This window comes from Molothrus ater, chromosome Z (genome assembly GCF_012460135.2).
Source record: "Molothrus ater isolate BHLD 08-10-18 breed brown headed cowbird chromosome Z, BPBGC_Mater_1.1, whole genome shotgun sequence".
Classification (NCBI taxonomy): domain Eukaryota; kingdom Metazoa; phylum Chordata; class Aves; order Passeriformes; family Icteridae; genus Molothrus; species Molothrus ater.
Genome location: NC_050511.2, coordinates 5031230 through 5175408, shown reverse-complemented (window position 1 = coordinate 5175408; position 144179 = coordinate 5031230).

Below are 144179 nucleotides of genomic sequence, written 5' to 3'. Positions count from 1 at the left end.
TTTAGGTTGCCACATTCATTGACATGCATTAAGTTCTTGGTCATAGGATCTTGTATTAGTGTATCTATAATGTCCTCTAGAAATCATGTATGCTGGAATTAAGACTTTCATGGGGATTCCAGACTTAATAAGTGAATGTTTCCAGAATGAAGGCATGATGTCAAGAAACCTGACCAGCTCAGCACATAAGACTGGCTGCTCTTTGCTGGGTAAAAATCTGGCTGATGGCCAGGCCCAGAGGGTGGTGGTGAGGGGTGCCACATTCAGCTGGCAGTCGGTCACTGCGGTGTCCTCTGGGATCAGTGCTGGGGACAGCCCTTCCTTATCAATGATCTGATCAAGTGCACCCCCAATCAGTTTGCAGATGACACCAGGCTGGGTGGGAGTGTGGATCTGCTGGAGGGCAGGAAGGCTCTGCAGAGGGGTCTGGGCAGGCTGGATCCAGGGGCTGAGGCCAATGGTGTGAGGGGTAAAAAGAGGAAGTTCTGGGTCCTTCCCTTGGCTCACAACAACCCCCGCAGCTCCAGACTGGGGACAGAGTGTCTAAAAGTTGCCAAGCAGGAAAGGACCTGGGCATGCTGGTGACAGAAGGTGCCCAGGTGGCCAAGGAGGCAGAGGACATCGTGGCTTGTGTCAGCGACAGCGTGGCCCACAGTGCCAGGGCAGCAACTGTGCTGGGCAGTGTGAGCTCACACCTTGAATCTTGGGTTCAGCTCTGGGTCCCTCAGGACAAGAGAGACATTGAGGGGCTGGAGTGTGTCCAGGGAAGGGAATTTAGCTGGGGAAGAGTCTGGAGCACGAGGAGCAGCTGAAGGAGTTGTGGAGGCTCAGTCTGGAGAAAAGGAGGCTCAAGGGGGAGCTTCTCACTCTCTACAGGAGGGTGCAGCCAGGCAGGTCAGGCTCTGCTTCCAGGGAAAAATTGGCAGGACAAGAGGAAATGGCCCCAAGTTACACCACTGGAGATTTGGATTAGATACTGTGGAAAATTTCTTCACCAAGAGGATTTTCAACCACCCAAGCAGGCTGCCCAGGGTTGTGGTGGAGTCAACATCTCTGGAGATATTTAAGAGGCTGGTAGATGTGGCACTTAGGGGTTTGGCTAAGTGGTGGGCTTAGTTGTGTTAGAAATGCAGTTCATCTTGGTCTTAAGGGCCTTTTCTAACCTCAATTGTTCTGATTCTGAGTTGAACTAATCACATATATTTCTGCATAGGTTTGCTTTGCAAAAAGATCTGCTGAAAGTGTTTCACCTGGTTCATTTTACAAAGAGATGATCTCTTTCTCTGAAGTCCCGGATACTCCCTAAAAAAGTGTCTCTGGAAGTTCTGGACATATTCAGATCATTTCCTACCAAGCAGAGGTGAAGACTATAACCTTAGGAGCAAAATGGATATTTTACCAGTGAGCACTATCACTGGCCAATAGTCTCACTGGACAATCATTTGCCTTGTCTATGTGAAACACTATTTTCTCCAAATATAAAGAAAAATAAGTGAGCTTCAAAACTAAAATGGTTTTCCTTGTTTTTGTTTTTGTTTTTTGTTTGTTTGGTTTTTTTTCAATTCCTGCTTGCTTTCAGAAATCTGAGGCAGGAGACCAGATTTTTTGTTTCTCAGTTCACTGAAGCATTCTTGTTGATACAAGGGACAAAGCAGGTGATTTACAGGTTAAGAAACTTCCAGCTTCTCAGTTGAGAGCAAACTGCCATTTTCCTCTGCTCTCCTTCTGCTGTAACCATTTGTTATGAGGTGCACATCATATTGCTTGCAATCCATGGATATCTTCCTTATCACTCTCAGATGGGAGTTCAAAGGATTAATTTTCCATGCTATGGGTACCTTTGGATTCATGGGAGAGTGTCTAGAGTTGTAAAACATCAAATCCAGTGTAAAGTTAGAGACAATCTATGGGCCATATTCTACCAATGCTGATGGATAAAATTTGGATGCCATAATCTTCTGCCTAAAAGTGAATCAGTGCAGAAAATGGCCCGGGTTTCCTTTGGAATAATAAATGGCTCATCCAAAGGATTCACATCTGTGAGCTGATGTCTAGCCATGCTGTTGAACCTAAGCCTGCAACCACAAGTACAGTGAGAATGTAGCAGACCTGTTCATGCTTTGTGGGCTGTCTGTGTGCCTGGTGACCAACTCTCAAGGATTCATTGTAGGTCCAAACTTTAGACTCACTGGCACAAATGTTTCTGACTTCACTAAAACATGTCTGATAACAAAAGCCTTGCAGAAAAAATTAGACAACTGTGAACTGGATAACTGAAGATTTCGTCTGTAAGTGTTTGAGATAAGGAGTGCAATAATAAAATTTGTCTGAATGTATTAAGTAGACTTGCTGCAGTTTATGCCTAATCATATATTTAGCAACATTTGCAAACAAGATCAGCAATTACACAGCTAAATGAAGCCAGCACGTGTCTGGCTAAGCCACAGTTTATACATAAAGAAAAACAATCTAAGATTTTTTGATTCAACTAAAGTGCAGTAAGAAAAAGGATGCAAGAAAGGAATGCTATGAATATCATATCACCAGAGCAGTCAAATTATCTGTCTTGTTGATAGATAAAATACTTTTAATGCATTTTCTATTTGGCATACAAATTTTCTGTTAAATGAATTTTAATCTTGACAGGTGCCCGATAGTCTTATTTTCCTTGATATTGTAATGGTGAAAGCAAAACGTACAACTGAGGAAAATACCTTTGTCTTTTAAGAATCTAGTAGAGAACCCTTTGGTGCAGTAGCCATAAGGTCCAAAAGATAAACATAGGAGACAGACAAGTGTAGATCATCTACATGAAAAACTGGAGATTGTGGAATAGTTTGAAAAAATAAAGATAGAAAGAAGAGCATAGCTGAAAGCAGAGCAAGCCCCTCTAAGTGAGCTTTACTAGATGAGAGGCATCTCTTCTCTTTGAATATACACATGTTCCATAAAAACTTTTGTTAAAAACTTAAATTAAAAAAGATTGACTCCAGTGGGAAACAGATTTGAGTTTTCAAGGTACAACACCTGCTTCAAATAAACATTCAGCCTTATTTGTCCCTCCCAGTTGAACTTCTCCTCTAGGAGAATGTTCATTTGTGTTACAAGAAAACAAAGTGAAAAGAAAAAGGAAAACGAAAAGAAAAATCCTCCAGCCACACTTTTACTTTGGACTAATATTCACCTGTGTGAAACAGAGTATTTTTTTCTCTTCCCACATAGGAGAATGACCAAGGACTGATTGACATCCTCAGCAGAATGCCAGCTTTTCAGCTCCAGACTTGTGGACGTTCCTCTACTCCTCAGAGCCCCTGCCCTAGAGGCATTTGGCTGTCTTGCTTATTTGATTGTGGTCAGATAGGAAGACTGAGCTTTGATAGACAGCTGTTCTCCTGCTGGACACTAATAGATTTGATCTGTTTTGTTTGCCTGTGGGTTTTTTGTTTGTTGTTTTTTTTTTTTGTTTGCTTGTTTTGGTTTTTGTTTGGGCTTCTTGTTGTTGTTATTATGAGCTCAATTTTCCATATTTTATTTTGAAATGTTTATTATATTCAAGTTATAGACTGTTAAGTGCTTGGAAACATTTGGTAGTCATGAGATGGGAAAAGGCATTTCAATTTTTCATTGAATTTTGTAAGTTGAAAGGTGAGATTTTGGAATTTATTTGAGATATACTCAACTTTCTGCAGTGTCAGCAAGCAGAATTGAAAAAAGATATACAGAAAATATTTTATTCTTAAAAATCTTTAACACTGTGTGACAAACTGAACTCCCATTCTCATTTTTTTTCTTTTTGTAGCAGAAAATTGTTGTGATTACTATGGCACTGTATATTTGAGGATGTTTATCTCAATTAGAAGACAACTTCTTCCTTTATCTGCTGTTCTCAGTGCCTTGCTGTGAGACCAGAACCTGTGTAAAGCTTAGTGGTTTTTGCATGGAGAGGTGCAGAAAGATGGACTCCACTTTCTTTCACTCCAATTCTGAAAAGAATTGGCTGAGTGGAAGCTGCTGGAGACTCCAGGAGAGAGTGAATATGGACACTTATACCTTTAGTTTCTTTGTGTCAAAAATTAACCTTGTGAGTTTTTTGCAGTAAGTGACTATAAATGCAGATAGCATGAAAATTTTATTATAATACTGAAAAGTTTCTGCAGATTCAATGACTTACATTCTTGTCCAGCTTCCTGGGACCTTGATTTTCACTTTGAATCCCACTGTGTGGTGCCTGTGAGAGCCATAGACTGAGGTAAGTTGTAAGTTGTAGCCCTCTATTTTTCTCTGTGCTCCTTCATCAGCAGAGATTTCTTTTCTCTGAACTGATTTTTTTTTTCTTTTAACAACTTATTAATAATCTGCACCAGTAAGGGAATGTGCATAGTCTGAAGTGACATTACGATCAAGTACCATTATTTTCAAAATGTGGGACTACTTCTCCTCTTAGGCTTGAATAAATCAATTTTAACCTTTCTGAAAAGTTGAGAGAGCTACAGGTGTGACAGTGAAAGAAGGGCACAGAGCAGTGCTTATGCCAAGATGATGCCTTATCCTCCACAGACCTGCTCTTGATGTCATTGCTTGCCAGCTGTTGACTTGCTAACTGAGGCAAAATATCCTTATTAAATCCTACTCGGTTTTTCACTGCAATTACCAGCATGAGCAGGGCAAAAATGTTTTTTTGTCTTTCATTGCTGATTACCAGCATCATTGCAGTGCCTTTCCCACGGGTTCCCAAAGATGTAAGTAGAGTGTGCATTAAAGGATGGCCTTAGGAAAGAGATAACACTGGAATGCACTCTTTCAATATTAGCCCTAAAGACTTGACTTTCCTTTCTTACCTCAGCCACAGTAAATGCATAATAAAATGAAGGAAGCAGCCTGAGTTTCATACTCTTCCTCCACTTTGCAGCTCTTTCATTGTCTCTTTCCTGCCTGCCTGACATTTGGGGAGCAGAGTAGCAAAATCCCATTTATTTCTGCATGGGTAAGGAATATTATTTACACTCTGTCTCAAGGGAGTTGTTCAAGTCACTGCATAAGGCATAGCGTGCATAGATGAATCCTGAATTGCCCATCACTCTCAAATAATATGAGGATGATCTATAAAAGTGCATATAAATCAAACGATGGAAATTCCCCAGGCTCCATACTCCATGGGCCAGTCCTTGTAGTACAACAAAATTCCTGTGTCAAATATATCTGTCTCTGAGGTACAGTTGAAACTTTAAAGCATTAACATTCTAGTGGAATATGGTTATGAGGGGACAGACATGAGTACAGACAGATAAACCTCTGGAATAAGAAGATTTTTTTCTGAAATAAAATAGGTCATGGATAATATATGGAGGAGGGGAAGCTCAGGTCGTTTCTTCAGACAACATTTTTCTTCTTTTGTGTGGTGAAATATATTTATTTACACACAAAAAATCGTTCTTTAATGGGCCTGAGAAAAGCCTCTTGGCACACTGAGACCGATCTCTTTTTTATTAATTTTACTGCAAAAGGTCAAAACTATATCTATTAAGTATATTTATACAGGAAAGTGCTAGACACACTCGATTACATAATGAGATTGACATCCGTGTCTTGTAAGATAATGATCTTGAGACACAGTCCCGGTGTAGCTCTGATCAAGTTAATAGAATTGACTTTGGACCCTTTTGTTTCTTCCAAGCTCTTAACCCAAAATGAATTGGGTTAATCTTTCAAGAAAGCTGTCTTAATTTTGGATGCCTTATTTGAGACTGTGGTCTGTGGTCTCTTGGTTTCCTTTTGCCACCTGGTAAAAGGGATCACTTAGACTTGTGCTTTGCTGAAATGGAGCTGCAATTTTTTTAACTTTTAGGTTTTTTTAAAGGCAGATATTTTTTGTGACATAGGAAGATTCTAGGCTAGAGAAACAATACAACTGTAAGAAAGCAAAGGTCTTTGTTGAAATCTGAAATAAAATAGATAAAATAATTCAAACTAACATTGTTTACCTGAAGGTTTTCCTTACCATTGGGCAGAGTACAACTCTCCTATTTACAGTGATACATAAACTCAAAGATATCTTGATTATTATCTTATGGGCAAGAAAAAATACTCTGATATTCTATTTTAGTCTAATCTCATCCATTATTCTGATGTCCTTCAGAACTGGTACCCCATATTCCAGTTCTAAAAACGGTACCAACCTTTGTTTAAATCATTTGTCACGTGTTGGCACTTTAGGGTTTGTGCTCTCCTCCCACCAGCCAACAGGCATTTTACTCTGTGGAAGGCACTGAAATAATTTGTGAGACCAGGGTCACCTAAGTAAATGTGTGACTTCTTAGGGTCATTGAATATATTGTATTTTCACTATTTATCACAGCTACTGAAACACCCAGATTTAACAATCTCTGATCATCTACTGGCAGTTCAGCTCTTAACTGGCTTCAAAATGCTGACTTTATGCACTGGGGAAAAAGAAACAAACCAAAAAAATAAACTGTTTTATCTATTAAATATGCAGTGTTCTTTTTAGGACAAAGCTTTTTGAGTTTCTATAGTAAGGTTGAAGAAATAAAGCAAATTTAGCAAGAATGTGTTGAAGCTTTCATCTCACTTACATTAATCCATATAAGAGCTGCAAATCCAGCCTTATCTTATTTAATCATTAATCTGGGATTCCTCTGTAGACAAGAGGGGCAATATAACATTTTCACAGAGTCCTATATCTCATCTTAAAATAGAGTGAATTATCTTGTGGGGGTGCTGATTTCTCTCCACCAAATGAACTTAGAGGGTAAGTAATTGTTTGATTAAAATGAGGCAAAAATAGTTTTAGAAGTTAAAATGCTGTGAACATAATTTCAAGGCAAAAATTTTAAAAGTAGGAGACACTTGAACTCCCCAAGATTTAAATATTGCAGCAAATTTTCTTGGTGACTTGAACTCCTACACCCCCAGTCCCTCTGAAAGCCACACTACCCACAATCAGCCAGGTGTCCAAATCTACACATACAGAGGTTGAAGATAATTTCTAGGAATTTAAGAGCTCACTTTCACTGGGATTTAAGGACATAATCCTGTGTGCCTTCCTTAGATTTTTGTTTTTTTGGTATTGTGACTGCTTCAGAGAGGCAAGCCAAATGCCAGGTTTTGGATGCTAGATCCTAACTTTGGCCTCCTGGAATAACCAACCCAGTGATGCAGAGCTGCAGCTGGGACACAGGACTGGGTTTAACGAGGTCCTTGATTAATCCTCCATAGATGCAATCATGCTCTGGATTTACCCAGAGATAAAAGTTTCCAAAGAGATCTGATAAATTCCATTAAGAATTCCATATTGCTGTTAGTTGCCAAAGGATGCAAAAAATGCACAGGATCTGAGAGTTCACTCCCAAGTCAGGGGCTTGCAAGTGCAAAGAAAGACTCTAAAAGGTTATTTTCATAAAACAAAGGAAGCGAGTTAAATGTTTCCTGCCCATAATTGAAAAATTGTCTCAGCAATAAAAGATACAGAACAGGGGGAGCAATGGCATGTAAACAACCAATCAACTTGAGACCTGCTCTAGCTTCATCCAACAATAATGCCTGCACTGTTAAATCTTTCTTGCAGGTGCTTTATTTTCCTTTACAGAACTGCACTGTATTTTGCCTTCTATATCTGGCACTGAAAACACATTCTTCTTTTCCTTCTGATAAAATGATGGAGTTTACTGGGTTTCATACTAATACAGAAAGAAATAAAACAGCAATACCACCTAAGTGGGAAGGATTTTGCAGTACCAGGACATTCATCTGGGTCTGTAAATACCGGTTAATAAATACTGCAGTATAAACTGAGATATATGACCAATACTGCAATGGTTTATGTAATAATAAAAGATGATAGATAGATAGATAGATAGATAGATAGATAGATAGATAGATAGATAGATAGATAGATAGATAAACAGACAAATTGAAAGAAAAAGACTTAATCCCTATCACTTCTAAGTCTCACAGTCAGATGCTGAGACACACAGGGATATCTGAGCTTCCATTAGCCTGCAAATTATTAAATATTTTTGACACAAAATGCTATTACATTAATTACTACCAGCCTGAGAAGATTTAACTCATCTTGGATAGCTGATGGCATGATTTTCAAACATTAAAAACAGTCTTCAGTGTGGTTCATAAACTTAGAAATTGATTTTGAAGTCACTCATCTCTTTGGAAATATGAAGACTTCTCATCATATTTCCAAAAAAGAACAACGTTGTGTCAGCCCAGCTAACTTCCTAAGGACAGCCCCGCATGGAAGCAGATTTTCTGTGGGCTTCCAGTAATGTCAGGGATGGACATATTAAGAGTGTGCTACAGATTGTTCCAGAAGAAATCCCATTTTATGACATTTCTCTCCTTAAAATCATTGTCAAGATTATTAAAAATTATAATATTATTAGATTTTTGTGGATTTTTTTCAGGAATCTAAGGTTACACAACAAGAGGCAGGACTCAAAGTACAGTAAATGTAGGGAACACTTTTGCATGTTAAGATGTTTGGTATGAGTGCTGGAAGGACTCGGTCCAATCCCCTTCCCACTGAAATCAGAAAATGATGGACATCACCTCCTAAGCACAATTGTTAATAGACATATATTTTATCCTGTTAATATACAAATGCAGAAGATTAATACATTGGAGAAACTTAGAGTTCCTTATAGCCTTTTTTTTTAAACAAAGTACTTGGAAATTTTTAAAATTCCAGCTTATTTAGAAACACAAATATTGATTCTTTAACTGAAAATTATGAAATCTTTTGAACAAATCAGAAACCTCAACTACATTCAACCAGGTTTCCTTTTGTGAAAAATTTGTTTTTTTCATCTAAACTATTTTTGTTTGGTTTTTGGTTTTTTTGTTTGTTTGTTTGTTTTTAAAGAAAAACTGTCAGAAAATTTACAAGCAATATTTCTCTCTCCCTTGCCAGGTTTTGTCTTGTGCTTGTAATCAATGATCTGAAATCTGAAATTGATGTTATTTTTCCTTCAGAATATTCTTTTGTTTAACTACAGCACGCCATGCACACACTGCTAAATCCCCTCTTCAGGTACCTGATCTTATCCTGTGTCTGCATTGCTTTTTTTTCTTTCCCCCACCTTGTGCTTATAAATGTATCTTTAAAGCCCACTATCTATCATTTGTTCTGAAAACTAACTAACTGTTTGCACATTTGTTTTCCAGATGTTGCTGCCAACAAATTATCCCCCAGTGATTTAAGCTTGAATTTCACCCATTACTGTTTAGCTTATAGGACATACTCCTGGAACTCAGAAGATTTTCAGCTTCAGTTTGTATTCCTTCCCTCAGGAAAACTCAAAAGAAAATAGTAAATTTCACCCCAAACCAGACCATATGAAAGGTTGAAATTCAACAAATGGCTTTGAAATATAAAATTAAATAAAATAATCCACTGTGCCATTTTGTCATAGTATCTAAAAGGGATGTGATGCTTAGTAGAAGACAGATCTCCCCTAAAAAAATCAATCTTAGTATAAAAGCAACACCAAGTCAATTACAGTGGTCTTGATACTAAAATAAAACATTCCTAAAGTGTATCGCTATATGAAATGTCAAGGGTTTTTTTTACACATGGCATTTTTCTACCAATTTTCCTAATTTCAGCTATAGAGTAAGGATCTCACTTACTCCTGCCTGGTAATTAAATCAGTACTAAACTGAGTGTACCAGAACTCATGAAGTTTTTACCGCCCGCTGTCTAAAATGAGAACTTTAAAAATCTCTTTCCAGGTGCTGCCCAGTCCTTTTAGGTCTCAATTTGGCAGAGCTCTGCTCCATTTCTTTGGTCATATTATACCTCTAACATGGAATTTGCCTGCATTGAGGCAAGGCAGAAGTGGAAAGACCAGTTTGAACTGAATGTACATTTCTCTTTATCTCCTTCTCTTACTCCTGAATTGCTTTGCATCAACCAGAAAACATTTTGGCATTTGGTTTGGGATTTTGGTTGCTTGTTAGTATTTTTTCTTTAATCAGCAGCATCATATGGACTATTACTGTGCAGCAGATGAGGCAACTTAGGACAGAAATAAAGCGCAGTGCTCACATAGTTAATGCTATTTCAGGGATCTATGCGTAAAAATCAATTTTAGTTATTCACAACCTTTTTTCTTCTTTCCTCACTCAATTACCTTATTGACCACTTATTTATAAACTAAAAAAGACACATATTCTCCCTGTCTGTTCCATAGAGGAAACAAAAAATGGTCTTATTTAATCCTGATGTTGGTGGAATTCTACCAAGGGAAAATTTGGCTCAGATGTTCCTGAATAATATCATTGAATGAAAATAGATTTTACTTTGGCTTAGTTATTCATTTTACCTCATTTTATTCTTAAAATATATGTTTGCGCATAATCTCACCAGATGCAGATGTCTGGTCCTGACTGTTAAAATTCAAGCAAATTATTATTTCACATATGCATAATAATATTGAAAACCAATAACATTTAACATGGTTGCATAATTTTGATACAATAAAGTCCTCACTTATGAGAAGTAAGGATGGGGAAAGTATATTTTTAAGTAAAGTACTGGAAAATGAAATAAATATGTAAATTAAACATTTTTAAAAGTTATTTTTCCCAGAAAATAAAAGTGGGTTGGTTTCGTAACTGCTAAACACCATTACCTGCTATTGAGTTCCACTGCAGAGAGTGGATTAACAGCTGTTGTCAGAAATTGTTGGTGTAATGGAATTATTTATGGTGTCATCTGTTTAATTCTTGTGGGAGATGTTCACACAGTCTGTCAATGAAGTGCATGAATACAGCTAAAGCATGGTTTATTGACTATTCCAAATTATTTCATTTTATGTATGGTAAAACAGGCAAATTTGAAAGTGTTTGCCTTATCTGGCTTCTCCAAGTTTATCTAATGAATGTTAGAGTGGTTTTGAAATATGGCTTTTCCTTTTTCTACCTCTGATCAGACTTCCTTGGTACCACTGCTGGGTTTGCACAGAAGTTCACATTTAACAAATACAACAGAACACTTTTATTACAAAGAGCACTACCTTGTAAAGATTGATGGAGATTAATTCTAGTCCACTCATTCTCATCTGGTACTTCAAAAAAAATTGGGATAAAACCGTTTGTCTCTGTGTGTTCTTATTTTTCATTTCTCTGCAGTTCTGCCATTGTCTCTCTTGGCTGGGGCTAGAAGCAGAATTGCAGAAATGCCACCAGAAAGGCTGTGCTACTGGGGAATAGATGAGGCATGTTGTTTCAGATTTAATTAGAAAAGTTTTGTACAGATTTGCTCTGTAGGCCACATTTCAACATTAAAGTTGAGGGCAGCTGATGCCATCTGCTCCATTTAATGCAAATTCAATGCAGCCCTTCGGCTCTTGGCAACTTACCAATACGGTCCTCAAATTATTTGGGCAAAGTATGACCACCCCTGCTGTAACGAGTGCCCCTGTTTTCTCCCCCCTCCCGCCTAAGCAGTGATGGATTTTTTTGTGCCTCTCTGGCTGGTCATGTATGATTTCGAGGAAAAAGATAGTTTCTATCAATCAAAAAACAACACTCATCATTAGTCTTCTGGGACACATGCTGCAAACCCTTAGGACCAGCTTTTCAAAGGAAGAGAATATTGGTTCTGATGTGAAGTTGATGGATGTTTCATGTACTGTGTGTGACAATGACACAAGAATTTCCAAGAGCAGAGGACCCTCCCAAACCTGTCTTAGCCGCTTTACATGATCCAGGCTTTAAAGAACATCTATGCCTCACTTCTTAATGGGTGCCAATGCTGAAAAATACAAAGAGATGCCCAGGAGAAAAAGTTGTTGTTAGAAAGTAATTATTTGTCATGTTATCTGTCCAATTCAGAAGGGAACTGCCAGGGAGCAGGGGTCTGGCTTTCATGTGACTTAGCAAAGCACTACAGAGAGCTATGGAGGAGCAGAAATTACCAATGAAGTAAAAAACCGATAATCATTATTACCTTTTTCTAATTTAAGCACTGCACAACTATGTATAAACTGTCATAAAAATACATTTGATCAGAAGAGCAATTTCTAAAATCCTCTTTAACAAACTGACATATATCAAAAGAAAACCTACCGAAAGCAACAACAAAAAAAACACAAAAAACCCAACAAACAAACAAGCAAAAAACCAAAACAACAAAAAACAAACAAAAAACCAAACAAACAAAAAAACCCACAAAAAGCCACAGACATACTCTTATCAGTGTGTTTGGTTTTAGAGCTGCCTTAGTAGATCAAACAGATAATTTTGTTTCACAGGAGGAGGTAGGAGACAAAGGGAGTCCAGGCGATTTTCCTCAGGTCACTTGGGAAATTTATTACAGACTGAGGGAACAGTCTGTGGGAACAGAACTGAGGGAACATATCCATGTGTCCCATTGCCAAGCTAATGCTCAAGCTACTCTTTGTGCTCATCATGGAAATACTATATCAAAAATATGATATTCATTCTGCCACAGGTGCAATATGTCTCAAGAATAATTGCACACTTGATACTTAAGAGAGGAGAAATTGAATGCATTAAAGAAACAAAATGGAGGGAGAAAGAGGGGAAGGAATAGAGTGAGTAGAATGCAATAATTCTGCTACCTGTGACTCTCTTTTCAACGTGCTGTCATGCCTTGAGATCTGTATTTCTTCATGTTTGTAGAAATCCACTCCAAAGCACTCTGCCAGGGACACAGCTGCACCAGCTACAGTTGCTGCAGGTTTCAGAAAGAGGACAATGCCAAACTCTTTATTGTGGCAAAAATTAAATGAGGAATAAGAATAACAAACCCTAAATTTTTCTATTCATCTCTTTGTTCTAGCAAAAATTAAATAAGAAATAAGGATAACAAAAGGCAAAATTATCTATCCATCTCTTTGTTTGTCTGTTTATTCATTTCTTGCTTTATTTGCTTGTTTGCTTGCTGTGGATAGGGACAGGCTGGATATTTGGAAATCACACTTTGTTAGAAGGGTAGAAAACCCCTGGGCCAGGGTATCCAGAGGGGTTTGTTACTCCCTGTCCTTGAAAGTTTTTATCATTCTCCTAGAAAAAGGCATCTGTGATCAAATCTAGTGAGGACAACAATCCCACTATGAGAAGAAGGTTCAAGGAGAACCTCCAGAGGTCTATACTTTCTATAGTTTTGTAATTCTTTAAGGCATTATTCATGGGGCCCCAGCTTCCACTGGGAACTCCAAACATTATGGTTGAACCTCTGGAGCTGGAAGGCTTAGCAGCTTCAAGGGTTTTCACATAGCTAAAAAATTTCCAGTTTAGGTACCTCTAAGTAACAGCCCTGTTAATAATCCCTGAATACTAACAGAGCCTTCTGAGGCATAATTTATATGTTTTTGAGACATAATTTAGATTGCCACTTTAAAACGAGATAAACCTTACAACAGAAGAACCCTTTCTATTCTTTGACCAGAGAGAAGTTATAGGAGGAGTAGGTGAAATAAAAACCTCTACAGTGCAGCTGCCTACACTGAGTTAGAAGAAAGGGGGTCTTCACTGAAACTGGTACAAATTTTTTAGTCATATGGATTTTTCCTTTTGGCAGAAAAAACGTGATTTCTCAGTACATATATTAGTCTTAGGTTAATATTCTGGTGCTAGTTTTCTTGATTACACTGAGCTTTGGATGAGGGCCTAATTCAAAATGCTTCTCTTTGGAAAGATTGCCGAAGAAACAAGCATCATTAGGGATGATACACTAGGTGAGGGAGATGGGGAATTTAGTTGATTGTTTCAACTGTGAGGTACCCAGAAATATAGTATGTTATGAGGTTGCTCTTTCTGCTTTGATATATTGTGTTTGTCAGTGGTGCCTGCCACACTCAGATAGGCACCTCTTCTTGTTTTGCAAATGTAACTGTCTCAATAAGGATAATTAAATAAAGCCCCTGAGGTCCCATGTACCACAGTTTCTATTTCTTTCTTTCTGTTCTAGCCCATGAAGTGGAGGGGGGAAGGGTACAAGCTCATTACTTCCCAGTTTACTTTTGGGAGGGTTGTCGCTGCATCCATGCAATGCACTGTACTCTACTTACGAGTCTAAAATCCAAAACCTTCCAAGACAGTCATCATCTTATGGGGTCATTAATTTGTCTGGGGTACACGGGATGAGTGAAAGGCCTTTGCTTTTGGGAGGTTTCTGAAGGCATTTGAACTGACATTGCACCTACTTCCATCAATTCAGTCACTCTTGTTCCTGAAAGGTGAATGTGCACACTTAAAACTGTGTTTCAGGAGTTAGAGTATGAATGAAACTAAATAAATCAAAGCCTGTAAAAAAGGAATTTAGTTTCCAGAAAGAATTTTCTGAAACAACTTAAACAATTTTCCCCCTGAAACAACAAATAAAGCTCAATCAGGAATACACCATACATGTTACTTTCTTCTATGTGTTAATTGCTCGTTTCACTATGAATATCTTAAGTAACTGCATTGAAACTAAATTAAAAAAAGAAAAAGAAAAAGAAAAAGAAAAAGAAAAAGAAAAAGAAAAAAAAAGAAAAAGAAAAAGAAAAAGAAAAAGAAAAAGAAAAAGAAAAAGAAAAAGAAAAAGAAAAAGAAAAAGAAAAAGAAAAAGAAAAAGAAAAAGAAAAAGAAAAAGAAAAAGAAAAAGAAAAAGAAAAAGAAAAAGAAAAAGAAAAGAAAAAGAAAAAGAAAAAGAAAAAGAAAAAGAAAATGATGTCCTGGTTGGATGTAAGTCACCTGGGATGACCAGTATGGTAAATTTTTAATAAGAAGATGAAGCATTGAGTGATTTACTGCTAATCCCATTGTGTGAGCTGGAGGAGACTAAAGAACAAAGGTTTACCATCCCTTTGGAGATTTGTTTCATCTGCACATCAGCCTACAATTAATGGCCATTTAACTGTTGTTCTCCTGCTGGACATTGGTGGATTGATTCAGTAAATAAAAGTGACAGAGCAGTGTCCCATGGCAGTATAATAGAAACTGGCTGCACCTGTTATTTGCGAATCATTGCTTGCCAGGGCATTGACCTTTTCTAGTCTAGCTAAAACTAATAGGAGAAATTATGGGACTGATTAGTTAAATTTAATTATAAGAAGTTGTATGGCAGAATCTCAGTTCCTTGAAATTCATTGCAAACCACAGTACTGTGTCAATAACACCAACTCCTCCCCTTTCCCTAACTAGTCTTTACCTTGTGGTAATGAAAGGTTGGTTAGTTAATACTTATCAAAGCAAAAAACAATTATTACTTATTCTTAGGGCTTTTGGGGAGGGAAAGATTACTTGTTAATGAGCAGTATGTGACATCAAAGTCTGCTATGGCTTTCTCTTTTCTAGTGAATAAAGAGGAGGGAAGGATTATGCTGAGGGAAGAAAAACAAAACAAGACGAAAAACGCTGAAACTGTAAACAAAACCCTAGAAGTACATGGTGCAAGCATGTGTTCTCTGCATCCCAATCCAGTAAGAAAACAGCTGCTATCCAGTAACTAAGTATTTACAAATATTTAATGACAAGCTTGTCCTCTGTTTCAGCTGGCAGAGGTAAGAGGAGAGGGATGGGTATAGAGAGGGTAGAGGAAATCAGAGCAGAGTGATTTGATTTCTTTATACCTGCTGCTGTTACCAAAGGCACCAGAGAAAGAAAACTGCAATGGGTTTTACAGCTGGCCTAATACTCTGTTTCTCTCTTGAAACAAGCTGGCTACAGGGACGGATCCAAAGCTGGTCAGGAACTCAAAGTGGCATGTGTTAGCAGGGAATAAAACAGAGTTTGCAAGATGGTGGCCAGGACTGCAAGAACTGCATAAAACTGTTGTCACTGTTGAAGTTTTCAGCAGTTCCTGAGGATTTTTTCAGAGTGTATCTCCACGTTTATTCACTAATATTTTGATTAAAAAAAAAAAAAAGAAAAAATAGAGAAACCAGTAGGCCTTCTTTCTGTTCTTGAATTTAAAAAATGCAAACCCCAAATTCTTCTTTACCACAACTTATCCTGGAGGGTAAGAAGAAAAAGCAAGACCCACTTAGGTGACAGAGTTACTTCAGGATGCACAGGCACTCTGTTAGCTGCTGCCCTGTGGAGCTGAGCTGCAGGAGCAAGGTAGGGACAGAGAAGCATGCTTATTGATTAAGACTAAGGAAATTGTGACATCCCCAGTGCCAGAATTTGGCTGGCTATGCTCACAATGTTCTCCAAACCAGGAAAATGCAGGTGCAGGTAGGCTGATACAGGAGGCCAGCTGAAATGGGTGCAAAGCCTGTCTGGGATGGAAAGCACAGAATGAATCCTCCTATCCCCTGAGCTTCCTGGCAGGAAGCAGAGAGAACAGTATAAAAATGTGGCTGGACTCATTTATTGCACAGCTCAAGCTCTTCACAGAAAGCCAGACATGTAAACATGTGGCTAACAATCCTAAAATTAATGTGCTGTGTTCAAATGGACCTCGAACAATTTGCTTTCATTCTGTCAGCATTTGCTTCTCTGAAAATAGAGGGGAAAAGCAAGGGGGGAAAGGGGAAGAAAATAAGGATGAAAGTAAAGGATTAATAAAAGCCAAACACAACAGAGTGTGTCAGGCTTCTTGAGAGGTCTCCAAACATCTGTCAGACAGTGCACATCAGACACAGTGTGTGGTGTAGCTGGTATTGAAAACCATGGCAGAATCAGAAGTGGCACAGATGAGGCAAAAATATTTCGCAAGGAACATGAGTAAGCTGTGACTATCAGTGAGGGGAAAAAAAAAGGCAAAAGAAAAAAAATCAAAAAAAAAGCCATGTTTCTACCCTTGAAACTTTGGAAAAGCTGTAGTTTTTGGAAAGCTTGGCCACCTTAACCTCCTTGCTGACTGTCTGCTGTTGTTTAAATGCAGAGCAGAAGATACAGCTCTTATCTCCCTCTTGGCATCAGCTGTGCTGCCATGAACCAAATGCTATGATGCATAAAATCCTGGAAAAAGGAAAAGTCTGGAAATCATGAAGCAATAACTCAGAGTACTCCTCAAGCAAGAAAGGGCCCCACTGTGTGAGATGGCACTTTTCACAGAGACATCATAATGGGCAATCTGAGTAAAAAGGAGATAATTTGTGAACAGAGGAAGAATAGAAAGGGAACAAGATTTAACCAAAGTCATGCAGTAAGACAGTAGTAATAAATAAATAAATAAATCCCAGGTCTAAATATTTGGTTCAAGGTGCATCCAGTAAAATAATATTTCCTGGAAAAGCTTCTCCACTGCGAATTGGAGTAGATCTTCTCGTGGACAGTCTGTCAAATTCTGGTCAGTGTCTGCACCTATGGAAAAAGCTAGGTTTGATATGCTGAAGTTATTCTGGAGGTATTGCAATTAACAATGAAGTCTTGACTACAAGTCCAGACATTTCTTGCTAACTTGTTTTATTTTTCACATTCTCTGTTTGTCTGTAACTGCACATCTGCTCAAATATGGGACACTTGGGTTACACAGCAGATTATTCAAAACCACCTCCAAAACACAGGAAAATTACTTTGCTTTTTTTGTGTCCCTCAGCTGTTCCTATAACTTCTTCAAAAAAAAAAAATTATTCCTCATGTTAGACATGGTGCCCCTTGGGTGAGTAAAGGCTGGCGATCTTTAATTAAATTAATCAAAGCCAGGGACAGAATCTGTGGGGAATATTGAGAAAGCCTCTAGGTTAATTAATCAGACACAGAGAAGTAGTTTAGGCTCAAAACATAGCTGTTGTGCTTTCTTGAAACACAAACTGATATGAGTGGAAATATTTTCAGTTGCTGTTTTTAAAGGGCAGTGAAAAAATGTTTCATTCAGTTCTTCAGCTCATACAAGGTCATAGATGATTTAACCTAGTGAAGGCAAACTACTTCTAATTTTAGTCTTAGCCTCTGTCCCCATAATTCCTCAAGTCCAATTCTTATTTCTTAATATTTTTTCCCCCCGTTTTTATTTTTTTCTGTCTCGTAAGTACAAATTTACTACTCATGAAAGAAAGTAACTAATTACTCCTGGAGAAAACCAGGCAAAGTGATAAAAATTGCATCTTCTTTTGTCCCTGTGCAATTACGGAAATTGCACATTTCTGTCACTGTAAATAATCTACTGTGTGCCCCAGGACCCAGAATCAGTCATGGACAAGTGATTCAGGGCAGAACTTCAGCAGAGTCATTGGTGGTCTCTCTTGACCTTTTAAAGAAAATATGTCCAGTGAAATCCTCCTGCCTGTATACAAAAAACATCGGATGGGAGGCCTGCTAGACTTTTACAGGAGCAGTGGAGAGAATTGACAGATTTTTTAGCAGCTCCTGTTTGGGTGGGTTTTGTCTCTCCACATTGTCTCTCTACAGCCTTTTTCATTGCTATCAATCCCTCTTTCATCCCATAATTACTAATAAGGTCTAACAAGCCCTGTTTTCCAACTTAATACCTTAGAGAAATGTCCACAAATACCTTGGGTGGGACTTCATTTTTTATTTTAGATGTGACCATGCCCAGGTCCTGGGGTTTGCAGAAGAATGAGGTAGGTCTGGCAAGGCAGTTTAGCACCATGACACAGAAGGCTGGTCGCCTCATTCTCACAAGAATTCCTATTTTCTTTACATTAATTTTCTACTGTAATCTTTTCAGTTCTGTCTCCTCTCTATGATGTTTTATACTTTGCATATGCCTCTTTCTTGCCCTTGATTGCTTTTTGCCCACTCCTATTCATTCAAATTAGCCTTTTTTACTTCCAGCATATTTATTGCTAGTTGGCATGAATAACCCTTGGGTATAAATTAATTTATATTTGAATACTTTCAATTTCCACTCTAATTCATATGTTTCAGTTAAGTCCCTGATGTCAAAAAGGCTCTCTGGGGAAGAGTGGGTGGCTCAAGGGATAGGTAATAAACTCCCTTGTCTTTTCCCTGTGGACCACTGGTTCAACGGGGCCTATAGAGAATTAGTAGTAGCTGACAGTCCTTTTCTTCATTGGTTTTACAGACTTAAGCTGCACAGGCTCCAGTGCTTTCATACCATTATGAAAACTGGGAAAAGAAGGATTTTTTTTTTCCCCCTCAAATATATTTAGCCAAATAGAAGTTTAAACAAAAGGATTATATTTACATGCTTCCTTCTAGCTGTTCCCAGGATTGGGTTTGGGTTATTTTTATGTTTATGGATTTTTATTTATATTTATTATACACATATATACAATTTCAGTTCATTTATGTTTAATTAAGAACTAGGAGGAGCTTTTGTTTTTGAATCAGAGCATGTTGGTGAGAGGCAAACAAGAACCACTGCAGAGGAATTAGACTATCTGCTGTTCTTATTCTCAGTTTGCCACTTAAAGATGTAAAAGTCTCAGGTGAGGTCAGGTTCCCCTTATGCAAGGTGAGGTACATGTGCTTGGTCAGAGGGAAGGTAGATTCCAAAAGAGCTTGCTGTCTGCATAACAAGAGGGAACAAAATGTCTCCCAATAGCATTTCACATACTTGTGATGGATTTGGAGGGATGAGAGAGGAAAGAACTGGATGCAAATCTTGCTAAAAAACTCTCTTTCTGTCAGGTAGGGAAGGAACAGGACTCTTTTTACAGCTCAAAGCTATGTATCTAGGCAAACAATGTTCTAAAATCCCTCTATTTATTTCCTGATATTTCAGCCCCCTGTTTTCCCACAGACCCAAAGCCCCTGTGATTTGTTTAGTTTTCCCTGCTATTTATAACACTGGGGTCAACCAATTAGACAACAAGCAAGGGAAGGGGAAGAAAAAAAAAAAAAGAAGGTGGCAGAGGTGACCAATCATATGGCATAAACAGTGAATCAGGATTAGTGGACATTCATAGCCAGCAGCTTGCAAGAAATCCATAGGCTCGAAATTGTTCACACAAACTGCTCAATGAGCAAGTGCAAAGACACTAATCCATAAAGGTCACATTCCACCCTTGCAGATTCCTCAGACGGAAAAGGGAAGGAGGGGGACTAAATTAGTTGCATAAATTATTTGCGATGAATATTCCAAGAAGCTGCGGCTGTGTTTGTTTGTCACTTCCTACCCTAATGTCAATTAGTCAGGGCCAGATGTTAGCATACATTGACAACAAAACTCCCTCCAGGTCCTGAAGCAGAAAGTAATGAGTGAAGGTGGCAGATCTATGCTAAAAGGGTCTTTAATAGACTGAGGTCTAGGTTTTTACATGGATTTAGGTATCTAAATCCCTTTGGAGACCTCAGCTGCAGACAATTCAGTGAATGCATCAAAGAATTTTGGCACATACTTATTTTTCTCTCATTTTGCTTCTGGCAGTCTGGCTGCTGGGCAGACAAAGAAGGGGTCAAAAAGACCCTGAAAATCTGAAATAAAATTTTAAAAAATTGCTGGTCAGCACTGATGCCAGGAACAGAATTGGTTTAAGGCCATCAGCAATACCTAAAACTGCCTGTAGTTTTAAAAAAAGCTTTTTTTTTTATGATTTGCTGTAAGAAATGATTTTTAAAATTAGACCTGCATTTCTGTCGTTTCTGTGAAAAGAAAGATGGAAGTAACTTTTTTCTATTGAATTTAAGCTTTTCTTTTTTTCTTTGTTGTTGTTGTTGTTTTTAGTATTGTTTTTTACTTTAGAACTTTAGAGCTTCTCATAAATAAATTGAATTGCTGGTCTGAACCATATCACAAATAGAGGCTCTGTGATCATGGTTTCAACATATAGTATATGATATGGGAAACATATTATAATCAAGCATCAGGGAAGATGCAGTCCAGTAAGGAGTCATTCTTTATATGGAAGATTGAGGGCATTTGGCACTGCAATTCCCATTCCCATAAGGCACCACAGTACTGTAACCAGATGCAGTTTACTATTGAACTGACTCCAAATGAAACATTCTCATTTAATTTAACACACAAAAATTAAATATTTTGATCTGGGAATCTGGAAGCATTTTGTTTTGACTGAAAGTGTCAAAACTAAACATTCCAACATATCTGAGCAGTTTTTATTTTTCAACAAAAACTTTTCACATAGAGGAAAAATATATTTTTAGGGTTTTTTCGTATTTTGGTTTTCTGTTGTTTTGGGGTTTGGTTTGTTGGTTCAAGTTCAAGATAACAATATGGAAACATGGGCATGGAAGTATCTAAAGAGGTTGCCTAATACCTTGTCTTGACTAAGAAAGATCGGGTATTCTAATATCATTCCCAGCCAAAGTGTATCAAGTGTATTCTCCAAATCTTCCAGAGAAAAAGATTTCCAAAGCATCCACCATAATCCTGGTATTTGATCAGTCTCACGATTAACTTTTCCCTCTGATTAAATCTTCCCGTTGCAATTTCACTTCTACTACCTGTCATGCTCCTTCATTTTACAAGAGCCTTCAATCTATCTAAAGATTGTCATTCTGAATTTCCTTTAGTAAGTTAAGGCACACAAACTCAAATACAGTGACTCCCTCTGGGCTCTGTGCCATGATAACCATAGGGGTTTGGTCCAGTTTGGTGGAACAGAGATCCTGTTGCCTTTCAGGGTGCTGTAGAGTAGAACAGACCCCACACAGGACAGGCAGGTACAGCACAGAGCCTTTGGGATTCCTCCTCTTAGCGGAACAGCAGATAGAAACAAAGTCTTCTACGCTAAGACTTTGTGGATGTCATGGGTGCCACACTGTAAGATATAAAGCCATTGGAGAGTGTCCAAAGGAGTGATGGGCATGGGGAAGGGTCTGGAGGTGAACCTGTTTAAGGAGTGACAGAGGTCACTTTGTTCATCCTGGAGAAGAGGAGGCTGAGGGGAGACCCCAGGGCAGTCACAGCTCCCTGTGAGGGAAGAGGAGGGGCAGGATCTGATCCCTGCTCTGTGACAGGGACAGGACCCCAGGGAATGGCCTGAAGCTGTGTCAGGGGAGGTTTAGGTTTGGTATCAGGAAAGGTTCTTAACCCAGAGGGTGTGTGGGCACTGGAACAGCTCCCCAGGGAATGGGCACAGCACCAAACCTGATGGAGTTCCGGAAGCATTTGGACAAAGCTCTCCACCAAATAAGGTGGGTTTGCTGGGGTGTCCTCTTCAGGACAAAGGGTTGGATTAAATGATCTTTGTGGGTCTCTTCCAATTCAGAATATTCTATGATTTTATGGTTCTGTGAAAGGCAATAGGTATTTGTCTAGGTAACTGTGTTGGCCTTTGGACACCAGCAAAAAATACCTGCTATGGTCTAAAACACCCAACTGGCAGATGGGTATATTTGGTGTTTATATACTTAGGCTGTAGGAAAGCATCTGTGTGTAGACACCTGGGTAAAGGTGTTTTCATCTACAAATTTAATCTGACCTTCAATGTCTACTTCCTTCACCACTATTCTGTTTTCTTCTCCTTAGGCTGAGAAGGCTAATTAGCTTTAGGGTAAGCAGTGATTCCTTCAATGGCTGTCAGATTTTTTCCTAAACTTTGGTTATGTTCTAAGAATTCCTTTAGCTCTATAGTTAGCCCTATAATTTTTGTTATTTTATTTTTATTTTAGGAATAATTCTTCTGAGTCCCATTCTTGCTTGGATTAACCTTATCCACTAAATTTCAGAGCTGGTGGAGTCTTAAATTTGTTAGTTTCTTATTATTTTTTTGTCCTTTCTTCTCTTCTGAGGATTACACATTCATCCATTTCATGGCTACTTTATCCTAAGTTTATTACATATTTCATATTCTGGGTAGCTAGTTATTGGTTAGAGGATTCCAAGAAGGACTACCTTCTTGATTTTTCTGCCATTTATTTGAAAAAAGAAAAATATAATTAAGTTTTTAAAAAAATATTAAATCATGTTAGACTACAAGGTATTTCTAGCATGTGTTTCCAACATAATATGATGCCAACATAATGCAGTCTTTTCATAAAATAAAATTATTACTTTCTCCAATTTATTGTTAAGCATATTTGAAGATGTAAATGAAAGATAGTTAAGTTTTGTTGAGTTAATCCCCAATGAACATTTCCACATGAATATGTGCCATGGCTTGCTACAGTGTCAGATCAGATTCACACAACTTCGAGTGGTAAATTCTGTCCTTTCATCAGAACTGGTTCTCTCTTGCAAAGCAGATTACCTTGTTGCTGTTGTTAGAGCAGACTTTCATATGGTTTTATTGTGGGGTTCCACTTGTAGTAAAATCTTGCAAAAGAACAGTCAGCTCTCTCTGTTGCTAATATTCTGATCTAGAATTTTTTGGGATTTTAATTAATTTTCCTATTTTGACATCAGGCAATTCACATTCATTCTTTTAAAGATATAGATCAGTCCAGCCATCATTTAATCTCTTTCTTTCTAAGATTAAAGGCAAATCCTTAAAAAAAAAGCCCGAAGGATGAATAACTGTACCGTTGACTCCTGACTAAAATCATCTATATATCATTGGCTTTTTTGAAGGCCAGAAATCTGTCATCACAAGCAACCAGAACATATTCCTTCCTCCAAGATTTTTGTGGTCCTAATCCTCAAAAGAAGGACACTGACAAGTATTTTTAACACATTTCCACTGATATTGCATAAATCCAGAGGCATTTATATGCTAATAAAATCAAAATAGATGTGATTAGTGAGTGGAGAGTGTCAAGATGGCTGTCCTTTTGCCATCAACCCATGATAACAGCACTGACGCTACATTAAGGCTCTGCATATTGCATAAACCAGGAAAGGTTATAGGACATGACAGACTTAGATAATAGTAAACCCTGAGAAATCATACCCTGCCTATTACATATTTATTATGCATTACAAATTGTAAATATTTTAAAAATAAAAAATATCCAAAGATACAGTGTGGGTAAATTCTTAATGCCTAATGAAATTATTCATGATATACAAAAAGCAACCTAACTCAACAAATAAGATGAAGGTTAATGCATGCGGATGAATATAAAAGAGAACCCAGCCCTGACGACTAATATGCTGTGTCCTTCCCCTGGTTGATCCCAGAGTGAAATTAATGCAACCTCATTTTCATCATTAAGAGCTATCCCTAGAGCTGAGGTGCAGAAGACCAGATAGGAAGCACAGAGCAAAATCCTGACCCTTTCCTTCCTTCAATTTCTCAGAAACTTTCACAGCTATTTATAAATATATATAAAATCTACCTTGTATTTATCTTTCTTATCTCCATCTTTAATTCATACTTTTCCAGTATTTTGCTTCATCCACTGTCTAACTCAAAAAGGTCAGTCTCAGGTTGGAAAGGCCTGTGATGTGTAATGTTTGCTGAAAATAATAGGAAGCTCAAAAAGAGGTAAACAGAAGGAACAGGCATAATAGGCCCATGGAGGATTCCATTCTCTTTCAAGGATTTCTGATGTTCTTACTTATAATGATCACAGATCACAGTGCATCATGTCTAGAATTTCACTTCCCTTTCATTTGTAGCTGTAAGTCTGCTGGCTGTAGAGTGAAAATTAGTCTGGAGCCATTTGTGGATATTATGAGTTCTCCAGCACTTTTGTCAGTCCATAGATGTCAGCCTGTGGCCAGACCAGATAGTAAAAGTTTTATTTAGCTTCTGTCCTTTCCTGAATTATTTCAGCTGTTTGCCTGGGTGTTTTACACGTTCCCATTCCCTGAGCTAAGGAATGGGATGGCACAGCTAAGTGTTAAACACAATGCCCCCTGATACTCTGGAAAAAATGCCAACTGTGTAGTGCAGAAAATGGGAAGGCAATATTGCAACACCCTCCTTAGCCTCACAAACTTGAAGGAATAGCACCACTCTGGGAACCACAGCTCTCCACTGTTAATCTCTCCCACTTAATGACTACTTGCAACAACATTCTTCCTCAGTAATGCCTCACAAAGGCTATTTAGTTCTGCCTCATCACACCTCTGTTCCCTAAATCCCATTATTTGCAACCAGAATCCTGGGCTACAAAGGCAGAGGTTTGATCCACGTCCTCCCCTGTCTCTTGAGACAGGCTGTTTGGAGTCAGGGGCTCTGCTCTCCCCCAGCACTGTCTGCTGGGGAGCCTCTCTCACTCTTGGGGTTCAGTGACAGCTGCTGTGGGTTACCCAGGGCTGCACATCTGCACTTCTGCACTGTGAGGCATTCATGGGTCACATCCCACTTCTGGTGCTTTAACTGAGGTGCCTCCAGAAGACTTTCCACCATGAGGCCCCTTCTCCAGACTTTCAGCAGTGAAGGTGTCTCCAGAAGACAGTTCTTCTCCAGAACTTCCACTCCTCTTCCTTCACCAACTTAAAGGATGCAAAAGCCGCTGGTCTTTAACTGAGAGACCTCAGTCTAAGCCCTAAAGCTACATAAGGAGCAAAAAGATGAGGCAGAGCAATTTGAGCAGCAGCTCCTGAAGGAATTGTGCTGGCCACCTCTGCATTATACAACTGTGTGGAAAAATGAAGCCTGGTTTGTGACCTGAGATATTTTCACACATGGAAGAGGGACATCGGGTGGTGTGTGTGAATCTTCACAATGTGTAATCCATGATTCCAGCCATCTATTCCTCAAGTTTAGCCTTATAACATAAATGAAAATATTCTCCTAGCTTTTTTTTTCTGAACTCTTCTTCAATAAGTTTTTAATAAAGAGAAAATAATAAAGAAAATAAATAATAAAGAAAAATAAAAGATTTTTCTAGTGTAGGTGGAAAATTAAGAAATCTGAGCTCATGCATTTCCATGAAGGATCAAATGTTATAAGTGAGAATAACTCGCTTATAACATCTGTCTCTGTGTAATAATTGTGAATACTTTAATTTGTGGCCTGACCCAACTCATCTACTTGTGCCCTCAACACAGGAAATCACTGAGTAAATCAGGACAGGAGCAGGAAGGACATAAAAAAATGAAGATGAGCCTTTTATTGTTATTCCCATTTTTTTCTTGTTACACCAACTGTCTACAAATTTCTGGTGCAAAAAAAAGTCCTCCCACCCCTCCTTGGAGGACCCTTCCTGTTCTCCAGGAACAGTCACTGGGACTGAAGAGTACTACAGTACCTCTATGCCCTGAGGACTACACTGAGATGTCTCTCAGCTCAAACCTATCATAAAAATGCTCCCACAGAACCTCCTTGCTGTCTTCCTGTCCTTTGGACCTGTGAGTGCCATCTCAGTAGCTTGCATATACATAAAAGTTGTACAAATGATTCAGAAGCTGAAAATGCCTCGGCATCGATCAGAGCGGGGGGGAAAGAGGTCCCTATTTATTATATCTGTTCTCTCCTCTCAAATCAGAAACTTAGTCTTATTTAATTAAGTTGTAAAGGTTTTTCTTGTAAATAATCACTTTATCATAATTTCCTGAAACTATCTAATGGGAGTTGGATGTAAATCAGAGCATTTATCATACTTCCTACTGTCGGTGTCATCACATGCTGAACCTCTGGATCTTTCTGAGTAATTGGTATATCCTTGCCTTCCCTAACTCCTTCCCACCCTCTCTTTCTTTTCTTTTCCCCTCCCTCCTCACCACCTTGGGTTGGGAAAAGCAGTGCTGACATTCTGAGGAACAGTCTCTGCAGCGGAATGTCATTAAAATTAAAAAAATACTGTTGGAAATGATGCACAGAAAAAAGAAAAAAAAAAACAAAAACAAAAAAAGCAAAAAACAAACCAAAAACCAACGGGTAATTTAGGAACCAAAAACAGTGACATAAGGTGCGGAATAATGGAATATGGAAAAGAAATTATGATGATGCCTAGTTGACAGATTGTTGTCATTCAACTCTCAGGGGCTTTGTCACAACCTTCCAGTAGGGATGCAGTCTTGAACATCTGGCCAGCAACTGGTGCAGAACCTCCAGGCCATGGAACTGTGGGGAAGTAGCAGGAGGCCCAGGGAGGGGGGCAGAGATCCCTGTTCTGCCTCCAGCTTCCACCATCACTTCTGTGATTCCTTTGGAGGACTGTGGCTGTTGAGACAAGCGTATTCCTCCCAGGGGAAAAAATGAATTAGGTTAAATCAGCCTTAAAAAAATCGGTTGACAGAGTTTTATCATTCAGAGGGGGTTTTGGCTCCTTTTCACCATGACACTTCAAGATTCCCTTTAAATCTGTAAAAGAGAAATGGGGGCTAGGGTGGACATGTTTGCAGGAGAGTTGCATTTCATTTTTTGTTGTTTCAGCGCTCAAATCATAATGCAATTTAAAATACAGTTCCTTCCTGGGCATATAGAGCCCTTCACAGGGATGGAAAGGCTCATCTGGAGCCTTGAGTTGAGCACAATAGGAGAAAAAACCACAATAACCCTACCAGGCGAAGTATATTTTCATTTGCAAAAAAGAAATTACAGTGAATCAGCACAGCTAGCCCAGCTGAAAAAGGTGAGATGACCCCCTGAGATGACATTTCAAAAGTGAGTAATTACTGATCTAGCCAAACCCTGTGATTCTGTGGTGCAAAGAGTACACTGGTTTTCTTTTGTTTGATTTTTTTCCCTGTGTGACTTCAAAGCAAATTTTCTCTGAAGCAAAATGAAGGTTTCTATAACTTCTATGACAAAAAAAAAATCAAAATCAAAAGAAAAAAAAATCTTAATTTTACAAAAGCAAACAGTTTGTGTACCTCAGTTTGGGAATTTGGAAATATTACAGTAAAAAAGAGGCATTGCAGAGAGATAAATATGATTACTCCATTGAATGTCTAAGTCATTAGGTCATGTAAAAGTTTCAAATGCTTTCTGGTTTATCACAAATGCCTCAGGGCCAGTTTGTTAAGAAAAATGAAAAAATTTCAGAATTTTCTCTTTGGCTTGGAATTTCATACATCCATATTAAAAAAATAATTGAAACTTACTTGTGTGTCTGTGGAAATGTGTGCATATTTTGTGTAAGCGTGTGCTCACAAAAGTGTTTTTCCAATGAAAACATTTAGATTTTTCGTTATAGAAAGTGCAAATATGTCTGATATACCACACTGCTTCTTTAAACTCTTCTTTTAACTCTTATAACCACCAAATTTACACCTCTATGTTGTTATAGTTAAGGAGCAAAAAAGTACATGCCTAAATACTCGATTTTCCTGAAGGGATGCAAGGGCAGTTTTCAGAACTCCTGTGAGGCTTTCTACCTGATCAATGCTTCAGCTCTCATTTCCTGGGCGAGGAGATTTCCCTGTCTTCATAAACTGGGGCCTGTAAAATTACAACAGTTGTTTTCAATCAAAAAATATTAAGATGGGTGATGGAATTGCTGGGTGAATTTTATAGGTTTTGTTCAAGAGAAAGAGCTTGAGATTAGACTATAATTGTTCCTTCCAGCCTTACAAATCCATAAATATTTCTATTGAATTAATAATGGTGATGGACTGATTTCTGCTGATCTTACCTCTGCTGCTACTTGTGCTTTATGTTCTTAACTGAATAATGTGAGCAGAGCCAGGCTCGATAGCTTAACATTATGACAGTAATCACTAAACTATATAAATGTCTGTCATGGGTTTTAAAATTGTTGCATCAGGTAATTATTAGTTGCCTTGATCTTAACAGCTATGGGAAAATGTTTAATTGCATTACATTACATTTTATTTATTTAAACAGTGCCTTTGTTTGATCCAAAGCACCAGGGAAGGATGAGAGAACATTATAAATTAATACTATCTGGCAGGCCAGAAGTGTGGTCTTATCTATTCTGTAGCACATCCATCTAAAGGGAACCAAAAACAGGAGCTAGAAATATGACACAATCCAATATTACAGTAGAAAATGTTGTGAGACTTATTATTAAATCTGTTAGATGATACATTTCTTTGGAAAGAGCCATATGAAACGATTGATGCGTGGATTAATTTATCTACTCATCCACCAGCCTCTGACAGTTGACAGTATCTCTGTCCTGGATTCATAGTGGGAATGAGGTGGTACTTAGCTGAGAATGCAATTGCTGTTAGTTTGGCCTTTCTCTTGAAAGCAGAATTTCTAGCTACAAGTGAAGTACCTAAATCCCAGGTCCAGACAATCAAGTCCCTCTGGAAATCTGTGTCAAAGTCTCTGGCCTGGTAATTTGATGAGCAACAAAAGCTTTGGGTTTTTTGTCTTTTTTTTCCTTTTTTTCTGTACTCCCTCTAAGACTAGGATTTTGGTTAAGGAAAGCAAGAAGTAATAATGCCAGCAGGGACTCAACCAGCAGTCAGAAGACTTGATCTTCGTATATATCCACCATCCTTTTTTTATGAAACTAATCAATTAATTTTATTAGTGCACACTGTATTTTTTTTCTCTTACCTTTTTTGTCCCCCACTGAGCTTAGGAAAATTGAATTTTTAAACATAGCTCTTTAAAAGTGTGGGATTTGGACTGTGATCTGAAGACTTGTTTATTATTAATTTAGCAACAAACTAAACAAAAAAAAAAAGTTCAAAGCTTTGTAGACATAAAGAGCTGTTCATAATATACATTTGTGTACATTCAGTGCCTTCAAAACCTGAAATCTGCAATCAGATGGACTCTATGGGTCTTTCTGATGAACATTATAGGCAGTGTGAGCTGGTGTTGCCTCTGATATTCTCACTTTTCATCTTTAAAAATTATATCTAAGTAGAGCTGGTAGAAAATTAATAAAAATATTTCAACTGCTTAGAATTTCTATAACTACTAGGTATTTTTCTTATTGTAGGAAGTTTTGCTTGACTAGGCTGATCACACAATGAAAAGACATTTCTTGTAAAATCCTTTTGGTCTTTTAATTTCACATTTGTAAATCTCATTTGGTTCCTCACTTGGGTACCTCAGTTGTCCTCTTTTTAATTAGAAGGAATAAGTTCAGGTGTTAAAGTCTACTTTGAAAATGCAGAAAAAGGGTAAGAAATAACAGGTACTACACACCAGTTCTCAGGCAATACCCAATTCTCAGTTGGCCTTATGATCCATTTCAGAACAAGAAATCTTATTTTCACTTTCCCCTAATACAACTCACTCAATTCTGCATTGATTTATTATGCCTCTGTGCTATAAATCTTATTAGCTGTGTGTGCATGTTTCTTTTACAAATACAACACTGCCAGAAGTTTGTCCTCATCATAGTCAGACACTGTGTGAGCTTAATGGAAAAAGATAGCATGAAAATGAAGCAGGCTGAAAAAAAGATGTGGAACTCAAAAATATTAAGTTTTGTAAGAATAAAGATCTAAACTGAAATGTAGTTGCACCTATTTCAAAGGTCCTTCCATCTGTTTTTTTTTTGGTTGGTTGGTTGGTTGGTTTTTTAGTTTTTTGTTTTGGTTTTTTTTTTTTCATGCTTTTGGGGACTAGGGTAAAAGGGAGTTTTTGATTCATTTTTTATATTCCAGATTAATTTAGAATTTATGTAGATCAGATAAACCTTTACCTTTTACCTGATCTACAATACATCCGAGAATTTATTACTATGATAGGATCCTGCAAAATCCCAAAAAATAGCACAGAGATGAGGTGGGACTGACTAACCCACATAAAAACTAGACATGTAAACATCCTGCATGCATTTGTGAGTTGTTTCTGGCTTTATTTCAGGGCAGGTTCAGCTGTAAATATTAAGCAGAGAAGCTGAAAGAGAGTTCAAGAATTCTAAGAGAAGTTTTTGTGAATAAAATCTGTATTATTTCTCTTGCCTATTCCTGGGTAATTTGCATACCATATACTCAAAATCAGCACCTAAAAACTAAGACCTGACTTTCCTTATTGCTTGCACTAAAGAAATTGGAACATCTGGGCAATAAGAAGATAAGAGCCTGCCTTAGACCAATTCTAGATGAGGATCAGAAATCAAGACTGTTTCTCTCAGCCTGATGTCATTTTCCTTCACATTTCCAGAACAGACCTGAAGACTCCATGAATCAGAGAACCTCAGTTCTCTGTTACGTTTATGGTGATAGAGACATAGTCTGTTCCTTGATTGTCTTGACATGACTTTTGAGTCAGGTCACTCAATGACCAGTTCAGGCACAGCTATCTGAGGCTGCTCTGAGAAGCTGAAGGGCTCTCCTACTTGAAAAGTTACTATATTTACCAACTATGGAAAGAAGTTTTCTGGCCTGACTTGTTACGGCTGACTTCCCCGGGGAACATTTTCCAAGCCTTGCCTACAAGGTTTGCTAGCACTTCAGTGCAGATGCCACCCTTCTCCTTCAGATCCTTCTCCTTGTAGGGATCATTCCTGAAACACCTCCTCTCCTCCATTGTCCAAGGTCCAAGAGATCTGCTTTATAGTCCTTGGCTATGTGACAGATCTGACTGAGAGGCTGTAGGGAATATTGATTTCATTTCCCCTAAATGAGTCTTCAAACTGTGCTGGTTATCTTTACAATGCTGTATCAGAAACCTTCTCTCACCTTGAAATAGCCATGTGGTTTCCTGCTCCCCATTTCTGAGAAATGTTTTATAACACCTCTCAAACTCAAAAAGATTTTGTCCACAAAAACTCTAGAAATTGTGCAATGGTAAGCCAAGGGAACGATAGAAACACCAAAACCAAATTTAACTGAGAGGTATTTGAATGGAAAACATCCTGAAATCACAAGGTCTTAACTTTATAACTATTTTTTCTTCATCTGATGGGCTCAGTATTGGCCTCTGTCACAAGCAATTGGTGCAGCACAGTACTGGATGGGCCAGTGGCAGTATTGTTGCACCAGTTCTTAATTGTTTAATGTTCTGGTACAGATTTTTGCAACAACATTGATGATTAATCTAATTTTTGGAAGGAGAAATGTCAGGCTGCCTTTTCCATCAGCTCACACAGTCTATTTAGTTTTCCTAGGTTGTTTGGAAGCTTGATGGGGTTTAATTGAAAATGTCAGAAGGGAACATTTTAATTTGACTGCATTTGATATTGTGGCTAATGCATCCGGCAATCCATTGTAATTCAAGGCACTCATCACACTCCACAACTGGCATTGCTATTATTTTAAAAGGTGAGAACTTTCATTGTTAATCTACATGGGGTGCTTGGAGTTGTTTATACTCTGCTTTTTTTTTTATATTTATGTTCTACACTTCTACAAGGGCAAAATTCAAAGTGTATTTTCTGCCTTAAAAAAGTTCCCATCTCAATCTTCAGGTTCCAAAAGATCACAAAATATCTTAGATCTCTGGACAGGCTTGTTTTTTTTTAATTGTTGTGCCAAAATGAGGGAGAAAACCAAACCAAACAAACAAAAAACTAAAAAACCCACAAACATAAACATACACACGCAACCCTCTCCCCCCAACCAAACAAAACCCCACAAAACATTATATGCTAGGATCAGCAAATATAATTCTTTATTAGAAAGTTCACACAGGATATGAGAAAGCAAAGGTTAAGAGGTTAAGTCCCAGTTTTCAGTTCTCATTTAAACAGTTGTATAAAGATGTGCCACAAAAGACTGAAATAAATTATGACATTTGCAACACAAACTCCATAATTCCTTTATGTATCGAGAGTTGTCCTGGAATAGAGGTTCATGCTCTATGTATGGCTTGCATAATGTTTCCCATCTTCACATGAAAATTGGGGACCCAGATTGTCAGGTATAACAGAGCACAATGAACCTGCCCAAATGCTTACACTTTTCTGTCTTATAGGATTTGATACAAGAGACATATCCTGAAAATGCATATTTGGTCAAGTCTGAGGAAAGATTTTGCTCCATTTCAAGTCCTTCAATGCTTTTAATTTTAATTCATTGCTAAGGGCCTGGAACTGCCACAGCTCTAGTCCTTATAGTGACAACCAGGTATGTTCCATCCCCTCCTGTGCGACAGAAATCAGATCCTTTTTACATAGATCTAGCAAACATACAACACAGAACCAAGAGAGGGTTTTTCCCTGGGAAGCATTCTGCCCTTGACAATTTTGACTATCCCTATGGTATTTCAGTAAAATGCTTCTTTTTTTTTGAGAATTCTAAAGAGGATTATTTATGAATTGCTACAATCAGTAGCTTGGGATTTCCAGATAAAGATGATTTTGTGCCTACCTATTTTTTTGGGTGGCTTGAAACATGCAAGGCTTTTTACAAGAAAAAATATGTAGTGGTAAGGAGATTAGGCAAATATGAAGTTCATTGAAAGTGGACATAAATCATAGCATCAGTTCTCTCTTTATTCAGCTCAGAGTGCTTTAATAGCTGAAGCGTACATTGATATGAAGTCACTTTCATTTAGAGACATTTGCAACACATTGGCATTAGCTAGCAAGTCTTAATTAGGGAAAAAAAAAAAAGGAAAATGAAGGATCACCCAGAGGGATTGATCTTTTGAAATGTTTGACCTATTGTCTTATCTCATGGCTGTGTTTAGCTTAGTGTGGCATTACCAAGTTTGCACCATCGAGTGGTGACTACTCTTTAATTTAGTTTCCCTGCACAGCTCAGTATCTACCTGAAACATTCAAAATTTGATGAAAAGGGGGAGACTCCAAAGAGTCTTGTTCAGTGGCTGGAATTGTGGTCCAGTTTCCTCTGCCCTCAATGGAGAATAAGAACTATCTCCCTTAGTGTCCCAGACACTTAATCATGGAATCCTGGAATGGCTTAGGTTGGAAAGGACCTTAGAGATCACCTGGTTCCAGCTCACCTGCCATGGGCACTTTCCATTAGACACCGTTTTTCATGTATTTCCTCATTCTCTACATTAACACTGTTGAGTACTGCATCATTCCTAAAATGTTCTGATAAGTGTAAAATTTTTAGCAAATCTTGAATTCAAAACAAGGTTTACAAAAACTGGTCAGTAATAACAATTGACAAAGAATTCCCTCTCAGTCCATAAAAAACACACACATCTTTAATGGATGTTGTCAAAAAACCCATTTATTCTCCTCATGATCCAAGTCCAAATATTACAGAAATCCCAATGTAGCTATACCAGCAGAGGACAAGAGTCCCATAATATTAGTTATATAACAGTAATCTTGATATCTTTATCATTAAGGACAAGCATACAAGATTTTAGTCTATATCCACAGTAAGATTCCCTTAAATCTTGGATGGAGAGAGCTGAAATCAGTACAGAATATGAGTCTATTTCATTTTTACTATTATTAATATATGTAATAGCAAGTGAGTTTTAATGAAATAACAAGAGATTATTAAAACCATTTCTATAGCTAACACGTTTAAAAGCTTTTTTTCTTATCTTTTTAAAAATCTAGGAGCTCTCAAAATCTACACAAACACATAAAATATTTCTGTTGGCCTAACTTTATTAAATAGCAAAACCAAAGAAAAGAATAAACCTTGTAACCAGATAAAATCCATACAATTCTTCCTGTAAATTAAATACTTTTCTTTATTAAATTTTGCAATACAAACTAATTTTCATTGATGGATATGTGTTATTATGTGAAAATATCAAGTTAATTTGTATTAAGTCTTTCCTCTGTGACACAAAATTTACCAGCATGTACTGTAGCATTTCTAGAAATAACATATAGAGAGCACAAATATATTAGGAGAACAAAAAATAAATGTGATCTTGAAAACAGCATTGCTGTTCTGACTTTTTTCTTGTTTCTTTTTTTTTTTTAGCAGACAAGTTAATTAATATATTTGTTAAAGAATATTTCTTAAAGAGAAATACATCCCCTCTTGGATAACTGTGATACAGAAAATCTGAATCTAGGGGGCTTTTCTTTTTCCATTAATATCTGTAAGGGAGGAGTTAAAATGTTGCCCTACTCCTCTGTGCTCCCCACCACACACAGATCTGAATTGGTGAGGCCAAGATAACATCTAAAAAAATCTGAAACAATTAGTTGTAATTTTGTTTTAGGCCACCCTATGTTTTTCAGGCTGTTCCATCTGATGGGAATAACAGGTTGTGTTGGTTACCATCCCTCTTCTCTTCTAAATTAGCACGGATCATCCAAGAAATTTGCAGCAACAGGATCACAGCTTGCCCTAGTCAGTGCACAGCTCAGGCTACAGTAGATTACTGCTGATCTGACCCAAGCCCCATGTTTCATTTGGAACAGGGCTCTCCACATCCTTGGACATCAGTTGAGATTATGCTGCATCAGTTTGCTCAGGAGTTGTGTAGCAGGTCAATCAGCATTATGATGGAATATTGAGGTGTAAAAATAATGTAGGAGAGAGAAGGGAACATGCTTGCTTTTGGGGACTGGCACCTGAACAATGGTAAAAAAAAATTAACTTGATGAGGAAAGAAGTCTTTTGGTGGTCAGTTCACAAAGATGGAATGTATCTGTACTCCTGAGGGATTGGCACTTTCGTTCACACTGTAAAGGATCTGAAGACCAATTTTTCTCATTGATATAATGGCAATGATCATCACACCAGCTTTCACATTCACTTTCAGGATGTTTAGTACCAGATGGGAAATGTGAGTACTCCTCTGAAGGGGTCTGTGTTGCCAGTTGCAATAGTTAAACTCAAAACAGCCTCAAGAGCAAAAAACCTGGTGCCATGTGCACAGGAGAATAATTTCACTAATGGGATATTACAAAGTATTTCTCATGAGATAGTCATTCCATAGTCAGAGTTCATTTACTGCTGTGAAACAGTTGAAGGTCCTTGGAATAATTGTGTCTGCCACCCTCCCCTGACCCTGGAAAGGTGGGAAATTTTGTGTGTGTGCTGGGAATGAGGGACATGCCTGCAGAGAATATAATCATAGGAAGCCAGGGACCAACCAAAGTTGGAAGTGATTAGACAAACCCGGGGTTTAACATTTTCATCCTTTTCTGTATATCTTTCAGATTTGTTCCAGTATCAGACAGAGCAGCAATGCATTTATCTCAATCCCCAGTGCTGTATGCCATTGCCAACATTATCTCTACATCCTTTGATAATTCGTCATCTACTGTCCCTGGGAAATCTGATCCCTGATTTTAGACAAACCTCTGCTCCCTTCACTTGTAAATACAAACCTCAGCCTAAGAAGAAATCTCCTGCTTTGCAGTCCATGTGTCCCTAATTCATGGCTAGCATTATGAAGATTATAATGATTTTTCTTTTATCTTTGCTCAGCTAATACACTAGTGATTGGGGAGAAAACAGAATCTTTTAGTTGAGATCCTCTATGTTGTTTGACACTCTGTGGTTGCTTCTATTTTTCATTCAGCTTCAGATTCTTGGGGAGAACTAAACCCAGTGCAGCCTTTGATCTTTTTGACTGGTTTCCTCAGTGGATGAAGCAGCCTTATAAAAAGGGCACAAGCCCTTTTTAGACGATAACATGCTGTACATTTTCTATCTCATTCAGCACCAGGGTGTTTGCAAAAAGCTCACCATCAGTATTCCAGCCTGTTTTTATGTGGGTCTCTATTATCTACAAAAAACACTTCCTGATCTGCTTTCTCAGAAGGTCCATATTAATTTGCTATGATCATTTTATTTTCTACGCTTTCCTTCACCTCGCATTAGTTTCTGCTGAGGCAAGCAAACTGTATGTGCTATTCTTTTTCTGCAAGCAAAAGAGGTCTTTTTTGTCCCTTACTGTGACACATGTTCTCTTCCTTTTTTTTTTTCCCCTTTCCTTTTCTTTTTCATTGTGCTTTTAAATTTCATGCCTTAGTATTTTAATATTCTTATCAGATTCTTTAATTTAACAAGGTCCTGGTTGTTCCATGTAGATTGTGTGATGTAAAGTCTTACCACTTGTTCTGAGCTGTGTAATTCTGCTCTCCTCATTATGCATTTTTGGGTTAGGCAATACAGTTTCATGATATGCCCTTGAATTTGTGAGGAAAATATTTATTAGAAGAGGTGTTTCTGCTCTCCCAGGTCCACTCTTCATCTCAAGACACCATATGTCTTCCACCCTATTACTCATCATGACATTTTTTCTGGTACCACCCTCTCAAGAAATGTATTTGAAAAGTCCAGAAGCTCTATGAAACAAAAATTAACCAGACAATTGTTCTATTTTCATTGCATGGCAAATATGTAGATATATATTATCATGATGTTACATTTTTATCTCAGTATTTCATCGGATGAGCAACATATTCAGATATTACTGTTTCTTTACTTTAAATTTCACATGTTGCTTATGAAGATTATATTTAAGTAAATTATTTTTACTCAGAATAATCAGAAATAATAACCTAAGCCCATGTTTATACTCCAAAAGCTGGCTCAAGCCACAATGTTCATGAAGACTGTCTACTAGCTGATTTCACTAATCATTTGAAAAAAAAATTGAAATCTCCCTGAGTTCTTGGTCATCCTTTCTATGCGTATGTGGGAACCTGTTTCTTCATTCTATCAAGAACATCCTGGTTTAGCCACAAATAACATAAAGACCTTAAAAAGTAAATAGAAACTGAAAATATCGAAGTGTAATTTTTCTTCAACATAAACAAAAGTACTCAGTTTTTGTTATTGAATTATATTTCATAGGGTAATCTTGCATTGACATTTGTTCAAATACTTTTAGAAATGGAAAATGTTATTTGCTTCAGCCTCCTCAAAGAAAAACAGTAAGTCCACATCTTTCTCTTTTGCCACCACAAAACAACAACAACAATGAAAAAAATCGATGAATCCAGCCTTTTTCTGTGAAAGGTTTCAGTTTCTATGAATCACCTTTTTCTGATGAAAAAGTGTTTCGTTGAAAAACTCGCACCCCACTCTGTTTACTGTAGTGGCTTAGTTCTGGATGAATGCTTCCAGCAATCAGGATGGCAGAGGAGAATATAATCTGCAGGGCTATTGACTACTTGTTGAAGGCCAAAGAGAAGTTAACAATAAAACCTGCTGCAATGTACATTTAAGCCAGTTCGAGCAGAGAGAGGCTTATCACAGGCCTCAAGTGGATGGAGGCTTCTATTTGGCTCACCTGGCAGGTCTGCTGCAGACCCTTTTTTGAAAGGGCTGCTTGCACCTAAAGCCTGAAAGATCCATCCTATTTCATGCAGGATGCTTAGTTTCATCATCCATGTAAGCCCATGAGAGAGGGGGTGCTGAAACCAGTGCTGCAGATGTGCTTGTACCTCTGGAGAGACCAGGCCACATCACATCAAATTCAGCTGAAGAAATACTTATTTTTAAGACCTGATATTAGGTTCAGAACTAAAGTCTATCTGTGAAGCACATGGCTGTGAAAACTTAGTGTGCTTCATTTATTCTTCCATGAAAGCTATCTGGCAGTGCAAGATTTAATAAATAAAAAAACAAATAGATAAACAAATAAATACATTTTTGAATGCTAACATGTTAAAAAACTCTATATCTGAGGAAGGTAAAACCAGTACAAAACATTCATTTGAATTGAGCCTTTAGTATAGGAGAATAATATTTTTTTCCTTTTAAAATAAATAAATTAAGAAAAAAAAATTAATAATCCAGAGTAGCAAATGAAATCCCAAAGTACAAGAGTGACCATCCAATAACCAATCACTGTGGCAACAGACACAGACACACAAACTTCCTTTTGTTCCTCACTTAACACTGTCATTTAGTCCCACTCACAATAGCCTATTTTAGAAGAATGGACATAGTTCATCATGAAAAGAAAGAAGAAAGGCTAGAGAAAGGAGAAAGTCAGTTGTAGTTATTATTTATCATTACAGCCCCCTAATCCACTAAGCATCTTTTCTACTAAGCTCATTTTAAGACTTTCTCCCACTCTATCTTCCCCGCTGGAAACACCTCAAAGAAACAAGTACAGGAGGAAAAAAGGTAGGAAAGAAAAATAGAATAATTACATGAACCAGACAAAATTACTAGAATAGCCAAAAATAGACATGAGGATTTCAGAGTGTCCCATTTTTACCAGTGATGCAGTCAACTGTATACTAATCTGAGTCACTGTGGATGTCCTTTGTAAAGAAAGTACATTAGATACATAAAAGCCTTTTCTTGTTTTGTTTCACGTTCCTGTCTGAGGAAACTTCTGCAGGGGACATCTGCCTATGATTCATCATATTTTTAGCTGCCTGTCTCTTACATCTGAGAGAAGCTACAATTAAAGTCTGTCTCCTGTAGAGTGCATTAGCAGCCAAGGTGGCAACAGAGCTTGCTGGTTTAGAACGTGATGACAAAGTCACTTTCAGACATGTTAATAAAATAATTTAGAACAATAATGAAGAGAAATGGTATTGTTTACATAGGTCACAATGGGCCTCAGAGGCCAGCACAGCCTACTCAGATTTAGTTTGAGTATTAACACTTTAAATCCTTGCACAGAGATTATGGGTATGAGCATTCTCCTCTTTTTTGTACATTTTCCCTGAGGCATGAGCTGCCTTTCCTTTAGCTTCTGACAGACCAATCATCACTGACAATGGAGTATCAGAAACCCCCTGAGTTTATGTTGTGAAGGACTTCATCAGCTGTAAATAAACGTTGTCTCCACGTCAGAAACAGCTCACCCTGTGGACACTTAAAACTTTATTTGCAAGGTCCTTGTTTAAGGAACAAGCCTTCTGGCAGTCACTTAGCACATAGAACATCTCCAGCTCCTACAGTGACATTTTTGAAGGAACACAGGGGTGACAGAGGTATCATAAGCAGTGGGTTGAGCAATCAAACAGTTGCTGACACCTCACCAACCCTCTGCTTACATTTTTTCATCTTTGATATTAAACATATAAAAATGGATGGAGTGCCTGAATTACTTCAGTCATTCACAGACTATCTATTATGGAGGATTCAGTGAAATAACTGCACTTTATTTTCTTTGGAACTTGAATTTGAATGCATGGTAACCAACCTACAGTCTGGGTTACCAAGAGTAATTTGGCCTAGCACTTAAATTATACAATTATGGCATTGCTATTCCCAACCTGAAAAGTTAAGAAAATTTTCTGACAGAAAATCCTGAAAACTGGATGCCTGAAAGGAACTGCAGCTCTATCTATAAACACTTTCTAGATTGTGATACTATTATTTGCTTTTCCTTTTTAATTAATTTTATATTTTTTAATTTAACCACAAGAATACATGATATATACACTTTGACTTGAAACCATAAAAGTTGTTCACTGATTGATGAACTACTGAGGAATCGTTGTCTATTTCCTTTCTAAAAATATGCTCACCTAACGCTGGAATCTGGGACATTTAGCATTTTGTGAAATATGATTTATTTTGTAATATTATTTTCTTTGTCTCAGAAGTCTCAGAGTGAGTTTCTCAATCCCTTCTGTATCCACCAAGTACTTCTATAATGTAAATAATGGTAAATAGATTTAGGTTTTTTCCTTCTGTCAAGACAATCTAATTTAGACTCTTCCATGACACTTACCACTGGGATACCTGACAAGTTGTCCAGTTGCTTTTGAAATTCTTGACAAAGAATCCTAATTTAACCCAGAATAAAACTAGCCTAACTTCTATTAATGTCATTGAAAGGTGGGGATGCTCACACCAAAATAGAATTAGGTATAATATACCCAGAAGTCATATATTTTATTTCAAATAGTAGGATTTAGGATTTTTTTACACGTGATAAAAGGTAGAAAATACTGGAAATGCATTCCTCTTCTATTTATCAGCTCAAAGATCCTTTGTAAATTTACTAAAAGGAAAACTATGTTTTTTCTTGAGTAGAAGGAATTCAGGTTCGTATTTTAGTGTCCATAAAGTTCCATTTTAATTACGGGAAAATAATGTGAGGGAGATTGGTACTAGGCAAAACTTTGAGACCTTTTGTTCTTTAGTGCAGTGAAGGAAACCTCATTAGACAGGATTTTCTTAGTTAGCAGGGCTTCAGGGTTAATGAGCTGTGAGTGATAATATATAGTAGTAATCCCTCATGACTGTAACAAGTTGTATTTTATAAACTTCTTAATCTCAGTAGTGAAAGAGATGTGGGGTATGGGAAGGAGAATAAACTAATTTTCAGGGCTCAGGGAAATTCCAGTCATTTTACTCCCTTGTGTGGAAGTTCTTTGGGAAAAAACCTACAGATGCCCAGTGGACAAAGGGCAGTATTATTACCTTTGCACTTACATAAATGTCCCCAGAATGACAGGTTTAAGGATTTCCTGAAGAACTGTTATAGGCAGAGAAAGCTAGCTACATGTGGCAAGGAGAAATCCAAGAGAGTCTCTTTGGTGAAGAGTAAATAGAAATTAGTCATTTTATAGGTAATTTGGGGATAAGGGTCAGAAACATTAAATAAAAATCCAAAGTCCATAATTTATTAAAAAACTATAAAAATAAAAAATAATAGATATACAGTTGTTACTACAAACTTGCCTGGAAGGAGCCTGAAAGGTGGGGATGGTGCCCAGCACCCTGTTAGCACACAGTGCATCAAGGGACATCAAAAGGATGCTCTGAAAAGTTGTCATTCTGCTAAACCACCTCCAAACAGCAGATGAGTGCTACCTTCAGCCAGCAAGACACAGAACTGTGTTTTCCATACCTACCTGGAAGGTTCTTTGTTCTTTAGATGGTGTCAGTGAATTTCCCTGGACTGGGTTAGCTTTCTTTTCTTGAAACACTCTGCTGGAAGTATTACAGATTTTTTTTCCAGGAGAAGAAAGGCAAGAACCCAGTGTTTCAGAAGAAGTTAAAAACCCTTTCTCTCTTGCCAGGGAAAAATCCATCTGCTTTCTTCAGTCAAGGGATGAGGGCATCAGTTAAATTAAGGAAATCAGGATCCCACTTGAGTGCTGGTCGCCAGCAAAAATCTTGGGACACATTATGTTGCTGTTTTCTGGGGCCTGAGGCAGGAGAATGTACTTTAGTCTGCCTGAATTATAAGACTTACATTGCCCAAGAGGGAAATTTAGATCAGTTTGAAGGACAAATATTTTGATGAAAAATATTTATTTTATTTGTATTTACCCCACAGTTTATTAAGCTTATAATCTAAAGTAATACTATGCACAAATGTTTATATTTTTCTACAGTTGCTTATTAACAAAATCCCTCTGGAAGACTTTATAAGTGTCAACAGTGGTATTTGAGACCCTTCAGAAATTTTTTCAGCTAAGGGTAATATTTAAGATATGATCTATCTCAGGTGCCACTGATTAACATTTTGAGAGATAATTGTATTATAATTTTAGCTTTCTAGTGAAATGTTGCAAACATAATTCTTACAGTGCCCATATGAGTACAATAATGAGTACTAATCTTGAACTGGTGTAAATCATTGTGATGCCATTGACTTCTGGTTGAATATTTTGCCTTTCAAAACTGCTTTTCAAGAGGAAATTAGGGCTTTTGTCATTTACATGTTAAAGGTAAAAATAGTTTTGAAGAAAACAATTCATGGAACATAGTGAGCAGACTTAAAATGGATATTTTACTTCTGAAAATTTGCAATTATTTTTAGGGGAATTGTTCATCAAGGGCTGCACCTTCCCTTAAGAGACAAGTTCTTCATCTGTGTTTCACCCTTCAGGATGTGCTCTTGAAAAAGCAGCAGACATTTCAACAAATGAATTTTGATTTTTTGTTTAGGAAAAAAATAAAAAAAAAAGAAGAAGTAAACATCACTGGATGTTTCTAATGAAATACCTGTCAAAGTTGTGGAGGTTGTGAATGTCTAGTTGGCCACAGATTTGGCCATCTCTTATTTTGTTGGCCACAGATTTTAGCCACCAAGGCTATAAATAAAAGACATTTCATGGAAATGGTTTAAGTCTTTTGCTTTTGTGGGGACAATGAGTTAAGTGATAATTGATTTATTTTGATATTTAATTTGAAAATATTTCATGCCATCTGAAAAAGTATGGGAAGAAGACAATCATTTTGCTTGGTATAGTTTGGAGGAAATCATAACATTTATCCTAAATTAAATTGCAAATAACAATGCAGCAACAAGAAGTAGAATATTTTTTATATATAGATATAAATATGTATAAGTTTTTGTGTATGTATATATATAAATATACATATTGCAAAGTAATTTGCTTGTACTTTTAAATAAGAGCCTGGAAGGTGAAATAGCTTTTTATTATTTGAACCAGTTTAAGATTTTAAGACTTTAATTTGTATATGACAAATCATTTTAAAAGAGGAAGCAACAGCATGGCCATATTAACAGTAAATTAAGCACTTCCTTAAATTCTCTAAGTGTAATAGATGAGGCTCTTGTTGGCATTGGTAGACTCTGAATTAAGGCTGTGGCAAGAACAATTACTTTCATGGTGTCCTATTCAAGTAAACAATGCAAGCAAGAGGCTCTGTATAGATTGGAGCATATGTTTTAAGTTAAAGACATGCTGAAATGTTGTCCTGAACAGGGATGTTTCCCTAAAGTAAGGCTATGGGCTAGCTGCCCAGTTTGCAATATAACATGAAGAGGGAGAGTAAAGCCATACAGAGGAACAGTGCAAGGAAAAACAGTCTGGGAAATGCAAAACATACAGGGCCAGTGAGGTACCATTGTTTGTAATAAAAGATTGAAACACCTTGGAACAAAACTCTTGAAATAAATTTAGAAATAAAGTGTAATATTACCACAGAGTCATATCGTCAGTAAAAAGAGTGTTGGAGAGGGGGGAAAAAAAAAGGAGAAAGAGAGAAAAGATCCAAGTGGTAATATTTTAAAGGGTAACCAATGCTCACTAGCAGCTGCAGTAAGACATTAAGTAATAGAGCACACTAATGTTAACAGCTCTCTTGGTAAGAGTGGTAAATGAAATAAACCTCAGCATTCGGTGTATCATTAATCTATAGTGAATAATGGCACTGGTAGTGTAAGGAGATTAAAAAGGGCATTGTAAACATTTGTGGCTGTATAATATACAAATTAAAAATGTGTGAACGCTTGCAGCTGCATAATCTACAAATTAAAAAGTGTAATAGCGTAGCATTAATTACTGGCTGATCAATTCGCCCATAATTGCTGGCATGTAGATGAACAATTACAGGTCCGAAATGTTATTTGAGAAAGAGACATTGACCTTGGAACCATAAGAAATGATAATATGTTATAAGGTAATACAGGCTTGTGTCAAAATCCTCTATTGGTGCATGTTCTTGCAGGCTAGTTTGCTAGCAGCCCTAATCATACTTTTCCCCATATGCAATTGTGACTGAAGTAAACCATTTTCTGCCTGAGCAACAGAAAATTCTGACTGCTCTGTATTTCCTGTAATCACTGTACTTGCTGCTTTTGTGCGTGGGACAGATTTGATGGTCTCGTGTGGTGGGGCTGTGACACGGGTGGACAAGAACAGAGCAACTGGCATCACCTACCTGGATTTGTGCAGAGCATTTGGGGCTGTCCTTCAGGACATTCTTGTCTGTAAACAGGAGAGAAGAGATTTGACAGCTGGACCACTGGGTGAAGGAGTCGCTGCCCTGAAGGTCACGCGCAAAGTGAGCTCTTGTCAGCGGTTCAAATGTCCAAGTGCAGAGCTGTGGTGAGTGGTGTCCCTCAGAGGCTGGTATTGGGACCAGTTCAACGCCTTTGTCAGCGACACGCAAAGGGGGAGAAGGTGGATTTTTGGATATCTAATGACAAGCCTCTGATCTGTATAAGACAGAGGGGATGAATCATCACCAACAGAGCCTGTGGGCCTGGCTTTGACTCCAGTAAGAGGCAAATCCTGAGAGGTGGGATGGTGTTTTTTATCATGGCAATGTCCTCCCTTACACAACTCAATTGTAAAACTCCTCTCCCCTACCTCCAGGGAAGATCTTGGAGGTTTTACCCCTTCTGATAGGGCATAACTGTCTCAACTGCACCGACACACGATGAAGTTGTCATGTCTTGAAAGGTGTCAAAATCCATCACTCTCAAAGCACCCCCAGACTCCTTTCTGGGGGCTTCTACCAGAGCTACTGGACATTCCCACCAAACCTAAGAGCATTTCAGCCTGTCAGACTTCATATTCTGGGGGCTTTTCACCTGACTCCAGACTGATCAGGATGGCAATCACTACTCAAAACTCATCACTTCAACCAACGAATATTTAAATTGCAACAATCAAGTCTCATTGCGAGACCCATGGTGGTAACATGTTTATAGTCTTCCTTCCTTCCTTCCTTCCTTCCTTCCTTCCTTCCTTCCTTCCTTCCTTCCTTCCTTCCTTCCTTCCTTCCTTCCTTCCTTCCTTCCTTCCTTCCTTCCTTCCTTCCTTCCTTCCTTCCTTCCTTCCTTCCTTCCTTCCTTCCTTCCTTCCTTCCTTCCTTCCTTCCTTCCTTCCTTCCTTCCTTCCTTCCTTCCTTCCTTCCTTCCTTCCTTCCTTCCTTCCTTCCTTCCTTCCTTCCTTCCTTCCTTCCTTCCTTCCTTCCTTCCTTCCTTCCTTCCTTCCACCACTTCCTTCCTTCTGCCACTTCCTTCCTGTCTATCTTCCCATCTTTTCCCTTACACAATTTCTTAAATAATATCTTTACACTTTCATACCACAGATATTCTTAAGTAATATCTTTACACTTTCATATTACATATTTCACTGTACTGTACTGTATTACTATCAATAATAATAATCAAAATACTTACATACCTGATTACCAATGCAACCAAATTGTCCTAAAACAAACCCCACATATATATATTTACAAACACTAACCATTCAGTGTTGTTTCACTCTCATCTGCCCCAAGAGATCTATTAATAAGAACCTGGGTTGCCCTTGCCTTCAAGGCCAGGTCATAACAAGACCAGCCCTGAGGAGAGAATGAACCTTGAAAAGCTGCAACGGGTAAGAAATCTTGAAACTAAAGGTAGAAGGAGAGAACTCTGAGTAAAAGAGTCTTGGGTAGGAGATTGGAGGTATGGCTAACCTAAGACCAAAGATGGAAAGCAATAAAAGAGGACTAGTCTTGAAAAGGGAGAGTAGATAATTAAATCTTTTCATGTGTAGGCACTAGTTATATCATCCTTAATTACATACTGCTTTTCTACTAGAGGCAAAACCCGCAGTGGTTTGTAGATGGATGCTATTGCATAATTAAGAGCAGACAAATCTGACATATCCTTGCTTTAGTCGCAACAGTAATAACTTTTCTAATGTAATGCATAAAATTTATATACAACATTTAGGCCATGATTCTGCACATTATGTCCTCTTGCTAATTACTTAAATAACTCCACTCATTTTAATGTTACTTCCTTATACTTAAAACCAATCCTATGTACATGCAGAACGTCGCATTAGCCCTCATCCCAGCCCAGAGACATTCTTAATTCTGTTCACTTGTCCACAATTAAATCTTCCTGTACCTCTCTATATGCAATCTTGTTTGATTATACAGTTCGCCTCCCATCTACATAACTTTATTATTATTTTTTCCTTCATTACACCAGGTAAAATCTCAGAGTCTGTGCAAGAGAAGAACACCAACAGGTTATTGACAATAGCAGAGTACATTTTAGGTTCAATAGAACACCCCTGACTAAGAAAAAGTTCTCTCACAACTGAAAGCATATGACCTCAATGCTTTGCTCCATGGACTGGCTCTCCAAAGAATACAAAATCAAATTCAAGATCTTAGACCTGATAGTCACTGCTCTCCATGGCTCCTGCACAGCTTATCTGAGAAATTATATCTTCCTGTGCAGCACTGACTGTCCATAACAAAAAACACTAACTCTGACCCTGGGAGTGAGACCTGAAAGTGCTGAGGGTATGTGTGCAGAGAGTCCCAAAACACACCACTGAGCCCAAGAAATGCAACTTCTCCAGCAAAAGTATAAAGGAAGAAAAACAAAAACTCCCTCAGATTCTCTGGCTGTATTCAGTTCTTTCTGTTCTCTTTGGCAGGGATAATCTGTAAAGTGTCTGAGACATTGGAATGAGACTGGAACTTGTAGAATTTCACATTTTGTATGGTTTTTCCACCAAGGATTTTCATCTCTTTAAATTAAGTTGCTTGTTCAGGTCAGCCATTTTAAAAAGGAGATGGTCATTCACTGGAAATGCCAATTCACCTCATTAAGTGGTGGGAAGCTTTCTGCTTTGCTGGAAACCATGGCTCATCTCACCTTCTTGCACACGTTCGCTGTGTGCTGTTGGTGGACACTGATACCCCAGGGCCGTGCATGTGAAAATACTTAGATAGCATTAGGGCAATTTTAATATATTTCACATTTATTTTTACATCTTGAATTGGCCTGTGATTACACACTGCATTCATACTCATTAATGTATGTGATATATTATTTCTTGCCTTTCTTCTTTATTGAAATATGATTTGGCTGATAATGGCATGTTCTTTTGAGGAAAAATATTTTCCAAAGGATGAAGGAAAAAAGCAAAAGAGCATTTCGGGCTTTTTATTTTTAACTTGTTTTAAAGGGTTTTTTTTTCTGAGAAAACTTGAAGAGTTTAATTTTCTTTTTCCATACAAAAAAAAAAAATCAAAAGAAAAATTGGTAATTGAAAAACAATAATAAAATAATAGGAAAAACCAGCCTAAAATATGTGGATAAAAATGAATATTAAAAATAAAATACTTTTAATTTCTATTTTTAATTGTTGTTGATTCTATCAAAAGGTAGAATTTTTGGTTGTTTTTTTTTTTTTCATGCTAGATATAGGTTCATTGCCTTGTTCTTTACAGCTTTTATAGGAATAATTCGGTGAAGGCAGTTCAGAAGCCCAGACTGGATCAAATCTGTATTTTCAAGTTGAAACAAAGTAATAAGTAACCTTGGGTTATCCATGAATGTCACAAAACCTAAAGTCAAAGGAGACAAAATATGAAATATAACCAGACCTTTTGACCACTGGTGGTGACTTTTAAATGATTCAGGTTTTGGACAGTCAGTTTGATATACAGTGTACAACCATGTGTTCATGAAATGCAAAAGGTCCACTCACTGAAAAACTGTCCTTCCTGCCCCTAAATGTACATCAAATTATATTATGTCATGTGGATGGTTATCTTTAATTATGCAAGACTTTATATATATACACATATCTATGTATATATATGCATATATCTATATATACATACTCATATGAAGAGCTAAGAGACTGAAGTGCAACAAACTGCTATTTTAGAGATCCTGGCCTCTTATCTTGCATGATAAGCAATTATAATTGCCACATTAACAATCAGGATTTAACAGTGATTATGTTTTCTGAATGTTACAATTGATAGAGTAAAGGGTATTTAGGTGTTAGAATGCTTGATGGAAAGCCAAGGCTGAGATCTGCCATCAAAGATGGTCCTTTCATTGTTCCTAAAACCTTCCTTATGATGTCCCTGAGCTATGAATAAAATAGGTTGGAAAAGCAGTGAGTCCCTTTTAAATCTTCCTCCTTTGGGGTTTGATGTTCGTCAAGAAGCCAAGCTGAATTTCAACAGCAACAGTAATGGGAATAGGTAATTTTGGTTTCATTCCCCACTTTTACAAAAAAAGCTATTACCTTCTGAAACATTATATTTTCTCTATAAATCTTCCTACAGATAAAAGAAAAATGATTATGAAATTTCGATTAAAAAAAAAATTGTTGATTCTTAGTTTAACTTTTTTTGTTTTCATATTTTCAGTGTTATTCATATAATGCTGCACACGTTGGTTTCAGGTTCAATGTCTCATGGTTTAAGTAAAAAAAGCCCACAGTGTTTTATATTTGAAATTAGACTTATAATTATGTAATGAATAAATCTTTTTAATGTCTTCATTACCAGTTTTGACTCATCCACTCTTTAAAATTACTGCAAGATTTTCCCAATCCCCATATCATATCATCTAGAAATCATCAGTCACATTGAAATGACCCAAACCTCAGCCCATCATCATTTTTGATGTGATGTTATCAGATGTGTCCTTACCTTGGATCTGTGACAGTGATAGGCACCCCTTACCCTCAAAGGCTGCACTTTAACCACAAAACATTTGCCCACAAATGTTGATTTGTGTGTCAGGGAGCTGACGGTCCACATTGTGATGGGGGAGAAGAAATCAGAAGAGAAGAGAGTCTTTTGGTCAAAATCATTAAGAAAGTCCTTGTGGAGCGAGCCACACAGACGATGTTAGCTGTTATGTGGCAGCCAGCTGATTTTACAGCTCCCTTTGCACATAAGTAGATTGAGCCTCTGCTGAAAAAAGGGAAAGAAGGGTGGAAAAAAGGCCATTTGGCTTCTCAACATGGGGCAAGACTTCTCTTTCACAGCATTTGTATGTCCTGCTATGAGAATGAAGAGAAAATAAAACAACTAAGACCAGATGCAATCATTGTGACAGGGAGTTTGAACAGTGGTAAGGAGTGTTTCTTTCCAATATTTAACAAATGTTTCCATGACACTGATGCCTATTGTACTGTGTTCATATTTGTTACATTCTGGAATGGTTATCCTGTTTTATACATTGATTGTTTTTAGATGGACTGAAATTTTATATAAATTCTCTTCTTTAACAAGCTGCAGATGAAGGGGAGAAGAGGGAACGAGATGTTTCATATTTTTAAGGTGTTTTATAACCTTCAGGGAAATGTATAAAAAATGATGTAGACTCTAATATTTGTTCCAGAATATATGTGCAGATTTGAGATTAAAACCACAAAGAAACAGAGATTTCAAGTAGAAATCATTAATTGTTTCATTACTGGCCTTTCTTTTCAGACACATCCTTTGAAATGAGTGATAATCAAGGTGGCTAAAGCTGTATGAAATCAGACCTGTAGAGAGGGAGAAACACCACACTCTTGCACCAGCTGTTCAGGCAGAGGTATAGCACAGTGGGGAGTATTCAAGGAACACTTTAACCAGAAGTGATATTGTTTTTACACCTCTTGGATTGGTGGAATGGTTGGCCATTGTATCAAAACTCGAAGGGATTATTTCTGCAGAGAGCTTTTTGAGGGTCAAATGACAGCCTGGCCATGAGATCTACCTCTGTGATCTTGGCAGTGCTGACTGCAGGAGAGGATGTGTGGCATGGAAATGGCACTGGGACGTAGCAGGCCAGCCTTTGGTTGTTAAATGGCCCAAAATATCTAAATGTAGACAAAGAATGCAATATTTTAAACAGAATACTGGTGAAAGGCACTGTTTTACAAAGGGTATCAACCTTGAACCTTATTCCTAGCATAATACATACCACACATTACTTTTGCTCTTTTTTTTTTTATTTAATCTGAATTGAACCTTAACAGTTATATCAGTCTTTAAGCTATTGGCATCCAGGGGCAAGGCTGAATTTTTAAAATGTTTGTAGCACCTGACTCCCACAGCTAAAGCAAAGTTGTTTTAAAAATATGGCACTCAGACTGTATAAGCTTATATTAATTTTTTTCCCCCATCTCCCCTGTGAAGTGTGGCTTAGAAGTCACAGCTGATGCATTAGAAAAAAGAAATACAGTAAAATGAATAAAATATACTCTCATTCATATTTTCCTAGAGGCTCCTTGGTTGTTAATTGAAACTTTTGTCTACTTTATTGAACAATAAAAGTGACAGAAACTACTCTCAGGTGTCCTTCAGTATTAAAAAGAGGATAAAGGGTTCCTAGAAAAGGTGACAGAAATTAATGTGGTGAGCCCAGCTATCAAACATTTTGATATGTGAATTGCCTGATATTTCTATAATGCCTTCTTATGATTGGAAATGTTATCGCTTCTATTGAATCAATAGAAAATGTTAAAGCTCCGTGGTACCCCAATTACAAAATAAAGCTAGAAGGTTAACATCTGGGACCAGCAGAGATAGAAACAATTTCTATTGTCATACCTTTCTGACAAGTAAATGTCAGAAACATAACACCTTCCGCCAGTCTCAGTACCGAGCACATGTAAAAGAGTGATTGCAAGGCAGTCTCAAGTCAAATCACCTGTCATCTCAGTTTTGACATGGAATTACTTTTGTTTTATGCATCTATTAACCTTGAACTATCAGCATTTGTTTTAATGTTCTGGTCTGAAGTGACCTAAATGTACTTCTTTAATGCACTTACTGCTGTAGCTAAAAGGGGGAAGGAACAGGGGAGAAAAAATCCTATTAAGAGGGGTGGGTGAAGTTTTCTGTGGCTTCTGTGGCATCACTGGGAGAGTAGCACCCTATTTCTCAGCTCCTCCCTAGGGGTAAAAATATCAGGAATTTACCTGGAAAAAAAATGTTGGGAGCCCAAAAGCACCTGTAGTATCTTGAACAATGTTTCTGGCCTACAGTCTGATGCTGTATATCCCACTTTTCCTCACACCAGGGCTTGGGGGAAGGGATATTGGAGGATGCAGAACTCTCCATATGTTGCAAGACAATCAAAGATCTCCACGTTTCCAGGTGTGGTGATGGCTGAGACATCACATCACTATCAAAAAACTATGTCTGAAAAATTGCATGTCCAATCTATATTCTGGAGACACATGATAATATAGAGATGTTGGTGCTCTTCTACAACCAGGACAGACCACAGGAGTAAAGTGTTGCCTGGATATTAGGATATGAAACTTTAAAAATTACAATAGATAAGCTTTTTTGTCCCCAATTTCCACTACCATACAAATAATAAAAAAAAAGTTTGAAATTACTCATGCCAATCATCCGTAAGCAAAGAAGAGAAAATCTTTTCACTTGTAAGTTTTACACTGTACCTCCCAGCCTAATTTCCCTGTAGTGCAAAGAAAGAAGGGTGTCCTTGAACCACCAACTGAACAAATTATGAACAAATTGTGAACAAATTATGTCCCAATTAAGAAATTATTTGTTGGTTGGAACAGTTTATACTAAAGGAAACTAAAGTTTTGAGCTCAGCTTTTGAAACTAACTGCTTACAAAAATCCTTTCCGTTGGAAGATGCAGCCTTTTGATCCTAAATTTTATCTGGACATATTGCATATTTTTGGGCATGTTGAAGTTATTCTTAGAGCTCTTATTGCCACAGTGCTTGGGCATTACATTTTAATATGATAATCCTCAAATCTTTCTGATGAACAATTTTTGTTAGAGGAATCTAAATTCCAGAGATCTGGTCCATCAGTTGCGTACAGCAGAAAGGTCCAACTGCTTGACAATGACTTTTGGGTATATAAATTTGAAAATCCATTTGAAAATCCAGTAGAAAGGGCCAAATATTTGTACAGGTCAAATACAGGGGAAGAGTGTAAGAGTGTAAGAGAGCTTTTGAAAGCATCAAAGTAGATCAGTGTTCACTTCAAACCTATTCCTCTGGTGTCCACTCAGACTTACATATTCAATTATCTTGTTGTTATTTGTATGCAAACTACCACCTTCATCCCCTTCCAGGAAGATTATTTTTACTGTTACTTGGCACCATAGAGTAAGAAAATTTTCTCTGCCAAATATGTATATGCCATTATTTGGGGAGCTGCATTGACCCTTGAACGTGTGACTTTCTGGGGTTAGAAGAATTCTTGTCATAACCTCCTGTTTTTCTGGGTCTCTTCTAAACAACAACAAAAATAACATTAAAAAAAAAAGGAGAAAAAGGGAAAAGAAAGAAAAAAAATTTGCTTGGACACCAATCTTCTAATAAGTAGGGGATAAGAATCAACACGAATGTGGTCTTGAGACATAATTTAGGCTCCCAATTATCTAATAACATAATAGGATATTAGGCAAAAAAACCCACTTGCTTATTTTCATTATTGCAGGGTTATCTTAATGAATTCAATAAATTTTTACAAGCATTTAAGGATGCGCAGAAAACATTTGGACAACAAAAACCATGGAAATATGCAAACTTGTTACAGCTTGACACCATCATATATTTGTAACTAGCAGCTTTTAAGGCTTCAGAAGAACTCTGTTCTCCAGTGGATAATTTCTATGTAGATTGATTTGTCTTCTGAAGAGATAATCAGGGAGCAGATATATTCCTCTATTTAAGTACAAGTCTTTTGGGGAACCCTGTCACTGTGGCACACATGGAGTGGAAAACTTACTTATCCTGTGGTAAAACATAATATTCTCTAATATTCACCATACTTTTAAATCCAGCATATTGAAGCATTGGTTTCTCTTTACTCCTATTGAGATATTCTGGCATAGACACAGTGTATAAGGATGAAGAATCAGGCCATTAATATAGTCGCAGTTGTAATTGCATTTTTTTTTCATACAAAGCTCCAAAATGTGAAGTTAGCAGCTTGTTATGTGGGCGTGCATTAATAAGCACAATGGGGGTTCATAATAGAGCTTCGAGGTGCTAATGCAGCATGAATTAATGAATTAATAATTGCTATTAATTAAAAATAGAGCAGGATACTAGCCAACAATGCCTGAAAAAAGTCTTAGCAGTCTCTCTGTCACACCTCACTTGTGGCTGCTTCTAGGGTTTTTGTGCAGACTGTGGGAATAAAGTTTGGTTTGGGGAGAAGGAAGAGGAGAGGTGTGGAAAAGCAGGACCCTCAAAAGAGAAAGAGTTGCTGAAATGGGACAGAAGTAGAAGAAAATAAAAGACAGAGTCACTGTGAAAACTCCAGCAGGGAAAAGGCCCAGATGGCCTATGGAAATGATAAAATTAAGCCTCAAATTGATGGTGATACTAAACTTGGGACTTGATTATCCTGACAGATGTGCATGCGACTCCCATTGACTTCAATAGGAGGTGTACGTGTGTCACTGATGGGGAAACCAGACCTTAGAACCACTGAGCTGTGTTCACATAAGGAGAGTGAGCAAGAGCAATGAAAATCTCATGGTAAAAACAATGGCTTTAGGTCTGTGCAGCAACCCATGGCTCAAAAACTTTGGCGAGCAAGATGTTTTCTGTGATAAAAAGAAATCTCTTTCAAATTTAAAGCAGAGAAAGTCTGCTACCTGGTGAAAAAACTACAGGAATCCTGTGGAATCCATTCCCTCTTCCACCTACTCATCCTCCTTCTCCCACAAAGTGCTACCAGTGCCTGGGTGAGTTTCAATCCTTCATGCTGGTGTAAGCATAGCGTAACTCTATAAAAACCAGTGGTTTCACACCAGTTTGCACCAGCTCCATTGGCATGCAGATCCAGATTGAGGGGTGTAAAGAAATACAAGATAATAACCTAAAATGGCTAAAAAGGGTCTTGTCTGAAAACTCAAACGATAATTCTATGATTGAAAGGATGTGAACATTATAGCAACTTAAAGGGCTATTAAGCCAGTTCCTATGTGAATCTGTAGTGTGAATTGCATAAGCATTTGGAATGTGTTGATGATAAAGGGATTCATAAAAGTTGTTATGCTGATTTTATGTTGATGGATGTTAGAATATAAGGTGAGTTATTAACCAAAGGAAAGTGAGACTAATGTTTAAGTGCTGTGATATATGTGTAATTGAAAGCAATTTCTTCTATAGAACAAGGAGATTGTGGGCATAAGTGAAACAAACTTTGAATTAAATGCAGGTGAAGTAGAATCTGTTGGGTTTTCAGAGCTAGAAAAGAAAAGGAAAATAAACTTGCCTGAAAAAACAAATATTACTACTAGAAATAAATAATTTGCATTTATATAGAAACTTCTATTCAGAAAAAGCCCAAAGCAAGTTACCCACTTGCTAAAGCATTTATAAATAATGCTGTATACACAGACAGGCATATACAATAACTTTTTCGAGGGATCATATGCCTTTCTTGCAGAAATGTTTTCAGTCACATAGCACTTCAATAAGACCAATAAAAAGACTATTTGCATCTTAAGAGGGGAAAGCTGAAGAAGTCAGAGGTTAACCAGCTTTAACTTGATTTTGCTGAAGTGAAGAGCACAACTTTGCTAAGAGGAGTCCTGTGAGTAGAGCCTGGTGAGAGCAGTGTCTCTGAAACCAGTGGGAATACTGATGTTCCCTCTTTTGGCACTAACTGATGAGCCTAAGGTATTCACCAGAAGAAAACTTGAGTTCTGCCCTTCAGCTGCCAATGTGCCCACAGAAAACCCTGTGCCTGATTTTCTGCCCCCTCGCAGCAGTGATCCTGGCTGGTAGCAGGGAGGACTCGTACCCTAAGGAAAACCAGGTGGGTGGGATGCAGTCCTCTGAGGCTGCACCAATGAGAAAGTTCCAGGTGTTGGGGCCAAGCCTTGCAAACATCTCTGTCTGACTGACAACCAGCTGGGGCTGTTTGAGCTGTGGACAGGAGGGGTATTTCAGTCAGATGATCAGCAGCTATGGATCTTTAGTCCCCCTGAATAAACGACGGTGTTGCGGCAATATTTTAATCAGTAAGAATTTGAAGTGACTGGCATAATCATGTCTCATGAGAACTGTAACAATCGGGTATTAATGTGGGTAAATACTTTGCATACCACCATGTGTTCTCTACCAAAATTAATGGGACCAATTCAAATTGTAAATATCTGTGCAATCTAAACAGAGATTAAACAAGAATTGAATGGATTTGCAGACATTTTCCTAAGTCTTTGACCTAAAATCTTCATATATAATCATGATACTGTATTTTTTCACTAAGGAAGAAATATCCCTGAATTATTTTCCCTTTTGTTTTCCACCATTTAGTAAAGGTGATTTTCCTAAAATTTTAGATCCAATTGAAGTATTTATAGTTAGCCTTACCACAGAAAACTGGGTTCTAGTAGAACATATATCAAGAAAATGTAAGGGGTAATAACCTAAATAAAACATTTATTCCATGTATACAGAATACAGGAAAAAAAATTGATAGGTAAGCAATTTTAAAAAATCATATTTAAGGGCTTCTGTAACAAAATAATTGCTCTCTTCATCCCACTTTTAATAGATTCTTAAACTTCTACGTAGTTTTAACAGTTACTTGAAATAACATAATCCAAGGGGCAAGATAACATTTATAAAAAAGTGGTGACTTAGTAGAAGGACCAGTTATATACTAAACATTTACCTTCTGCCCTAAGGTACCTTAACAATCAATCATTATATGTTGCAAATCTAACTACTGGAAATTTTTTATATATTAAGCTTTTTTTTTTAAGTGTTTGTAATTTTTATTACAAACACTTTTTTTCTGTATGAATAAAGGGTTAACTTTTTAAAAAATCTTTTTCTGCTTTCTTTCACTTTTCCTTCTTCCTATTATAAGAAAAGGGAAAAAAAGGGGGAAAAAAAAAGGAAAAAAAAAAGGATGCCCCAAAGCCATTGATGTTTGGATTAGAGCCTCTGGGACTTTTTGTACTTCACTAAGCTATGCTAACAGTTTCTGCCTTTTTTTACACACACCTAATTTTTTTTGCCATTAATTATTTTGTCATTGAAATAAAGGATATTGCACTGTGAATTGCTGCCTACTTCTTAGGCACCAGTGTGTGGGATAAACCTTTTATAGAGTGACACCAGTCAGCATTCAAATTCCAGCCTCTCCCATTGCATTCACTTGTCACTGGAATATCTTCCAGTTAACCTGCACAGATCTGTCCTCGTGTCAGAGCACCCCTGGATTTGGACACTGTGGATCACCCTGTCCATGGCTCCACAGAAAACCACACTGCCAAGAGAGTCCTTCCATCACCTGCAAACTTTGTGCATTCTGGTTCCCCTTAAAGGTTCTTGTCATGGTTTGATGACTTTTGCATAGGATAATATTGATGAAAATGTCTGTCTTTGATGCACACTTCCTTTGTGGATTTTCTGGCATTTAGTTATGCTCACACACAACACCTTTATATTTGTTAAGGCACTTTTCACTGGTCTATGTTTTTGTATAGGTGTATACTTTCATACACTTCCAAACAGTCCTTTTCTGCTTTGGCTTAATTTTGCTAAAGGTCTCAGAGTCAACAGAAAGAGAAATATACACATGCATTAAAAAAAAAAAAAATTAAAATATTGAACAAAAACCATAAACAAATGGAATTGTTGATTAGAAAAATTTTGGTTAACATTTGAAATGGTTCCAAATCTTTTGTAGCTCTGTGTTTGTTAGGTTTGGTTTTGGCCAGTCCTCAATAATGGTCACATTTCAGAGATAGAGAGCTAAAACATAAAATGTTCAGAGGTTCCACAGGGTCACCCAGGAATAACATAAGAAACATCCCATTTGTGACCCTACAGCACATGAATTCCATTGATTGAATGTGACAGAGAAAATTATCATGAACAATGGATGATCTTTTTTGCACCCTGTTTTTATTTCTTCCAATAGACCATGTCTTCTGCCTGATCATTAGGACTGTTTAATGGAGATTCCTAGTGTGGTGAGCTAATCTAATTTTCCAACATAATTAATTCTGCATCACCTCGGCAGCTGCATTCTGATGTCTAAAAGACAATTTCTAATTATGTGAAAGCTGACCATTGAGTTCCTGAAATCTGTGTGTTTTGCTGCTGTACCATTATCCAGGTATGTTTTTAAGTATTTCCTTTTCTTTTTTTTTTAATTTTTTATTTTATTCTATAGAGATAAATATTATTAACCATGGTGGAAGTTTGATGTTTTTTCTCTTGCTGTCTCGAATGGAACTGCCCTTTCCTTCCTTGCTCTCCCTCCTTGTATGAACATTTATCTTGCTGGGCTGAAATGGCTGGAACAGCTGTGTCAGGAGGTTTTTAGACATAATAGGGAGAGCCAGGGTCCCTCACAGATTACAATGCTGATAGCCTGGGATCCCAGGCTGGAAGTCATCTGCACAAAAAATACATAGGTTAAAATTTGTGAAGGGTCAGCATAGTGACAACACAAAGAGATGCTTTAATCAGATTTCCTATTCATTCTACAAAAAGGCAACCCCTCCCAAAAAAACCCAAACAACTAAATAAACAAAACAGCCTACAAGCCAACAGCCAAAAACAAAAGCTTGTTTGCAGACCTTGGGTGAAATGAGAAATGCCTCAAGAAATGTTGTGGAAAATATAAACCTTTTCTATTTATAGTCAGCTCAAGGCAAGTTAGTTTTGGGAGACTTCAACATGAGTCTTTTTTCTTTTCCAATACATAAAATTAAAGGCTCTAGCTCTTTCTTTTTCCTCTCCCATATTTCTCATTCTCCCTTTTTTTTTTTCCTAGGGGGAGGGGGGAGGCAGGGGGAAGGATTGTGTTGTTTTGGTTTTGTGGAGTTTTGCTCATTTGAGTTTTTTTTGTTTAATGAATGTTCCTTTATATGCAGATAATTGCAGGATTTCTGTGGGCATTTTCAAAATAGAACCAGTTCATCCAGGTTGAGTAAAAGCATTTTAGACATGGGACCAGAAAGACTCATGACAATTAGGTACCCAATTTCTATTCCCCTATCTGATACAAATACGCAATGTCTTAGTGGAGGTTGTGATGACACTTGGAAAATTCCTGCAATCCCTTTAAAGGAAACCTCAAACCTACTGCTACTTACACACAGAGACATAGTACTAGAAAAAAAAGTCATTTAGTGTGCTGAAATCTTCTGGGATTTGGTAGATTTATTTTCTCACAAGAATGAGCTGGTTGTACTCATGCTCTTCTTTATTGCTTCTTTGAATTTCTGTCTTAGACTCACCCTTCTCCCACACTGTGAAAATATTTGGTTGACACAATGTGAGAGTGGTTTTGTGAACGTTTCTTTAGCTTAACCATTACTTTTTCCCATGCTGAAAATGGAAGTTTTGTTTTGTTTTGTTTTGTTTTTTATTTAATAAACAGTCTAGGTCTGATCTACCTGAAAAAAGTTACTCTTCATCAGAGTATTTATTTCATTGATAACATGTACACAAACTATTTTGGTTGTATTGTAAGGGTAGTTCAGTTTAGTTTGGTCTAGTTTAGTTTAGTTTAATTTCTAAGTAGGAATAACACTTACTTTCACTCTTAACTATGCTATTGACTACAAATGCAGGCAGGATTTCTGAAGATGAAAAATCCATCTAGACACTAGTGTTTCAAATGATGGATGGAACTATGCAGGCAAGAGGCAGTCCAGGTGGCCCAGGAGTCACAGCCAGGAGCAAGGAAGGTAGAGGCAAACACTGGAGATGAGATGGAGATAAATAAATCTCACTCATTTTCTCTGTTTCTCTGGATCTGTGCCAGCCATGATTTCAACACTGAGTCTTACAGGTATGTTCTGAGAAACACTCAGGTAAATTATTTTTCAAATATGATTGACATTTGGCCTCGAATCATCCCTCAGGCTTAAGGCACCTCAGAAACACAGAAGCCCTAAAATCAGTGAAGAACTGTGGAGTTTTGAAGTGAGCATGGTCTTGAGATTTTGTTCATATGAAATCAGAAGCAGTCAAAATCTCACCATAGAAACCATAACAATAACAAAAGTAATTACACAAATTAAAACCCAAAGAGAAGGACAGATCAGAAGTCCAATCCTGATTAACTCATTATTAGAGTTTTACTCTTCAGCACATTCACATTTTTTAAATCAGTTTTGAACTAAAAAAAACCATTCCCTTTCTAAATCTCAACAGAAAATCCCCCAGACTGGAAAATTCATTAGAAATTTCACTTTCCTAGTAAAAATACTGTCTTAGATGGAATTTTTGTTTCCAAATAAAATTTTTTGTGGAAGTTCCCAACCTGCTCTAGGTCTAGACTGTAATCATAGACTCCTGTGTATCAAGGCTGTCAGTTCTGGGATATTCTTCTCCCTGTCTGGATTCTGTGCTATGAAACAGATGCTTCAGAAAGCAAAGGAGATGTTCTGCTGGGGAGGCCTCAGTGAACAGGAGTGGATCCAATGTGCTCTGCAGCACTGCAAATACTCTGACAGATGGAAAATGCAACAAGAATTTCAGAAATATCCTGTTGTCTGCTAATACAGAGACCACCTCTGCGTGACTGGAGATATGGAATGGAGAGCATTTCTCATGCAATTCACTAACATGATACCCAGTGTCCAAAAAATCCAAACTCCTCAGGACTGGACTATACACTTTATGAGTTTTCCAACTATTGAAAAGAAATCAGCATGACCAATGAATTATTATTGTCCTGGTCTGCCTTTGGACACCCATCTTATAAGAGAATGAATAATCTTCTCTGCAAAAATAGAAGGGATGTATGACAGTTTATTCAAACATATCCCAAAAGGGATTAATTTCTGTATTTGACCAAGTGAATAAACCTTTAAGTTTCATTACATATAATGCCTTCTTTCTCATTGACTATTGCAGGAGCTTAGACTCCCTTCACTTCAGCTGTAGACACCTCCTTATGAAAATCTATGTTTAAGTGCCTTAATCTGTGAGCTGAATGCTAGAAAGCAATTCTGGATGCTGTAATTGAAGAATGTAAACATCTCCACTCCTCTCAAATCTTTATCAGCCCAATAAGTAAAGCTTTTCCTACCATGCTACTGTTGTGATCTCTTCTAATAAAAAAAGGCAAGCAAAAAATAAAGGGAAAAAAAGGCTGTTGTTCATCTTACTGTAGTTTTCATCAAACAAGAGTTCCCAAAACTCTTTGAACTGAAGTTCAGTGCCAGTTTGGTCTCATGAGAAAAACTGTCAGGAGAAAAGCCAAGAACTGGATAGGCCATGGCTATGACTTGAGGGCTGATTTGGAGGCCATGGTTGGGGCACTGTGGAAGACAAGACTTTGCCATTAATATGCTTCTGTTCAGCAAATAAAGGGCCTACTTTATTTGGTGAACAGAAGCATATTAATGGCAAAGCTAAATTGTTTTCAAAGCTGTGGCTGTGGCTTTCATAAGCTCTAAACTTACTCATAACTATACAAAAGGGAGCTAACAGAACATTGCAGTCCCGAGACTCTTACCATAACAGATAAGAAAGATCTTTTCTGGTCTTAGGGATGTGCATTTGCTTACATTCAGTGACCAAGTTTCACCTTCAACAGCACCACCACAACTCAAGCTTCATTTCAAGTTTACTCTCAGGTACACAATAACACTCATGCATTTTGCAGGGTCCTGTGCGTGGTGTATCCTGCTTGTGGCACAGCAAGCACTGTCCACCCCATCTCACAAAAAAATCAAATTTCTTTACATTAGTATTTTCATCACTGAAATCCCATGCAGACAGCACACTCACCTGGCCTCGTGAGAAAACTGCAAGGCACTGAATATATGTGTGTGGAGGTGAAACTGTGAATGCTACCTTTTTTCTGACCATAGGCAGAGAAAAGGTTACTTAAATGTGCATCATACTGCTGCAGAACCTGACTGAAATGGGAAATGTTCCCAGAGAAAGAATTAAAGACAGGTGGTTTAGGCTATGGCTGGTCCTGTACAAATGTTTAAGGAAGGGAAAGGACCTGAGTTGTTGAGTGATGAGTACAAGACAAGGAGTCTCACAAGCCAACATGGCACATAAGGGACTTCTTTGCAGCCTCTTGACCTCTGCTCTTGGAAAGGCTCACAAGGGATCAGTTCACCCCCTTTGGGCATTTGTGTGAAATTGAAGAATGGGTTTGAACAAAGCTAAAACTGGAGAATTTTTCAAGTTTCTTCTATTGATGGAGGAGACCTGCATTGTGTCCTATATGGAAAAGATTACCAGTGATAGAGATTATTCCCCATGCTCCCAGCAACTTCAGGCATGCAGCCTTGCTTGGAAATCCCCAGAGGAGCTGTGAGTGAAAACAAATGCTAGCACAAAATCTCAGAGGCATGTGGCATACTGCTTAACAAAGCTTCTGCCACTTTCAGTTTGAGAAAATTATGCAGGAAAAAAAAAAACCACAACCTAAAAATACCTTGAAAATGAGTGATGCCCATTCACTATTGGGGCTAATGTCACAACATTTACTGCAGCACAGCCAAAATGTCTTCTCACATCAGGACATGTTACTGTGATTTGCATAATTTCCCCACTGCTGTGAAATGCTGGGGGTTGCTTCAGTTCTTTGATGCCTGTGGACACCTCCTGTGGGCAGCACTGGGACCTGCACAGCCACCTCCAATGGCAAATGTGTATGAAGTTTGGGAAACAGACCATTGATAAATAGCGGTTATTGTTCTTTCAGATTAGCAAATCTGGCACCAGAAAATGATTTCTTACTTCCAGATTATGATAAAGAGGTCTAGCTGTAAAGCATTATCCACTATAAATAGATATCTTCCTGTACCACAGATAGGATGATATGTGGGGTGGCACACCAGAGCTGAAACACCTTGCATACCAACCATAAGCAGCATTTATCATTCATCCATAATATTTGTGCTGTTCCAGCTATGCATATTTACCTTGTTGCAACAGACAGACAAATGGATGGAACAAATGCATTTGCATGATTGTCTAGAAATAAATTAGCAGTATCTGGCTATTGGGGCACAAATTTGAGCTACCAGAAATATTCTTGTGTATGAAAGGAGGTAGATTTAAAAAATCAGCCTGGAAAAGAAATTGGGCCTGAGAAATACCTGACTCAGTTTTCCCTTGGGGAGTGGGAAAAATTGGCATAGTTTAATTTTCCAGTGGAGCAAACCCAGCCATAATGGGAGACTTCAGCAAAGTCAGCATCACCCCATTTCCCACTGCTGCCCCTGAATGAGGCTTCTTCCTCTGCTGACAGAACCCTCTATCCCTTTTTGCTGAGCAGCAGCAACAGCAAGTGGTGTGGCTGGAGCACACTGACCCCATTTTGATCAGTGCATTTTCTAGGGTGAGGTTAGCCCTAGGTTCACCCTCAGTACAACCCGGGAAGGTTTGGGCTCTGATCCATTCTGCACACCATGACACACTGCCCTAGGCAGCTCCTGTCTGCAGTGATTCCTTCGGCTTCCCATACACCTTTTACTTATTTATTCTGTCCTAATAGTGTATTCAGGCATCAGGCCACCCAGAGCTGCAGCCTGAGCTGTGTCCAGCTGGTGCTGACTGGCCTTGTCTGAGGTGCTCTGGTGATTGTTGCGTTGGTGGGAAAGGAAAAGATGTCTAGCCAGATAATAAGTCTCACTTTTTACAGCATCGGATATTTTGTATCAGTGTCATTTGAAAGGATATCGCTTTGCGAGATTGATCCAAGGCTGGCATGAAGAATATGCACTCAAATCTCTTTTAGAAAGATTTATAATATTAAGGCTATTTTTAAGTCACCGTCGATCTTTATAGAACCAGTGCTGAGATTCATTTGTTTTCCAACTGGCAGAAAGTCTCTCTTACCTTTTGTAAGCCAGCATTGAACAATTTGGCTTTGGGTCAAACTAGTTTAATGAACTGTCTAAGGTTCAAACTTCATGCTCCTATTTGCAGATGTTCAATAGTCAGTCTGTTTTAGCAAAGGGAGTTCATTAATATTTGCAGCTAAAAAGCCTTCATAACATTGATGTGCGAGTGTCTGCTGTAAATCTCTTAAGGAGCTTAAATCTTTTTTATGTGGAGGCATAAGGTCTGATTCGCTTCTTGCTTATACTACTAGTTTTATGTGAAGTTCCTTCTGTGGTTTTTTGGTTTTTTTTTTTAGTTTTTAGGGTTTTTTTGGTTTTTTAATTTGGTTGTTTTTTTTTTTTTTCAACTGGCAGGTCTGAGGGCAGAATCAGACCTACAGACTAAAATACCTTTTTCTAAACTTTGTGCAAATGCTTTATGGACAGTAATACACATAAACCCATTTTAATTTTCCATAGGCATAACTGACTCAATTGCAAGTCTTGTAAGCCCTTATAGTTTTAATTGAGAAGCGTGACCAGCAGGTAGAGAGAGGTGATTCTGCCCCTCTGTTGCACTCTGGTGAGACCCACCTGGAGCTCTGCATCCAGCTCTGGGGTCTCAGCACAGGAAGGACATGGGCATGCTGGAGTGAGGAGGGACAGCAAAAATTATTAAAGTGGTGTAGCACTTTTCCTATAAGGAAAGGCTGAGAAAATTTGGATTGTTCAGCCTGGAAAGAGAAGGCTCTGTTGTGACCTAATCACAGCCTTCTAGCACTTGAATGGAGCCCACAAGAAAGATGGAGAGGGACTTTTTACAAGTGCCTGGAGTGACATGACCAAGGGAAACGGCTTCAAAGTGAAATAAAGTAGAATTAGATTGGATATTAGGAAGAAATTCTTCCCTGTGAGGTTGGCGAGGCACTGGTGAAATAATACCCAGAGAAACTGTAGATACTCCATCTCTGGAATGGAGGCTGGATGGGGCTTGAGCAATCTGGTCTGGTGGAAGGTGCTCCTGCCCGTAGCAGGGGGGTAGAAGCTCAGGTGATTTTTTAGGTCCTTTCCAAACCAGGTCATTCTGTGATCTTCAAAAAACATTGCAGAGGTTGTTTTAGCACTTCTGTAAGAAAGTTATCCCACTGAGAAGTGGTTAATTTTTCATGACTAATTACCATTCCATTTCTTTAAAGCATCCTTTGGTTTCCTTCAGGCTGAACCACCAGAAAAGTGTTCTGTCATGGCTACCTTAGGTCATTCAAATATGCTGAAAGTTGTTTTAACAAGGAAAAGAAAAATTTTCTCCTCTTGTTTATAACAGGTAAGGAAAAAAAAAGCAGGAGGGCTTCAGCTGTAGCAAGAGAAAGGATAAGCTAAAAATAGGGGAGCTGGAGAGAGTGTTTAAACAGTGAGGGCAAATAAGTATTTGGATGGATTGACTAGGAAAGTCATGGACACTCAAACACAAGAAGTTTTTCTGAACAATTACGTCAAAGAGCTGTCAGCAATAGTTCAGATATAGCTGATCTAGCCTTGGGATAAGAAAATGGCTTAGTGACTTTTGATAATCTTTTGGATTTTTTGTCGTAGGCATCTATGAGTGTATAACTTGGGTGAACATTTTTGTGGAAAAGTAAATAGAATTTCATAAAGAGGAAACAAATCAAGCTCTACTGATAATTTGACCCTGATCCTCCTTTCACCATGGGAAAAAAAACAAACCAACAAATCTAAACCAAACAATAGAGCTCACCCACACATACTTAAGAACATTTTTCAGTGCAAGAATCTATCATATTGGCTTTTATAATGCAAGAAAAAAAGACTTTTCTCTAAATCTACCATATATATATACAGGATATACTTTTAATTTACTTTTATTTTGAACAGTGGGAAAAAAACATTAAAGAAAATTTCAGTCTGTTCTAGAGCTTTTTTCCTTTTTGTTAATGAACATTCTTCAGTTGTTCAGCTAATTAGTGAGTAAATACAATGCAACACAATGAGTAACCAGAGTGGTGACAGCACATTAAGACATGTTCCACGGGAAAAAAAAAAAACAAAACTTTTTTAAAGAATGTAAATTTCCAACACTCTGCTTGGATCTAAACACAACCCCACCCTCTTTATTTGAGAAAATGATGTTTTTTTCTCTATAGTGTCTCTGGGAAATGTGAAGTGTTTAGGCAGTTATTTCTATGACCTTAAAATAGCCTTTACTGTCTTGGAAATGCAGGAGACTCAGCACATCTTGACTACTGGCTTGCTCTTTAGTCGCTTCAATGATACCACATATGCCTATCCAGCTACTTCTTGCTGAGTTTCCCTTCTTTCCTCTTTCCTCCTCATGGTTTCCCTTTTTTTTTTTTTCCTTTTTTTTTTTCCTTTGGCTGACTGCAAACACTACCTAATTTAGTTTCCTTACCAAGGCTTCGAAATGACTAATTCCTGCAACATATTTCAACACATCCTTAACTGCTAATTGAAGTCTGTGCACAAGTTGGTGGATGGTACGCACCGATGGGAACCTCTCTTGCAATAATGTGCCGAATCCGCTCTTTATCTCATTCATTGCCGACGTCTCGTCTGCTGCAAGTCCAATCAATTTCTGTAGCTTTAAAAGATATGTCCTCTGTTAACTTTCTATGTGCCAAAAAAAAAAAAAAAAAAAAAAAAGAAAAGACGATGGAAAATTAAGCATTACCTTTGCTGCAGTGAAACTTGATTGCTTCCAGAAGACTCAGGGAAAAAATGTTGTTGACATTTTTTTTACTTCCAGTCTCTGCATGGCAATAAGGTATGATGGCTGATTTATCAAAGAGAGTGCTCTCATCAAGCAGGAGAGCGAGAGAGAAAGTTCACGTCGCACAAAATGAGCTGCTAATTTCTTTTCCATTTCACTGACAATATGGTATTGGAGCAGCTGTGATTAGAACAATGGATGTTCCCAAACTGTGCTCCATTTAACTCCTACAACTCTGCAAGGTCACACAGTGGGAAAAGGAATTAAAGGCCCTTTTTTTTGTCTATTCCATTTTACTATTTTTTTTTCCTTTTTCTTGAAGGGAAAGAAGGGGAAGGCAGAGTTAATGGAGACTGGGAACTGGTGGAGTAGTCTCCGAGGAAATTTTGGATGCCACTCGTGTTAAGTCAATCAGGAAACCTTAAAGATACCCATGAGCAAATCTTTGTTAACTAAAGAATTTGGAAACCCCAGTGCATCCTGGTCAAGGCAATGAATGTTGTGTTGTGTCTGTATGCCTCTGTATAATCCACTGGTTTAGTCCTGGCCTCACAACAATGCCATGCAACACCAGAGGCTGGAAAAATACAGGTGGGAAAGGACCTGGGGGTGCTGGCTAGAGCAGCTGAACATGAGCCAAGCCGTGCCCACATGGGCAAGAAGGCCACCCTGGCCTGTGTCAGCAATAATGTGGCCAGCAGGACCAGGGCAGTGGCTGTCCCTCGTGTGCTGAACACTTGTGAAGCCACACCTCGAATCCTGTGCTCATTTTTAGGTCCCTAAGACAAGAAAGGCTCACAGGTGCTGGATCATGGACACAGCTGGAAAAAGGAGGGACCTATTGGCTCTGCACAGCTCCCTGACAGGAGGGGGTCAGGCTCTGCTCCCAGGGAACAGGGACAGGATGAGAGGAAAAGGCCTCACATTTCATGTGCAGGAATTTTGATTGGATAATAGGAGAAATTTGTTCACTAAGAGATTTACCAGTCAGCAGAATAGGCTGCCCAGGGCAGCATTGGAATCACCATTTCTGGAAGTATTTAAAACACATGTGTGGCATTTAGAGACATGGTTTGGTAGTGAGTTTGACAGTGTTGTATCAACAATTGGACTTTCTCTTCAAAGCATTTTCCCACCTAAATTATTATATGATTTTACAAAAATTTACATCCAGGCCCCTAGTCTAACAGTCAGTGACTAAAAAATAATGACTTAGTTAGGATACACTTCTCAGCCTTTGGAGACTTCAGTTTCATCTTTTCTGGTATATTCTGAAGTGCCTTTGCCTTTGCCTCAGTTTCTCAGGTCTCCACGGAGTGATAAGATTTCCCTCCTCCAGATTTTGTGGGCTTTAAAATATTAAAGATTGTGTGATATTTAGATAATTAATGGGGCTATGTAAGTATTTGTGATAAAGCCCTTTATAGAGCCATTCTTCTGCTACAGTTAACTTAACAGGCAGGTGATAAATATTCTGCCTCCTTGATTTTGCTCCCTTCACTGCAGCTTGCTGTCACTTCATTTTTAGGACTTGATTCTTTCCCTTCAGTGCTGACTTTATATCAGTGTTGTCTTGGGTGGAATTGCACTCTTGATCTGTTGGAGTAAAAGAAGGGACAACTTTCCTACCACTAGTACTCTGAACTTTGTTTTAGTTTTGCCATTGCATTAATCTGGGCAAGATGAGAAATATATTCCAAACTATTCATCATTCACTGTTTATATTTGTACATAGACTACATTCCCAAAACTACCATTTAGCAATTAGCAATGGACATTGGAGCTTCTACAGTCATTATGCAATGCTACAACACAGCAACAATGTCAGACTCTGCTGGGATATGTGTTTCATTTCCATCAGTTTTGACAAATTCCTCAACATCTTTCTGATCTGAGCCATGTAAGCTTGGATCATAATTAGCAGTTAGTTTGGCAGCAATTTGGTTCTAGAGCTGCAGATATATTGATAGAACATTCTCTGCATTCTCTGCAGTCCTCGGAATATGAGCAGCATTTGCAATTTGGAATAAAGCTGCTGAGACACCATTCCCATGCAACAGTTTAAAAATCAGACACAAGACTTATTGTCATTTAAAAATAGTCAACAATAGGGAAACAATAAGGAAAGTATTGTTTCATTGGAAGTGGTTGAAAAGCACTGCTGGTGTGTTTATCTGAAGATAAATTCTCAAATTTGACTACCACTTTGTGCATATATATATATATATATATATATATATGTATATAAGTGTATAAATATATATATACACATATATGTATGTGTGTGTGTATAGATATAGATATAAATATGGATGATATAGATATGTAACAGTGATTAAATAGGCAGTATTTGAGTACTGTAGTAGCATTACCTTATTTTCTAAACTCCATAGGACTCCCCAGCTGACAAAAAGTCAATTCTGTTTTATTCCCTAAACAGTCCATAGGCCTCTAGCAAAGCACCAAAAATTACATTTTGGAAAGGCAGAAGTTAAGCTAGTTTTGTTGCCTACATTAGTCTGTTAAACTAGTCCTATGGACTTCTTAACCAAGCCCCTAACTGGAGACTAGATGAATATATTAATTTCATGGGACCCATGTAATACACAAGTGACATGCCCTTTTTCATATAAATTTTCTACTCCTTTACTCATTTTTAATAACAGTTTTATTCTTGTTCCTCTCCACGTACAAAGCTTTGGCAGATGGAGTGTAAGTAGTAAAGTTTCTCCTAAAGAGCAAGTCACTGTTGGGTAAAACAACACAATTCCAAGAGGTGTGATGACAATGATTGTATGTGCTCCTGGTGTAGAAGGAAGAGTTCCTTCCCCTTTCCACTTCTCTCCATATTTGCCTACAGGCAGACCCAATTTACTTCCTCACAATCAGATTTAATGCAGACCTGTTCTCTTCCTGAACCAAGCAAGTTCAGTAAACTTATGACTTTGTGTGTGGACCTTATTCAGTACATTCGGTACAGACAGAATTGTTCTTTACTCTCCTCCTGCAGGTGTTCATATTTCCCACAAAGACTAGTAAAAGTTACTTGCATAGCACTTATCTGTGAAATTATTAGCTCAGCAAAAGCTGAAAAAGTAGTAATCCTAATAATGTATTTGGCTTTCTCTCTGCATTCTCTGCATCTCCTTTAGGGAAAAAAATTGCACTGATTACTAGTGATTCTAATGATTTCTGGAATGGGTAGCTATGGCACTGGACTGTGACTGTTTTCTCTCCATCTCCTGACCTTTGGCATGTGTTGAGATGCTTTTGCATTTTCCACTGGATATGTTTTTGCTGTCTGTCAAGTATTATAACAGAATTCTTAACTCAAGCCATAGAGGGGCTCTTGCACTTTTATATAAACTGCCAGGTTTAGCCAATATGACATAATTTTCCTAAAGATATTGAACCCATGGTTAGGCACAGATATTTAAAATTCCCAATTTGAGGTAAATCCTAAAGTTTTCGGTGACAGACTGTTTGCTTAAAACAAAATAAACATAGAGCTATGTAAAATGAAAGGACTTCAAGCCTCTCAAATTTTCACAGGACCATTCAGTCCCATCATACCATAGTTTGAACTTCTAAGTCAAACCAAAAACCAACAACAACAACAAAGGAAGCGCACCAAAAACCAAATCAAAACAACGAACAAAACCCCACAAAACCCCAGCTTTTCTTTTCTGTAGCCTGATTTTGTGGTTAGCCCTGAGTAGCCCATGTCATTCAAATTGTGGAAAAAAATTATGAAAGTCTAAAACTGTAAAAATAACAAATCAAGGGCAAGACAGAGTTCTGATTTAAATGAATCAAGCAGCCTTTTACAAAGGCAAACTTACCCCAAATCCTTCACAAACCTGGTTCAAACATGCATTTAATGCCTTCTTTAATATAATTACTTTCATATTGAAGTTAAACACTCAGGGCTCTGTTCTGCTGTCACACACAATGTTACTCAGGTTTCATAGTCTTTTCAAGCCCTGGGTAAGCCACATGGCTCTGTCATGCATGTCCTTAAGCAAACATATAATTTGGGAGCTGTCTGGTTATGTGAGTGTTTCTTGGTTGTTTGTGTTCACATATGCACATATTCCATATTTATTCTTCTTTGGGCTTAAGAAATCAAGCAGTTTTGAAAAAAAGGTCTTCCTAATAAACCCAATTTTAATAAAAAAAATATGTTATCATGTGGAAGAAACGGTCTTTACTCTGTTGGAACTTTCCCTATCTTAAGATGAGTTGGAGGAACTTTGGCAGCACAGATGCTTTGGGATTTCTCTTGTACAGAAAAATGGTTCTTTGTGTGTGAAGTATCCCAGTGTAGATTAATGATTGAGTCAAAAGTCAATTGTTCAGCATGCGTCAAAAATGGTTTTGATGGAAATTGTATCATAGAAGTTTGCTTTCTCACTCTTTCACCACAAACTTTCAATTTTTTTAGAGGTATTTACATGAGGGACTATAGGAAACAGAGAAGATGAGATAAAGAGGGGGAGGAAGACTGTACTGAAGAATTTAGAGAGAAAGTAACATTTTGCAGTGAGAAAGAAAACTGCTTCTAAAGCTGGCAGTATTTGTGGCTTCAATAAAGTATAGGAAGAAAAGGGGAGGATTTTCCCCATGATTTTGGGTCTAGAGGATGGAGTATGCATCGAGTTTATGCTTTAGGGTAAGGAACACTGAGCAGTATTTGAGTGAGTGGAGATTTTAGTCAAGTACCCTCATCCACAGGGATGAAAAAGAAACTAACCCCCCAGACACAACAGTTCTGTGCAAGACCAAAAAATTCTGTATCATTAGATTTGTCTTTCCCTCTGGAACAAAAATCATTCCCTTCCAGTCATGAAGGAGACCAATTTAATGTTATATATGAGCCACTAGCTATGTCACAGAAAAGTCAAAGATCTTCCTCAAATCTACAAAACAAGTTGCTAGCAAAAAGACCAGACTACCAGAATCATGATTCATAGCCCCTTACTCACATCATCTCAATTTTGACTCAAAACAAGTTCTTTAAGCCATACAGGACTTTCAGTTCTTTATCAATTCATTTTTTACTGACTTCACCAGTTCCAAGCCTTAGGAAAGCTACAGTTCAGACAAAAAGTGCTTCTTCTAAACAACTCCCATCAACTTTATCCCTCAGAAAACCCTTCTATCAGCCAAGCTTAGTGCTGAGTCTTAAGGTTGCTGAAGATGCTGATCATTTTAATTTAAGATCTTCAGTCTGAGCAGAATATTCAAGGTTATGAAACTTCATTGCATAAGCAGAACACAGAAATTACAGAGTGTTGCTCCTTTATGACATTTATTTAGGGATTCTCAAGAACATTACCCTTTTTTCTATACCACTTCGCAGACGAAAAGTGGTTTTTTTGGACTCCCTGAGGAACTAAATCTTTATACCTCAGTTTTACTGGAAAATGTTAAATATTTTACAGGACTTAGCATTGTCTCATAAATGTGGTACACGATGTGTACATCTGGAATCCTTCATTGTTTCACCTGTAAAAATCTGTATATTTTTAGACATTCCAAAGAGGTCTCTGGCCAGCTGAAGTAATTGAGAATTTTATGAACAAAAATTACAAATAATGCAATTTCTACAAAACTGAAATCTACCTGTAAATGCCATGATCTTTGGTCAGAATATTGTCAAGTTCTTTCCACATCTCGCTGAACAGACTGCCTGAAGGTTGGATGATAATAGTTGTTTTTATGTCACATGCATGTTGATGTAAAAGGATTTGATTTAGAGAGGTCACGTGTTTTGGTGAAAAATAAAAGGGGATATGTTTCAGCATTGTACAGAGAAAATTTCCTTATTTTCGGGATCCTCAGTCTTTCCTCTTTCTGTTCTAGGTAACTCTTCACCCTCAGATTTGTATCACTAAGCCTGGGATTAAATTTAGCCAAATTTAAGTACTAAGATGGGGTTTAACCCTAACTTTAACAGTGTTGAATGGGATGAGTTATAAACGATTCACCCTACACAAACACCCATCAAAAATCATCTGAGTTGAGTCTGTCTCTGAAGTTCATATTTGTTTTCTCTATAAAGACAGTGTAGATTACTAGTTTGGACTAGAAACCAATTTTCAGATGGCTAAACTTAGGGGGCATAAAGAGCAATCTTGGTAGAAACCCATGTGACAGCTTGATGACCCCTTCCTTCCTGTGTTCATGTTTCTCCAACACCCTGAATAATAAAAAAAATGTAATAACTTTTTGCAGAGCTGGAGATGGGGAACCTTCCATTCTGCTTCTTCTCAGTAGAATCTGAAAATCTGAGCTCCCTTGCCTCCCAAGAGCAGCAACACAGGCGACAGGTACAGCAACGCTGTAAGGGTAAAAGTCAGGGATACCCCCCCAGAACAACATTTGTGGGTAACACATCAAGTTACCAGGGGATAAAAAACCATGGGCTGGGGCCTCTGAGCAGATCACGGAACCTGGAAGACAAAGTTTATGCTTTCAGTCCCTCACTAACTGGTCTCCAACAGGGAGAGACATATAATGTAGGCCCAAAAAGGATTCCAAAAGGATTTCCTTCTCCTTGAGGATTTCCTTCTCCTTGAGGATTTGCACACTGTATTAGTGGTACTACTAGTTTTTTTTGCTCTGTGATTTTGCAATATGCATCACAATTAAAGGCAGAGTGGGAGTTTGAACAGATTCTTGGTTTCCTCTGCTCTATAAAAGCAACAAAATGCTTTCTAATAAAACAAAAAGAGTGCACATATACAGGTTACTTCTCAAGAACATCTGTGGCAATATGCATAGATATTAAAATATCTCATCTATATGTCTATATATTTACATTTTTATACATAAAGAGATATATATTTACTTGGGGTTTTTTTTTTTGTTTGTTTGTTTTTTATTTAATTACTTTTTCATTTTGTTTGGAACATTTGGCAGCTAGTGACTAAAAAATTATTTTGAGTTTAAAAGCCAGAGAAAAGTTTAAATGACCTTAGAGAGCTAAGTTGTGTACTTGTAAGACCTCTTGTATGATCTCTAGAATTGCTGTTGACAGATAGAGCCTGATTGACTGAAAATCAATGTGATCAGATGTTTTTATGGATTATAGTGGCCTCAGCTAATTACACAAGATTGTCTTTCTAGATCCAAAAGGTTTCAAAGCAAACTCCAGGCAGATGTATGCAGGATTAATCTGCAGACTTGACAGTTTTTCCTAATTATCTTTTATAATAGCAAAAACTGGATCATCTCTGAACTACTAGAACAAATAAGTTCTGTGTTAGCATCCCAAAGCACAGCCACCTTTAGTCTCTCTATATTTGCCTTCAAGCACTTGTTTTAATGGTTATAAACATATCTCTGCATTTTATCTCAACTTTCCAGTTTTCTCAAAGTCAGTACCTGCCTCCCTTGGTCTTTTCTCACTGTGGGAATCAACACCTGATATGGGGGATTGTTTTTTACAATTTACTTTCATATCTTTCTTAGTCAAAAAATAAAAAAAGGAAAGGGTCCAAAAACACATTTCATGTGGGTTCTGTAAAAATAAGGGGATGGTTCTGTTTAATTTCATTTATATTATTAATCTAAATATATATGAATCTAAATCTATGTTTTCATTTAAACAAATATTATATTCAAAATATGAAATAATTTGTGTTCAGATTGAATTGCCTTCCCTGACCCCCTCTGGTTTATTTTTCTATATTCTCAGGCACATCTTGTCATCCTTGGAGTAATCCTTGAAGTGTCAGGAGTTGGACTTCAGTGTTGCTTGTGGGTCCCTAGCAACTCAGGATGTTCTATGATTCTATATTATTATTTTTTTTTCCCTGTTCTATTTTGGCTGTTTGGCTGTTTAATTTTCTCTGTGGCTTGTGATTATATCTGGGTCTACAAATTGTGTACTCTATCACAACTAAGGTTTCAGCATGGTCCTACTTTAGACTAAGAATCCATTCTTTCCAAAGTTATTTGTGACAAATCAGAATATTGCTTTGGCTGCATTATCCGTATTTGCACATTTAGGGCATTCTCCAATCGTATAAGAGCTCAAGGCATAAATCCCTGCTTTGAAGCTCTTTTTCCCTAGCCTGAAAACACCTTCTTGGAAGACATTACCTTAAAAACAATCTTTCCACTGAAGGGTTTCAATTTCCATAATCCCACCTACCTTTGTAACGAGGCCTTGATGGAAAGAGAGAAGTCAGTGCTTGGTGAAATTCCCTGTCAGCTTTGCCAGTTTTGGCTTTACATTCGTTTCTCCTGCTCCAGAACAGGGATGAGGATAAAAATCTTCATTTGGTGGACGCTGGATCTCCATGTAAAGAAAGCCAAGAGGCCTTGAATCAATGAGGTATGTGAACATGAATAAATTTATACATCTAAAGTTCTTTGAAATCTTGAGCCACAGAAGTTATTGAGATGTAAATTTCTGTAGCCATGACAGTCCTCTCCTTTTAGTCAGTGTGGAGGAATTATCTGAAACATTCACTTCTTTGGCCACCCCAGTGTGGTAACTCACAATGTGCACAACTTCATTGGGAAAAAATCCCAGGCTCCAGAAAAATATGTCTTGATACTTGTCATGGAGGCTTATAAAATGGAGAAAAATCACATATTTAGAGGAGATTTATTTTTTTAAACCATATAAACCAATTAAGACAATAAACCAATTATATCTCTGCCAACATTTGACCATGGGGTTGTGATTTCAACTGGAATTGAATCACACTGAATGAATTACAAATTCTTGAGGTTTCAGAAAGTAGAACCCGGAATGTGCAAACATTCACTTAATGAGACAAGGTCTCTTGGCCTTGAGGAGTTACTGTAGCCTGCATCCTGACCCTTCTATTTTTTTTCAAACTCATTTTTGTCACCTTCATCATATTTTGGCCCTTTCAGAAAATACTACAAGCTCACTTTCCTGGTTGGTGTTTGCACCCACTCAGTGCTTCAAGCACAGCTCAGTTCACAGTTCACTGTTTTGTGAGGGTCTAGAGACCACATGGAGTTATTTTAGTATCCTTGCAAGGTCTTTCCACTTTGTAAGAAGGAAAAGATAGTGATAAAAAAACCCCACAACAGATGCATCATAACTGAATGAAAAGTCACTCAATTTCCTAATAGTCAGTATGGCCAGATTGTAGTTTAAGTGCAGGTCCACAGATGAATACACAATTGGTTGGACACGTAACCACTGTTAATGGCTACTTTTAGAGTGTGCAAAAGTCAAGGGTTCCATTCCTTCCTTCCATGGATCCAAATGCAGCATTATTTTTTGCTGAGAGTATGGTGAGAATGACTGTACACACTCTACCCATCACACCTTGTGACAGTGTCTCAGTGTTGGTATTGTGTGGAGAGGAGCATTTTAGTATCAGACACTGCCAAGCACCAGGATGCCCAAATGGCATGACCAGGACACCCAAATCCATTTTGGCTGAGGAATTTCCTGGGCAGAGCCCACCCCAGCAGGCCTGGGGACACATTAAGAATGAGCTGTGATGTTGGCTACAAATCAGTCCCCGGCTCTTGTTGTGTCTAAAAATGGAGACAGATTTTAAAAGTGCAGAAGATGGAGCCCTTAGGCGGGATGTGGTGCTGATTTGAAAGAATGATGCTCCTTTGGGGGTTGGTGTAAATATTCAAAGAGACACCAGAAAAAGCTGATTTGGTGCAGTACATCCTTCTGATCAGCAGCACACTCAACATACATGGAGGTGTGAGTGGAAAGTACAAAACCAGGTCTCTGCTGGATGTGTGAAACTCCAGTCAGAGCAAGAAATGTCTGTCAGAGAGGACCAGGGTCACACCAGAAACTGGTGTGTGTGTCAGATCCTGAGGAGAAGGGACCCAGACCCTGCCCAATCACCAGACCACACTTTCTTGCATTGTCTTTTCCATTTTGGACAACTTGCTCACATTTGCCTTTGATTCCTTGTAATGCTACCTACAATTCACATCTCCTTTCCCTGTCCCTCCTTGACCACATTTGGGGTGTGGGGTAGGAGCAGGGTGTGAGCAGGTACAAACTGGAGAACCTGAAACATCATTAATGGAATTTACAGCAGCTATGAACCTGGTGCTCCATACTTTATCCCTGATTTATCATTTTTACAACATTTCACTGTGAGAGTTTATGGCAATTTATGTCATTACACAAATTATACAAATTGCCATTAACGGATGTAATGTACTATAAAGAATTGGAAGCATGAAGAAAAAAATTATTTGAATTTTTCTTCTGCATGTTTGCATTGCTTTATAGCTTAATTTATCAATTCAGTTAATTGAAATTTATATCATTAGAAGAAAATGCACTGAGGTGCTTTTTTTCCTCTTCTTTTTGTCTGGTTCTTAAATTATAGTTTCTTCTTTTTTTCTTTTTTTTTTTTCCTCCATTGGACCATAATTGCTGAACCTTTTCTCTGTCAAAGGAGATAAGGTGAAAATGACAACCATCATTTCTATCTCTCTCCCCAGAGACTGAACATATCACCTCTGTGTTAAATTTACCTCCACACATCTTTGCTTTAGGCTTGTGAGTTAATCCCAAACAGTCCCTTTAATTCTGAAAATATAACACAGTTTTGGAAGAGAAAAAGCAGCTATTTTAGTTGCTTAATCACTCCTTGTTTTTTAGACAACTTCCAGTCTCCAAATACAAATTATGTTCTGTCACTAAGTGGTTTATCCCAAAGCTACCCCACCAGTTTTCAACAGTAAAATTATAGAGCAATATTAATTCTTCATTGCAGATGAACCTGGATCATTATTCAGGTTCTTTGTGTGATGTGTGCTACTAAAACACAAACTAAAAGGATGTCCTTCCCACAAGAGGGACAAAATCTGATGAGAGAAGAGGCAATTTACAACAATCTACAGGCAATGGCTGTATAAAGGCAAACAACAACATCCATGCAAAAGACAGGCTCACAGCACTTTCCATGCTGCTTTCCCATTACACAGATTTTCATTTGGAGGATTAAAGGAAAGGTAAATTGAAAACATATGAAGGGAATTTGTTTTTTCCTCTTTCATATATGACCTCTTCTCATGTTGAATGAATCTGTGAGCCTGACATAGAGGAAAAGGAAGAAATAAAAATACCAACTTCACAGCTGAACTTTAGGAGTTTTTACACAGCCTCAAAAGCAGTCTGAAATCACCCTAGTGCTAACAGAGCTATTTTTTTTTTTAAGAAGATGTATCTGGGACAAAAAGCTTGAAATCCAGGGGTAATAAGGATTTTTAAAATTTTGCAAAATCTCTTTCTATTCTGAAAGAGAATTCTTGTGCAGTATGCAGAAGTGACAGCTTGATTCATGTATAGGACAGGAGCACTTTCCCTGTGCCTGATTGCAATGGATTTAGCCATATAGACACTTCATGCATTTGTTCTAGCAGTATTGCCTCTTTAAATCACATTGGGCTGTTTGCTTCAAAGACTGCCTTTTATGCTCATTAAGCACAGACTATCAATGCACTAAGGCCAAAAGGTTTTTTTCCACCTTTGCATGAGGGAAATACCTCAGCATTAGCTGAGCAGTGCAAACTTGTCCTCTCATGATGAGATTGACCAAGGCTGTTCCCCGACACAGGGCTGTTTTCTCTCCTGTTCCCAGCTCATGCAGGGTCTTGTGCTCATATTATACTTTCTCTATTCCAAATCTCTCTTCTCCTTGAGGGTCATCCACACCCCTGAGCAGGATTCATTCCTGGCTGCCTCTCACTGGTCCCATCCCGCGTGGGTTTACCTTCGGCAGGAGGGAGAGGTGTGAGCACCCATCTCTATTTCAGACGAGTGCCCTGAGTGATGTAATGCAAGAGGGAGCTGCCTCTCCTTATTTCTTGATAAAAATAAAAAAAGTTTGCAGTGCCTGGGAGGTGAACCCAGCTTTGTCAATATATGTTTATCTTATCCAACAATTATCCTCAAGGACTGGAAAACTTTTTGGTGAAAGGCAAATCTCAAACATTCAAAGACACAGAAGGACCCCAGGGTATTCAAAGTGGCCACGACCATGGTGCACCTGTAGAGTAAGTGCAAAACAAAAATGTAAATATTCAGATTTTTCTTTGGTAAAAAGTTATGAGCTTGGAGATAACTACACTGCAATTCCTTTCAGCTAATTTTAACCATCCAGAAGTTGCTATCTGCTTTATGAAGTTATTTGTATAGACTCGAAATTCAGTGGGGAGCTGCTGGGAGAATTTTATATATTAGATTATTATCCTTCCCTGGCTTAGGTACTTCAATTTTAGCTAAATAAAATCAAGGGAATGTATTACATTTTAAATGTATATAAGCAAATGTAAGGTTTTAAGTATTACCTGACATATCATGTTTCAAACCTTTGCCTACAGTGAAACTGAAGTGTTGATTTGGTTTAGGAATTTGCACTTTATCTTCTAACCTCTCAAGTCCAGACCTTTATAAAATCAGTGTGAGACAGGAATCCAAATGCAATTTCCTAGATTTTCAGGCCTTTAGTTTTTTTTTCATTATATAGTCCTCAAAAAAACTCATATAACTCGATCATTATTATTCTAAGATCCATAAAAAATCAATAAGGTTCTATTGGTCAACTGAAATAGTGAATTAGCTGCAGAGTCGTTAGCTCCAAACACCTCAGGAACTGAAAAATGTGTTTTGGAGAAAAATAGGAAGAAAAATAAAGCATTAATTGACTTTGACATTCAGAGTCAGTAAAGCATAAATATACTTTCTCATTTATCCTGCTTGTTTTATTTGATTTTGATTTCTGCTCAGCTAACTACAAAGAACACTCTAAGCACAGTGCAAACTTTGTCCAAACAGTAAAAGTTATGGAGCAATGAGCAAAAATGCAAGAGTTAGGGCAAATGTTCAACTGCAAATGCAAAATCTTTTCCTCAAAGGATAAGTAAATTTGATGCAATTGCTTTTATTACTAATTTACTTCACTGCACTTCAATGTGCACCTAAAATTCATCCATTGAAAATTTAACCCATATGCACCACAGTCAAAAGAAATCTCTAGGGAAACGTGATCATATGCTGTGATGACTTTCTAGGGAGCAGCAAAAAACAAAGGAAAAATAGCTACTACTATTTCCAGATAGAGAGGGCAAACTTGAGGGGAAAAGAAAAAATAAGAAAGGGAAAATTAGTAACTTACAGCAAATATTTTTAAAAAGATAAAAAATATGCTGAACACTGTTACATCATTAGAGCAGACTCAGCAAAAGATTTTAATAGATTGTGCACTTTTATCAATAACAGAATTCCACTGAAATATTTTATTTCCCCATTGTTTTTTGAGAAATTTAGTAGTTACAATTTCAATTGCTACAGAATCAACTTCCACAGCAGAGGGAAATAATGTCATCTATACAGCCAGTGACAGTGAAAAATTTTTATGAACTCACAAACTGGGCAGGGAGTTATTTGTCCTATCTGAGGGGGTAGGCCAAGGAATTTGGAAAAAAAAAACTGGGATTTTCATTAACAAATAATTTTTTGTAGTGGTAGATTAATATATAAAATCTGTATTTTATTTGTGGCCACTAAAATGACCTATCTTTGAGAATATTCTTGTAAAACAAACAAAGGAAGTGTGTGGGAATGAATGCAAAAGATCTCTTGTATACAGAGAAGATACTGAAGAATAAAAATGAGAGGAAAACAGGGGATGCAATGCAGAAAACACAAGTAATTTTTTTATTTCTACATTTGTCTGTTTTGGTTTTGGAGACTTCTTTTAGGGACAAATGAGCCTTGGGAGCAGCTAGCTGAGTTTATCCAGCAACTAGAAGCATTTGGAATTGAACATATGTTTCAAGGCCAGCAGCTGCTCCTCTCTTTCAAAATTAATATGGCTTTTTGGGAGATTGCAATAAGTCCAAAAAAGGGGGCAAAATAGAAAATACAGGCAGACAAGGAAAATGAAAATATATACAGTCAACCCTTCTTTTAAAGCTTTGCTGAAAGTTGTAAGGTTTTAGCCTGGAAAAGAGAGGCATGCAGGCATATCCACTCTCCCAGCATCAACAGATATTTCTTTCCTTCACATGACAAGACACAATGCACACAAGTCCTTGGATCCTTCACTGATTTTGTCAAAGGATGTTTTTGTTAGCAGCAATCTTGGAAGCAGTGAAGACAAGGGAACTAAGGCATTCCAGGACATCTTACGGAGTCCCATGATAATAAGGCTTCAGCATTACAGTTCTTATTGACTAGCCATGGGTTCATAGCTGGTGCCCTGGAGGTGAAGAGCACATTTGCTCATCTAAAATTCTTGAATGCAACTGGTAAAACAACATATGTCTTAACAATGTGATGCTCAGTTCTGGATCTGAGCACAAGGATTTATTTTAAAATTGAGGAAGTTTTTGCATTCACATAGACTGGCCCACCACAGACCAAACTGGGGTATATTATTGAATAAGTGCTTCCCACAGGTTTATCACCCTCAACCCCTTCACTCCAGCACTAAGGGTGGATAGGCATCCTGTTATTGAAATAAAACATTTAGAGAGTCAAGAAAACAGACAATGGGATTTCATAACATTAGTGCATCAATTCATCTAGTCTGGGTACCACATTTTCATCCTGTCATGTCTGTCTAGAAGCCCAGAAATAAAGGAAAGGTACAAGTCATGAGAGTATCTCAATAATATATGCATATCAGACAATCATTTGATATTTAAAATTAATAATAATTTTTTTCCAATATTATTTTCTAGGAATTCATTAAAGTCTTCCTTGACCCCCCTTTTTTTTAATTTTATTTGCATGCTTCTTTTAAAGGTGAAAGAATGGGTATCTGAAAGCCAGGCCTACGAGTCCTTGGGTTTGGCACAAGGCAGCTTGTCTCACTCTGTCATTTGTCTTTTATGTACAAATGCACAGATACATATTTAATTTATAGAACACTTGTTACATCCCAAAAAGGAACAGCATTTCCTTTTACTCTTTGTAAGTTTTTCAGAACTTTCAAAACAGGGGTTTAAAGCACCTCTTCTTTCTTGCTTTGTTTGTATATAAACTGATATCAATCTTTCCATTTGTGGCAGAAATATTGGAGATTTCTAACACGTCTGGACTTTATCTCTGTCAGCAATACTCTAGTGGTAGTCTTTTCAGCTTCACTTCACTGGAGGTTAACCCATCCTTCAAATTAAATACTCTGAGCCTAATTTGGCCCTATGGGGAATTCAGAATGATTCACTTGACACCATCATCTTCTTTCTACCCTCAAAGTAGAAAATAAAGCCTGAAAGAAAGTCAAGTCTTAATAATACTTCTCACTGTCACCTAACCTGAATGAATCCTTTCTTCCTAAAGCTTCTGGATGATGGTAATTTGCAGCTCTGTCAGAAAGTTAGTGATTCTGAGTTTTTTTTGGAACAAGGGACTTTTTCTGACTCAGGTACCTACCCAACATGTCAGGTCCTGCCCTGTCCTGGGCTGCCTCCTGTATCCTGTGAAACCCTGCAAAGGTAAGGCTATCCATGCCTCCAGGGCAAAAGAAAGCCAGATTCCTACTGCCAGCCCAGCCATTTTCAAGTGCTGACTGAAGAAGTCTCAGTTAATTTCTCAATTAATTAAAAATGCAATTATTTGATGACGTTAAGTGGCAAACAATGGTAATTTTCTCCTCTTTCCATCCACCTCTTTTCAAACTGAGTCTGTTGGAGAAGCAAATATTATTGTCAAATAGAGGTCCTCTCCATGGCATTTTAGGGCCCCGAGCTTGATGTACAGTTTCAAACTGGATCAAAAATAACAATAAAGGAGATTTCTGAATGCACAGGTTCAGATTATGTCCATGAGATAACTCAGGTTTGTGAGTGCTGCTGTCAGAAAGATGCAGTTGACAGAGCAGGTACTAAGCAAGCAATCAATAAAAGAAGTTGGGTGTTTACAACTAGTTTTCCTACTGTTCCACATTTGGAATATCACACATCTCCTTTCCTGGATGCTTGCAGGAAACAAATCTGTGAACTAAGAGAGTTTAGATCTAAGGGCCATGCCTAGACTTAGAACATTGTATGAAGCAAGTACACTGCCAAAAAAAAAGCAAAAATCAATAGAAATGAAAAGGGGGGATATAAATGTGATATTATTTTCAATGGAATAATCACAAGGAACATAAACATGAGTTTGGGATGTAGAGAGACCTCAGCTCAAGTTTTTGCAGCTTGCCACACAGCCTTACCATTATCTTAACACATTTAATTATTAATACCTCCATGGTGATGAATCAAAAGTGCTGCATTTGACTGGCACAGGATGGTAAGTGCTTTGAAAGTCATTATCCTAAACACAAAAAGATTTTGAATAATCCTTCAAAATGTCAAGGCACACATCACATCAGCAATTGTTAAATATTTCTTCTGAGGAAGAAGTTAATTTAAAGCACTTTTGATGTTTAATGCCACTCACGATGGCAGCTGAAAATTAACCCTCTGCATTTCCCTCCTCCAGACCTCAGCAGCCTCGGTATAATGTTCCAGGGTGGTAGGATATTTTCAACACATCTTATTAAAAAGAAATCAAGGGCAGCTTTAGGAAGCTTGAAGGATGAAAAACTCAACGAAACTTCTAAATCAATCCACGGGAAGCAAGGAACTGGGAATATTTTCCTGTCAAATCCATCTGTAAAATGGGCCCATTAAAATTCTCCTTTTACTGCGGATGATTCTCCTCCCTGCTGAGTGAATTTCACTGAGGAAATATCAAGCTCCTGGACAGGATGATCCCCATTCTTGTGGGAGGGATAAAGCTGTGTTTGGCAATTTTTGTAGCAATTCCCCCCCTTGTTAGGTGGGTGAGAAGGAGGAGAATGTGTGAAGACTGCAATAAACCTGTATATATAGCTATGTATTGTTGCTAAGAGAAGAAAGTGCTTGAATTTTATCATAAACACCAAGATGGCCATGAAGTTATGAGTTGACCATAAGACCAATTTTTTTCTTTTTTTTTTAAGACCCAGTAAAGCTGTGAATCACAAAATTTCCTTCCTTACTTCAACATTATGTTTCCTACTAATTTCTCATCGAAACTGATGGAAGTTTTTCAGTCTTGGGAATGAAATTTGTTCTCAGAATGAAATGTAAGGGAGTACTTGCCTGGGTGTTGCTCAGGGTTTTCCTTATCTAGCAAAACCACCACCCTTTGAAACTGTCACTAAGTGTAAAATCAGAAAATTTACATCTCTGGGATTTCCAATGATATGAAATGAATCACTGGCATGTACACTTCTTGTCTGAGGTTTTATACTCCATTCTTTTAAAATGTTTTCTTATTTTCCCTTCTATTTATCTAATTTCTTTATGCCAAAACTTATCAATGCTCAAAATATTTAGAAACACTGTCATGAGCAAAATATTTTCCATGATGCCTAAAACTTCTCCTCACCCTAACCTTACTACATCCTCTAAGGAGGTGTTTGGGAGACACTGTAAATAACAGCAAAACAGGAAACCAAGCAAACAAACAAAACCTTTGCAATTGTATGGTTAGAGATGCATGAGAAAAGAAAACAAAAAAAAAAAAAAAAATAGCCATAAAATAGTCAAGAAAATATGTTGTCTTCAAATTCTGAGAGTAAGTCACTTGCCAAGGCCAGACATAATTAATGAAGTATGAAGTCCCAGAAACATGGTGAGATTCATTGTGACCCAAATGTCAGAACAATATTCAGAAATCCTTTTACCTGAGTAAAATCTGATTGGAAGTCTTTGCTTCTAAGGAAAATTACTAGTCTGGTTGAGTTCTTGGAGTGGCCGGAAGCTACTGACTGGAGCAAATAATTTTTGATAGCAACTAAAAACACCCCCAAAAATACAAGGGTAAGTCTCAGTTAGGCTCTCTGTTCCAATGCAGAGGCATTGTTAGACTGATCATTCACCAGCAATAGAAGGCAGGGGTCTGTGCATTGGGGAAGAATAGGATGAAGAAACATGGTGAGGTGGCTGAAGTTCTGTAAGGATCTTCTCACCTATGATATGTCTTCTACTCAGAGTGAAGGCTGTGTTCTTTATTGAAGCCTGTGTTCCCTATATAATCAGCATTTGATGCCAATGTCAGTTTTTCAAGACTGATTGACCTGGTAACTGAGTGAAACCAGTCAGTAAAACTGGGCAGGTCTCAGGTAGGACCTCTTGTTTACTACCCTGAAATCCGTGTCATGAAGTGTTAAAACATGGAAATTAAATCTGCTTCTTCTTGCTGCTGTTCTCTACTCTTAACATACCCAACTTAATGAGCTGCCTTTCACTCCCTCTAGCCCAATTAGGCTGCAGAATTTGCATTTGCTCTCTTTTCTGGGTGACATAAATATGCCCCTCCAAAACTGGCTCCTGACTTGCTGGTTGTGGCTTCTCTGTGGGAAGGGAATTATCAACCACTGGAGCAGCCTCAAAGCTGTGGACCTCCAAGACTGTCCCGGCACAAGCACAGGTAGAATATACCTCTCGTTGTCCAGACGGGGTTTCTATACATAAAAGATTAATTTTTTTTTTTCCTCTCCAGATGACTTGGTTTATATGAAGAATACATGAGAAGTCTCCAATGTAGAGAGCAGCATCAACTTTCAGAGGCAAACTGAACTGAACTTATCTCACAAAGTTACATGTATTGCACATAGAAGCTTGGAAATATAGAGAAAAAAGATAAACCTTTGTGTTATATCATTACCAGAAAAAATATTTTATGTCAGGGATTAGCAGGCCTCCACCTCACCTGAAAATAAATAAGAAGGAAAACACATGTAAAGCTAGGAAAGTATTTCATAAGGAAGTCCTTGAGGATTTTATAAAATATGAATGTTAAATAATATATTTGAATATGCAACCCAACTCAACAAAAGCTTGTATCTGTGGGAGTTCCACCAGTGTCCTCACTATTAATTTATTTAGCTTTTGCTTCCCTTTCAGAGACATTAAAATATTATTTACACACTTTTAGAAGCCCTCAATGGCCATTTAATTGACTTTATAAAGTCACAGAAGCAATGGGATATTAACAAAAAAAATCATATGAGGGATCTTAATTCTAGGCCTAATATTTCTACATTAATCAGTAACATCACTCTGTGGAAAACAAAAGAGTGAAGCAGCATTTATATTTTATGAGTTTTGAAGAGTTTTTTTGCAATGCAAAGACAGTCAGTTTTTAAAGAGGCAGTTTAGGGAGACACTTTATAATCAACAAAGGAAAAAGAATACTAAAAAAATTCCTGCATTGCTAATCTTGAATAGTGAAATCCTGCTAAGTTAAGGAAATAGAAAAACCCCAAGTACAAATTCTTAAACACAAAATGAAGTTTTCTAATTAAACTGCCAGTGATGAAACAAAGCCATACAGGTGAATACACTGAATTAAGTTTCCAAATTCTGCAGACTAGATTTCATTTTTTTCACCTCCCAGCCATTGCAAGCTGAAAAAGATTCTAAGACAATTGAGTAGGAGTGTTTAAGAAATCTAGTCCATCTGTAAATGTGTGACTAGTGTATTTCCCAATAGCTTTTATTACATTATGTACTAAATTTATTTAATTTTGATGGAAGACTTCAGAAGTGTCTTCTAAGGTTCCATGGCACAGGCAATAGCAGTATTGCAAGCAGCTGAGTAACATTCTTCATAATAATGTGTCCTCTTTCTGCTTAGGAAAAAAACCATACTTCAGTGTTTTGGTTTTAGTTTGGTATCCATTCAATCTGACAAAGATAGCTCTGAGTGTCAGGAATTATGGATTTAGGGACTTGAATTTGGTTACTCTGAATGAAGCCACCAGTGTCTTCCATGGGTTTGTCCCTTCAAAGGTCAGGAGAGCTCAGTGCAGACATGTAAATGTGGTACAAGCCATAGGTTCCAACATTTCTCTTCCCTCCCACCTTCAGTGCCTTCACAGCCCCTTCACCATGTCACCAAGGAGAGAAGGCAGCTCTGCCTGACTGGGCCACATCTGAATCAGCACAACACCTGTTTGGTGAGTAAACACACAGCACCCTAAAGGATGCACCACTCCTAGCAAAGCATAAGTGGTTTTGCCCTGATCAGATTGTCCCTCATGCCTCGGGATCCCCTGTAACAGCTTGGGTGCAATCACACAGGCACAAAGCAGGCAAATGTGGGAGAAGTGCATATGCACTACCCACCAAGAAAATTCTAATCTCACCTGTCATTCACAAGGAGGCTGTAATATCCATGGAAATGCATTGTAGACTTTGCTGCTTTTATTCTGGAGCTATTTAGTGCATTTACATTTTCTATGAAACTCAATCATCTTTCCAGCTTTTCTTTTTGAACCTTTTATTTTTCCCATTAATCTGTTAATAATTGTTGCTTTCCTGGCATTCTTGTTCTGTTAGGTTATTATGCATTCCTCAGCATTCTGAAAAATGAAAAATGGAAAAAATCACATGCTTTTCAGCTGACTTAACACTGCGTAAAATGCTGAAATTATTAATTGAACATCTTGATTATAAATTAGGTGGAAATAATGTTGAAGAAGCAGCCCCTAGTCATATAGGTTTATTATTAGGGCTACATACTGAATGATTTGAATTCTGTTCTAGTAGTGGTAAATATAGTTATTATGGAAGAATGTGAGCTCGTGGATTTTGGCTGAATGTCAGCTGAATCAAGCAGGGTATTTCATCTATAATTTAAAAATGCATGTCCTAAAACAATGTCTGTGTTATCTCTTGCTTCCACCCCATCCAAGAGTAACGTGGTTATGATCTCACATAAGATAAGGAAATTATTTCAGTCACTACAGAATAACTAATTGCCAATAATACTGCTGTCAGCTGTCCCTGTGTGCAGCAGCACCCCACTGTGCTAAGCTCAGTAGACATACAACACAAAGTTTGCAGTGCATTTATATGATGACTGAGGAATTGCAGCTGTTATGGCAGATTTCATCATTAATGCTGGTGATGTTAGATGACCTTATATAGCTTGTTTGGATGCCAGACTCATTAAGTGGAAAGATATTATCCAGACTTCATGGGTGCAGCTTTTACTCCCCTGGTGTACTTAGCAGGGCCAAGGTTTCATGATAAGAGTCACTCAGTCAGATACCACACAGTTTAATGCTGCCTCATAAGTCATAATTTCTTATCCTCCTGATTTAGCTCGGTGTTACAGATTGTATATATGTTGGACTATTTTTTGTGCTTTAGTCTGTGCAACACTGACCTTGGTAGAGTCCCAGGCTGTCCAAGGCATTTAGGCACTACCATAATAGATATGTTAAGCAACAGCTACAATCGTTCTCGTCCATCCAGGTAAGCTTGGAGCTCAAGATCTGCTGCCTGACAAATGTGCTGCCTCACCACCATCGCAGCACCACGAGGGAACCCTATTCATCTTCACAAATAATGCAAAAGCCAAGGTGTATCTGATTTGAGGCAACTGAAAGGTCCATCTATGTTTGTTTGGGGGCTCTAGAGGGTTAGGGGAAAGGTTTGCCTGAGAGGTTAAGAGCTTATCTCTGCCTTAGATTGAAGAAAACTCTTAAATCTGAACAGCTTTTTCCTTGAGGGTACAGAAATGTGATGAGACCTTCATTATTTCAAATTTCAGATAACTCTATTTCTCACTATTTTCTTTATCTCCTTTCAACTGTAACCTGTTTCTCCTCTCAAATAAGAAAAACACCCAGTGGTGGGTGGCAATCCTGGGCTGTCAGCTGGTAATCTGTTTTAATTTCCTGGCTCTTGTTCATCTGAAAGTTCCAGACTCAGTTCTCTAAGTAGTTTGCTGGAAACAATTCACAAGGAGAAGAGGGTTTCTTATACCAGTGAAGGATAATCTGTACCCCCCAGGATTGCTCCTTGTAGCCTAAAATCTCCTTCTGGACACAGTGAGACATGAGAATCCTCAGGAAAGCAGGGTTATGGCATTTCCTTCTGTGCAGAAATAGCATATGGGGGAATAGCAAAGAAAATCTACACAAAAAAAACAATTTCTACGTTTTCTGCTCCTTCAAACCCTTCTCCATATCTGTATGAAGTAAGTTATACTTTAGCTGTCTATATAAGAATACCCAGATGAAGGAATAAGGGAGTATTGCTCTGAACTGACTAAAAAAGCAAAAGCATCAAAAAATTCCAAGTGAAATATATATCTACAAAAAACATCCTTCCTTAATTCCCATGTGAAAAAGCTTAGGCAGATGTAGATTAGAGAAGATACAGACTTTTAACAAGAACCACAAATTGGAAGAGCAACTTGACAAGTGATAAAACCTTAACAGATTTCTGTGGTGATTCCTGTGCAATGCTATCAAACAAAACTTTTACCTACAAGAATTCAATGCTGCTGATACAGAACAGACCAGGAAAATATCAGGGCAGATTTTTTATGGGATTTCATGCACATCACCTGAGTGGGGATAACTGGAGGTGTTTGTTTAATTAATTCTGTTAGGGACGATGGGCTCTTGTTTTCCATATATTTAAGTGCTGGCTGTGGGTAACAACTGAGCAAACCATAAAGACCAGAAGGTTGCTTTCTGAGGCACCATTCAACAAATTTTAGGTGAAGTAGAAAAAAAAAAAAAACAGTTGACCAACACAGGCAAATTGTTTTGTGTCTGCTTTGCATCATGGGTTGTCCAACTAGTGCAAAAAAATGTGGCTTGAAAGTTGCTGAATTGTGGATTATTTTCCTGGGCTATCTTCAGACATTACAGGTGGTTGTGGGGTTTATCCATGCACCCTAAAGTTCTAACTTTCAGGAAAAATGCACAAGGATGTCTGCTGAAGTCAGAAACAGCAATAGAGCAGCCTCATCCTTTCTGGAAAATAGAGAATCATAGAATTGTTAAGATAAGGAAAGACCTCTAAAGTCACTGATTTCAACCATTAAACCATCACCTCTGTGTTCACCACTAACCTCAAGTGCCACAGCCACACCTTGCCCACTTTCAGAGATGGTCATTGCACCACTTCTTTGGGCAGCTTGTTCCAATATCTGAATACCTTTTCAGAAAAAAAAAAATCCCAATATCCAATCTAAACCTCTGTTGTGCAACTTTTGGCCATTTCCTATCGTCCTGACAAATACAGGACCAATGACAAGCTATTTTCTTACTTTTTAGATTCCTCAATCTTCTCACCTTGGCTATCATAGGCATCTGATATCTGTTCTGACAGTTCAGTCATTTGACACTCCGTTCATGGTATGGCCCAAAATAATGTAAAATTCTCCACTAGATTAAGGAATGCCTGCAGAATGTGCTCACTATCAGCTTTTCTTTATGTGTGTGTGCTTTTCCAAATGTACAGTTAAATATATAAGCTTTCTCTTACTGATCAAACTTTATTCTGGCCTTAAAAGCTTCCCAGGCACTTGGTTTATGGCTATTTTTTTTGGTTCTCAGTGTTAAATCAATTGACAGCCTTGGGGGAGGAAGGAATTGTGCTAAAGAATAGGTCACTGCTGAGTTATTTTTGTTGTGTTGGTATTGTTTCCCTAGTTAGTGTGAGAAGATGCCAATTTTTAGGGAATAAAAAACAATAGTAGGCTTGTAGATAAATGGATGCCTTAGAAATACTCAAAAGAGCTGCAAACGGAAAAAAGAAATAATATATCAAATATTTATTAAGAAATTGAAGCTTTTAACATGGAGTTGCCTGGAATAATTTGGCTTGACTCTCTATTCATAAGCAATATTTTTTTGGCCATATCCAAATCCCAGTGTTGAGGCACTGAAGAATGAGGTTTCTGCCACAAAGAGGCAGGAGTGGTATGGAGTTATTAATCAATCAACAACCAAAGTGCAGCTGTCTGCCTCTTCCTGACACCACCAATTCTACAAATTTATACCATGATTTTTTTGACTGTAGTTATGAAGTAGGAAATCAGCAAAGTAACATTCCCCTGTATTGGCATCTATATCTGGTTTTACAATATATTTATATGGACAAACAATTTGCCTGAGGATTTCTAAATACTAAATATCTTCTTGGGAAAGGCAAGCCGCTTTGTTTTTATTTTTTTTTGTTTTGTTTTAAATTGTCATTCATCTTTTTGAATGTAGATTCTCTACATTGTAATAGGAAAAGTGTTCTGAAAATCTGAAGTTTTACTAAAGGATGTCATGGCTCATCCACCCGGTTCCTTCATCAGCCTGTGTTAGCTCCAAATGCTCCAGAGGAAAATGAAAAAAGACCAAAATTATCAGAAGCAGTATGTTCCAAGATACACATCATAAAACACAAGTGGATAAAATGATGCTCCAATATGTAGTTGTTGTTTTTTTAGCATGAATTGCAATACTTTATTTCCTCAGCTGTTTGGGTATTTTTTTTCACTTAATAATTAAGGCATAAAAAACTTGGCATAATGATTGCCATTTACTGTCCATTCTTATGTGTTTAAAATCTGTGGGTTTTTTTTAAATATTCTGGACCGTTTACTCAGTATTTAGCATCTAGCAATGGCTGGCATAACATACTTGTGAAAAAGGTTTATGAAATCAGGGCATGTAAAAAGTCTTCCTGGTTCTAACAAGGTGTTTGAATATCTAGAATCACTGAATCATAGAATTTTTTAGGTTGGAGAAAAGCTTTAAGACCATTGAGTCCATTGAGATCACCACTTCCCTGCGCAGTCTGCCCCATTGCTTAATAGCCCTCTCCATGGACAGATTTTCCTTAATATCCAATCTAAAATTTGGTGCAGGCTGGGGCCATTTCCTCCTTTTTATTTTTTCTTACTTTGGAGAAGAAACTGACTCTGATATTTCCACAACCTTCTTTCAGATGGTTGTAGAGAGGGGTGCAGTCACCCCTGAGCCTCCTTTGCTACAGAATAAACACCCCCAGCTCCCTCAGCTGTTACTCATAATGACTCATTTTCCACACCCTCCTCCAGCTCCACTGCCCTCCTCTGGACATGCTCTAGCCCTCCCCCATGTCCCTCCTGTCATAAGGAGCCCAAAATTCCCCCCAGGATTCAAAATGGGGCCTCAGCAAAGTGCGGGACAGGGGTATGGTCACTACCCTGCTTCTGCTGCCAGACCATTGCTGTCATGGACTTCTTGGCTACCTGGGCAGACATTGGCTCCTGCTCAGCAGCTGTTAAGCAGCATTTCCAGGTTCTTTCCCCACTGGGCAGCTTTCCAGACACTCTAACCCCAGCTGGAGCTGCAGAGAGATGCTGTGACCCAAAAACAGGATCCAGGACTTGGCCTGGTTGAACTTGACAAAGTTGGTCTCAGCCCATCTATCCCATTTGCCCAAATTCCTCTGGACTTAATGAGACAAAGACTGCATTCCTATTATCTTATTCAACATTGAGGGACTCTTGTTGTCTTTATTTCACCCTCAGTATCTTCTGTTTGTAGCAGGCACTTGATGTAATGAAAAATCAGAAGTGGAAGTGGAAAATATTCTTTCCTTCTGAGATTCCTTTTGATAGCAGGTAGAGCTGTGTATGTTCATCATCAAATTGCTGGCTAGAAAGGAATCTGGAATATAACAGAATAAACTTTGCATTATGAAATAGAACCAAGGCTTCTTTGACACTTGAAAAATATAGATTAAATGGACCGATTTTATTAAACAAAACACATACTGGAGTGTTGGGGAAACTGAAAAAAATCACATCTGGGATTTCATCTAATTTGGTGTTTGAAATGGTAATTTAGATATGCTTTTAAACAAAGGAAAAAGCATCTAGGTTAAACACTATATCAAATTAAAAACAAACACTATGGTATTCACTCCCTTAAATTTTGTCTATCTAAATGTGAGGCACGCATTTTAAGTTGAGCACCAAGACACCTTCTATACTCAGCACAGAAAGGATATCACTTCCAGGTGAACAACAAAATTCATGAACAACTAATGCATCAACAAAAAGATATCTAAGATGGGAGTGGGGAGATCAATCACCCTCTTCCAGTGACTGTTTTTCTCCATTGACTACGAAGAAAGTCTGGAATCACAGCGTAAATTTGATGCCTAACGCTGAGACAGATAAAATTAAGTGAGATGAGTCCTATCCTAAATATCTGCCACCCCATCACTTTTTTTCATGGTTGGATTCATTGTTGTTAATGGTTGATTTCACTTTCTGCTCTTATATACTGGCAAATTGCTCTTGCTCTCTGCTTTTCTATACATCAGGGGAATATTTATACAGAGTAAATAAACATTTCCCCAATTTCAGGAAAATAATTTTTCTGCACATTTTAAAAAAAATCTAACATAAAGCTCAGGTGGTAAACTTAATCTCTCATTGTTGCTGGAATGTTAAAGGAAATATGGAAAAGGCGGATTTTTCCTTCTAACCTGTTTAAAGCTGTAAACTTGCTAAGCTTCTTTATTTACAGATATAAACCAGAGTTTTCAAGGATTTCCTTTCAGAGATTATGTCTGTCCTGAAAAAAAAAATTCCTCTAAACAACCCAGAGTAAATCATCATACTCTTTGGATTTTTGATTTATAGCAATGAACTGTTTTTTGTAAATCAACCAATGATCCTCAAAGGAAGGTGCCCTGAGGCTTTAAGGCAACTGAGACTCTGCTCAGAAACTGACTTCAAGTGAAGCAACCTGGTTGAAATATCATCTTCCCAGTTTGAGCAAGCTTTTCATTTTTAATTGAAAGTAGGAGCACTGGGTTAGAATATAAAAGGCCTCTCAGTTCTCTGCCAAAGCCCCATGACACCACACATCAACACCTTTTTTTTATTTATCAATAAGTTAATTTACAGTTTTGGAGGGGAAATGTATAGCTGGATGTATGCCACAGTGTTCTGACGTAAAATAACCCCTGGTAGCTCCCTTTGCCAGTGGTTGAACTCATGCTGCTTAGTTCATGATTAAGGTTCAACTTCAGCATGTTATTATGATGCAGGTGGACATATGTGAACAGTGGAGAGGATTACAGAGTAATTTCAAATGTGAAATTATACATTTATAGATACACTGTGTAAAAATATCTTTATTTATTTTTTTAAAAAATATTTTCTTTCTGTTGAAAGTTTGTGAATTCTTGCTTTCACTGGAACTCAAATAAAGTTTTTGCTGCTGTGCATATTTTCTGTAAGATTTCACGCTGGGCAAATTATATCCACAGCAGTAGAGCATCAATGAGAGGCAGGGAAGCAAACAATTTAATCACAGAAAGAATTCAGAGCAGGTATATAACCTTGTGCATTTTTCATCCCAGCAGCCTGAAGGTCGTTATATCTCAACTGGGAAGAACAAAAGAACAAACTCTGCTCTGTGAGGACAGACACAGAGTTACAGAATCATTAAGGCTGGAAAAGACCTCCAAGATCACTGAGTCCAACCATTAAGCCAACATCACCGAAATCACCACTAAACCATATCCCCAGCTGCCACTTCCACCTGTCTTTGAACACTTTCAATCATGGTGACTCCAAGAATGATCTAGGCTAATTACCTCCAGCTCCCTCAGCTGCTCCCATTGGATGGTAACAAATGTCAACTACAACAGCTTTTCTTGAGCAAGTACTGCAAGAAAGAAAACAACAAACATAAAACCCTCTAAAAAACCAAAAATCAACCAGATGATAAAAACAAAATATCAGAAACTCATTAGTTACGCCAGATTTTGGAAGACTACTTTCCTTTGTCCTGCTTTTGAAAAAAGATTTAAATACCTTAAATAGAGATTTGCAGAAGCATATCCTGGATGAAGTTTATCCCAAAGCACCAGTCCCTCAATGACTTTTTAGGATGACTGTCTGGGAAGTATGGAACTGTTTCTTCTCTGGTTGATAATAAATTATCCAAGTTGCAACAGCTAATGGCATTACTCTCAAATACGTGGTTCAAGTGGCCAAGACTTGCACTCCAGCACTGAAATTCTCAGGTATTTTGTGTGGGCAATTCTGTTTAAGCAGTAAGAGATATTTTTCCTTTGAGAAGGAAAAGTTAAAATGTATTACCAAAAACTATATTAAAAAAAGAGACTTTCCCCTTCAAAAGCATAAATCAGTCACCTTATCAAAGAATTTGAAGAACCACTACTTTCAGTGTTTTCTTCCCATATGCCAAAAATTGAAGTGTATTCTAAAGTCTGCAATAATAAAATGAAAGGAAAAGAAACAGGCTTCCTCCTGAAGCTTTTCCAAACAGTAAATACATTTATTTATCAGCCTACAGTATCGGATATACCTGCTCCCAGTGGACTCACTTAGTACCAGGAATTATTGCTGAACAGAAAGCTTATTTAATCTATTATGGGTCAGAATTTTTATCAATCTGCTTAATTAGAGTTCTCTGCCTCCCTCTCCCGTTTTTTTAACAGCTTAATGAGGAGTTTCATCACTCCTGCCAAGATGAGTCGGGTGTTTTCAAGCAGATGAGTGTGATGTCAGTAAATATGCAATATGATGTATCTTTCTTGTATTTCCCAGTCAGAAGTAGGGTCAAAAGCTTCATTAGTTTAATAATATTTCAGGGAACTCTTTAAAACTTTTAATAAGGGCATGATAACACACACAATATCTTTTTCAAGATAGAGCCTCCTAAAAACTAAATTAGATGTTTAATGAAAATTAGTCATCTAGGCTCCTTATAAAACTTTTAGATGGTTTTATATGAAATAAACCCCATTTTTGGAGTGTCTTTCATGAGGGAACTACTTCCACATAACATTTTAATTGAAATTATTTTGTATCAAATGGGAGAGGGAATTGGGAATACATCTCAGTTGTTCCAAACAATGACCTCATTTGTTATATGGAAATCATTCCTTGGTGAAAATAAATGCAGAAATAATAGGACTTTATTAGAGTAAACAAGTAAGTCTGAAAGTTTTAAAAAATTACTCCCCTAATTAAAAAAAATAAAATACTGTCATCCTGAGACAGCTATCTGCCATTGATAGACCCCACCTAAATTATGAAAGTCTGAAAAATAATAGTAACTGAAGAGGATCTAACTTAATGGAAAGTGTAATCTGTGATCTGTGAAATAACTGTGATTATTACTTGCATCATGGTTTCTACCTCTGTAACATGGATTTGCTGAAGTTTTTGTGGGCCTGTATGGTGTGTGATCCTGCTCAGCATTTTACCAAACAGTAAAAATGCAACTTTGCAGAGCAAGTTAAATTTCAAAAGTCTGGGAAGATAAGCCACTACAACCTCAGTGTTGTACTGCAAGAACCTACCTCAGCTGAAGTTGTTGGAAGATTTTCCTCCCCCAGACTTCGGCATTTCTATCCATTTCCTGTAGAGCATTTTCCTTAAACCCACAGAAGACATAAACCCACAGAACTCTATTTATTTTGTATTTTGGTGGTGTAACCCCATTTTACGCTCATCAAGAATCTGTTCCCAAAGAATTTCTGTCAACTCCAAACACACAAGCAATGGGGAAAGATCATGTTTTCAATGAAGTCAGTACAGATATTATTATTGACTTCAATACCACCAGCATTTTAATCACAGAAGGTTTTTAACTCAGCGTTTCCCACTAGCTTAAGAGAAATATTCAAGTGAAAAATGATGGTAAAGTGAAGAAACTTTGCAAAATAATTCACTACTTAAAACATCGAGTATCTTAAGAGAACAAGTATGATGGACAAGTTAGAAGTATAACATCTGTAAAAAAATTAAAACAGTCATTATTTATTGTAAATAAATACTAATTTACTTTTTATTTATTTACTTATTTATTGTAAGTAAGAACTCTCAAGATAATAGTAGCAGAACTTTCTGGTGAAATAGCCAAGGTGTATAGGTTAAAAAGAAAAAAAGAAAAAAGGCTGCATTATCTACATTTGATTTCATAGATTATCTGTAAAAAGACAGGTGGCTTTATGAGAAAGCAAAATAAGTCTTACATTTACATCATTGTTTTGTTGCTTTTTTCTGGAAAATACTGAGATGAAAGGCTTTTTAGAAAGGCGAAGGAAATGATGTAGGTGAAAAATATGTACTCTCTTACAGGCAATCAGATACTGTTTATAAAAGTTTCTTTCTTCAGCTGGAAAAATATTGAGCTAAACCCCCAACTTTATTGAAACAGAGTCAAGAGATTATGAATAACCAATCTCTAAGGAATCAGCAAGCATACATGGGATTTCTGTTTGAACAATGATCTAATCTGTGCTTTTATTACTTACTGTTGGTAAAATCCTGGCTCTGCTAAAGTCACACTGACAAAACAATGTGATTTTGCTCCACTTTAATTATATTTCCCTTTCAAAATATACATGATCATTCTGGAGTTCTGGAGATGATAGAGTTTTGCTCATGTTCCCTAAATTATAATAGCCTGAATTAATAGCAGTAAGATGTACCCCTCATTTATTTTTCGCTGATTCTGTAATAAAGGACCAGAAGAAAATAGAATGCATCTTATTTGGGAGATAATTGTGATGCTCTCTTAAGGTAGAGCTACACTTTTATTGCATGAAAAATACCCTGAACTCTCTACAAATCAGCATAATACAAAAAGGCAAGGGTTTTTTGGTCTTTATGCCATCTATTTTCTATATTCAGTCTACCAAAAAGACCCAGAAGAAGAATAAAATTTTAAGATCTATGCAAAGACCTTTTATAACTGGGATGAGCAGAGAGTAACCCCAAGGTGTCCCATTCTAAGGGAGATAAATAATTAAAAGTTTTCTATAAGATACAAAAAAAATTTTAAAATCTCTAAAATAAGTAAATATCCCTGTCTGTCTCTCCATCAATCCATTCCTCTCCCACAAAGATAAAATTTCTCACTGTCTACACAGAATTTATTTGGTTTGAAAATGTATTACTCTGGTATGATTTGAAATGTCAAAAAGGTATTTACTCCCCAGCTATGTTATGTATGACTGCAAGTGCTTTAGAACACGCACTTTAAATGTTCAGGTTGCAAGTATCCATTGATCAAATGAATTCTTACAAGCAGCTGTGTTCTTTCACAGGGATGACAATTTTCTGATAAATTCAAACTATACAGCATTTTGAAGTCTTTTTGAGATGAAGAGGTCCATAAATAAGTAAGAAAATCTCAGACCACTGGTCAGCCACAATGTGTTACACAAAGTCACCATCCTTTTGGCAAATGCCTGTAAAAAATAACACAGGTCACATCAAAATCTTCAGCAGCTAGTGACTTTGTTCACTCCATCTCAGGTGCCAGGGTGGATCCAGTCCAGCCCAGGAAGAATGAACTGGCATAGATGGAATGACAGACATTAGGCATAAGTACTTTTTATATCAAGCCTTTGGCAAGTTACTTGTTGGAAAAATCTGTTCTCATGAACACAATCCAAAATCTGCAAGTTGTGCTACTAAGGCATATGATAACTTCTAATACCCAGGGATATGCTAATACCAGCCATCCTGGGATATGCCAAACCATTGCCAGGATAATGGCTCATTCCAGATGCCAGACAAGGTCCTTTTGACAGCCTTAGGGCATTTCAGTATAAAAGCAGCTTTGACTGGGCTGTTCAGAGCAGCAGATCTTTTATCTTCCCCCAACCCCCCCAATAGAAACTGTAAATAAAGTTTGAATGAAAAGAGGATGGATGCATTTACTGCTGTGGTTTTGTTTGTTGGTTTTTCTGAGGGTTTGTAAGGATTTTGTTTGTTTGTATTTTTAATCTCTCCACATGTTGCATCTAAGACAAAAAAAAAAAATCTTTACTATTATTTATAGATCATGGAGACCAGAAAATAATAACAAACACAAACATTACAAACACAAACATAATGAAAAAAATACAAAAGAGAAAAGGTAGAAATAAAGCTTTACAGTTTGGGTTGTTTCAGAACACTAAAGAAAGAAGATTACTAGAGATGAAAACAACAGATTCCAGGTGATTAGTTGCTACACATGGACAATTTTTCAATGAAATATTAAGGTTGGTGGAGTGCTCTATTCAAAAAGTAGTAGCAAATCCTCAATTATTAGATTATGTACCTAATAAATTATGCTTAATGCATACCTAAAGTTTCAGAAAGTTTAATTTCTAATAGTGAAACTTTATTTATTTATTTATTTAAAAATTAAAATTAAAGAAACAATTGAAAAATGCATAAATACCTAATAACATGGACGGTCAAAGAATTGCATGTTTTTCATAGAAAACCGATCATAAAATATTCACAGATGAGAAGGGATAGGTGATCCTCCAGAGCAACAGAGAACTGAGAGAATTTCCATCAGGTTCAAAATAAATTTTGGGAAAAAAAGAAAAAAAAAAAACCATGAAACACAAAGCTACTGCAGGAGGTTTTACCAGTATATCAACAAGTAATTAACCTTAATTAGATTTAATTAATATAATTTAATATTAATCATAGAATATTAAGTATTAGATTAATATATCTTCATATTAACTAAGATGAATTATTAAAAAATTGAAATAGCTTAAATAAATGCGAAGCTGATTTATTAATTATTTAAAGATTTAGCATCAAAACTGTTTATTTTCCTAAAGTACACAATAGTTCTGGGCTGCTGTGAGTGACCTCTATGGTCCTCCACTCATGACATGCCAGATGCACTAATATTTAATCAGAGCTCAGTTCAGTTGCTTACTCGTACAAGTTAACCAGCTACAGAGAAGCTGGTTTAGCCCCTGACCATTTTCACTTGCATTCTGGAAACGTGCAGTCTACCCAAACTGAGAAGTCACCTTTTTCTCAAGTCTAATTAAACTGATTGCAGGGACGGGCTAATGAGACTGGGATTAGGTTACCTCTTCTGAGTAATGTACTCTATAAAAAATCAATTTACCTCACAATCAGCAGCACCTTTTGTATATAACTTTAGTGTACATTTCTCAAGGATTGCAGCTTGGAATGTCTGCATAATGCAAGCAAGGACCTTAGGCAGTGAGTGGTTGAATGACTTTCACCAGGAGGTCTGGGGAGAAGCAAGGACCAGAACAACTTTCCCAAGTTTGACACTAGCACCTTACTCCTTGGTAATTTTTCTTCTACTTAATTTGTTTGGATTGGCACAAAGGTCTGTAGGAGAAACTTTATTGCCCACGTGGTATGAGGTTTCAGACTAGATGGCCTTTTTGCCCTTGACAGCAAGGAATGTCAAGGGAGCTATGAAAATATAGTACAGGCTTAATACTAGAGGTTCTGTGCATATTTTTTAGTACCCATACACTCATCAGAAGGTGAAAAACAAGATAGCGGTAAAAAAAATCAAGCGGTCACACAAAGAAAAGTTTCTCAGATCAGTTCTATTGACCTTGCTCTTGCTTCTTGTCAGTTCCCCACATTATACAGTGAATTCTTCCATATATCTCTTGGAAATAGAAATCTTCACAGAGATACAGCATGAAGGAGAAACACTTAATGGGCCACATTACAGCAAAATCTATTGATCTGCTTTCTTTTACTTGTAGGCATGATTGAGGGCTCAAGTAATTGAATTTTCTTCTTGTAGTCTGACATTTTATTTTCTAATTTTTTTTCTTTGTTCTTGAGACATGCTAAGCAAACAGAGACGAGACTGAAGCAGGGGCAGCCTAGGCAAGGAGAATAGTCTAGGCAAGGAGATCTGAACTTCCATTTTCCTTCCTGATAATTTGAACTGCCATTGGGACCAAAATTGGACATTGGCACCTTCTGAGTCTTTCCATGGAGTTGGCAAATGGAGAAAGCAGTGATTTCTTTAAATTAGAATTTAATCCTGATGATCACATCACTCTTAGCCAATTTCCACAATGCTTATAGAGCCAAATTTGCACTTAAATCTTAGTACAGTAAATGTAGACATCCAGCAGAAATTACATAAAGACAATTTTCTATGACCAGGAGTCACTTATCATCCTGTTACAAAGACCTTAGGCCAGAAATCCCAGACAGTTTAATGAAGTCATTTTGGAAAATCACAATATTTCAGAGAGTATCTTACTCTCCTTGTAATCCATTGTCAGAGGACATGATTGAAGGTCCAGAGATAGGTCAGTTATTAGCTTATCAAAAATCCCTTTCATCGCTGCTGAGGATTTATAATCAACCAAGAGACATGCAGCTGTCAGGATGCGGCCAGGAGCACATGCAATGCCGGGCTGGGCAGAATACAAATGATCATATAAGATCGATCAGATGATTTTTATAAGATCAATCAGGTGATTTGTCCTTGCACTTGGCTGTTTAGGGAGTGTATCTACAGACTTTGATGATGCTACCCAAGTCCTTCTTGGTTTGTTTCTTTTTCTTGCTCTATCCCTTCTCTAAATTTTTAGGTCCCGAGAGACAAAATTCGCAAAAGTGAATCTTGTGAATCATTGTTCACATATAAAACAGTCTACAAAAACAGTAATGAGCAATTGAAATGACCAACAGTCACAGAATTGTAAAATATGCTGAATTGGAAGGGATCCACAAGAATTGTCAAAGTCTTGCTGCTGGCCCTGCACAGGACCACAGGAATAATGAATATATCTTATTTCTTTCATTTCTCTTTTACTTTCTTTTATCCTTTCTATCATTTCTTTTATCCTTTCTATTTTCTTCCCTTTTCTTCCTGGTTTCCTTCCTATTATGCAGTAGTTATGATGAGGCAGTCTTTATCAGTGAATAACACAGCAAGGCTAGAGAGAAAATAAGAATGACCTTTAAAGTCATCATGGAAATAGTTTAGATAATTCAAGGGTAAAGTATGTTGGTTTGATTGCTGAGTAGTTTCCTTTGTTTTGTTGGGTTTTTTTTTTTTTTGTTGTGTTTTATTTCTGGAGTTTTGTATGCTCCAGGACAAGCCTCTGATCTTATGATGCCCTCAGGTATCTTAGTGAATTGCATTTGAAATAATCAAGGAGGAGCTCTTTGTGAAATTCTTACTGCAATGATCACAGGTGGTGATGTTAAAGGGGTTTGTGTTAAGGCCTGGACTACATTCTTCCAATCTCTTCAAAAGTCATTCTCGAGCAGAAAAGGAATTTCCATTAAATTCATAGCTTTACTGTTGTTGCTTTGGATTAATGGTTTACTGATATAGGAACCAAAGGACTGGGGCAGACCTTTTCCATGTCTGTTAATGTAAAACTTTGCAACAGATTGAGGTAAAATGATCTTCTTGCAAACCTCTCTTTCACTTTTCATTTCAGTCCATAAATATAAATAATATGCTTGGTAGAACAAATAAGTGAATTTTTTTTTCTGACAAAACAACAATTAATTTGAAGGTTTTGTCTTTGTAAGGATTTTATTCAGGATCAGACATTGTTTTGATTAGTTTAATTTAATGAATATGAAAAAAAAAAAGTATATCCAGTAACTTTTATGTCCAGTTTATTAAACTTTTTCATTACAAAAAAAAAAAGAAGAAAGAAAAGTGAAACTTGATTTCTGTACTATACCCTAACAGCCAAATTGTGCAGAGAAACCTTGACACAGAAACCCATTTGCTTGGTCAAAAATTCTACACCACTCTACCTCTCCCAAAATACAACAAAAAGCTAAATTATGCCATGGAGTATTGCAAATTAACTGTTTTATACGCAGGCTTTACTGTATTGGGAAATATATTAAAAGACCCCATTTCTTCTGTGACTTGCAGCCTCCTTAGCTCTTTTGAGCTTAACAGGACAAATTCTGTAACCCGGCTAAATTTCCAACAGAAATAATTGTGTACAGTGACAGCAGATCAGAAAATGAAGAATTTTTTTTTTTTTCAGCAAAAGTGCATCATACTGCATGTCTTCTGAGTCCTTCCTTTCTTTCTTTCTTTCTTTCTTTCTTTCTTTCTTTCTTTCTTTCTTTCTTTCTTTCTTTCTTTCTTTCTTTCTTTCTTTCTTTCTTTCTTTCTTTCTTTCTTTCTTTCTTTTCTTTCTTTCTTTCTTTTCTTTCTTTCTTTCATTCTTTCTTTCTTTCTTTCTTTCTTTCTGATTTTAATGCTGTGATAAATCGTGTGTAAAGAAAATAACAATACAAAACTTAAATTTCACAACACTCCTAAACCAGGAGACTACAAAAACAATAGAATTTAAAGTTAAACTCACACATGAGTGCTTTCAGGAGCTAGCAGCATGCTAGGGTAGCAGTTTGAATTTCATTTTTAAACATTTTCACAGGTAAATGGCACAGAAGAAGATGTTACAGGATATTAGATATATTTAAATCAGAAACTGCTTCCTTTTCATTTTGGTGGAAAGACTTATGACAATATTGAAAATGAAATTGTATCCTCTTTATTTATTTAATCCAAAAGCTAATAAAGGAACTAATTTCCTAAACTAATAAGACTGAGAGTAGATAAAGTCTTGTAACCAGCCAGCACATCTCTCTCCAGTGGAGGATGGGCATGTTTTAGGGAAGGTCCTGATAAGAAGCTTTGTTAGTATGGTGAACCTTCTCTATCAGTCTCCAGATTTATAAGCCTTACTTTGTTGGTTAAGAGCATGTGTATGCACAAGGGCAATAGCGTGACATTGATTTCTTTAGGAGCTCCTCTTCAAAATCAATGGAAAACTGTGTTTAAAAATTGAAGGTACGTTATGGTGTTAGAATGCAATATCTTATGACCTGATCCAAAAGACCCTTAGGTTAAGTTTCATCATCTGGAGTTTAGACATCTAGCCAAACTAGGTATTTTAACTCCTCTCTGTGATCAATGTAGAGAAATAGGTGCCTTTTTTTAACATGATGTGTGATTTATCCTTTGTATTCAGTCTGAGAGTAGTGAGGGGAACAGTGAACCTTTTCCTCTCATTTTCTGTAAACATTTCAGTCTGCAAGTTGTTCTCTTTTCTCAGCTTCTCAGCAAGTACTCAAATCCTCACAAAATCCAAATCTCTTCCTGCTTGCAAGTTTCCTTTTAAACTATTTCTGCACACCAAAACCAATGCCAAAATAAGCCAGAAGTACAAATAAAACATACAGTGAATCAAAATCATTCCTAAAAATTATTTCTCAAGAAAGCCAAGTAAAATTAAATTCCCATTTTCCAATATCATCTATTATATAAAAATAGTGCCTAAAGTTCCAGCTAGCATTTCAGCCCTGGCACGTTAACTTCAGTAGATACAGATAGCAGAAGGTAGTCTCTGCCTTTAAGAGCTCATAATCTAAGACAAAATAACAAAGTCTGGAGGGAAGGGAGAGGGACACAAAAACTTAAGGGTGAATTTCCAGTCGTAGTAAAAGAAATGGAAGTTTTGAAAACATTTCTCGGATTTGAACCTGTATAGTTTTCCAAAGACACACAGTAAGACGTTGCTCAGAGAAGCTGTGGCTGCCCTGTTTCTGGAAGTGTTCCAGGATATCTCCGAGGCCTTACACAAGTGATTGAGGAGCCAACAACGAGAGGTGTCCCACTGGACCTTGCACTCACCCACAGCGAGGGGCTGGTGGGGATGATGCTCCAAGGCAGCCTTGGCTGCAGTGACCATGAGAAGGTGGAGCTGGAGATCCACAGGACAGTGAGGGGGGCATGCAGCAAACTCCCTGCCAGAGACCAGACTCTGGCATCTTCAAGGACTTCCTCAGAAGAGTCCCGTGGGATTGAGCCCTGGAGGACAGAAGGGACCAAGAATGAGGCTGAATTTAAAGAGTCATCAACTCAAAGCTCAAGAGTGATGCAATCCTAGGCACAGCTACAGGTGTGTTGGAGAAGTGATTGAGAGCAGCCCTGAGGAGATCAACTTGGTAGGTGATGGCTGATGAAAAACAACTTGAGCTGGCAGTGAGTGCTCACAGCCCAGAAAGCCAAAAGTGTCCTGGGCTGCATCCAAAGCAGCATGGGCAGCAGTTTCAAGGGAGAGGATTCTCCCCGCTCTACTCTTCTCTTGAGAGAGTTGGAGAGAGGCTCTTCATCAGGAACTGCAGGACAAGGAGTAATGGGTAAAAGCCAAAAGAGGAGAAATTTAGGTTAGTTACTCGGAATAGGTTCTTTACTGTGAGGGTGGTGAGGCCCTGGCACAGATTGCCCAGAGAGGCTCTGGATGCCACATCCATGGAAGTGTTCAAGGCCAGGCTGGATGGGGCTTGGAGCAACCTGAGCTGCGGAGAGGTGTTCCAGCCCCTGGAAGGGGTGTTGGAACTAGATAATCTGTAATGTTCCTTCCAGCTCAAAACATTCTGGATTCTACAAAACCTGTGTCTGACCTTGGAACTGGACAAGACCCTCTTGGGTTTCAAAGCCATATAATTTTGTACATAAGTTAGTACAACTTTTTGACATCTGAACTAAGTACAGAGAGTAATACTCTTGACACAACATTTAAAAAGTAAAAAAAAAAAAAATAACAATACTAAAAAAGCAAAACCACACATAGAAATTATTGACTTCAGAAATATATTTACTGATTTTCATCCCATACACATTTTTTGACTGTAACACTCCTAATTTGCTATGTCATTTAAATGAGAGGAATGTGGGTATTTTTCTAAGCAGTCTACCAGCACAATGAAACAAACCCACAGATTTGTCAATTTGATTGCTAGTCTCTTTCCTCATTGTCCTTTTATTATAAGGAAAAAAATAGCATCTTATCACTTCAGCAAATGGACAAAAAAACCCCTTTCTTTCAGTCTTTCAGCCCCCCACACATGCTGGGAAGAGGGTGGAATTTGGCAGTGTCCCTTTAAATTGTCTTTGATTCCTGCATATAACTCTTCTCCCGGGTTTTAGTGCCATATTGTAATGTTAAAGTGTAAAACTCTGCATCTGCTGAGGCATTTGGCTGGAAAAGCAAGTATGTCAACTGCTGTCCCTAGCTGCCATCACACATATGGATTTTCTGTGTTCAGCTCTGCCATCTGGTAGTTAGACCTAAATTCACTCCTCATTGAGTAAGGACTATCTACCATATCATACTTCGTTCTATATGCTATCCCTTTTCATAGCCTTGTTTTATGAAACTTTATGTAGTGTTTGTGTGTCCCATATGTGTGAAAATGTTGAAAGTGTTCAGAAATATTGAGGAAACACTTTCTGGGTATGGCCCAGCCAAACACACACACACACATGTGTGTATGTGTGTACAGGCACACTCACATGCCAGCAGAGAACCTTCTCCAGGGGAAGAGCAAGAAGGCATCCTACTTGAAGACACAGCTCTGTAAATGTAATTTCTAGTGCTGTTGATTAGAATTTGGAAATGAACATAGCAATCTATAAACAGAAACTAGTGTCATTTGAGAAGGACCACTTAACAGTGTAATGAGGATGTGGGTTAATATCCTTTACAGTCTCTTTTCCCTACTTGTGACATCTTTGGTAGCAGCTTAATCTGGTGACATTTCCTTTCCTCATTACTATTTTGTCACAGGAATAAAGCACTGGGGTTTTATGGCTTCTTACCAGAGCAGGTGCAGCTGTATTGGATTGACTTTTTCAATCCTCAAATGCCTTAGCCATCTTTCCTTCTCCTTGCCAGGCTCTGCTTATGTCTTCCACTTGAGTACGTTTTTAGGAGGAACGGCTGGGACAGTGAAAAATGCATGTTACTGAAAAGCTGAAAATGGGGAGTCTGCAAGATCTCAGTGGATTTCAGGAGGGCTAGGCCAAGATTATTTTGTTTCAACAACTGAAAAGGTGTTGAGATGAACTTAAATCGCCGCCGGTGCCAAGACTCATGAATTGCCAGGATTATGAAATAATTTTTCTTTGTGATGCTTTAGGAATTGTATTTTTACTAGTTACAACTTTTTGTAGAATATAATTTGGAATCAGCTGTAGAGTCTGAATTGCCCTTGTGTTGGGAAGGTAGAGAGGTGACTGATGACAAGCTCAGGCAAGAATGCAGAGAAAGGAGCATAAAAGCCTCCGAACCTGAGCAACCTGTGTCTGATTAAAACAAATCTCCTATCAGTTTTAACATTTTTGAGGGAAGTTATTATTCTGAGTTAGTTACTCTGTATAAGAAAGTAAATTGAAAGTTATACCTAGCTCTTTAGTGCCACATATTTTCCATGGATTTCAGTTCCAGTGAATTATACCTAGGCTAGGTGTAAGCCATTCTTAGGTGGTCAGGGATCTCAAAAATCTTTTGTCTATATATCTATCATGTTGTCTTAAAATTCTGTCACATATCATGGTGCCTTAAAATTCTGTCACATTGTCAGGTTTTCACTCTTGTCTCCCTCACGTAAGCCCGGAGCTTTGTTCAGAGCTTGGTTTGAGTCCAGCCCACCTACCTTCAGGCGCTAACCAAGGCCCACAAAAGAGGTGCTTTTTGCTCAGTAGACAGAGGTAGAGAGTGAATTATGTTCTTATCAGTGCATGCCTTGTCATTTTTAGCATCTTCGATGCACTTGAGACATCCATATTATACCGCCACACACGCAGTGAAGCTCCTTCTGAAGTGCCAGGCAAGATAACCCAGGAGATCTGACAGGACAGTAGGTGCTCCTTTTTTTGGCACCTGAATGTTACCACTCCTGTTGCCTGCACAAAATGACTCAACCTTTTTAAGATCTGAGCCTCAACCAGAGATTTATTTTCTTTCTGTGGCCGGTGACCTTCAAAAACAGCACAAAAATAACAACACAAAGAGAAATTAATCATCATGTCTTCTGAGCAAAGCATAAATGGGACTTTTAACCATAACTTGTGATCCGTTGCAAAAACTTTACAATGCTGTTCTAGGTGTGCTTACTGACCCAAGAGATCAACACAGAATTGGCCAGTATGACTCAGGTCTTGTGGGAGACACGTTTCTCTGGAATGGCAGCTGGAAACCAGGAAGGATCTTAGGGCATCTCCAATGGCACTGAGAAGCCAAATCTCATCTTATTAAAACAATGGTGGCAGAAGGTACCTTCAGAAAGCAATCCATCTGACCTGTCTGGTGCTTGTTTCAGGTCAAAAGGAATCATGCTCTAAAAGTACCTTACCATTTCCACAGATATCAAGTGGATAGCCTATCCTAAAGTGAAACCTTTGGAATTTGGTGAGATGAATCTCATGCTATTCTCAGGTTAACCTTGAATAATTATGAGACGCAGGAACAAACAATTAAAAAAAAAAAAAATGAACTGGCCAGATGTCAAGAAAATATGTCTCATCTGTGTGCTCTAATGAAGTAAGTACAGATGTCCCAAAAGAAATGATGGAAGTAATTGAGCTTTGAAAAAAAAAAATAAAAAATTGGATACATTAATGCCTTTGAGGTTATAATGCAAGGAAAAATCATCTGTAAGTGTGAATGAGACAGAAAAATGACTTTATATATCTTTTGGTTCTATCCTATTTTCCTTCATATGATAGCTTTTTTTTCCTTTCTTTCTTTTTTGCTCACTCCCCTCAGGCACTTTGTTTGATCTCTTACATCACATACATGGCTCTTCATTGCTTCCCTTATTTGCATTTATTTATCTTCTGGAGACTGCATCACTACACAATCAAACAAAATTATTGAACCTTGAAACAGTTCTAGATTGCAAAGATGACACCATAGTAAATTCACATTTGAAATAAAACCTAATCAAATATTATGAGAGGATATGTATCAAATCAACCTCCCAAGAGTGTTTGCATTATAAACTTAATTTTTCAAGACTATGTTTGCATAAACGTCCAGCCAAGTTCACCTCCAGTGCAACTCATACCAAAGTCAACTGAGTTACGTTAAGAATCAACTGGAGTCTATTTATGCATAACAGAATAGTTTAATTTATCTATTAGCTTTATCTTTTGTAATGTTAGAGGTAGCAAAAGATTGTGGATATCTTTGTAGTATTAGCTGAAACTAAGTATTGAAACTTCTTTATCCAATTTTTTACTTACAAAATAAAAATAAATACAAATAAATACAAAAATGAAAAAAAAACTGTGAATAATATTGATATTTTGGAGGCATATTTTACTGCTTTTGATTATTTTTTGCCCAAAAAAATTAATCATTTATACAGTCAATCAATCCATTGCTCATCAGAATAGAACCATTTAATCTTATATATAATTAAGAGCTGACATGACAGGAAAATAAAAAAAAATAAGATCTTATATTCTTCATCCTCACTATTGTTTCAACAAAAGAGTGAAACTTTAACTTGGTCCTTCAATTTACTCTTCTAACCTCCTGCACCTCCTGAATTCTGAACCTCCTGAAATCTGCTTATGTTCTTCAGCTCATCACAACATTGTTCTGCAAGATCTGGAGGCGCCATGGAAAAGCAAACACTCTTGACAAGTTATCAAAAACAGAGCAATAATATACCTAGTTTTTGGATGCACCTTGTCTCTGAATCCTCATGTGTCATTTACAAAATGAAAGGAGCAAAAGTAGTCTTGCCTTTCACATGAGTTCTGGTGTTGAAATTCCATCCAGATCTTAAAATTCTAAAGACCCTAGAGGAAAAAAGTATACACACACAAAAAAAAATGCCTAAAACCAAAACAAAAGAACAAATTCCCCCAAAAAAACAAAACAAACAAACAACCCTCACCCAAACAAACAAAACCAAATAAAAAATCCCCACCAAAGTCCCAGTAGAACATTTTCACTTACAGCTTTCTTACATTTTTTACTTGAAAATATTTGAGTTGATAGGTCATATATCACATCACACAGAGGGGTTATCATCAGTACTGTCTTGTCCCAGTGGAGTGTGTGTCTATATGGATAAAGGAGAAAAGCATCCAAAAAAGGTTAGCAACTTCTGCTACGACGCCAGCAAAAACTCAAGCTGATTCTGGGCAAAAGAATAGCCTTAAAATATTAGCATTCTAACATTTTAAAAGCTTGAGTCATTATTATTTACAATTTAAATGTTAGTCTTCCTGAGACTGCTCTGAATAACATAATCTGAGCTTCTATCTGACCCTGGTTTGAGCAGGAGGTTGGACTGCATGACCTCTTGACGTTCCTTATTATCCTGTTCTGTTTCCACCCCAGGTTACAATAAAGTGCACACCAAAACCCTAACAAGGCCAGCAGCTGTAAGAATCATGTGTGTGCCAGAGAGACACAAGAGGAGAGGAAGTCCATGCATGTTTAAGAATCAAGTGGTGGAAGGTGTGTCCTTGGGATCCCAGCACAGTACTGTGGGATGGGATTGAAACTGGCTCATAGAAGCTCTTGAGGGGACCCCATCATCTACATCTGAATATTTTTTACTTTGACTGACTATGATTGAGGCTATCTTCCAGCCCTTGTCACAATTTTTTTATTGTCTAAGGAGATGTACATGTAGATACTGCAGTTGAACTGCATAGGAGCTGTGGTGACCACTCGAAGACCTGGTTCTTGTCCTTCCTCCTCTGCCTCCCTGGCATGGACAGATTTTATCTACTTTATCTGTTTTATGACCTGAGAAGATGAAAGAATACAACCTATCACAACCTGAAATGCAGCAGCATCTTCAGAGACAGAATATCCTTCAAGTGCCTGCCTGCCACAAAAAAAAAAAAAACCTCCTCTGGCTGTGACATCCAGCCAGTTAAAAGCATTTCAACATAAAGACAAACTTCTCCTCCAGAAGGATCAGGGGCTGGGTGTTGGACAAGCAAAGGAGACAGGAGCAGGATGAACAGCTGGGGTAAAAATCAAATCTGAGGACCCCAGAAAAATCATAGAATCATGGCTTGGCTTGGCTTGGGAGGAATCTTAAAGATTATCTTCTTCCAACCCTCCACTGTCATGGGCAGGGGCACCTTCCACTAGAACAAGTTGGTTCAAGTCCTACCCAGCATGGCCTTGAATTGGAGGAACTTCCAGAAACAGAGGAACCACATCTGCCCTGAGAAAGTATGCCAATGCCTCACCACCCACACACTAAGGAATTTCTTCCTAATATCTCATTTACACATATCCTCTTTTAGTTTAAAACCATGTCGCTTTAGCCTGAAGTGTGTCATGGAAGGTTTAGGTTAGATATTGGAAAAAGGTTCTTCATCCAGAGGGTGGTTGGGCACTGGAACAGGTTCCCCAGGATAACAGTCACAGCCCCAAACCTGACAGAATTCAGGGAGCATTTGAACAATGCTCTCAAGAACAAGGTGTGATCCTTGGGGATAGTTCTGTGCAGGGTTAAGAGTTGGACTGGATGACCCTTGTGGCTCCCTTCCAACTCAGCATATTCTGTGATTGTGTTTCTATCACTATCTGCCCACGTACATGGTTTGTTGTTCCCATATTTTGTGAAACACTTTGGCTCTTTTTCCATCTTCAGCCCTGTACACATACAATTTTCTCCACAAATGCTGCTGAGCTTTACGAACTTTTAGGTACAGCCAGAGGAGACATTTCCCAACTGTACCATACCCCCAGCAGTGTGCTGTGCAGACAGTTGTCTGCTTTGTCTCCACTTACACACTGAGCCCTGACTCACTGATAAAATATTTGCAAGTGTTCAGCATGCCAGCACATAATACCCTGTCTGTGTTGGACTGTCATTTCTCTTGCTTAATTAGAGCAGGGGCAAGTCAACATCCGGAATATTCTGAGTTGCTTGGACAAATGCTGTGTATAACCTAAAAGAGGCAGTTTGAACACAGGCACTCAAATACTTCACATCTGTCTTGATGTATTACATGACTATAAATTTGTAGAAGTAAATAATGAGGACATGTGTTTCAGCAACCAGGCTTTTAAAATCCCTGCATAGCCATTTACTCAGTTCTTGTAGAAGCCAGTCCTAGAAAATCACGAGGTGAAGATTTAAGTAGGCAGTGCCTCTCTAAGCAAACATGGGATGCCAAGGACTAACTTCAGAGGAGAAAAGAGCATTGCAGAGAGTGAATCACTTGTGAATCATCGCTGTGAACTTTTCCAGGAATGCCAGTTCGGTCATTGCAATGTGATCTTCAGAGCATAGATTTTATATGCATAGGATTGTCATAAATAAATCATAGGAAAATGTAATGAGAAAAAATGTAACACAATGTAAAGCAAACGTCTATATAGAACGTCAGCGGAAGTTAATAATTCAATTCAGTGAAGGTCTGTGTAAGGAAAAGCCAGTGATCTGTGTGCTCTCTACTACGGGACTTGAAGAATCATGTGAGTTTATTGCAAGTTAATATACTATTCAAATTCAATAATGTATATGTCATTGATAACAACACTTCAGGATCCAAATAAATAAATAAATACAGTTCATTATCTGCTTGCTGCTAGGATGGGAGATGTCCTGAGATCAAGACTGGGTGCAGGTATTCAACCCATCTCAAAGTCTTCCATAAAGAAACACGATGCACGTGGGTGCACATGTTCCTGGATTTGAAGGCTGCAGGGAGTTTCGAGGCTCCAGCGCTGAAGAAGTATTGGGGAAAGTGGACTATATTTTCATTACTTACACTGACTTCTTTAATCAAGTCTTAAAGGCCAGATTTTCAGAAATCCTTATCTAGAACTAGGTTTTCAGAAACAAAGGAGTTCCCAGTCTATGTAAAAATAAACTGCTGTGAGAATTTACTCTAGTCATGTGAATCATTTTTTTTTTCTTTAAATATAACCTGGTTAAGAGCACCCTGATGCAACTTCTAATGGAAAGAACAATAAACTCCTACCTTCCTTATTTATTTCTGGGGAACTTAGACTAAGCCTTTGTTCAGGGCAGCATAAGTCAAAATAGGCAACCAGTAAATGAAGTCCTCTCTGAATCTTGTTGTTGAGTCCCAAAGAAAAATTGGTGCTTGATAATAGTGTCAATCCAATTCAAAGCACAAACTATTTAAAACAAATATACTGAGACCAGTATGGCAAAAATGGTATCACATCATTCTCCACTAATCTGTGTCCTTTGACATAAAAAGCTCTCTCTGTTCCTTTTTTGGTGGGTGAAAAAAGATCAATAACATTTCACAAATTATTCCTGTGCCACACACCAAAGAAAATGCATTCATAGGATTATAGGAAAATCATTTTTTCTAGCATTATTGATGCAATTAAATTGCTGTTTCTACTTCTGCAATTACATGATAACAAAGTGTTAAATTTGAAATATATTAAAGGCAAGATTATGCTGCTTGAACAGAGGCGTCTACTGAGATGACCTATGAGTCTGGGACATCAAAATGGGAATGACAAAATATGACGTACAATTTATATGAAATCTAAAGTCTTCCAGAGTGTTGCCTGGAGACCTAGCCACTAGTAATCTCTCCAGACATTGAAAATAAGGCTAATATATGAGAAAGAGTATGTAAGGCAAGCAATAAACATAAAAGAAAGCTCATGAGTTGTCAAGCTCTGATTTGGCTATTCAGTCTTTATCTGAATTTAAGGAAAAAAATATTGTTAGGAATAGCTGGGGGACGTTCTTTTAGTTATTCATTATCTTCTAATTTATTATTTGTGTTTTCACATAGACATACTTTGACTTTTCTCGGCATCATAACAGAAAACCCTTGTAGCAATGACAAAAGGAAAGAGAAAAGAAATCACCTCTAGATGAGAACAGGGAAATAAGGTCTGACTTTGAATAACCAGAGCCTGCCTGTCTGTCAGTTAATCAGTTTATTTGTCTGTCTGTCTTTGCAAATTGCCACTGATATAAAAAAATCCTAGTGTAGACACACTTCAGCAGTAGGTTTGTCTTCAAAGGCAGGCAGAATCCTTTCAACTTTGGAGCTGAAAGTAACCCCTAATTGCAATTAAGTGCTGTCACAGTAGCAGACCATTTTTAAAAGTCTTGGAACACTATTTTGAAGTATTTTATGTCTTATATCTTGAAAGAAGAAAAAATCCTATTTAACTTCAGAGCTTACTAAGGGCAAGAATAAGCTGCAGAATTTCTGAGTTCTAGTACCGACCTTGGAAAAGTCATCTCATCCCTCCATGGCTTGGTTACCCATCTAGAAAATAGGAAGGACAGTGCATCTAGTTGCAATGTTGACTTTCTGGGCAGGGACAATGTCCTGCTGAGTATCTATATCACCAACCACAGCAAGGCCATCATTCCTTCTGCAGTTTCTGTGAGTCAGTGTGCATTAAAAAACATAAAATTAATCATAAAGATGCTATGAATAATCCCATTATATTTTCAATTTCTAAAGGGGATCTGAGTTTCCTTTCCCTTTCAAATGTTTTAGCTAAGTTCTGTCTTCAACAGTGTTTTTTTTTTCTTCTGTGCAGTTTCCATTTGTTGCTGTCAGGAGGAGAAGAAATGTGATACAAGGTTAAGCAATGCATGGAGGAATGTTTTCTGTGTCCCATTACATGTCAACTATATTCTCAGATGAACCTGAAGAATATTTTTTTCTTCATGGTTTTTAAGTTTCTTCAAGTCCTATGGAACTCTCAGAGCTCCCCAAACTTGTTCTTATTCAGATTTACATTTCCACGTTCTTTAAATGCTCAGAGCACTGCAGAAAAGTTCAATAACAGAGCAAGTGACAGAACAACACAATGAGGTCCATGAGTACCATTGATTTCCTTTGACATAGGGAAGTTTTGTTGCAAACCCTACAGAAAAAGGCAAATAATTGCATCTATGGCTCATAGTCTCATAGAAAGGAACTTAAAATTTACAAGCTTAAAAAAAGCTTATAAATACATTCCACTTCAAAACACCCAAACTCCGATGTTGAGTTCAGTTGTTTCTGACTGAAATTAAGAGCTTAAGGCTGATATTTAGTAATAAGTAATAATTTAATAATTACAATGTTACTTTAGAGTCTAGGTATGGAGAAGGTGCCCATCGATATTGTTCTCAAAATTAGCTGCTCTGGGGTAGTGATATTGAATGAACTATGGGCTCTTCTAGGAACAGATACATGTTAAATAATTAGGTACCAAATGGACTTGTCCAGCTCACAGCTTATGACCTTTTGCTGTTTACACATTCTGTGGGGAAAGAAGGTTCATCTGAGGCCTCTAGGATTTGTGTTTCCCTATTCAGTAGAGGAAAGCCTAAGGTATGTAGTTTCCTAATGCAGGCTCTGCCATTAAGACCCCACAGTAAAGTGGGATGAAACTTGTTTAACATGTTGGGATGGAAAAAAACAGAGAGTCAAAGAACAATCTGCCTTGTGAGAAAGGTCTCCTCTCCTCTCCTCTCCTCTCCTCTCCTCTCCTCTCCTCTCCTCTCCTCTCCTCTCCTCTCCTCTCCTCTCCTCTCCTCTCCTCTCCTCTCCTCTCCTCTCCTCTCCTCTCCTCTCCTCTCCTCTCCTCTCCTCTCCTCCCCTCTCCATTTTGCCTTCTTTTTTCAGGACTACATTTGTCATACAATTAGACAAACCCTAATTTTGGCTTTGAGGCAAAGAAAAATGCATTAAATATGACATTTGCTATACTAGATGTTTAATTTCTAGTTCCATATAAAAACATGATAAAAAGATTAAGAAAAATAGGGGAAAATATACTGACTTCATCATGTTCCACTGTTAAAATCCAGTGTGTTGTAAATGGAGAGAGTCCAGTTTTAGGAAATGCTCTGATAGTTTTTCAGGCAGATATGCTCTTGAGCTTTGCTTGTGGAGACACTAAAAATTTTAAAACGTGAGTGCACCAACAATTATTTTTTAATATAACAGCAAACAGATAACCAAAGAGGATGAGCATGGGCAAAAAATATGCTGTTTGTGTTATCCATACATTTCTGATTCCCATTCTAAGCTTATCTGCCGAGTCTCTCGAGTTGAACCTTGTATGTGCCTACACTTTTTCTCCTGGAATAATTTGTCAGATGACAGCCTTCCAGCCCTTGTCCCCTTCCTTAGTACCCTGCCTCCCCAGCCAGGCAGTGATCGGCAGCCGCTAGCCAAACTCCAGACCCCACAACCATCACACTTCACTCAAACACAGTCGGGGACCACATGCCAGAGCACAAGAACAGCCAAGTGGCCAGGTGACAAATAATGCTGCCCCCCCACTGAAAGGGATAAATTAGCAGAGTCTTATTCTTCTCTTTCTGCCAGTTTCCAGGGGTGAAGCCAAGTGACAGCAAACTTGGCGTGTATCTGTCAACAGGAACACACCTGCAGCAGTGCCAAGCTTTAGAGCCACCATGTCTGCTGTTTCCTAAATGTTAAGAGTGGTACAGAAATACCAGGCCAGGACTTGGGCCACAGTCTGGTACTATACAAGTTCAGGGAAGCATCTGAAACATAGGAGCCCTGTATTAAAATGAACTTAATAAAACCTATGCATATTTGTAGTGCAAGACTGCTGAGCACCCTCAGGTAGAACAGAGGAAACTCAGTTCTGGATTTCATCTGCCTGATTTTAGAAGGTACTACAGGAATTAGGAGACACCTTAAGATCACTCTGCAGTTAGGACACATAAACATATTAGGAAGGTGTCTCAGACCCCCTGAATCACACTGCTCCCCTGCTCTTTTGCCCATGCAATATTAGGGGTTTCAGTTGCTTTTCTGACAGAAAACAACACGTTATCATTGCTCTGTTGATTACACAGCCACTTGTAACAAGCAGTTTGTTGCAGTTCACTTGGCATATTTATTAACTTCGATCTTTAACTCTCAATAGTATTTGGGTAGCTAATTCAACTCACTTCAAGACGCTTGTCCAAGGTTACCTAGAGACCCCACGGCACATCCACTGAGGTGCTGAGATTTTACTTATTTGCCCCAAATTGTGCTTCCAGTATGCTGCTCTTTTAAATTGCCTTGCTAAAGTCAAGATAAAGAATATCCAGCAGATACCTGTGACCAGTTTATACATTGCTTGAGATCATCCTCTTCTACAGAGGGTAAGACTTCCTTGCTCCAGACATTTTCTCTCATTTCAAGAGTCCATGACTCCTGAAGAAAAATTTTAGCAGTAAGAAATACAGTGAAGCAGGAATTAAATGTCTCAATCTTTACCATGTCCTTCTTTTCCACTTTCCCTGCCCCATTCAGCAGTGAGTCCATATTTTGCCTCATCTTCCCCTTGAGAATGATGCACCCAATAGTATCCTTTGTGGCTGTTCATGTTCTTTACCAGATTTAACTTCAGATGGGTTTGGCTTTTCTAACCCTATCCCTACACACTCAGACAATATCTGAGTATTTTTCTTGCATGACTTGACATTTTCTAACTTCCAACTTCTACACTTTCCATTCTAGATTTGAGGTTTATCTTTGTTCATACACGTGGATTTTTTCATGCTGGCTGGGATGGAGTATTCTTAAAATTGGAGAGGGTTATCTTTTAAAAATAGATTTCCCTCCTGGGCCACTTTTTTTTTCTCTTAACAGTTGTATCCAAATTGATTTATCTAACCCTAAAAAGAATGAAGTATGCCATTTTGAATTTCAGGACTCATTATCTCACTATTTGCCCTGCTACCTCTTGTCAGCATACTGGAAACAATCATCTTATTCTCACTACTATTAAGCTGGTTCCTGATCTTCACATCCACTCTAAGGTTTCCTCTGTTTATATGCATGAGTTCAGCAGATCACCTCCAATCATCAGGTCCTCAATGCCCTGTGTCTGAAAGGTGTAATCAATGTACTTCGGAAACCTCACAGAATGTTTGTGTCCTCTTGTGCTATCCTCCCAACAGGCATTGGGATGGTTGAAATTCCTCATTCAGGGGCATCTTGCAAACATGAAGATTCTTGTCTGAAGTCCTCACCCAGTTCTTCCTGACCAGGTGATACAGGCACCCCCAAAATCTTCTGTATTTGTCTGATGGCTGATCATAACTCACACACTTTCAGATGTGTCCTCTATCTGCTCCCAAGCAATGCTCCAAGCATTCCCACTGCTCCTGCCCATCAAGGGCAACTCCTCTTTCTTGTCATTTCAGATTGTCCTTCCTAAATAGCCTCTGTCCACCCACTGCAGCACTCCAGGTACAGAGCTCTCCCTCCTAGTGAGACTATAGCCCTGAACTGCATGCAGCCCTCTAATTTCTCCTACTCTAACCCCTTGCTATGTGCTTTAACGTGCAGACATTTCAGAGAGACACCCAGACATACTGATTCCCCTGAAAGGATGCAAGGAGCTTTCCCCATAATGTTGTCCTGCTGTCACTTCCCTATTTGTGTGCATCCAACTGAGGCACACCATATGCAGCCTTGTCTTGTCCATTATGGGGTACCCTGTCCAAATCACCCTGCACATTATACTTGCCAAGCCAGCCCACCACCGTCTGTCTTTGATGGAGGGTCATCACTCTCCCTGGTCAGTTCCCCTTAACATCTTCCCCAAGTGCATCTCCCTCCAAGCTTCATGGATCTAAGAGCATAAGCATGAGAGGCTCTAAGAGGTTATAGGAAATAAAAGCCAGGTTGTACAGCAATCATAATTATTCAGAAGTTGGGTTAATTGGGTTAATATTCTCAATGAAAGCAAGTGCTCTTTCTTGAAGATGTGACATCTTCCTGTTTCTGTCAGGCACTATTCCCTCACTGCACTCTCTATGGACTGGCATAGAAATTCAGCTGCCCTTCCATTTACCTGTTAAATGTCTGGCATTTTCCTCTGCTGAACTCCCTACCTGCTGTGTGCCTGGTGCTGTTTCCTGCTGTCTACTCCACCTGTCCATTTTACTCTTTTATTTCCTCCTTAAATGTTAACATGGCACAGATGGGCTCTTACTGCCTGTGACTTTCTAATGGAGTTGTTGAATGTTAATAATACTTTGGAATTTAAAAAGAAAAAAAAAAGATGGACGGCCACTAAAACACCAAAGAAAATAAAGATATGCATCCAGTGTATCCATCTGTCCATGGGCAACACTGTGAAATAGCTCACTAGAATGTTTATTGTTGCAATATAGAAGCATTGAGAGTCCTCAGACAACACAGAGTTCCCTGTAGACAATGAAAAAAATTGCAAATTATTACTTTATCATATCAGAGAGTGAATATAAATTTGCCATGCACACAAATCCACAGCATAAAAATCAGGGTAAAAAAGTAAAGGTTATTCAGGGGTAAAAGAAGCCTGTTTTTTGCTTTGAAGTCCCTAACCCATTTTAGAAGGAAAATAACCAAGGCATTAATGATCAGACATTCCCAAAATTTTACTCCTTTGGAAGGCCCTGTCATTTTCATGTTATCATCCATTCAGAGAGCAGATGCAGCTGCTGGCATACTCGCAGCTGCCTCATCTCTCTTGATGTGTCCCTGTTCTTGCTTAATAAAAAACTTCTGTCTGGTTTGGCACCACCTCCTGTCTCCTTTTCTTCCCTCATCTAAAACTGCCGTATGCCAAAGAGGACAAAGAGACATCCACGAGGATATTTTAGGCAGCTGGGTAGCTGCGCCTGCTCTCGTTCACAGCCGTAAGATCCCTGTGAGACAATGCAGCTGCTACCCTGAACGAGCTGCCACTGGAAGGTCAGTCCTACCCTCCGACCTCAAACACCACAGAAAATTAAAAGTCTGAAAAAAAAAACCAAACTACTTGTCTCATTATGCTGAAGTGGTTGAGGAGTCTCACCTCATGTTTTTAAACCAGGCTGAATATCTGAAAGGCGACAATCACTTTAGATTTGTTCATAATACCATACATTTTTCTTCATTCTGTTGAACAGATTCCTGAGCACCTTGGCATGGACAGGATACCGGCATCTTCATCTCATCTGAGGTTTTGGTGTTGTAGAGGCAGGAAGGTGGATAACACTACCTCTATTTTCATGTTTGAGAGTAAAAAATAAGAGAAAGAAGAATGCAGTATTTTCCATACACAACATTCCATCAGATAGAATTAAAAATCAAGCTATTTGAAAATAAAATAAATGGATTCTGGGCCCTTTTTTTGGTCAGTTTATATCTCATATGTGACATTTGACCTTTCTCATCTTTTCACCACTTCCGTGACAGCTAATTACAATCCTCCCTTCCTCCTCTTCCCCCTCATGATCTTCCTCCATACTTTTCTCTCAGAAAATTTAAGAATTAAAACAGTCCAGCAGTACTGTGCTAATGTGCAGTGTGCAGTTTTCGGGAATTCATCAGTGCCCTACCTAAAATAAAAAATAAATTAAAAAAATAATAGTTTCATTTCTTATTTGGTTGCCTACAAAATGTGAACAATGTACAGACAGCCTTTACAGAAGGCTGATGTGGAAATTCATAAATTCAATAAGTAAAAGTAGCTCAGCTGCAGAGAACTGAAAATAATATCTGAAATTAACTGGATTTAACTGTCTTTAATACAGTCATGACATGCAGCTTTGCTTATAAACAAACGAGTTCACATCTTAAAACCATATTTTACCCAGTCTGTATCTACCAAGATGTTATTCTACAACTTCAAAACTAGGAAAACTTGCATCTATGTTTTAATCTTAAACTGAAATTGAATTTTATTAAATCCATTTTTATGCTATCTGTTAGTTAGTTTCCTATAAATTTCATTCTCCTATTTGTCACCATTTATCATCGGATGTATGGACTGAAATCATATTCCATTCTCAGCCTTCATGCAGTCAAATTCTTTTCGTGTAAAACAGTCTTATTTTTGTCAACTTATTACTTTTGATGTTTCTGAACTTCTCTTAAAAAAGATGCCCAGCATAGGATGCCAACATCCAAAGAAAACTGTTCAAGCACAGAATACTTAAATTCTTTTGCCTAACATGTAGGACCCTAAGATTACATTAATCTCTTTCATAATGGGTCACACTCATAGATCACTTAACATATTGTCTCCTCCCTTTTTGGTAATTTCTAATTGATAAACTCCCAGATTATAGAAGAATAATCAGTTCTGATTAACAAGTATATATTGTAGACCTGAGTTTCATAGCGCTTTTTGTTTTGGTCTCCATATTGCTGATCTGTTCTTATCACAGTCCTTTCCTCATGTTGATGGTGCCTGCATCAGGAAAGCCAAAGGACCTTCACCCCTTGGCTTCATCCCATTTAACTTGAGTCATTGAAAAACCAAGCATGTGTTCTGAGACACTCTTCCTCCTATTCATGGACAATGAATAGGAGGAAGAGTGTCCAAACATGGACATTTGGTGAAATTAAAGGAAATGTGCCCAACATACACAACAATTATGCCAGTCTAAAGTCTGGGAGTGAGGATGACCAACATGAGTGCAAATAACTCTGCTGCTGAGCTGTTGTTCATTGACTTGTTGCTTTCCTTTGCTGTGATTATCTTTTTGGGGAAGATGATACTACTTGAATATCTGTTCAAACTCCTCAGTGTCATTCAGCTGAAAACTTAACAGGTTAACTTTACTCAAAAAAATCTGCAATAAGTGTGCAACACAAGCAATTTTTTGTTCCTAAAAACAAAAATCTTTTTATGTTTTATCTGTTCACCACTTCGCACTAAGTACACTTCTCTCTGATGCCTCTAAACACTTGTGTAAATCTTAATCCTAATTTAATGCTTTTACTGATTTATATTACACTACTCATACAGAGGAGCTGCAAGACCTAGTCAACATCTAGAATTATGGAAGTTCACTTTCTGTAGAGAGCTGCAAATCATCCTGGTTGAGCTGAAGGATTTGTTTTTGTCATGGCAACTGGTAAAAAAGTACCATGCAAGGGACTTGCTGATGTCACACTCCACAGAATCAGAAAAAAGTATAAGCCATGGGTTGGAGTGATGATGATGATGATGATGATGATGATGATGATGATGATGATGATGATAGCCACTATGGTGATTATGATAGCAATGATGATGATGATGATGATGATGATAATAAAAATAATAACAAAACCAGCAATAACCTTATCATTGGAATGAAAATGGAGACAAAAAAAAAAAAAGGAGAGAAATGAAATTTAAAAAAAAAATTAAATCAAAAAAAGGCAAACAAAAAAATCCCCAAAACAAGAGACGCACAATACGGCTGCTTGCCATCTGCTGACTGAGGTCCAGCCTGTCCACAGGCCTTCTCAGCCTTCTTCCCCCAGTTCATGTAGTGAACATGATTTCTGTGGCATGGAAATCCTTCTGGCCAGTTCATGTCAACTCTCCTGGCCATGCTCCCATGGAAATTCTGGTGCGCCTGCTCACTGGCAGAGAATGGGAAACAGAAAGGAACTTGATTAAGAGTAGGGTATGGCTTCAGCAATTCAAACATCACAACGTTATCAACATAATTCTCATACCTAACCCAAAACCACAGAACTGCACCAGCTACTAGAAAGAAAATTAACTTTATCCAAGTCGAGTCCAGGGCAGATTCAAAGCATATGTTTGTTGTAGACAATTATTCCAATTAAAAATTTATTCAAGTGTCTTGAAGGTGCATTCATTTCACCTGTCTTCAGGCACTTAACTGATGAACACAACTAAAAAGTGAATATTACCCCATACTCATTAAGTGAAAGATAGTCAACTCTTCCAATATTTCAGACCATTTTAAACTTTAATTACTTACTCGAGCACCTAAAAGACTCTTCTTTCATCATTAACCTTAGGGATAGCTTAGAGCAATTTGACTTCTAACTTAGGTGCCTCTATTAAGTTTCTAAAGTTTTCTAGGGTGAATTAAGGCTTGTACAGAGAGGACAAAAACATCCTTATACCACTAGTAGTGCAATAAGGGTAATCTGGGGACAGGATTACCCTTACCCAGACAGCTCTACCTGTCTGGGCTATATCCTTCATGCTTCAAAATGCATATTTCATGCTTAAAATCATTAAGTGTAGAGGGCTGGGACAAAATTTTTCACAGGGGAAAGTCTGAGTATGTCTATGGAAGGGTTATTGTACCTTTCTCTGAAACATCTGGCGCTGGCCAATATTAGCAACAGAAGACTGGACTAGATGGACTGCAGGTCTGATCTGGTGTGGCAGTTCCTATGTTCCTGTGTTCTTCCTCCACCTGGTGCAAGGGCAAAACTGTCAGGTATAATGAGGAAATCTTTATTCAGGTCCCCGGGTAAGACTGTAGATTTGGCAATTAAAAAATCATCTTTTGAAAAACTCAGAGGATTTTGCCTCTTTTACTGATAAAATGTACATTATCTATACTGAAATTGTGCCAGTTCTTTCCCTATTTGTAATTGAGCAATATTACTACAGATAGATGAAACAGACATTTCCAGAGGACTTACAGCTACTATTATTCTATATTATTTTTATTGTTGTCATGCAGTCATGGAGTTGAATTCATTGTATTTGTCCTATATTGGAATAAGGAAAAGATATTTTTGTCTCTTAAAGCTTATATCCAGATGAACTTCTCCTAGACTTAAATTCCCTATCTGTAATCCCTAAATGACCTGCTTAGCTGTATTGGGAGCCCTGCCACTGAGGCAGAAAAATAGGGACTTGCAGGTGAAGGTTCAGGTTTGAGAGCTGTCCCCTGTCCATAGCCCCCAATGATATGACACCAGCCAATAGTCTAAGTACCACAAAGGATCAGCAAGAAAATATTGTGCATCATTTGCCAGGCAGAGACCTCAGCACACCAGCAGCATAACTATTGAGCAAGGCTTGGTTTTCAAGAAGTGCAGCATAGTCTTAAAAACACTGCAGGTTTTTATCCACAGTTCTTTGTATTATAATTGTGATTGCTTGTAAACTAATTTGGTGAAGAATGACAGAAGAAAATGTGGCATTTCATATCTAGAAAAAAATCTTTAGCCTAATTATAGATATTTATTTCTTATTCAAATGTCTTAATGTATCTTCTGATGTTCTAATCACTTCAGTGCTCCTGCAGCTGCGTTATCATATCCACCCTTCCATGAAGACGTCACAGAAACTCTGGATCATGACCTTGCCAACTCTGCCTGAGGTTCTTTCTAGTTTCAGTGATCAGTTTTCAAAATCTCTTAGGATAGCTATGTCTGCTGCAATTTAAGTGAATTGGTTACCCATTAAAGGCTTGATGAAGGTATTCTGAATTTGTCACTTAACCAAGTTAACTAATTGAGGCATACAGTCATCCTAGATTCCCATTACACTCAGTGGAGACAAAAAAGGCACCTGCAGATGCTGTGTCAGATCTAAAATAAGCTGAATTGTCTTTTAGAGGAGCTTATTTCTTCCTTCCATTGACAGGACAAAGAACACAGCTGAACAGGAGCCTAAATTTAGTGCTCCCAGGAAGCGAATGGGATATTAGGAAGGATAAATCTGACTATAACAGTTGGATCATAAGGTCAAGTGCTAAAACTCATCACCCTGCTGGAAACAGTGAAATGGAATTACACTTCTTCGGTACATTGTTCCCTCTTCTCTCACCTTCCTCTGCATGAGTCTGTGGTTAATCACTTTTCCTACCTTACTTGGTTTCCTATCTTAGCTGTTTGTACTTCCAGGAGATATTGTTGAAAATAAATAAATTTTAGTGATGGCAATTTAGGATCTTTCATTTGATCTTAAACACCAAAGCTGAAGGGCAGTACTGGTGAAATGGATTATTCATATAAAAATTTAAACTTTGGTTTTGAAATCAACAATGAAACAATAAAAATGCTCCAGACGGAACCCAACTAAATTCCAAACAATAACTATGTCATTGTATTTTCTTGGCTCCTGTCTAGACAGAAGGAAAAGCAAGCTCAGAATGACACGGTGTTCAGTCAATATCACTGTTTCAAATGTAGACATACTATAGGGTACAGAAATGAAAGACCATTAACAAAGAGAGGACTATAATAACTGAATTGTGATTCTTGATCAAAACTGAAGTCTTTTTATTATCACTGCTGCTGTTTCTTTGATTCACAATGTGAATGAGACTTTGTTTTCTGTGTACTAAATTTAAAAAAAAAAGATAAAGAGCTAATAAAATAAGAGCTAACATATGGAGTGTGGCACTGGCTGCATAAAGATTATGGATTTTATTATTTGTTGAAATGGAAATGTCAATGTAATCTCATGGGTTGATGCCATGGAAATTCCATTGGATTTTTCATGTTAGTGATGCATTTATACAAGCCTTTTGGATTATAAATGTGCAACACAATATTAACCCATAATATTGACAATATTAACCCATTACATTGTCTGTCTGATGTCTTCTGGCTTTCATAGTATGCCACCATTAAATCAGAATGTATGTATAAAAACCTGGAGTATTAATATGAGAAAAACCCATCTCAAGTAATCATTCCTTTTATAATTATTTAATGTCTTCTGAAAATCCAGAAACTTCTCTGAGAGGAGGAGATAGCCCCTGACCCAGTTAGACAGAAAATGTACACTTACAGTTCTCAGTTTTAATATCAGGGAGACTCAGGTACTCTACAAATTCTAATAAAACACTTTTATTACTAGGGTTTTTTTGTTTATTTTGGTTGGATTTGGGTTTTTATTTGTTTGTTGGTTTGGTTTTTTTCTGCTTGTGGTTGTTGCTACTGTTTTTTGAGGGGTTTAGGGATTTTGGTGGGTTTTTTGGGTTTTTTTTGTTTGTTTCGGTTTGGGGTTTTTTTGTTTGTTGTTTTTTGTTGTTATTTTTGTTGGGTTTTTGGGTTTTTTGAGGGAAGGTGCGTTTCAGCTTTCAGCTTTTGACATATTTATGTATCCAATCATATTGCATACAACCTTTATGAAAGAAACTTGCTTACAGATGCGTGTGAGTAAGTACAGATAGGGGCATATGTTTCCAGGTTGTCTTTAGAGGGAAGAATTGAGGCAGATGTTGAAGAAAGGGTGTTATCACATAACAGTTCAACGCTGCAGAATAAATCCCTTCAGTTTCCCTTTCAGGAGCAGCACATATCTCTCATAACTTTTATAACACTATTGCAATTTGAAGTGCATTCCTCTTTGACAGTCAATAGAAAAATTTTAAAACTACCTTAATGGGACTCAACCCACAATGCTGGATCACAGTTTTAAACCAACAAAAATCTTCCTGTAGACATTGGTTTGTCCCATCATTGACCGTAAAGGGACTCTTGATCACTACTTCAGCCTTGGCAACTAATACTTAGGTATTCCATAGTTTAGGATGAACTCCAAAACAGATTATGCCCTTAATGTAAAACACACTAAAAAATACAATTAAGAAAGCTAAAAGAAAAATAAAATTATATAACCTCACTTAAATGTTCCTTGTCACTAATGGAATTACTTGCTTTGGTGATATAGACAGTAGACACAAGTTATATTATTTATGCCAGACTAAAGTGTGTTCAAATGTATTATTTGATTGTCATATTATAACAATATAGAACTGGGAAGAGAAAAGGAGAGGTGAGGAGAGGAGAACATAATTTTAACACCAATGTACTGAAAGAAAGAGCACAGTGAAACAAGCTAAAACACTGGAACTGAATAAGTCAGTCAAACCTAAATGGAACGTAAGGAAAAAGGAAAAAAAAAAACAGAAGAAAAAGAGAACTGAATTGCCAAGGTGGACTTCTATACTGGCTTGAAAACAGAATGTGTGAGTGTCAGCATAAATAAAGATGCTACAACTAGTTTTAAGAGAACACAGTATTGGTGAGATGGCAATGGCATTACTGGGCTGTAATATATGAGAACAATTTTATGCTCAACCTTTCTTGTGGCTCATGGAAGTAGTCAGGCAGAGGGAAAGGATTTCTAGTGGCAGATATCTGAGATGGCAACACACTTTGGAGAGAGATTTGCAAAAGAAAGGGTTTCATTCAAGGTGTTGCAATCCACAGCAGAAATTGAAGAGGTGGGACCCAAATATTTACAAAGATTCAAGGCAACCAAAGACAAGTTATAGAATCATAACAGCATTAAGGTTTCAGACTTTCCTGCTAAAGAAAATAAGGGATCCCCCTTCCTTTCCTCTCCCCATTTGCCCAGTTTTAAGGCAAAAAGGTGAAATACGGAAGAAGCCTTTTACGCAAGGGATATGTCAGTTCTCCTTTGGCCATGTGAAAAGAGAGATAACTGTTACCAAACCATTGTTTTCTGGTACAAAAGATACCTAAAAGAGCAGAACTCACTCTTCTCCCACCTTCAGATGCATTAATAATATCTGCCTTTTCAAATAGCTATGTAACCACCTTGGCAGAGCAAAAGCATCCTTCAGGAATTCCAAACTTTGGTGCTCAACTTACAATAAAATTTCAGACAGAAAAAAAAAGTAAGCTTTAAAAAATGCCTAAGCAAACTCTTCAAGGGAAAATGGAAGCAGAGTTTTGAAAACATCCAGACAGGAAGGTTTTTCACCTGGTTTTAGGCAGCTAAAAGTCATTGTTTAATGATAGACATCCATGGATGAGCTACACACAAATGTTAGGCACATGAGGCCCATGTTAGTTTTTTTTAACTGACTCATCTGAGGGACAAGAACTACATTTCAACACTTTTGTGTATTTGGCAATCAACTATACTATATAAAAGACATTACTATCCTTATTTAGGTAATTTAATTGCTGCTGTAAGTGTTGATATTATTGGTCATGTCATTTAGACATATTCCTCTGGAAATACAAAATTAGTTACAGACAGACAAGGTGATTTTTCTAATTCCACAAAGTACTATAGTTTTAGCATCAGAATACACACAAGCCCTGGGCTCTAATAACTTAACATTCCCTGACCTAGATCATTTGCACCTTAAAATTGCTAGATTCTGTTTAATCCAATGCCATTGCAGAATATTTCACTCTAGTTATATTTTAAAGTTCCTTTTGTTTTTCTATTCCAAGCTTGTTTCTGACTGTGTGGTAGACTAGAACATTGGATGGAAAATTCAGAATTTGCAATTCAAATTCTCAGAGAAGGCTTTAATGTTGAATACTTGTGGACAACATTTAAAAGTCCTGTAGAGTTAAACAATGTAGATTTTTTTTCCAGTACATGGTGAACTGAATTTACAGATATTATTCAGTTAAGATCTGGAGATAATATTAATATGGTACTTATGCATAAAACTCACAACAGGCAAGTATTTTGTAAATTCAGCATTTAGTTATCTCTTATCCATTAACAAGAAGCAAAGCAAATAGCTCCCCCTTATATTCATGCCCCAAGCTAAGCAAAGGGAATGGAAAAGGTTTTTAGAATTACAAATAGAACCTTTAAATTGTAGAAACTTGATAATTTCATTTATGAAAAGCATTGCAGAACTTCTTCTTTCTACACCAGTTGTTTTTCAAATCACAGTGCTGAGGATAGAAAAAGACAAAACAAAACAAAAACGCAGTCAGAAAAAAAGACACAAAAAAATGGGGAAATAATAAAACATGGAAAGTGAATGAAAATAATCCTGTCAGGAACCCAGTTTCTTTTCAAAGATCAGGCAGAAGTACTGCATGTTTAAATATGCATATTGAAGCAAAAATTGAGGAAAAGGAAAGGGGAGAGTAGGGAGAAATGGAGAAAATACAAAAAGAATTATGAGCTGTTTTCAAAAAATAGATACCTGAAATATGAGAATTCATCCATATAATTTTGAAATTACTATATGCATCTAATTGTGCAAATTGTGAATACACATTTTCAAATACTAAAGATTTATATTTCTTATAGGACTATTCAGATTTGAAAGCCCTAAATATAAATTAAGAATAAAATTACTTTACGTGTAAGAATTCAGAGCAAGGGTTTTGCACCTTCTAAATCCCACTCAAGCCCTCAAAATAGGATTTCAGAGGGACTTATGTGTCTCATAGGCAATATGTAGCTGGGAGAGTTTCACCCAAAGGGATAAAACATATTAGCATTACTTCTGCAACTAGTTTATCTACAGTCTCTTGGACTAATTACCTAAGACAAGAGTCTTTTCTTCATATAGTCTTTTAGTGTGGCAAGACAGATCTTTTAGAAATACTAAATATTACAACAAGGCACAGGATTGGATATTATGGATTTGCACAGCCAGACTTACAGGAAAAACTGGATAAAAGAATGCTTTTTCCAAAATCTGAGGCTAATTAGTTGAGCCTCATCTTCTGAACATCTCTGAGAGCTAAGCAAATATTCCTCCACCCATGTAAAACACAAATATTGAAACAGTGAATTTATTAATTGTTCAATACTAAGCACTGAGCATATCTAGGCTATTGAGTGAATCCAAGTAAGATACTTCCCCACAGATGAATATTTCTAAAGAAATAAGGACAGTATTCCCAATTTGTTTCCACTTAGCATGATAAATCAGTATAAAATATCACTGTAAAGAAAAAAAAAATGATGTGTGAATTTTGAACTAGATAACCAAGCATACCCAAACTCAGAGACACAGGAAACATGTTGAGTCTGGAAGAGTACGTGAAAGCATGATGGTGTACTAATTGGTGCTGTGTCTCCACATTAAACAGGCTTTATTTTATATTTCCGTCTTTGAGATTTGTTCAACAACTAATATCTGTGTAGGGAAAGTGAGATCATTATTCCTGCTCAGTGGAAAAGGTGATATCTGAAACTTGTTGCACCACTGACTTATGGTGATGCTACTATTAGGTCAGAATTAGAATTTACAGGGTTTTTTTAGTTTCTCTAGGAATTACATCTTTTTGACCTTCACTTTTTTTTTTTTTTTTTTTTTTACTATGTTGATCGTTATCATAGAAGAAGATCAATCTTCATCAATCTAATTCACGTAATCACTAGATTAACTTCCAGGTGACTGACGCATTTACCCACAAATCATCTGTTTTATGTTTCTTCTCTTTCAAGCTTCCTTGATCAGAGATTTTCGTGGACCATCACCATCCATGGAGCTTCAGCAGGAGGATGTACTGCAAAAGCTTGTAGGAATTTTTAGATGCTGTATTATCTACTACAAAAAAAAAAAAAAAAACACCCTAAACACACCAGTTTTCTCTGTAGCTCATCTTTCATTTGAGTTCTTTTTTTGCAACTCTCATTTTCACTTCCTGAAACAGTCTCCAGACACTAGGAGATGTGTTTCACCCTTGTTGCTTAACTCCTTATATTATTTTCTGAATGCTGTAGGCAGCAACTTGGTATTGTACAGTTTGGAAGAGTTCAGCTAGCGGAAGATAATTTTATCAAATGGCTGTCTTAAAGTCCTGAATAAAATATCTTTCACAAGGGCATCAAGACTGGAGTGTTGAGACCAGTTCAACAGCAAAGAATATTTAGGTTAATGCTTTCTGTAAGAAAACAAGCCCATCACATGTTTGGCAGAAATGAGAAGTTGAACGCCGGTTTCTCTTTTGGACACAGAGCAATTACACCAGCAGATTGTCAATATCCATGCTCAGCACACTTAGGTCTTGCATGGAGCCTTCTGTACAACAGAAAATAACATGGCTCTTGGCAAGGAGAGATCTTGAACCTCTCTAGAGAAAAAAAAGTGAAGGCATTTATTGGGAAATGCAAATAGCTGATTAATTGGGTTCAATTGAACCTATCTTGACTGTTTGCTATGAAGAGTGCAATTAGTTTCTCCAAAATGTATTGTATATTCCTGCTCTGCACTGAAAGGAGATCTGAGGTACCAGGGTTGATGTGCTGGTAAAAAGCAATTTGAATATATGAAAGCCACAACACAGTCATCTTCTAGATGAAAATATTAAAATATTCTAATGAATTTGAAGAAATTTGTTGTTGAAATCCTAAATTTACTACACTTGTATTTAACTACTGACATGTAAATAGAATCAAAAGGGTTAATGAAGCTTGTCATGAACATATGTTTGGGAACACACAGAGGGACATGGGTAAATTGAGTCCCAATGGCCAGATCCAATGTCCAGTGAAGGCAAATAAAGAACTACATCAAGCATGAGATCAAGCCCTAATCTAAGATACAAACACAATTAAGACCAGACTGTACTATTTTTGGAGCTACTGTGCCTGGCTACACTTAAAAAAACCCAAATTACACACAATGAAATGGGAACAGAATTTAAAAAAAAAAAAAAAAAAAAGCAAACAAAAAAAACCTAATTTTTCAAGTTCTGCATCAGATGAGGAATGGATATAAAGTCCACTTTTGCACATAGTACTTTGTTTGACTCTTCCAAACACTATTTTTCAGCTCCCATGACCTTTTTACAACTACCTTCACAAGTAGATAAGTTTGCTGTGAATTCTTAGTGTATGGTACATTATGCACACAGAGGTAATTGTAATTAATTCCAAAGGTATATATAAAGAATCCAGTGATGTGTCCTGCATTTTCAGAGCAATATGCCCTAGTTTCCTTTCTAAGGAACACTTTGGGCTTGTGGGGTTTTTTTGGAAGTGTTCTTTTGTTTTTTTCCAAACTGCTTTTGAAAAAGCCAGGGAATTTTCCATGTACAAGAAAAAGTGTTTTACCTCCTCATTCCCATCTCTGTTATAGAATAAACTACCACCAGGCTCATAATGAAATAACAAACAGTGAAATAACAACTGATCTAAGAGCTCCTTCTTATAAAGCAACATGTCTTTACCCAAAATTTGCTGTAAGTCAGCATACAAAGGTAAGTACCTATAACACCATGATTTTTATACTCTAGAGGTAATTGTCTGACACTAAGTATTCTGATTTTATAATGTTGACCTGTAATTTCTTTTTCTCCTTCACCTACTGGAACTAGTTCTCTTGCCTAGTTTGAACTTCTAGTCACCTACAGAGGAAAATAAAAAAAGATTCAATCAAGTATTACATAAATTGATTTTATAAACTGAAATATACTAAATGTGAATATAGAAGGCTTTTTCATACAATGGTCCATGAATATTTAGCAGACACTCTTAACTGTTATGAATTTATGGATATTTCCATATTCTATTTCTCCAGCTATGTTGCTGGGGTATTGAAGAGAGAAAAATCCTAATTAAAAGTAATCTAAATTGGTTAAAAAATGCAAGAGAAAATCTAAATAAATCCCAGGATTGCCTGAACTAGGTAATGAATAAAAATAGTTATTTTTAATAGGCCCATAAGAGATTAATAGAAATGTCTCAAGTGATCTTTGGGCTTTCAGGTCATGGAAGCTACTGGTGATGTTGCCTAACAGCTAATGCACATGCGAACCAGGTATACATAAATAAATGTGCATGTTCATGTTAATTTGCAACATCCCACCCAGAATCCTCCACTTCAAAGGGGAAAAAATGTAGAAGAAAATAAAGAAAGCACTGCTTATTTTCATCCAGTCAAAAAAACAGACATGGCAGAGGAAGAATTTGCAGAACAGCAGAAATATGGTGGCTGGATGTCAAGTAATAACTAACAGGACAGAATACATTTGGTCCACACTGGTTAGATGATATATTTTACACAACCTTGCCCATCAGCTGACACCTGATCTAAACTGGTTATCCAAGTCCGAGTTAAGACCTCCTACAAAGATCTACAATTTGACAGAATGGCTTGTACTATATACTTCACTTCCTGGTGTCTAAAACTCAGTGAGATGAACCAATGAATCATAGAATCACAGAATGGTTTGGGTTGGAAGGGACCTTGAAGATTTTCTTGTTCCAACCCCTCTGCCATGGGATTGGACAACTTCAACTAAAACAAGTTGCTCAAGAACCCCATCCAGCCTGGCCTTGAACACATCCAGGGATGAGGCAGTGCCTCACATATTCCAGTGCCTGCACAGTAAAGAACGTTTTTTCTAGTGCAAACTAAACCTACTGCTGGTCTTACTAAGTGGATACTATCTAAAAAGACTTTTAAAAGGGTGCAGAATATACACTGTGAGTAGAAGTGTTTTAACCCCAGCTGGCAGGTTGGGCCCACACGGCCCCTCCTTGTACACTTCACCTCGTGAGTGCCAGAGAAAACCAGAAGGGTAAAATTGAGAAAATTTGTGGCTTGAGATAAAGGAAGTTCAGTGGGCAAAGCAAAAGCCACAAGCACAAACAAAGCAAAACCAGGAATTCACTCACCCATCCCACGGGCAGGCAAGGTGTTCAGGCATTCCCAGGAACGCAGGCCTCCATGACATCCAATGGTTACTCTGAAAAACAAACACCATCCCCAAATGCCCCCTCATTCCTTTCTCCCTTAGCTGTATATGGTGAACATGACACTGTAGAGTGAGGAATATCCCTGTGGTCAGGTGGGGTCAGCTATCCCAGCTGTCCCATCCCAGTTTCTGGCACATTCTCAGACCTCTCCCTGGTGGAGTAGGGTGAGAAGTAGAAAAGGTCTTAACTTACATACTTTACTTAGGGACAACTAAAAACATCACTGTGTTATCAACATTTTTCTCATACTAAATCCAAAACACAGCATTGTACCAGCTGTGTTGGGAGGAAAATTAACTCTATCCCAGCTGAAGCCAGCATAAGAAGTATTAGAATTTATGTAGGTATTCCACAAGAGAAAAAAAGCACACCAGAATTTATTAGTCATGTAATTTATTAGTTGTTAATTACTTGCTTCTCTTTATTAACATATTACACCTCAGAGAATAACTCTAAGGTAGGTAAATTAAACTAGACTTCCTTTGCTGATGTGTAATTTGCAACACAAAGAATGTAAATAATGAGTGGAGATGGGAATGGAAGTTAGTGCCCTGACAATGATAATTTTATCTGAGTATTGCCTTTGGGGCTTAAATATGTGCAACAGGAATCACAGCAGGAAAGCAGAAGCTGGAGGTAATATATCAGAAATAAAAGTGCAGAAATGAGCAGAAACAATCTGAACAGAACAAGATACTGTCAAAAAGAAATAGGAAAACTTCTGTATGGAAACGGGAAAACTTTGAAGAAGGAAGGGGAAATGACCTGGCAAACCCTTTTTAGGAGTGTCCCACAGGTATCAGCAGCAACATGAGAGAAGGATCCATGCTAATAGGCTGGCACTGTGGCAGAGACACATTCCCCCCCATGTTGCATGCCTAAATTAGAGGGCAATTTCTGCTGGTCGAGACAGAGAAACATTCTCTCAGAAAAAAATGGCCTGAGTGCTGCTGAGTAGAGTCTGCTTTCAACTTGCCTCTCCTCAGATGTTTCACTGCAGTTCCTGCGTTCAGGGTTACCATAGCCACTGTCCATAAGAAAAATTGAATAGAAAATTTATATATATCTAGTACACATTTAATATTTATTCCTGTTACCACCACTGCTTCTACAGATTTTTCATCATTCTGGGCCCACTGTCACCCTGACACTTCCCTCAACATGAAGGAGAGCATTCATGGGTTAAGATGACCACAGTAACAGTGAAGAGGGTACCAGAGATTTGAGATTTGATTTTGAAATAAAATAAAATCGACACATGGTTGTGATTCAATATGGAACCAGTCCAGGCCTTTTCAATCTGTGAGAAGTTTTCCATTGACCCCAGTGAACACTGAATCCAGTGCTATGAATTCAAATAGTTGCTTATTTTATGCAAATCACAAATCCTAGATGCTTTGTCCTGCAGGTCTTGAGCTTTATACTAGTCGGTGAGAAAGTTTTGATCAGCTAAATGCAGTATTGAAATGGATAAATTAATGAGCTTTATTAACATTATTTGGAAATGTAAATAAAAGCATCTTTTTTTCAAGAAGGACTTTTTTTCAGATTTTTTCCTGTAAATAAGAATAAATAAAGAAAAAAAATCTTAAACTGAAATAAATGCACAACCAAACTAATTGTCCAGATTCCCAGAGGGGAAAATAAATAAATATCCTTACTGGTTTTATGTTTCCAAAATGCCTGTTACTAATGAACTGGAATCAGGTCTTTTTGGGACTTTAACTTGAATAGATGAGAGGTATAAGCTAAGATCTCGGCTTAAAAAAATGGAATAATGGTGCAAAACCATCTCAAAAAACTAATTTACCTGCCACTGACTAATGTATGGCTGTTGAGAAAATCTCACACTTAAATTAGAAAAGTGATCCATGTTTGTGTACTCCCTGAATAATATTGAGGTTTATCAATTAGAAAGGAAAATCTTTGCAAGTTTTAAATAACATAAACCAGGGCTTTATGGGCACAAGCAATGATATGGCAGACATATATGAATGAATACAGTTCAGCATGAAGCACAGTACACCATTTTCAAACTTTTATAACACAGTCACTTAGTAAATACATGCACAAGGTGCTCTTCTGGAAAACAAAATATTCCTTCTTTGGGGGGAATACGCAGACTGGGATTAAGATACTTTCCAAGTTATCAGGATTATATATAGTGTTTGGCATTGACAGTAAGACTCCACTGAGTCCACTGATTTACTCCAGAACAATATAATTTCGTTTTTTAGAAGCTCTTATGTACAACACATCTACAGAAGTTAAATAATGAAAAACAGAAGAGATAGAAAGGAGAACTGAGAGTAATATATAAGGAAAATGTAACTCAATTTTATTTGAAAGCTAGGAAGCAAGATATTTGATAGGAAAGAAAAAAAATACAGCATGGTTCATTCAAAAATCTAAGATTTCTCTAGTTAATTGCTAATGAACCATTTAGACATATATCTGGTAAGTGTCATGTCTTAACTAGAGGAATGGCCCAGTTGTGTCAGGACATACTTCAGTGCTTCTGAGTATTGGGATCAGAGTCTGCCAAAGTGGTTTTTAAAGAATACCTCACCTCAGGACAAAAAGCTTCAGAAAAAAAAATAAAAATAACTGCATATGTGGAGCAAGCAGGGAAAACAAAACAAAAAAAAAGGATAACAGAAACACCTAGGTCAGATGGAACTTTTAAAACCAAAAAAGTCTGAAAAGTTAGTGCATCATTATAAATCTGCTGGAAATTCTTGAGAGTTTTGCCATGACTACTGATGAGAACTAAGTCCTAACTTATGCCAGTAACTTCTGAATAGCCCAGCTAGAGACTGAGAGAAGTAAGGAAGTCTATCAATGCATTTCATCTAAGAAGTCTGTATTTTCTCTCTTGTACTCAATCTATCTGCCTGTCTGTTTATCTATTTTTTGTCTGAAAACCAGAAAATTAAAACTGGAGAGCTAAAACCACTTTTTTTTTTTTAATTTGACTTTTTTTTTCCTCCAGAATATATTCCTCCATTTTGTCCCCTAACTTTCTTTTGGAAGAAAAGGAAGACCAGTCCTATGATTTTATGTAACGTTCATCTCCATGATGAATTCTCACTATGTTGTTTTCTGTAATTCATCTTTCCTTGGTCTGAGAAGTGTGCTATTTCCCTAAAGAAAAAGTAGCACAGCTTCATAAATCTCAGTGTTTGGCAGATTCCCAGAACTGACACTAATTCTGCTTTAGCCCACTTTAACAATCAAAATTTAGAAGAAAAAGGGATAAAGTTTGACCAGATTATTTTTTCTTTCCTATTTCAATATGTTAATGCAATAGGAATCTGACACTTTCAGAATTGAGAAAATGCTGGAGGAAAGTGTTTGATAAGTTGTAATGATTTATTTTGATTAATTAACCAACAAATATATATTTTTAAAAAATGAAAAAGCAGAAAAACATGAAAAAAAGTGTAATCACCTTTTTTTTTTCTGCAGAAAAAAGCTGCAGAAATTGAGCTATTAATCATAGCAACATGATGGCAAGGACTGTTTTCTGTCACTAGGTCCAGTCTTCTGCCATCAGTGGCAAGATATTAATTTCTTGATTCTTGTGGAATTGTTTTCCTCTATTATTTTCTATCTTTTGCTGTTCTGTGAGTAGATCCAGCCTTTGTTTCTCTTCTCTGTTACTCACAACTTTCCCATGCACATTTTCAAGAGCATGTGTAGGAAACCGCTGGAAATATTTCATTTATGCAGCAAGGTGAATAATACTTTTGAAACATGAGGTGGGTAATGCCATCTTAGCTTTTATTTTAGTTTTTTGTTTTGTTTTTCCAAAACACCTGAGAATATAATCTCATGTGAAGATGAGAACAGTCTTTTGAGATGTAGTTAATTTTGACTCATTTTTCCAGGAAACACTGAATTATCTACGGTGAGTTGAAGTCCTCTGTAGTGATGCAAAGGCTCGGGAGGTGATAGAGACATCAGGGATTCCCAGATCACTGCACTAATATAGGCAGAAGTCTGTGGGCTTATTAATATGCTGGCCTTACCTGCACAAACCAGAACAACCAAGAAATGGACCGTTCCTCCCTATCTGTACTTCCAGATTATTGTACACAGCTGCCTCAGTGCACTGCCCCAAAGGTTATGTGCTCCTTTCTGCACGAGCCTGCCGAGTAGAAAGATCTTTTCCCCTGTGCAGTAGAGAGAGATTTAAGCTCAGTCTCTAGAATCAAAAGCAGAGGAATTCTGGTACAAAGCAGGTCTCTACTGAAATGCCACTATTTATTCCTGCCTGTAATTCGTTTGTTTGAACTACTTAGCAAGGTGTCCTGAGAACATAGAGGCTATTTTATGTACAATTAGAATTTCTACGTCCTCCTCCTTCCCATTTTCTTCTGTGCTGCCTCTGATGTTTTCTTGTATCCACTTGCAACCTGTGTTCATGAATTCATACACAGCTATTTATATACTTACTTATTTTTGGTATTCTTAGAAAAAGTCTGGGTTTTATTAAAAATAAATCCTGGGCCATTATTTTGTTGCTCTCAGCCTGAAAAAGGTTCAAGAACAGCTTTTGCTCTGCCTTTGATGGTACCATCCATTCTCCTGCCTGTGGCTGTTTATTCACTTAAAGGTGCCTTTGAAATATTGTCTAATTCCTTGCTCTGTACTATAGTGTTCTTTTATGCTTTATGGAATGAGTAACAGACTTGATTCAGTAAAAAGAATTAGAATTAAAATCAATTGGCTTTATTTTCTGTGTCTTTATGGAAAATAATGACATAGAACATGCAATATTGTATCATTATCTCTTCAACAATTCTCATAAATTATGAACATATATTGCATTTATTCCTACCTATCTGGTGCTATTATTATACATTTGCTTCCTTAATTAATGCAATATTCTTCATTCTTTTCCTCCTGGAAAAGAACTACTTATGCCACTAAGGAAAAAAACTTGCTAGTCTATTAAACATAAATTGGTAAGCAGTTGGAATCCAGACTGAAAAATAAATAAAAATTCTTCATTTAAAAAAAAGAAAGAAAAATAATTGTAGAAAGTTCTAAAGATGCAAAGAGGGAAGCATAGAATGTGTATATACATATGTGTCTGATTATAATTGAAATTAAGTTTAAGGATATGAAAAACAGCCTGAGAGGACAACAACAAGAGAAGTTAGTGTACATTGGATTTTTTCAGTCAGAAAATCTGTGACACCAGTTGTCTTCAGAGTCTAATATGCATTATTATTACAGATCTCTGGATGGTGAACATCTAAGTGATATATTCACCTACTGCACTTATCATCTTTCAAGGGTATCTGGGGTTTCTTTCTCCCAGGAAGACAGTCTGAGACTTTGGGTTCTAGAGAAACTGCACTACAATACAAAGGCAAAAGCAGAAATGTAAACGCTTAGGAAGGGCTGTGTTTGTTGCTCATTTCTTTTCTTAAAGATAAGTGAGTATCTGTTAGCAAAATTTCATCAGTCATGTCATGCCCAGGCTGCCTTGTCCTTGTGTAAGACGCAGTCCCTCCTAATGAGCAAATTCTGCAATATTTCAAGAGTAGAAAACTGACCTAAAGCACACCAAGGCACTTGAAATATTCATATCACTGTAAGAAACTTTGCACAAACCCTTAATATCACAAAGGGCTGTGTTTCACAGAGCAAGCAGTCTCTCCTGCTGATGAATATTGTACTAAACCAGAACAGCCTGAGACATACAAATTAAAACATAATATAAAGTATGAAGTCCCATGTATTATGAATTATCCTGGAAAGAAATAAGTAGATATTTACCATAAATTGTGCTAATAATATTTCATACCTTTCTTCAGCCCAGACCACACAACTCTGGAGCACAGATGGTCTAGTCCCAAGGAACTATCGGGCAAGCCTGAAAACAATCCTGTAACCGTAGAGAATTGAAAATTGAAGACTGAAAATTAAAGAGGTACAAGACAGAATGTTTAATAGAAAAACTTGTTTCTGTAATGATTTACAATAGAATGTTTGTTGGAATAGCACTTTTGATGCCTCACATTTTACCTTTTATATTTTTCAGATTCTGTGCTGCTTTAGTGTGTATTTCTGAGTTTCATATTAGGGGATGGTGAGCTCTCTTCAGAGAGTAGGTAGACAAAACAATTCCTTCTCTAGCTGGGGACCAAGGACAAATGATCCAAATCTCAGGCCCAAGAGCATAAACAACAGCAGAATGAAGAGAGAAAAACAAGAAGGATGGGATTTCATAATCTAAAGCCATAATTGGACAATTACGTCCAATATGCAAATGAATCAAAACTGATAAAAATGAGAGATCTTGTGACCAGTCATCCATTTTGTGACCATTTTGGGTCCATCTTGGGTGCAGCCCTGGCTGGGCTCTTGTGCTGCCCAAGGTGGCTCCATTGAGGCCTTCTAATATATCCCTATTTAATTCCATCTAGCCTCTGTTCTAGGTCAGCCTTCACAAGGCATCAGTTTCCTTCTGGATCTTCAAGCAACTGGAGCTTTTGTCTTCTGCAGCTGGAACAGACAGTGCTCAGCTGAGTTTCAGACAGAAAATATGCAGGACATTGAAATAGGAGTTTTAAGTGATGATTTGTTTAAGAATCTAAGAGATTTGATTTATTATTGGTGATTATTGATTATTTATTATTTATTATTGGTGATTATTCCAGAAGTTATACGCACTAACTGTCTGTCCAGGAGAAAACATGAGACATAACATCACCATGCACATTTAAGTTGGAATTGATATAGAAACACATCTTTACTGCAGTGTTGCAACTGGTGAACATTTTACATTAAATACTTTTATGGATTTTTTTAATGAGTATTTTTACACTTTTGGTGGATTTTACCCTTTTTTCTAAAATCAAAATAGCATTTTTTCTTCTATGTATCTTTACTTCTTGTTTTCTTTTCCCTTGCTTCAAATTTAAAGGAAATGACAAGCATAGGAAGGAAAACCAAAATATGACCCTTTTTCCAACAAAAGTATTTCCCCAATACACCCAACACACCTGGAAATACTTACTTTAATATTTGACTGAAAACTTTTGCAGAGGCTTCCAACCAGCTGGAGCTGTGTAGTTTACTGTCCATGTAGCATAGGAACAGGAATATTTGGCTCTGTTTTTCAGTTCATAAATATTATCTCTATTCCACAATAGATATGTACACTAATAGTGAGCAAAGACAGTACCAGAATCAAGCACAGGGCAGCACTGCCTGTGCAGGTTGGACTCCAAACTCTGAAGAAAAAAACATTCTACTTTAGAGACCTGTGGCACAGATCACTAAACTTCAATGCGAAGATTTCTAAGATTTCTGAAACTCATCAAAACGTTCCCCTTTTATATTTAGATGCCGTTACCTGAGTTAGTGTTCTCCACCATCATCTCATCTGTACAGCAAGACAATCCAATGAGAGACTATATTAATTTCTTAAAATTTGTGTTATGATATCAAGGAGGAAAAATAAATTAAAAATGGAAATTTTATCTAGTGTATTAAGAGAGAAAAAAATATTTTCTGCAACAAATGACTGATTAACTCCACTCAGATCTTCAACTATTTGTACAGACCCTTTTTTATTTTTGTTCTAGACAGGAGTGAGTTGTAAATATGAAAATATGCACCACAGAAAGAATATTTACTTTAAATAAAATCCTCTAGGAAGCCTAAGCTGTTTGATATCACAGATCTTAGAACCAGGGTTTCAATAAGAAAAGCCAGAATAATGACAAATAATATATTGGGTTTTGGTTTTATTATTGTTATTTTAAGAGCTTGCCTAAACCAAGAGCTTACAGATATTTTTGTAAAACAACACTATTTATCATATATTAACTAATCTGAAAAAGAAAAATGCTTCATATCAGTTTTTCCAAACAAAAAAAATCAGGCGTCTACAGAATCTTCTTTTTTTCCCCCTTACTAAGAGGTCTGGAAAAATAGCTTTTCTGCAGAGTTCAGTTACCGCATTTTCTTTACTAATGAATTCATCACACTTGTTGCCAGAAATTGAAGCAGATTTAACCTTCCTTTTCTAGTTAATCCTCTTAAGTAAGATTTTCTGAAACTAGAGCCTAACATGCAGTTTCTTAATACATGCTAAGATGGTAGAGTTAAGTTTTTCTAGGAGATCATTCCTTTTGACCACCAGGACATTTAATTGGAATCCTTAAGTTTCAGTCTGATTTGGAGTCATAACATGTTCCAATTGAAGGTTTTGCTGCTTGCCAAAGTGTTCAGATGGGAGAGAAAACTTATAAGCCTATGTGGTTTTAAAGAGAGAGAAAAAGGTGTTCGTCCAGAATTGTCCACACCCATCCTTCAGAAAACTGAGATAATTTATTTACTTCATCACTAAGGAGGAAAGACAACAAAGAAAAGTGTTAAGACATTTTTCTGACTGAAATTTCAAATATAAATATTATTATCCATTCACTTAGAAGTCCATGTGAAAGAAACATGGCCAAGGCCAACACCAAAAGCAGAACCTCCCAATCCTTAGGAAATTGATGCATCTGGTAAGGACATAATAAACTCTCTGCTGAAGTGGGGTCTCCTGCCAGCAAAGCCAGCAGGAGTCTTGCTGAACTTGCCACAGCAGGAATTCAGTCTTTCTGCATAGTGCACTTATATTATTCATTAAGTCACTTTCTGTCTCTGTACAAAACTGTACCAACACATCCCTACCAGCATTAATTTCTAGAGGGAGAGAAAAGATTCTTAGCCTTGGAAATGCCTTGAAAACAGAAGCAGCAGTGCAAAGAGCAGAGCCACACAGCAGACAACCCTTTGATTTCAGACACTGGTACATGAGGGAGATTTGTCTTCTGTTATTATAGCTTTATGTCTTTTAGCAGAGCATCAAATAGAAGATGCTGAGAAACTATCAAGCCAATATTATGCTATTAATATTCAGATCTGGTTCAAACAGCAAGAAAAGAATGTTTCCCTTAATGTGAAATAAAAGACATTGTTCTTGGAGGATCTGTGTTTCCAAACAAAGGTAAAGAGTGATGGAACTTTGTTAATTTCTTTTCCTGATTACACAACAATATTTTCCCATGATAACAAAACTGGAAAGAAGCTGTACTACTTGTTAAACAAGCTTGCATGCTGTGTGCCCATTTTCTGTCACTATTTATGCTGCACTCTGAGCGGGGGATACTTGCCCTTTGGAGGAACAAGATAAAGACAAACATATGGGCCAGTTTTTTGTTCGGGTCTCCTAATTTCTCTGAACTCTTTATTATGCATCCAGATTGGCTAACGTCATTTAGAGGAATGCCAACAGCTCTTATCACTGTTTCTTTATTTTTCTGTACCTGAACACACCACAATTAGGAAATCATTCTCAGCTATTCCCATGCTTATCTCTCAAAACCCTTTTCTCCCTCTGCATGCTTGTATCAGCCACTGAGCCCAGGCCAGGAAAGCATTCTCCACACCACTATCTGTGTTCCTCATGAAAAACATTTTTTTTTGAGTCTTTTTTGAGACTGAATCAGTCCTCAGAAGTATAGATGGTGATAAGTCCTTTCACAGAACCATAAAATATGCCAAGTTGGAATGGACTCATCAGGATCATTAAGTCCAACTCCTGGCCCTGCACAAAGCACTTTAAAAACCCCAGCACATTCCTGAGAGCATTGTCCCAACACTCCTGGAACGCCATGAGGCTTAGTGCTGTGACCAGTGCCCTGGGAAGCCTGTTCCAGTGCCCAACCAACTGCTGGAGGAAGAACCTTTTACAAATATCCCAATCTAACAACAGTATTGGGTCCCCTGACACAGCTTCAGGCCATTCCCTGGGGTCCTGTCCCTGTCACAGAGCAGGGATCAGATCCTGCCCCTCCTCTTCCCTCACAGGGAGCTGTGACTGCCCTGGGGTCTCCCCTCAGCCTCCTCTTCTCCAGCTGGACAGACCCAGTGCCCTCATCCATTCCTCACACAGCTTCCCCTCATGGACCTTCACCACATTTGTGTCCCTCTTTTGGACACTCTTTAATGGTTTTGCATATTTTTTATATTGTAGCACCCAAAATTGCCCCCAGAACTCAAGGTGAGGGTGCACCAGGTCAGAGCAGAGCAGGACAATCCTGTCTTTATCTGCCTGGGATATCAATTGTGATATCTCTTAACAAGAGAGAGAAAAAAATGTCCTGATATCTGTGCCTTTTGCATCTATTGTAAGCAGATTTTGACATTTAAACCAGAAAAAGCTGGGAGAAGATTCACATTCAACACAACCACTTGTCAGGGGTTCCCCACATTCAATTCCCAAGGTGGATATGTCCTCAAAATCTTTGTGTAAAGATTTTTCATTATGAAAAAGAACTTTGTCCGACATATCACACCTCTTTAGGAGACGAAATCCAGCAATGAGGCTTACTGGAACAGGAGCTGTTGCCCTGAAAACAAGAACAATGTCCATTAGTTATTCATTCACTTCAAATCACAGAATCATAGAATGGTTTGGATTGGAAGAGACCTTAATGATCACCTAGACACAATTTCCCTCTTATGGGCCAGGTATATGTGAGATAGATTGCAGTGAGCAGAGAGACAGGTTGATTATTTAAAATAACCATCACAGTCAGACAGAGACCAAACTTCACCCAAAAAAGGTCTGGATGAGGATCTTGTCTGAGACTTGGAGTCTATTCCCCATCCTGGAAGTGTTCAAGACCAGGCTGGATGGGGAAGGTGAAAGATGCAAGGAGAGGAGTCCTTGACCATGGCAGGATGGCTGGAACTAGATAATTTTCAAAGTTCATTCCCCAACCCAAACCATTCCATCATTCTATTTCACTTGAATCTTCCTGAAAATATAAAAAAAATAGATAAATAAACACACACACATACACACACACACACACACACACACTCTCTCTCTCTCTCTCTCACAAAATTCACCTTCCATACCACACCAGAAACCTTTCCTAAGCATAGCACATTAACCCCACAGAGGTTAGGAACTGGTAAGAGACTTTATAACTGATAGGGAAAAAACCCCACTCACTGTGTGAAACAGCTGCGTTCACACAGTTTGTCCAATGCTGCTTTCCATATATGCTGCACAGCCTTGGAATCAAAAGGTCCTCTCCAGAGGAAAAGATCACAGGTGGCAAGCTGAGACACCCTATTGGTGTTCAAGCTCACATGTTTATGAAGTCAATAGAGTGCAGAGCTTTTTTAGACAGTTGCTTCCAGTGGTGAAGACAAATGAAGAACAACACCCAATGAGCTGTGACTGGAACCCTACAAAATGTTTTGCTCATAAACTGAATTTTCATGCATGAAAAATAAAAACCTTTAGGGACCAGGACTGCTTGATGGTTATTTTAAAAAGCTAAAAATTTGGAAACCAAATTTCATCTGCATCTTTTTCTCAATCAAGTGTTTCTCAGCATATGCATCAGAATTTCAAACAGTTTTATTTTTATTTTTCAGCCCAATGTCCCATGAGTAGTTACCATATGTAAAAAAACCAGCTTTTGCCAGCAGGATAAGAGCAGAGAAGCAACAAGGTGCTAAGTGTGGAACTTCTGTACAGCATCAAATATTACACAAAAACAAAAGAGCAGTTTTCACAAAAGCTGAAAAAACTGAATTGAGAACTTCATATTTATTCAGCTTGGGTTTGTTTTGCTTTTTCTTCTTTTCCTTTTGTGAAACTATATAGACTTTCAGGAAATCCTTTTCTCATTCAGTTTAGGGATTATTTTCATTCATTTTAAAAGTAATCCATAAAAATTGCATTCACATCTAAAAAGTGGTCCTGGATTTTTCATAACTGTACTAGTGATTAGAATGAAATCAAATAGAGCAACTTGTTCTGCCTATGTTCTTAATACTTTCCTTCAGTATAAAAAAAAAAGTAGTAAAGACAAAAATAATTTTACTCATTATTTTTTGTAAATTAAATTCAAAGTTATTTTCAGTTCTCAATGTTATGTGTGTAATATGCAGCACTTCCTTCTTTATGGCTTTCAGACTTATGTGGTGTTTCCTGATTTTGGAAGTATCCACTAATTTCTAATGCATTGTCTCAGCAAGTTTCAGTCTTCTGGGTTATTTCAAGACCATGCACTTACTGACAATTTCACCCACTCGGGTAGGTGGCATACTTCATGCTCCTTGGCATTTTGATGCAGTTGTCTGTGGTTGGATTGTATATTGTTCACATATTCCCTTCTAAAACTGAATTTTGAAACCCTCAAAGTTTCAGAAGCTACCACAGGCTTCAGGACATTGGCAGAAAGGCACCTCCTGAGACACAGAGTCCAGACTTGCTTTTTGCAGGCAACACTGGAAACTCAACCATTTTATCTTTGTTTTGCTTCTGAGGCCACATTACAAAGTCAGTTCCTGAGCCTCCTTCTCCTGTTCTTAGAAAATAATTTAAAACCTTGGCTTATTTGCTTTCCAGCCATTATACACATATTTCCTCTTCTACTGGCATGTCTCTCTCTCTAAGTAGCCTGTCTAGCTTTCTAATGTTTACTGTCTCAAAATGTTTATTTGCTGCAGTCATATTCTGTCATCTTTCATTTTGCCAGGCTAAAAGCACCCAGCTGCTTTCATCTGCAGTAGTTTGATGGATTCTTCATTCTCTGGTCTCTCTAACAGTCCCTCTTTGTGCTTTCTCCCATTTGATTTTGTTCCCATAATTATTCCTGGTATTTCTTATCAAGCCACAGGAGTACATCGTACAAACGACATTTCTTCTTCCACGTATCCCCAAGCTCCAACAACTATCCAAATTAAACTGATAATAATAATTGATGAAAATTAGCTGCATCCAAGATGATTATCTTCATCCCTATCAGTCTTTGTTCTAAAAGCAAGATTCTCAGTATCCTTCTTGGAGAGAATAGTATGGCAATTCAGTCTGTTAAATTAATTTGTTTTCAATTTCTTCTGTCCTCAAGACCATGCAGTTATTCCTGTATGATATTTTCATCTTTCTCTGTAATGATAGAGCTTCTCATAATAAGATAAACTAGCACATTTAATTTCAAATGTAAATCTTCAATTTGCAAAACTTTCTGTTGTTTTCCTGTTTGTGGGGAAATCAGGTTTTACTGCGGTATCTTTAGTAGCACTGAACTGTGGAAACAGTTC